Raw genomic sequence first — 144,179 nt, 5'->3', positions numbered from 1 at the left:
CTGCATGGAAGAATGCTAAGTAGAAACTTCAATTTGGAAGAAGAATGGAATGAATTTTGTGTTTCCAGTATAACACACGTTTATTTTCGTCTGCCTGTCTTAGCTAGACAACCCCTTAAAATGCTTCTGTGAATGGATTCTGGTGGTATCAGAGTGCTGGGTGGTAGTGGCTGCAGGGAGTGGGTATATGTGGACCCTTGGGGGGTGGAGGGTGGGAAGCACTCCATTGAGAAGTGAGAAACTGGGAGAAAAAAAAGGACCCTAAGATTTAACAGAGTTGGCCTTAATTTTTATCTTAAGGCTGCTTCTGCTGATAGCAATAATTTGTGTTTATGACAAATTTACTGTGTTCATTTTATCTTCTCAGCACATGAGGAAGAAGATGTCTGTTGGTGTTGTGTCCCAAACGTTTAACTGAGGTCCCCATTAATATATCAAAGGGGTCACTGACCACCAGGTTCTCCCTATATCCCTCAGACCCTACCTGTTACAGGGTACAGATGGCAAACTTCTCCAGCTCAGGGGCTCCCCTCCCTACAACTCCACTTGTTCCTATATAACTCAGCTATTTTGGCTCTGCCAATCCCTTGGCCAAGGCAGCACCCTTCCCCTCTACCCAGGTCAGAGGCTCCTCTCCCTTCTCCCCTCCCGCCTCTTGTCACAAGGCTTGACTCAGGGTCATACTCACTCTGGACTCTCCCAGATATCTTGTAAGACCCCAAAAGGGGACTCTCACCCAAGTCCGGACCTGCACGAACCCAAGGACACACGAGAAACCTTCTTGATGCAATTGCAAAGGAGGTTTAATGACGAGGGCCCTCGGGCCGGAATATATCTCACGCAAGAGATAGAGATTCCGACCCCAAGCCCAGGAAACTTGGGATATTTATGGGTAGGGGTTGGGGAGAGCGGGAAAGTTTGGCGCGGTTACATATGATTGGATATATCAAACATCCGTTCCCAAGCCTGGTTTCCATCTAGCCCCCATCCCAATTATCCTAATTTACATCTGTATCTTGCTCCTGGGAGAATTCCTTTCAAGTGACTTCCGTTTACCCAGGTGTTTTATTGCCTCTATCTTGGGTCTTTTGTGCCTTTGAAATGTTTATTCAAGCCCTTGGAATGCACCCCAGGGGCAGCTAACACTTGAGTGTAAATTGAAACTCTGAACCTAAGAAACTCACGTTGAGACCTAAAATTTCATTTTTACAATTTATTCTTACATTTCCTCCTTTTCTCTCATGGTCAAATTCCAATCTTGGAATTATGAATCATCATCTGGGTGTAAAGAGTGATATTGTTGTCTAAGCATCGAATTATATCTTTGTCATTGAATCTTTAACTATCTTTTTCTCACCCCCTGGATGGTCTCTAGTATGTACTTAGGTAAAGTAGCTGTCTCTCTCTCTATATATATATATATATATACACACTAATGGGCCTGTTGGCTTTTTTTTATCTCGAGGATGTACATATGTAGCTTAAGTCCCACTCTTTAAGGCTGTGTCTGGGACACAGTTTAGATTCAAATGTCTCTTATCTCTGACAATTGGGCAATCTCTATCCCTGTGTCTCTAGGATGGGCATATCTCAGGAGTCAAGGCCTGCTGGTCCTTGGCCTTGTAGAACGGCAGGTGATCTTGAGCCTGAGGAGGTTGTTCAGGTGTCTAGCTGTTCTCTCCAGTTGGCATCAAACGCAGGTGTCGGCCCGAGTTATGTTCAACAGCATCAGGAATAGTTTCTTAGTGGCCTGAAAAATCATCTCTCACACAAGAGGGACATTCTGGGTTTGGAATAGGGACAAGGAAAGGGACACTCTAGCCAGCGCCAGTTCTCAGGGGTAATTTAGTTTTTTAGGGTTCTGTTTATTCTCTCTATCTGTCCTAAGCTCTGGAGACAGTATAAACAGTGGAGCTTCTAATTAGTCTCTAATATTTTTGACAATTTCTGACTTATCTTATAAACAAAGGCAAGGCTATTATCTGATCTAATTATCTCAGATGTTTGAAAACCTCGGGACAACTTCTATTCTAGGCTGTTCCCTTTTAACTTTTTTTTTTTCTTATTTATTCTAAGTCTCATAAGCCTTTATTTGTTGGCATATCTTACACTGTCTTATCATTTCTCTGGCCCAAAACCTGAGGTCTATTATATGTTTTTAAATCTCTTGGCTGCTTGGTTGCACTCATATCTTAAGAGTCCATCTGTGTATTTAGCCTGGTAAATCTTTTGCTTTCTGGGGAGTATAGTTCTCCCTTCTTGTGTGCACCATTTTCTCTTTTTTTCTAGATAGTATCTGGCAGGATGGCTAGCAATCTGAGTTCTTTCTCTTATTCTGTGCTTTAAGTGAGGCCATCTCTTAGGCCCACAACTGGAACAGGCTCTCATATCAAGACAATTGATTTGTCCAGTTATTGCCTCAGGCCACTGAGTCTCCTCCCTTTTTGGTGTCCTGGGCAACGGATATTCACAGTTCCTGGCTTCATCAGGGTTTCCTTTCTTGGTATATAGTCCTGCAGACATGGGCTGTGGCAAAAGCATATCTGTTGTCCATGTAGATGTTGGCTTTCTTGTCAGCCCCAAGTTCCAAGTCCCAAGTTCTCTGCACCGATGATCTCAGGGGTGGGGAGTCAGTCCAGATGGCATGTGTCCACCACAGTAGCGCTGGCTTGTCTCTGACCAGCATGGAGAAAACTGCTCCCGTCTGTAAAGCAGGTTACCTTGGCTCCTGGCTGAAGTCAGTCTTCTATCCGTTGAATTCTTGTCAGCTAGTTGTAGCCCAGGAAGTGTTGTATCTGTATGTCCATCCTAGGGAGTATTCCCTCAACCAGACAGGGGATAGGAGCAGGCTAGGATGACCATAAATGAATGGGATACCCAGCCCATCTCTTAGTCCACCATTTTCAGGTAGTCCATGAATACGTTTTGACCCATTGGCCTGGAGGAAGCCCCTGTGTCTATCAAAAGTTGGGTGGCTCCAAGCTGCCCCGTCTATCTCAATAGCCGTCTTCACACAGAGCTGTTATCTTCGCCACTTGGGGTGTTTTTCGAGGCCTGGGATTTTCTGGCCCTGGCTTCTATTTGTTAGGGCCCTCTTGGACCCTGAAGCTGGCTCCTTTACTTGCAATGCGCACACTGGTCTTTTTTCAGAGTTTTATCTCTCTTTGATTGAAGTCCCTCTTTTCTGCTTTCTGTAAATTCTTTCTCTGTCACCTTTGTTTTTCTTCACCTCTCTCTAGACTTTCTATCTTCTCCATTCTTTTTCTCTAGACTTTCACAGTAACTTATCTCTATTCTTTTTCTCTACTCTTTTCTTCTAGACTTACACTAAACCTTCTCTACTCCTTTTTTTAGACTAAATCTTCTCACACTTGCTATTATCATCAATAATTTTAATCCTGTCTATGATTTCATCTATCTTATCTTTCTTTTCCTTTCTCCCTGATATTTCTTAAATCTTTCAATGACTTATCTTGTAGTCTCTCTAGCCTCTGAAGCCTTGTCTACACTGACAGAATGTCTCTATGAGCTAGTCTAGAAAGGCTGTGGGTAACTTATCTGACCCTTGCTTAACCTCATGTGTCTTGATTAAAATTAGTGGGATCTCATGTAGCTCTCTCAAGATCTGTCAATGGAATCTGGCGTGGGCCTTTGGGTGTCCCTTACCTTCTATAACCCGCTGTTGACCACAGCCTGATCAATTGATGGGGTCCCCATCCTGAAGGAGCATTCTTTTTCCAGTGTCTTCTTTTGTTCTTCACTCCTGAAGACCAGAACCTACAAGGGTCTTGTGGAAGAAAGGCTCTTATCTTATTCATTGCTTTGATCACCTGTAAAAGCAGTAGTCTTTTAGAACTCTGTGTAGACTGATGTATTTGTGAGGCTGCATGACTGTTGTTCCCCTCACACTAGAGACCACAACCTAGTTCAGTCTGTAAACAGTACCTTGTCTACAGGTGTAATGTGAGCTCACCTCTGAAGCTCTTAAGAAAGAAATCAAATCAGAATGAATAACTTTATCTACAGCATTTCACAGTAAAGACTATTAAGATGTTGAAGGCTCACATAGTATTAATGATTTGATACTTATTTAAATTTAACTTTTGACAAAATAGAAACTTTAGTCATAGTTCTATAAAAATCTTTTAAAGAGTTATTTCTAATTAGAATATTGTTTTAGAAGTGATACACAACAAGAACAGAAAAGTAAACATTTTATATCTAATATAAGAGCACAAGTCCTCACCACTTCTTCTTGTCTGAACTCTCACCTTTGAACCAAATCTTGATGAAAGTTTCATATATATAATGAAATTATCTCAGACAGCAATGGCTAGAAAGTCTATCAAAATAGAAGCTTATATATATATATTCTGACTCAGGACAGCCTGTAACTTTTTAGCTGTAACTAAAGGAAAAAAAAGTGCTCTTTTATTTATTAAACTAGGAAAACCCACTATCAACTCTCTTATCATAGAAGCCAAAAAAAAACTGCTGGCCCCCTTCTAAGAGCCGCTTTTGAAAACAGTCTGTTCTCTTCAAGGTTCTTTCTGTTGGTGTCTTTCTCCTGGCCACAGAGCAGGGCGAATTATGTTTTTCTTGTGTAAATTAAGACTGTCTCACAAGTAAGTTTTAAACTAAATTAAGTAAGCAGTTTTAGTAGTTCATCACACCAAATTAGGCACCTGACACACTCTGTCTCTTCCTCCAGAGGAACAGAGCTTTCTCTTGGCCACAAGCTGTGGAACAGGACCAGCCTGTCTCATTGCTTCTGCTTTTAAAACTCAGGATGTTAACACAGTATCAGTCCAGAAAAAAGAAAAGGAACGTCAATTGTCAGTCAGAGTCCAAGAACATGTGAAACAAATAACACAGAACGAAGTTTATCAAGAAAAGACAAGGAAAGACAACACGATAGACTGCCCCATCACTATATCAGTGGCACAGAATTGTCAACAATCGCAGCAGTGTCTGGAAACCGCATGGCCTGTTGGGAAACGTAGTTCTCAGGCCGGCTGCCATCTTGGATATAATTGTCAAAGCTGCAAAGCCTGTTGGGAAACGTAGTTCTCAGGATGTCGAGCGCACTCACTAAAGCCCTTATCTCTAGCTAGGCGCCCGCCTGCAGGTGTTCGCCACCCGCCTCTCGCCTCCCGCTCGTACTTAATTCATCACGGGCGGGAGGCTGGGAACTCATCTCCCGCCTTTTAAACTGCGGTGGGTGGGAGACCTGCATGTACTCTGGCTTCTAGTACCAGGGCGGCTCGAGCGCTGGCGAAGAGGGGACCACCGAGGGGGCCAGGGCAGCCAGTGGTTGTGGAGCCTGGCTCAGGTACTCTGCCACACAGTAGCGGCAGGGAGGGGTTCCAGAAAGACTGTACACAAAATATAAACACACAGAACTAACACAGTCAGACACACTTGCCCGAGTTTGGTCTCATAGAACCAGCCAAACGCGACCTCTGACGGGAAGGATTCCACATCTTCCCCCTAGCAGGAGCACTCATCTCCTGTTCCAAAACAGGGCAGTCAGACCTCCCTGACTCCCTAACCCAGATGGGAAAGGATACCGCCTTTCCCCAAGGGCAGCCAGACCACTCTGACTCCCTAACCACCCGTGAAGCGTCCTTCCCGGGCTGCAGCCTGTGGGTTTCAACACGTCTGTCCATCCACAGTCATTGGGCCCTCACGGTCCACAATGACAGCTGCACTCAGTCTCCGATGGGGAAGATTCCCCTCACCAAAGAAACCGATATCAAAACACAGAAACAAAGACAGCAGAAGAAACCAAAACAAAGAGACAAGGACAGCGGCGCCGCACTCTCACACACACCACTCACACAAACCTACCTCCAAGGGGTCGTCGTGTGTCTAGGGTGGTCGCGAGTTTCCCGGTCAGGGAACCAAAATGTAAGACCCCAAAAGGGGACTCTCACCCAAGTCCGGACCTGCACGAACCCAAGGACACACGAGAAACCTTCTTGATGCAATTGCAGAGGAGGTTTAATGACGAGGGCCCTCGGGCCGGAATATATCTCACGCAAGAGATAGAGATTCCGACCCCAAGCCCAGGAAACTTGGGATATTTATGGGTAGGGGTTGGGGAGAGCGGGAAAGTTTGGCGCGGTTACATATGATTGGATATATCAAACATCCGTTCCCAAGCCTGGTTTCCATCTAGCCCCCATCCCAATTATCCTAATTTACATCTGTATCTTGCTCCTGGGAGAATTCCTTTCAAGTGACTTCCGTTTACCCAGGTGTTTTATTGCCTCTATCTTGGGTCTTTTGTGCCTTTGAAATGTTTATTCAAGCCCTTGGAATGCACCCCAGGGGCAGCTAACACTTGAGTGTAAATTGAAACTCTGAACCTAAGAAACTCACGTTGAGACCTAAAATTTCATTTTTACAATTTATTCTTACAATCTCTGCCAGTGATTATGCCCTCCCTTTAATCTACAATAAAGTTTCTCTTCCACCATACCTAGGAGCATCCATGTCTGTCCTTCCTTCCTTCCTTTCTTTCTTTCTCTCTTTTTTGTTTGTTTCTTTGTGTCCTTGGTTCTGTCTTTCTTTGTTTCTTTCTTTCTTTCTTTCTTTCTTTCTTCCTTTCTTTCTTTCTTCTTCATTCAGTTGGGAAGACTGAAGTTGCCAGAGAGACAAAATGTGTTTTTTGTTTGTTTGTTTGTTTGTTTGTTTGTTTTTTCCTCAGACCTTGGCTCTTATCAATCGCATTATGGGAAGCCTGGGATTCTCGAGGTTCTTCTTGCCAAACTCCATGACCTTCTTCACACACCCAAGGAAAAGCCCTGTATGAACAGAAGTGGGACAAAGCTCCCAGCAGACTTCTGTAGAAAGGGCCATCAGTCTAGTCTGGGAAAATAGACTGTGATTTAGTTCATGATTTAGGCTTCTCCATATCAGCACTCTGTCCCTCTGCCACGATTTAGCAGGGTGGTCCTGAGTTGAGTCTGTAGGGTCACCACCCAGGAGTCCAGCAGGATAACCTGGGTCTGAACCTCCAGGGCCCAGGCAGTCCACACAGGGAGCTTAACTGATTAAAAGAGACCTGAGCTCTTTAAACAGTTCCTGGCCACCTTGGACTTCTTTCTGCAGGCTGTCTTTTGCATGCAAATTACCTTTTCGGCCTGGCCTTCTTTTTCTCCTCCATGACATCTGCTTTCATTTGAATTCATTCACATAAAAAATAAAGGGGAACATGAAGATCATTCAAAGAGATTGTTCTTTTTCCAGGACCTTTAAGAGAAGGCCGAAGCTCTGGGGCCCTGGAGCCCACTGGGGAGTCTGTCACCAAAGGAGAGATGGTTGGGCTGAAAGGAAGGTGGTGTTGAGTGTCTGAAGAAAAGGTGACTCTGTTTAAAGCTAAGTAAGAAAACAGAGAAGAAGGGAGGGAGGAGGAAGGGAGGGAGAGAAGTCCAGCAAAAAAAAAAAAAAAAAAGAACACAAGGTACTCTGATTGGACCACATGATTTTAATACCCAAGAATTATATTAAATTAGAATTGTCTCACATAATTTACTCTGTTGTCTTTGAGTCCCCCACCCCACCCCCACCCCCACCTTCCTTTGTTTCTGTTTCTCTGGCTCAACTTATGCTAAAGAACACAGCTTTGGGAGAGGCAGGCCGGATCTAAGAGCCAACACTCCAACCCATCTTACTGGGCACCCTGATTGTTTTCGGGTCCCTTAAAGGTTAAGTTCTATAATCGACACGGAAACATTTTTATCAGGACCTAGAATTACGCTGTAGCTAGTTTTCAAAAGTGCCATGGCCTTTAACTTAGAACGTTTTCCCCAGAGAGCCAAACTAGAGCTTTAGGCTGACTGTGCCCAGAACGTCTGAAAACAGTGCTCACAGGGAGCTGTTCCTTGCGTGTAGCTGAACAAGGTCATACCTAACACACTGTAAAGACCTTGGGGAGAGGCCTTTCAGTGGTTGCTTCAGGAGCTCTGGCTTTTCAGGTTGAAGCGCTCACAGACATCCTGGGGTAGAATTTGGGTCCTAAGTGAGCCAGTGAACAGTAGGTGAAGGAGGGCAGGGGGCTGGGTCAGTTGTCAGCTCAGTGGGAAGGCTTTCATCCACCTCAAGGGCAGAGTCACCCCAACAACTGTTAAGTGTCTTTGTGGTGACTACCTGTGTTTGCAAAGGAGGTATTGACTATAAATAAAAAACAAAACAAACAAACCCAAGCACTTCAAAGTTGAAAAGGAATCTAGCAAGTCAAGGAGAGCAGCCCTTTGTTTGACCCAGGGGGGCTCCCTCACATTTCCAAGAAAGAGAAAAAACCCTGACAGAACCAAAATGAAGGAAACCTTGATAACAACCACCACTGGGAAGAACTCTGCTGTTTCCTTCCACAGAATAATTTGCTCTTAAAACCTCACACCCTTCCTGTCTGTGTCTACTATCTGAACTGCCACCTCCAAGACAAAGCACTCCCTATGAGAGAGAACAGAGCTAATTACGTTCATGTCTTATTCAAATGATCTCTTTTATCAGGATGACAGTGGGCTTTGAAAGCAGCTTGAGATTCTCCAATGGAGCTGTGGGAAGGTTCCTGGATAGAAACCTGAGACCAAGGCAGTAAAGTCAACCTTATCCCTGAGGCCAAATGCTGCCCCTTCCCTCTCTTGATATTAGAAGCATTGAAAAACAAATAAAACCGGAATAACTTCACTGTGGCTTTCTGAGAGTTGATGGAAGTAGCCTAGAACTGCCCTGAGCACTGGACAGCAACACAGACAGATGTGCTTCTGTTTATCCACGCCATCAGAATTTATTGGCAAACAATAAATTCCCAAGGTTTAGTGGGTTCAATGACAGCAATTTGTCATGAAAATCTTCTTACTTTAGTAGCTTGGTAGCTTGGAAGTGAGTAAAGTTCTTTATGATTCAATTACAAATATTCTTTCATATACAGAGCACGCAATAAATAACTCTATAAATCTCTGTACATGTATAAGTTACAGAAGGAATACAAGTTAGAGACACTGAAGCAGAGTTCAATAGGTTTTATAAATGGTGTGTTGTAGGCTCAAAATTTTCAGAATCTACTTATAGTAAGGGTTCTCAAACACTTCAATGCTTCCTCTAGCCCACTGTTCAAAAGTAGGGGAGAAATGATGGTAAATAGGACCAGGGGATGTGGACATGTGTAGAAGTAGTACTTTGGGACAATAACAGTCTTTGTTTGTCAGGATACCACCCGTCTAGTTTAGTAGTGTCAAGATACCACACCCGAGTCAACGGTGGTGGCATGATCCAGCAGAAACTGCCAGGCCTCAAACGAATCAGTGCAAGTCAGCTGGAGCTACCTACCAGACCAGCTGGCATGCCAGGAGTTCTCTGCCTGTGCCTCTCTCAACAAAGTGAAGATCGGTGATAACAAGAGACCATTGAAGAGCTGAACAGCTAACTATGCAAGGCTAGCCCCGTCACTGTCTGGTGAGTCCTATTTATACTCTCTCCAAACACCAGTTGTACTCCCACAGATCTTGCCTCAGCAAAACACCACATGAGTCTACATCACATGAGTCACTTCCACTTCAGGGGTCAGGCCCAGGCCCAGGCCCAGATGGCAGAACAGGAAAGATGGTAGTTAGGTTGAAGAGCTCCAAACTCCGGAGACCCTTCCTCAAGTCTTAGGACATTGCGGCCACCCAAAAATCACAAAAATCACAAGAAACCATACCTGGATGCAATCAGCAGAGGTTTATTAGGGGAGGAGCCCACGGTAAAAAAAAAAATGACAAGCTCTTTAGCTCCAAGAGCAGGGTTTTTGGCCCCCAGTGGTGGGTTAAAGGGTCTTTTATAGCATGGGGTGGGGGAAGGAAGGCATTTTCGCGCGGTTACACATGAATGGTTGCATTTTCACGCGCTAACACATGATTGGTTGTTTTACAAATTTTGAACATAGCACTGGGAAGACCAAGGGAGGGGTAACCAAGAACAGCAGAACATTTCAGAGAATCTAGCCCAAATGATCTAGAGTCATGTGAGATCACTCTGCACACTCATTCTTCTCAAAAATGTGGTTTTCACCATGCTATTGTGTCCTATCCTGCCATTTCAGATTACTATCTTTACTTTTTCCGGCTATAGGGCTATGGCCCCACCTAGGTGGTAGCATCTTTATCTGTAGTCAGGAATGCCTTCCTGCCTTGGGCGAGGCTTGGGGAATGTAATCCAGCAAGTGTCCTTCACCTGGAATGTGAAGGCCTGAAATCTTATTTTCAGTTCCGAGTTCTGTAAGGCGAAAAATCTACACATATTTCATAAAATGGCCTTTATAATTTTTCACTCTACAAGGTGACAGGCAGTCTACTTGGCTGTATCAATAACAGGGAACTGAGCCAAGCTGGGGAGGTCCTTGGTACTTTACATACACACAGAGACACACACACAGACACACACACAGACACACACACAATCAGGTGATAGGTTGGTGTGGATCCATGTCATTGCAATGCTAGGTGTCTATCACTTTCTTGGGTCCAGGCAAGGAAGCTGCACTCTTTACTAGATCTGCCCAATTCGTTCTTGAGCCTGATTTTTCTGAAAAAACTTTAATATGCCAGCATGCCCTCAAAGTTCTCTCATTTGTCTCCAATAAACTGGTGAGGTGGCTCAGTTTTCACCCTCAGCAATCAGTCTGTGGTGACTGATAAATGGTGTACATTCTATGTATGTTTAGGGGCTACGGTTATCTTTCTTCCTTAAAATGGAATCGTAGGCTGCTTCTCAAATGGAGTCTTCTAGAGCCATGCATGGCCTGAAAAACCAAACTTATACATAAGTAGGGCATACCCTGATCTCAATATGAAACAGTCTATTGAGTAATATTTTCATATCTGATATCCATGATATCCAGTGCCTCTGAATAAAGGGATATAGTAAAAATTTTCAAATATATGATATGTGAAATGCACGTGAGTGCTCTGTTTTAAATATCATGCCCTTGATGGGAATAGAGAAATGCAGTTTTTAATTCTCTCCCTCCACCTTTTTGTAGTGTTCAGTCTGAGCACCTTGAAGATAAACCATCCTCCAGGGCCCAGAGAGGTTGTTAGTATTCTGTCTAAACTCCACCTCCCCAGTTACCTGGCAACAGCCAGGTATGCTCCTCCCCACAGGTACCTGGCAACTGCCAGGTAGGCCGATCCACTATAAAAGGGACTGCTTGCCCCCTCCTCTTCCTCTTCCTCTCTTAATCTCTCTCTTACCCTCTTGCCTCGATGTCCCCTCTCCCACCTTCCTCTCTCTCCACGTGGTCATGGCTGGTCTCTACTTCTCTTCTCTCTTCTCTCTTCCACCTCCCTCTCCCCACCTTTGCCCTCTCTCCCTTGGAACCGTGTGGTCTATTCTGAACTGTGGTCGGATTTCTTATAGAGGTGGCTTAGTGGTTATGAGTATGTACTGTTCTCACAGAGGACTCAAGTTTGGGTCCAAGAATCTACATGGTGGCTCATAACTGCCTATAATTCCAGCTTCTGGGACTCTGTCTTTCTTCTGGCTTCAGTGGACACCCATACTCATATGCACACACTTCCTTGACACACATACATAAATGTATGATAAAATAAGTCTTAAAACTTCTTCTGTATGCTCAGTTTCTATAAACTTCCAATCCTTTGCAAGTATAGTTATACTTGTGAACACTTAGAAATTCAGTGTGGGTAGCTCTCCTAAAGGACCTGAATAACATTCACACACTATCCAAAGCTTATGACCCTACAAAGTGACCAGTCCAGCACTGGTGACTTCATCTGTCTGTCCCTAGTCAATCAGTCCCACCTTTCTCCCTCCCTCCCTCCCTCCCTCCCTCCCTCCCTCCTTCCCTCCCTCTAACTCTTTCCTTTCTCCCTCCCTCCCTCCCTCCTTCCCTCCGTCCCTCCCTTCTTTCCTCCCTCCCTCCCTCCCTCCCTCCCTCCCTCCCTCCCTCCCTCCTTCCCTCCCTCCCTCCCTCCTTCCCTCCCTCTAACTCTTTCCTTTCTCCCTCCCTCCCTCCCTCCTTCCCTCCCTCTAACTCTTTCCTTTCTCCCTCCCTCCCTCCCTCCTTCCCTCCGTCCCTCCCTTCTTTCCTCCCTCCCTCCCTCCCTTCTTTCCTCCCTCCCTCCCTTCCTCCCTTCTTTTCTCCCTCCCTCCCTCCTTCCCTCCCTCCCTTCCTCCCTTCTTTTCTTCCTCCCCCTCCCTCCCTCCCTCCCTCCCTTCCTCCCTTCTTTTCTCCCTCCCTCCCTCCTTCCCTCCCTCCCTTCCTCCCTTCTTTTCTTCCTCCCCCCTCCCTCCCTCCCTCCCTCCCTCCCTCCCTCCCTTCCTCCCTCCCTCCCTCCCTTCTTCCCTCCCTCCCTCCTTCCCTCCCTTCCTCCCTCCCTCCCTCCCTTCTTCCCTCCCTCCCTCCCTCCCTCCCTCCCTCCCTCCCTCCCTCCCTTCCTCCCTTCCTTCTTCTCGCTCTCCCTCCCTTCCTTACCCCCCTACTACTACTACTATAGGGATTCTAAGAACATGTTTCTAGGGGGCTTTCCTATAATATAATTCCAACTGTTGGCCAGAGAGGGGAAAATGTACATAGGCAAATTGAAAGATGCTTATATCACATGGTTGTTTAAAACCAGCGGAGCATTTAATAATCCCATCAGCCCAAATTTAGGCATCACTGCCTGTGCCCAAGTTAAAATTTGTCTGCTCATCATCAATAAGCCAACTAAATGACCCAAATTAGTAGTAGAAAGCAGAGGATGGAGATTTATTCAGTTTTGCCATGTGAGAGAAAAGAGATCAGGTGAGCCCTTCCCCAACTCCATCCTCAGGATCCTGGAGTGAGATTTAAGTTTAAGAGGGCAGAGGATAGGACATCTAAACACTTGGTCCAGGAATGGTTTCATCTACCCCTGACCCATCATTCCTGGCCCCAGGCTTATCTAGTAAGATGTTCTGACAAGTTCTGCCAGTTGGTTCTGACAGGAGGTGCCCTTGGGTTAGACAATAATGCAACGAGCGTCAGACTGGTTTTCTAATGCTTTAATTCCACACTCGGGGTCACACACAATTGTTGTGGTTGAGGAGCAGACCTCCTCTTCCACTGTCACACACAGACAAAAGAATGTAACTGCTGTGGCTAATATCCCTAACAGAAGGATAGATAACATGTCATTACATGACCTGACCGGCGCGTCTCAGGCTTGGGCTCCGACGTCTCGGGATCACCTCTTTGCATTCACCTCTTTGCATTCAGCGAGTCTTGCTCCGATGGCGTGGGCCAGTTCTCCGGGTCCACTGATGATCAGTTGGTGATTTGTATCTCGTTCATTCACTCGTCAGGCTGAGTGGAGTCCAGACCTTCGTGGAATTCACAGGCAGGTCATTTTGGACTGACTTTCCTTCTCTGCTCAGGGTTCTTATGCTCTATCCTACTCTTATCCATCTTTAACACTTTACTGCAAACGTCACACTTCTTAATCTATGTGCATGGCTCATCAGCTGGTTATCTCTCTGGCTTTCGGCTGGTTTTTATCTCACCTAGCCTGGTTGTCAGCTGTCTCTACAGCTGCCGCCTTACATGTTCACTACAAGCTGTATGAAATCTCTTTCTTGGCTGGTGCTGGTTGTGTTTCCCAGCATAAGAATCCAGTAGTTGATAGACTGAGGACTGTCTCTTTAGAATATTTTCTAAATATTTCTGCTACCTAATGACATTATTTATTGCCGGGAGCCAAACCCATGAAATTACTCACTGCTCTGGAAAGACTAGTCAGTTAAAGTAGAAGAAAAAAGGACGTTTGCGGTCTCCAGTCCCAGGAAGTGAGAGAACTGGTATTTCCCAGAAGCCAGTATGATAGTGGGGTGGTCTTGGGCAATGAGGATATGATAATGGGATGGCCTCAAGCAGTGATCCTTGCCTAACTTGCCTGTTTTGCTATGCCTTTATAACCTGCTGCCTGATAATAAAATTTGAGAGATTGATCAGAACCCTAGAGTTGCTCTCCTTCTTTGTGTCTCTTGTTCCTTCATTCTTTCGCCCCCTTCCCTAGGTCCTCGTTGAATCCCCCATGGGCCAGGGCAAATTATTATTATTATTATTATTATTATTATTATTATTATTATTGACTTAATTAAATGGCTTAAGTAGTTTAGGATGCACAGGATAAAAAGGATTTGAAGAAACATAACATGAATGGAAACAAGGTAACCCTAAACCTTTAACCTCTCCATCCATTGTGGTGTGAGGCCAGCATGCCCTCCATTGTTCTACAGATTTTCTAGGAACATTTTTTAATACTCACTGAGATATTTATTATTTCCACTGAAGACAGGAAAGATCAGAGACGTTTCCTCATTTGCAATTCACTCTTGAATTTTATTAATTTTAATAATGTCAGTAGCACTTGACTGATACCTTTGGTTTAAAGAATGCATGATTTTCACTTAGTGTTTAGTTTTTCTTCTTGGAGAAAAAAAGAAAAACCTTGATCTCCTCTGGCTATTTCCATATAAATACAATAGTGATGCATTATGCATGCTTAAGTTATGAAAATTTAGATTAAACACCAGGAGTTTCTTTAGCCGGTGAAAGTCTGTTGGAATTTAAGGCATGATTTCTTGAAATTAGAGAGGAGTGTTGGCTGAGAACACCCTGTAATCCAAATATCAGAATACGGGCTGGTCGTCATGCTTAGAACTGATTAAATGCAATTCTATAATCAGTGATAGGAGAGATTTATGTCTGCACCTTAATATTACAGTCCGGCTTTACCATCTTAACAATCAGAGACCAGGCCAGTGCTGTCTCGCAAAATAAACATTACAGTTGCCAAGGAAACAGAAATCACCTTGGAGATGATTAACGCCAGTAAGACTAACAGTGGAGGCTGCAATCAATCATGACCCAACAAAGAGCAGCAAACATTTTTATAAGGCATAAGAGACAGAGTTTTCTTTCAGAGACCATTTAGAACCATAGCAATGTGGTTCTCTGTGAATGTGGGGCTCTGATAGTAAATGGTTATATTTCTAATCATTGATTGGCTTTTTGCTAGATCAATCATCAGTGATTCTGAAAGTTTCTTTTAGGTATGGTAGAAAAAGTCCCAGATAAAGCAAACCTTGTTAACCTGCAAGCACTTCTGATAATTATTTACTATTTTCCCTCTGTGGTGAGTCTTTGTAATTGAGAATCTTTTGGCTCTGAATTACATATTTGAAGGTTTAAATGTCTGTGTGTTTTTACAAAAATGGTGTTGCTTAAAATACCTTTGCCAAAACATCAAAGACACTCTAATGCCAACAAGAAACTTTGTTATTGCGAAGAAAACAGTATTAAAAGATTTCATAGCTGAATTTAGGGAGGATAACTTTTTTTTTTTTTTTTTTTTTTTTTTTTTTGGTTGTTGTTACATGGCATGTCTTGTGGAGTTTATACTGTTCTGTCCTCAAAGAACAATATTAACGTTATCAACAATGAGGTTGTCCCAATAATACACTAGGAGATAAAACAGAAGTAGATATGCTTTTTCATATAAAGAGGGTTGCACGTAAAGAATAGTGGTACATAAAGATGCTATTCAAGTTAAACAATGTTCAATGTTGTTTTAATGTATGCTTTTTGCTTTTTAATACTTTCATCTGAACAAAAGATATGATTGTGTGAGTCAGTAGTAATGAACTAACCTGGTGCCTGTAACAGAAAACCCTGAACATCTTTGTTTTACTTAATAAAGATGTTTTTTTTTTTTCCACTTCTGACATCTTCCAACTTGATGCCCCATTTATCAGTTTTTACACCACAGCAAGAAAACATGGATAAATATCATGTATCTTAAGGAGATCAAATAAAAAGTCCACCATACCATGCATCCAGTGTTTCGACAAACAACCTAGCAGATCAAATGACCACATGCAGGACACAGGGAAGCCGAGGGTGTGTTCAGTGACACCCGGGGATGTGACCATTTGTATGCAGAATTCAAAGATACTGGACAAGTGACCTAGTTTCTCCAACAAAGAAATCAAAGAAGACAAAAAGGAAAAGAAAGACCCCAAGAGAGACTGAGGAGACATTAACCAGCTGTCAAACATGAACCTTACTTGGGTGTTGATACAGGGAAGTCAACAGAAATAAAAAGAATTGATTACAAGACAACTGGAGCACACTGAGTGGTGATACTTGGTAATAGTAAAGAATCCTAAGTTTGTGATGATAAAAATACTATGACAAAATTTAAATAAAAGGAGGAGCCTGTGAGATGGCTTGCTGAGTAAAGGTATTGCTGCCAAACCTAAGGACCCAAGTTCAATACCTGGGACCTGAGTGGTACAAGGAAAGATCTCAAAGTGGTCATCTGATCCTCTCACGTATCATAGCCTGTGTTCTCCAAGTAAATAGATGTAATTAAAAGAACTACACAAATAAAAACAATGAAAACAAAAGGAGACTCCTTGAAGAATAAATGATGAGTTTATCTACAAATGAGATGAGGTGTACCATCACAGTGAAGGTAATGCCTCAGCTTCGTAAAATCATCAACAGAAGAGATCTTGTCAACTATAAAAAAAATGACATTAGAAGTAATATTTAAATTTAAAAGGTTAATTTTTTTTCTAAAAGTGAGCTGGACATGAGAAAAGTCTGTGCTTGTGAAACCCTGGCATTTAGGAGAAGTAGATTCTCCAGACTCTTCTGGCTATAATTCTTCATTTGCATGATCAGGCCTGTGTGTGCAAAGGGTCTCCTTGATTTCATCTTTCACATGGGGAACTGTACCTGGGGTTTTATTCTGACTTTCTAACATTCAGATATTGGCCTAGAGGATCCTGGTGCCCTCAGTTCATATTCAGATAACCTAACCAAATCCTGATTGCAGATTAGTCAATCTCCAAGAATGAGTCAGAGGTGTCAGGGCTTGACAGGAAGGAGGCTAAACTCACTTTCCTCACAATACTAAGGCTGGATGCTCCTCTGCTGCCTCTTTCTGTCTTGAGCAAACAGAGGGGTTTCCAGAGCCATTCTGCTGGCTGTTGGAGGTCTGCGGCTTGGAAAACTTTTTTTTTTCATTTAAGTTCTTGACTTTATTTTTTAATACACTAAATGCTTGCAGACAGAAAACATAAACATGTCTTTTTAGTCTTCAATGCACTTATTAAAAATGTGAAAACTTACTGTATTTGTTGCCCTTGTTGCCCTGTCTGCCTTGAGTGGCACTGCAATATTAGAGGAGCACACACGTTTTAGAAAATTTGGATTGTATGAGCAATGATAGCAAACAGCTTGTCTACATTGCTAATAAGATGTTCATATTGCTATCGAGTTCTAAATTATATATGTCAAAAGACCAAATTTAAATAAGTGATTGAACTGGCTTTTTATCTGGGACACTTATGAGTCAAGGCAGCATCTCATAAGAAGCTTAGGAAGTTGCTTCACAAGAAGAGTGGGAAAGGTATTTTTACAGGCAAAGGCCAAAGAAGTTGGAACAGACAGTAAAGGCAGATTGGTCATTTTTGTTGGGAGCCGACTTTTAACAGAAAGAGGCTATCAGCTTTGCAGCCATCTTGAGCCATATACCCTGACATGAGATTTGTATTACAATAGCCTACAACAGCTGAGCACCCTCTGATAACATCTTGCTTTAAATACCCAGGACTTTCCTTGGGTGTGTGAGATTAAAGGTGTGTGACTTAAAGGTGTGACTTAGAGATCAGATTTAGAGACAAGACCTAAGGGCACTATTAAAGGTATGACTTAGAGGCGTGGCTTAGAAGTGAGACATATAAAAGGCAGACAGGAGAGAACAATTTGGAGTAACAGAGATTCAGACACTAGGAGTAGAAGTAGACATTAGAAGAAGACACTCGGAAGAGAACTAGATTGAGTACAACTAGGAACTAGGAGGAGTACAACTAGTAACTAGGAACTAGGAACTCAAGACTTGGGACTTGGACTAAGAAGAGAGACTGAAGAATAAATGGGATTGAATCACACTCTGTCTGGTCTCCATTCTTCGAGTCTCACTCTCTCTCTTGCTGAACCCTGACCCGAAGACCAGAGAGGCAGCTTGGGCTGGGAAACAGTGGCCGCCAAGTGTGGAGTGGAGAGGGCCGCAACATTTTTGGCTCAACATTTTTGGCCGCCCAAAGTGGGGCTAATGCGGTTCTCAACAATTTTGACATAGGGTTAAACTAAAGAGGACTGCCTGAAGTGTACTATTTCTGCCCCACAGAGGATTTGCCTCTCTCTGTTGTCTGATTTCTCAGAAAGTCAAACAACTCAGTTTCAGTTTGCTGGTATGGAACCTGTTGTGGTTTGTATATGCTTGTTACACTATTAGAAGTTACACTATTAGAAGGCGTGGCCTTGTTGGAGTAGGTGTGTCACTGTGGGTGTGGGCTTTGAGACCCCCATCCTAGCTTCCTGGAAGTCAGTATTCTACTAGCAGCCTTCAGATGAAGATGTAGAACTCTCAGCTCTTTCTGCATCATGCCTGCCTGGATGTTGCCACGTTCCTGCCTCGGTGATAACGGACTGAACCTATAAGCCAGCCCCAATTAAATGTTGTCCTTATAAGACTTGCATTGGTCATGGTGTCTGTTCACAGCAGTAAAACCCTAAGACCGAACCTTAGCCCAGGTGACGATGCTCTGCTTGGGTTTATTGAGCCCTAGTACAGAGCTCAGGCCCAACCAACAGCCTTCTGTACATTTTGTTTTATACATTTTAGTTAACATTACCTAGTTGCAAGACACGAGCTAATTATACCTGCTTTGCCTATAAATGTTAGTGTTTGAATCAACCAATGAATAATTTCCTGGTTATACAAGAACAGATAAGTTTAACTTGGTTGATGCCAATAATGGACACCATAAGCCTGTGCTCATGAGAGGTTAGAAGGCAGCTGTGGGGTCAAGGGCCAAAGGCCCAGAAGAGATAGTGGAATCCAAGGAAGGTGACCTGGTTTGCAGAGAACAGGATTGGTCTGGAAACCTGAAGCTTGGGCTCCTCTGTTTCCGGCAGTTTCAGAAAACAGCTCGCTGACTGCTTTCTGGTCTGAAGAAAGAAGGCCTCTGAGGGGAAGTAGTGCGAAAGAAGGCCTCTGAGGGGAAGTAGTGCCTACAAGGTACAGATCCCATCATGCTTGTTTGCAAAGCCTATGCTGGTTTACAGGAAAGCAAAGACACTCATGCCATTGGTAGACATTAGAAAGCCAAAGTGAAAGTGTAACCAGTCTGTTAACATGCATGAATAATTCCCTTATGTCTTTTCTTTGGGGAGCTGAGGGGACAGAACATACAGGATGAGGAAGATTTACCAGAGAAATGTGCAATGGGCAGCCGTGGAGGCCGGGAGTAAACAGACATATGCTGAATGAATGCCTCCTGTACTTGAGTCATGGCTGTGTCTTCAACCTTCTTGCCTGAGTGGCTTTTCAAGTTTGGATAAGAATTAAATGCTACTCTACACTCCAAATTTTAGGGATATTCTTTCGTTTTGTCTTCTTTTTAATAATGATTTTAGTGATCAGATATTCTACTGAAACATATACTGAAACATATCTACTGAAACACACCCCTGTGTGTCTGCTCAGGGAGGCAGAAGCACAGGAATTTGACTGAGTTCACTCCACATAGTGCTGGGCAGACACTGGACTGTGAAAAGCTGCAGGGCTCTGCCTAGGCATAGAAAGGTCTCAGCCTGAAGTCCCACAGGGGCAGAGCTCCTGACTAGGGGTCTCTGAGATGAAGTGGCTGACCAGGAGACCAGTGGTCTCTGTCTTTGGGCTCCCAGACACTGCCGGGAGCTGCAGAAGAACTGAGACACAAGGACATATGGGCTGGACCAGTCCGCAGCTGAGAGAGAGGTGAGAGGGAGAAGCTCTGGCAGCACCTCGCAGGGTAGAGACTCCTGGTTACAGCACTCGCTTGGCTGGGTCAGCTAGCTTGCTTGAGTTGGCAAGCCTCTGCAGTGGGAACATAGAGAAGTCTTCTAGCGGGCGATTAAACAGCAGCTTGGTAGTCAAAGACCTTCTCCATGGTTCCCCACAGCAGGGCCCCAAAGACATGAGGAAGTCTATGGTTTTAAAAGGTTTATTATCATGGTGGAAAGTGAACGAAGCCATACCACCCCCACCCCCATTTCTCAGGGCAGACCTGAGTTAAATAGGGAGGGAGGAGGGTCTGGGAAGGAATGCTTAATTGGCTATGCCCTCTGGCCTTTAGTTATCTTAATAATATGAAGATCTCTTGAGGCTCTGAGGCCTATAGTCATGCCCTCTACCTGTGTTAGCTGACACAAACCTCTTTGGGAGGGGCTGTAGGGGCATTGTCTTACGTGACTGAAAGACAAGAATCAATGGAGGTCTTTGGCTGAGTGTCAGAAGCCTGGAGTTTGGGAGTGTGGTGAAATGTATGCCATCCCTTGCAGGGTGGGTCTCTGGCCATCTCTAGCCAGTGCTCCACCAGAAAGCTATCCTTTCATGGTCCCACAACTCCTACTTTTTCTTTTTTAAAAAAGGAGGGACGTCACTGGAGTGACTGTGTCATTTGCAGTGAAAATTTTGGATGAAGAAGTCAAAAGAAAACACTACACAGGCTGTAGGCAGTAGCACAATTAAGTCACAGGGTAAGGAAAGTCGAGGGTGGGGATTGGGAAGGCAAGGGATTATTGAACCCATTAATTACAGTTTGAGGGTAATAACATCTGATTAATCTAGAGAGACATTATGTTTTCCTTACTAACATATAACTTTTTAAAAGCTCAGTAGCCTTTTGACTTTGGCAAGAGAGTTCATCTGTAGCTGGAAGATCTAGGTCTGTCTTCTGTAGGACTCAGCACATGTCTCTGGGTCTCATTGTGTGTCTCAGGAGTCTTTAGTCAGATGAGGTGTCTGGAGGAAAGCAGCTTGATGTCTCAGGCAGGTTCCAGGAGATAGTGTTGTCTCCACTGGATTTGTGGGAGCACCTGTAGGATAATCACAATTGGGGGAGCAGCACCCCAGTGGAGGAATGTCTGGAAAGGGTGGGTAGCAAGCATTAGGCTACTTGGAAGCAAGAACATCATGCTCTGCCATCATGATCCTAGAGAGGCAAGGGAGTTTGAGGAAATTTAGTCTTAGAAGGCACCTTTAAGTCTATTTTGGATGGCTGAGGAAGAAAAATATCATGTTAATTATGTATCTGGGACAGACAGCAACAGTTTGTCTGTAAAAGGAAACCGGTTGTTAATTAAGGATTGAAAAATGGTGATCGGCATAGTTGATTTGACCTGTGGAAGTAGATTAGATGTCTTTTGAACCTTAAAGAAATCTCAGAAAGGTTGAAAAAATTCTTGGACATATATCACGAGTGTTAGGGAGAAAAGGAAATGTTTAAATAAAAAGGAAAATTTGGGGTTGAAAAGCATGAACATTGTTTCGGGTATTCCTGTTAGGGAGAAAAAGCATTAAAAACTTAGGTTAAGGGTCTTGGGTGTGCTTCTCTGTTGTCCTTGGTGGGTTTAGAAGCAGTGGGGGAGGGGCCTGCTCTGCCAGATGGTGGTTGTTCTGCCATGTAGTGGCTGAATGTTCTAGTAGAGAGGTCTCATTTATTCCCCATTTGTTTTTCTTAGCCAGTAAATCCTAAATGTAGTGAAGGAGAAGAAAGGCCAACCTTGAAGAAAAGCTTAAAGGAAGAAGCATACAGGCTTGATAGGATAGTCAGAGCCAGAAGGAGTGAGAGACTGTGTAAAAGACTGAGCCATGGGGAAGACATGTGGAAGCTGGGTTGGAGCTGGCAGCTCTTGGGAGGAGTTCCTCCAGGCCTGGCCTGGAGCTCTCAGCTTCAAGAAAGAAACTGTCTCAAAAGGAAAGAGAAATTTTTCACCCAAGGGGAGAAGTCCTAGAATGAGGATCTAAGGAACACAGGAACAATGGGAGCAAGTAGGGTCCCAGACCCACTGCTTCAGGCAAACCAGCTGAGCTAAGTGGCTGTAGGTGGCCATAATGCTGGAGGATGAGGGGGAGAAGCCTATGCCTGGGGACCCCTGGGGAGACACGTTGGGGCCTAGAGCTTGGAGTTGGTGCTCCTGAAAGAGAGGACAGTCTGTCCAGGTCTGGCATAGGGTTCTCAGCCATGAGAAGGAAACTGTCTCAAAAGGAAAGGAGAATCTCTCACCCAAGGGGAAGAGTCTTAGAACAAGGGTCATGGCAGGTGCTGAGGCCTGAAAGGCAGCTGTTAGCTGTGAAGAAGCCCTCTCTGTGAGGCTGGGAGATGGTCAGAGAGTGGAGGCTAGGGAGTCACTGCCATCTTGTCCTTGAGTTGGAGTCTGTAGGTAAAGGTCAAAGGGAAGAAGCTGGCCAGGAACATGTGGCGAGAGAAAGAGAGAGGGACAGGGAGAGGCCTAGGTCTTTTGAACTAGGCCAGGTGTTACTCACTGTCCTTGAGTTCTGTGGAGAGGTTCTTCATGAGTGCCAGCAACGGGTAGGGCGGGTACTCTTCCATTTACCTGAGGGTCTTCAATCCTTATCCCAAATCTTCCATAGGGGTCACCGACCTCAGTCCAATGTTTGGCTGAGTATCTGTATCTGTCTCAGTCATTGCTGGGTAGAGCTTCTCAGAGGATTGCTATGCCAGGTTCTTGTCTGCAAGAACAACATAGCTTTGTTAATAGTGTGAGGGATTGGTGCCTGCACATGGGATTAGTCTCAAAATGAGCCGGTCACTGTTTGGCCATTCCTTCAGTCTCTGCTCCATCTTTGTTCCTGTATTTCTTTTAGACAGGACCAATATTTGGTCAAAGGTTTTGTAGATGGTCTAATTTCTTGAATTCTTTATATATTTTGGATATTAGTCTTCTGTCAGATGAAGGGTTAGTGAAGATCTTTTCCCAATTTGTAGGCTGTCATTTTGTCCTATTGACAGTGTCCTTTGCCTTACAGAAGCTTTGCAGTTTCATGAGGACCCATTTATTAATTTTTGACCTTCGTGTCTGAGCCATTGGTGTTCTCTTCTGGAATTTTTTTCCTGTGCCAATGTGTTCAAGGCTGTTTCCCACTTTCTCTTCTATTAGAGTCAGTGTGCCTGGTTTTATGTTGAGGTCTTTGATCCATTTGGACTTGAGTTTTGTGCAGGTGATAAATATGGATGTATTCGCATTCTTCTACATGCAGACATCTAGTTAGACCAGCACCATTTGTTGAAGATGCTCTCCCTGTTCCATTGCATGGTTTTTGGCTTCTTTGTCAAAAAATCAAGTGTCTGTAGGTGTGTGGGTTTATTTCTGGGTCTCCAACTCTATTTCATTGATCCACCTGTCTGCTTCTTTAAAAATACCATGCAGTTTTTATTACTATTGCTCTGTAGTACAGCTTTAGGTCAGGGATAGTGATACCTCTAGAAGTTCTTTTACTGTTCAAAATTTTTTCTTTTTTTTTTCTTTTCCTTTCTTTTCTTTTCTTTTTTTGTAATCCTGGGTTTTTTGTTTTCTCCTATGAAATTGAGAATTGCTCTTTCAAGATCTGTTGAATTTTGATGGGAATTGCATTGAATATGTAGATTACTTTTGGTAAGGTGGCCATTTCACTGTTAATCCTATAGATCCATGAGCAAGGGAGATATTTCCATCTTCTGATATCTTCCTTGGTTTCTTTCTTCAGGGACTTGAAGTTTTATCATATATGTCTTTCACTTGCTTGATTAGAGTTACACCAAGGTATTTTATGTTATTTGTGGCTATTGTGAAGGATACCGTTTCACTAACTTCTTTCTCAGCCTGTTTATCACTTGTGTATATAATGTAGTATATATTATAGTATATATACACATATATATGTATATATATCTTACTTATGTATATAATATATACATATATTAGGGATACATATTATATGACTATATACATATATACACACATACACATTATGTAATAGGTATATATAATATATGCATATTATAGATTAATATACATCTGTATAATTTTTGGTGAGACAAGTAGCCAAGAATAGAGATCCTTTTGCCTCCACTTCTCCTGGGTGATGTGATTGCAAGTGTGTATTTCCATACACAGATATACCTTTAAATGCATCTATAAAAACGAAAGAAAATCTTGAAAGTAACACTAAATAATAGCTTGTGATGTAAAAGAGAACCTGAGACAAGTTGAAAATGAAAAGATTGACCCCTGACAATAAGTGGTCAGAGGTCGAACAGCAGGGCTGCCACCAGTGAAAAGACACAGGATACACAGGGGACCAAATTGACAGGGACACTTCTGCAGTTCAATGTTAAAGTTTATTTTTCAGTCAGACATCCAAGTGGGAAAGACAAGAGTCTTGATAAAACAGAGAACGGGGCTGAGATGTGGGAAACCTTTGTCTAGCTCATCAAAGGCCCTGGGTTCTATTCCCGGTACCAAAACAAGGGAGGAGGAGGAGGAGTCTCAAAGTCCTGACTGTAAGATATATACGTTAAAGCCAACAGATTACAGCAACCTTATTACCAACGTTCTGTAGTATAGGGACTGTCCAGGGGTTCAGTGGTCTCTATAAATTGGCTAAGTTTTAGAAGCTATGCTTTGTGCTTCCCATAATTTCAGTTAACTCAGTCATTCTGGATTTCTGATGGGGTTGAAGACTTATAGTCTCATAGCCAATCCTGGCTATTTACTTTGAGAGAAAAGATTTGAGAGGATGGTTTTCAGCTGACATTCATTCTAAAGCCAAGAAAAAAAGCCAGGTTTAGAACTAAGTGTTTTAGTTAGGAGGGATGACAGAGGTTCTGTTTAGTCAACAAAATGATGAACTGGATATTGGGTCTATCTTGTACCTTACTGACACATATTGGTATAGTCATGCTCTAACTGTATTTTAAGAGAAAACTTTATTTTAACAGGAAGGGTGATATGTAGGGAAAGCTAAGGTGGGAGGAGTAAGGAGAGGAGGAGCTAGGTGACAAGAGGGGGGTGGGAACATGGAGGCAGATGTTCACATGTCTGCGCCAGTGATAGTTGATATATCTAGGTTGGGTATTGGGTTACACTTCTGATCGTATGGGCATCTTGTAATTGAGCATTACCAAACTTACAAAGCTTTAGATTAACATTAAAAAAAATTGTATAAAAGCAAAAAGAAGAAGGGGGGATGGGATAGGGGTTTGCTAGGGAGGGGAAATGGGGAAAGGGGATGGCATCTGAAATGTAAATAATATATCCAATAAAAAATGTACAAATAAAAAAATACCTATGAGAAACCAAAAAAAAAAAAAAAAAAAAAAAAAAAAAAAAAAAAAAAAAAGAAAGAAAGAAAAAGAAAAGAAAACAGAAAACAAACAACAACAAGAAGATCATGTCTAGTAGGTTAGGTTAGGAAAAGCTCACCAAAGTAAAAACTTTTCCTCTAAGATAGAATATGAGTGTGTGTGTGTGCCTGTGTAAGTATGTGTCCATTCAGAAAACCAAAAGCAATGGAGAGAAAGCCAAAGGCACTGAGCATGCTACCAAGTGATAACAATCAAACCCAGGCCTGTTTTTCCTACTATGATGTTGATCCAGATCATGACAATATTTTATATTTTATGTTTTTTTCCATTATTTACCCAACCACTGCAGATCATTGACAAGTTTTTACTCCTAAAAAAAAAAAAAAAATCTCCCCTCCATACATTTCTTTGATGCCTAGAGAGTTTTACCATCACCTTAGAACCACCTTCCTTTGTCCAGCTTTGAGTCATTACTGGTCATACATACCTTCCCAATCTCATCTTCTGTTCTTGTCCAGTTCAGACTTGAAGCTCTGGTTACATGTCCAGCTCAAGATGTGTGATTCTAGACTGGAGGTCTACGTCTTGGCTGCATTTTCTCTGTATGAGATTGTCTTGGAATCATGTCCTTTATTCCCTTAAGTCTTTCAAGGGCTACCTCAAGCTGTTCCATCAGAGAGCATTCTCCCTTTTTAATCTTCCTTCATGGTGTCAAGGATAATGCAAGTCTCACAGTCAGACTGAGTACAATAAACCGAAATTGCATGACTGCACACAAGGAACTCAGAGTCGTTTTATAAATTATTTGTTTATACTAAATTTAATAAGGTCTGATACTTTTTCCGACTCTACTGATAAGTGTCTGCCTTTGATATTTCAATTTTCCTACTTTTATGGTATCTGATGTTAACTCCAATGTGTAAAAGTTTAATTAAGACCAGATTTCTACTTCAGGTATACATCCTAGAAATCCATTTGCATGCACAGGTAATACTAGAATTCTCATAGACTAGATAATGAGGAACGGTGTCCAACCAATCCTAGGAGCTTGGTAAAGGGAAGGTAACCTTCACCTCTGTAAACACTAACCAATGAAATGTAAATCTCTCCTCTTATTTCAGAGAGTGGACACCCTAAGATTAAAGTAAAACTATATGGGGCTATAGGGTAATATACAATTTCAAAGATTCTTGCTCATTCTTTACATATTAAAATCCCTTTTCATTTCAGAAAGATTTGTTATATTTTGTTTTGAAAATGATATTCACAGCTTCTGAAATTCCTTCCCTCTTTGGTTACAGACTGGAGTGAACAAGAATGCTACTGGGTCGGTTTCTCTTCTAAATCCCTGTAACTGATTCACACTCTGGTGAAAAACTGATATAGCCCAGCTACAATGGAGATTTTATAACCAGTCACCAATGCTCTCTGTTTGTTTGTCAGATGTTCTGTGGTAAACTGACTCCTAAGTACATGGTAATTAAATTTAGTTAGTGTTTCTCACCATAGCCTAAAGTTTGATCACTATTCACTGAAACATAGTATTATCAGCGATGTGTATGCCCTGATATATTAAAATCAATTCAGTATTTTGGAGATTTCTCAGCATATAATTAATTTAGTGACATGGATGGACAGACAGTAACTCTCATTCCAAACATTGAGTTAACTTTTGGTTGACTATGGCAGTCCAGAGTGAGAGGACAAAAGTAGCATGTATCAAGGATGGAAGGAGATTAACCCATTTTCTTTCAGGTATCTTATCTTGCCTTCCTGTGTAATTACATATGGCACTATTTCATCATAAAATGATCACTACAGAATTTTATCTCTCTTTCCATTTGCCAGTCAGCCAGAAATGGCATTAAACTGTCTCTAAGGAAAGCAAATATATAAACAAGAAGAGAAAATTTCTGATGACTCACAGATGAAGTACTAACTATGAGGTGATGTGTTTGAGACCAGGTGGTATTTAGTAGTTTTAGAACTAAACCAGATCATTTTGACTGAGTTTTGTAAGCAGACAACCATTTTGTATCATAACTTCTGAGTGTATATCTTTACCAGTAAAAGTGTACAGTAAGAAAAGAGAGTGGCTTATATTAAATTTGTTTTGTAAGCTGCTAAACATCTTTCTGGGAAATATAAAACAACATGTAGTATTCACATGCCAAAGAGCATATAATTTACTTACATTAGTTCATAAGAGAATGTGGTCATATTTTTCAGATGATAACAGACATACTATACAGAAATGGAAAGCTATAGACTACATTGGATATGATCTTAAATTAAGTATAACATATACTGAACCTGATCATCTTAGATTTCAATGTCCCCCATATGTTTGGTCATATATGTTTTATCTAACATTCTTGACATTCTATAACAAATAAAAATTAAATGCAAGAATATTTAAAAGAAATTTCCTAAATTTGTCAAGAATTGAGGGAAAAGTTAATTTGGTTTTCCAGATTATTAATAGACTAAACGATGTCATAAAGTAACACATTCAGAATTTGGAAAAGCTTTAGGGAAAATATTCCTAATGATCACAGAAAATATCCAAGTACATACAAAGAAGTCATTTTATTATTGCTATAAAATTTTTGAACAGCTTTCAGTTATTGATGGTTGGTTTGTTGCTTGACAATTTCAAATGAATGATCAAGTCTTCAGCCCTTAGGGTGACTGGCTCAGGGAGCTAGCTAATAAACACTGATAAAAATGTGCTTTGAAACCAACTAAAAATATTTTTTCACACCTCGGTAATTAAAAATTGTGAGCTTGGTTTTATTCCAAAATAAAGTGTAGATGGAATGCCTTTTTGTCACACATAGGTTTTCAACAAGCAAGAAGAACATATGGTGTTCTCTCCTCCTCTCCCATCTCCAGATTGCACAGTCCTGATTCCTGCCTCCTTTTATACATGAGGTTTATTGAATCTGGATAGAAAGCTTTTTTAGTTCTGTAGTTCATATTGAAAGAGTGTCACGGTGTGAGAATGTTCATGGGCAAAATCCTTATGGCAGTGTTGGGGAGCTAATACATTAAAATACAGGATGTCAAAGGATAATAAAAATACTAGAGTTTCCCATTGCAAGCTATGTGCTTTCTCTAAGATCAGTCTTTACTATAACCCGAACGACCTAAGATATGTTACTTTCCTCCCTAAATTCTAGACATTTCTCTTTATCCCGAGTTCTGCAAAAGTCAAACAAACCTTTAATATTAAGAATCAGAAGTCATGGATATAGGTCCTGCTATTCCTATCGACTTTTATATTCCTGAGTGTTGACTCAAGCATCTTATTGCTTCTGAATTTCAGATGCTTCCATTAGCAAATGATTTTTGTATATTGTATTAGAACTAGAAATGCTATAGCATTGATTACAATGGAGTAAAATGGACAATTGTTTTGTAAACAACGCCTTATGAATTGGTTCAGGGTTCCTATTCCTATACAAACATCATGACTAAGAAGCATGTTGGGGAGGAAAGAGTTTATCCAGCTTACACATTCACATTGCTGTTCATCACCAAAGGAAGTCAGGACTGGAACTCAAGCAGGTCAGGAAACAGGAGCTGATGCAGAGGCTATGGAAGAATGTTACTGGCTTTCCCTGGCTTGCTCAGCTTGCTTTCTTATAGAACCCAGGACTACCAGCCCAGGGATGGTACCACCCACAATGGGTCCTCTCCCCTTGATCACTAATTGAGAAAATACCTTACAGCTGGATCTCATGGAGGTATTTCCTCAACTGAAGCTTCTTTCTCTGTGATAAATCCAGCTTGTATCAATTTGACACATAAAACCAGCCAGTACAGTATTCTACACATGGACCATGAACCTAGGGATAAAATACATACTGGTAATAAGAAAGACTTAAAAGATTATACATTTCAAAACTAGTAAACAATTGTAAGGCAAGAGATTAAAAAAAATAACTTCAGCCATTTTTGTAGTAAAATAGCTGGTGGACCAATCAGTCATAGAGGGAGGCAATGAAGAGAAGAAAAAAAATAGTCCAAGCTAAAGACGGTGTGGCAGTCTGCAGCTTTCAGAAAAGCACGTTAGATGTATCAGAACAGTAAGCTCCTGTCTGTAGAAACTTTCTCCAGCCCTCTCATCATTTTCTCTCCTTATACAGCAAGTGAACACTTATGTACAAATGCAAGTTATCTTACCTAGTTTGAAGCACTTGAAAAAGAGCATCTGGCTTCCTGCCATTTAAAGATTGGTTGGCCTAGTTCTGTCACTTTAAGGGTTGTTTTTGAGCACATAATTATGGACTGAATCGTGCTTCAACCTCCAGTTCCTGAGTTGAAACCCCAGTGTTCCCCTTATCCCCATACCTAAGAATACAGCTGTATTTAGAGACAGTTATGTTAGTTAATGACATGGTTGCATTGGGAGATGGCTCTTGGGAGGTGGGCCCTAATGCAATCCTGACTTGTTCTTAGAAAAAGGAAATTTGGATGTACACGGTGACACTAAGAATGTACAAGACCTGTGAGGACAAAGTGAAGTCTCACTAGAAGGTGGCTATCTGAAAGCCAGGCTTTAAGAAGACAGATGGAATGATTGACATGTGACATGACATTGGACTTCTGGCCTCCAGAGCTGAGTATTCAGGCCTCTTATCTCTGATCAAGGTCCATTTTGTTATAGCAGCTCTGGAAACTCATACACTCTCTTAAGACCACAATAACAATTGCAGGCCCTCTCATGAAGTAGAGGGTTTGTCTTGTGCTTCTTGTTGGGAGAGAGAGAGCAGAGAGAGGGAAATCAATGACTTACTTTAGTTTGAATGCAAATTACAAAGAGCTTTAATCTTCAAATGGAAGATTAGAGGCAAGGTTCTTTAATAATTCAATATCACACTTATGTGCTTGGAAACCTTGCTGAGAGGCATAAAATGTTGTGTCAGAGTGAGAAGAGGGGAGGGAGGGCAGAGTGGCTCACTGTAAGAGGCAGGACAACCTTTCATTTTATACCCAGCCGCTAGAGAACAAGAGCCTTTCTTCTCAGAGTGACCTGAATATTATAGTCAGTCCACATGTGGCTCTAGGCTGGCAGAGTCACTAACATTTAAAATATTGTAGGAAAGTATTAGTAAACAGGTAGTTATTCTCTTTTAAAATATATTTTTTTCCTTAGTCATTCATGGTATGTTTCTGTGGTGTGTTTAAATGTTACATTTGAATTGCTAAAGCAAGTAACTTAGGTTTACGTTCATCAAGTAAATTTGTATGAAATTTCTTTCTTCTCATTTAAAGTTAGCTTTGTTTCTCCAAATACTTAAAATATTTGGAAATGCCATGTATTTGAGCTTGAAAACCTTTACAGCTTAGGGTTGTACTGTCTTGTATGATTTGTTGTCTCAAAAAAAGTAAGACTGTTTTGGAGAAGCTTTGCTTCTTTCTAGAAATTATTATATTTACATTAAAATTATGAGAGCTAAATTAAAAAAGAGAGATTATCAGTACAAGGTAATGCTGGTCAGATATTCTATTTGAGATCTTGTTCTATAGCAGTTTCCTCAAAGATTAAAATCATTCATCTTTGAAGGATGCTCTCTAAAAAAAGTTTAGACAATAGAATGTACTAAAAGGAAATGAAATACTGAATTCTGCAGGGAAGCTCATTGAACTCAGGAAATAAGAACTTCAAAGGTTGCAGGAAGTCCCTGAAACTGACCAGACTGACCAGACATATTAGGCTCCTCTCTCCCCAAGCACATATAAGCTGTAAGGTCTGCTCAGAAACTCTCAGACCAGCTGAGCTGCCTCAAAGTGAAAGATCCACCAAGCTCTCTTCAAAAACAGAGACTAGCCAAACTGCCTAGAAGAAAGAGAGACCTGCTGAGCTAGCTGCCTGGAAAGGACGGGTCTGAGAGTTTCTGACCAGACCTTACATTATTATTTGAGGACGAGCTACCTGGAATGGATGACCTCCAACCTGTTGAGCTGCCTGCAGGTCATAGAGTTTGCTCTGGCTTGGCAGGTTTTGTGAGCTGTCACCCATGCTGAAGTGGGCTGTGGTGTTGCAGCTGTCTGAATCATTTCTGGGCCCATAAGTGACCCCTCATCCATGTTCTTAAGAGTAATCAGACTAAAACTCATAGGTTTACCAAATGGAATTGTTTTACTTTTCCCCAGAAGCTGTGTCATAGAGCAGACCTCATTATAGGTGATTTTGAAAGCCGCTGAAGAAACCCTTCTGGTTGGGGATTTATTGTATCTGGCTGTTGTAACAAATTACAATAAATTCATACATCACAGTCTTGTTCAGCTCTAGAAATGCAAACTCCACACCATTTTCATTGGGTTAAAGTTAAACATCAGCAGGTTTATTCCTCTGTCAACTGAGGGCAGAATCCGTTTTGTCTTTGTTCTTTTGAGAAATAAACAAACGTCTCATATAGGGAGGCAACACAGACCAAAATAAGGATTGTGGGAAGCGGCTCCGCTCTCACCATTACAAAGTGGCACTTGGCATAGGCATTGCTTGAGAGAAAAGACAACTCCATATATGGGGTTGTATGCGCTGAGAGGTGTGGTTACCCGATCACCCCACCTCGCGTCATTGAGAGTGGCCAATTAGTGACTTCGTGGTAGCTGCTGATAGGATCAAGGCAATGCATATAAAAGGCTGTGGAAGCTGGGGAAGAGGGAGAGAAGAGAAAGGGAGAGGAAGCGTGCTGTACAGGGATAGCTGAATAAACCGCTTGAAGAAGAACACAGTTGCCGTTGCCTTATTCCGCGGGTCGGATGTGGGTAGCGACAAAGGATACCACCAAAATCCACTTTGGTGAACCCAGGAGCTTCACTCTGGTTGCTTTTAAGAATATGGGGGAGGGTCACTTACAGGAGCAGAAATGATTCAAAGACAGATGCATCCCCAAAGCCCATCATAACATGGGTGACGGCTCAGAAAACCTGGAAAAGCAGAGCATAGTGTACAACCTGCAGGCAGCTCAACAGGCTGTCCATTACAGGTAGCTCAGTTGTGAGCCCCCTCCAAGAAGCTAGGCAGGTCTCTGTTCTTCTAGGAAGTTTGGCTGGCCTCTGCTTTTTCAAAACAGCTTGGCTGATCTTTCACTTTGAGGCAGCTCACCTGGTCTGAGAGACTGTGAACAGACCTTACAGCTTATATGCGCCGAGAGAGGAGCCTAATATGTCTGGTCAGTTTCAGGGACTTCCTGCAATCTTTGAGGTCCTTATTTCCTGAGCTTAATGAGCTTCAGTCTTTAGAGCTTGCAGTTCTTAGCACATGGGCTTCCTTCCCACCTTCAAAGCTGAAGCCGGAATGCCTTTGGCCACATCACTACGTTCGTTGTGATTTTCTTATAGCTTCCCTCTTACAAGGACATTTGCTATTTCCCTGAAAGATCCAAGATGATCCCCCCATCGCAAGATCTCTAATCTTATCAATACTGCCAAGTCCATTTTGCCAAGTAAGTTAACATTGATCTGTTCTATGGGTTGGGGCATAGACATGCCTTAGGGCATGCTTATTCATCTGAGAGGGGATGATGTAGTTTGAGTGGGACAGAAAGAGAATGAAGGGTGGAAATGCTTTCAGCTAACACTTGCCATGGCACCTCTCTGGACTTTCTAGAAAGATTATCTCGCATAAGTTATAAAATTCTGGGAGCAGGGTTAGCATTTGGCACATACTGATGAGGTCATGTCGGCATGTCTGACAGTCGACCACTCTCCATTCCCGGTAAGAACATGGCAGTGTCAGGGTTATGCTCTCACAGCCTGGCTGCAACATGTGGCTGCTCTTCTGTACCACAGTGTCTGTCCTTCCTGATTTGATGAGCAAACTGCCACATAAACACAGTACGATCCTCACCTGAGAGTGCCAGAAACCTTTGAATTAGAAGGAACCTGATAGTTTATATTCTGACTCACATTATTGTTGAGGAACCCTAGGTCTGACTGGAAACCAAGAAATAAACTGACATTGAGGGATTCTCACCATTGATGCTTTACATCTGGGATAGCAAAGACACTGACACTGAGGGCATATTCTGTGTTTCTCATCTACTTTAGGCTAAACTCTTCAGTCAACATTATACATGGTGTTATGGCCGAATCACGTTCCCAGTACCTTGCAGCTCAGATAATAACTGTATTTGCAGAGAGACCATTTAAAGAAAGAACTGAGGTTAAATGAGGCCTATGAGGCAGAGCTCCCAGCCAACCTAGCTGGTGTCCTATAAAAAGAACCAACAGGGATACGCATACGCAGAGGAAAGAACACGTAAGGACGCGGTGATAAGGTCACCATCCATAAGCCTTGGCTGACAGAGGCCCCAGGAGAAACCAGTCCTGAAGAGTCAATGAAATTCAACATGAAAAATGATCTTGAGATAAGAAAATATGAAAATAGCCCAATAACACAAGTGGACAGATCTTCTTCTAGCCTAACCTTGTTTTTTGGCCTACTAACTTCCGAAATGTGAAGAAAAGAAATCTCTATTGTTTGAACTAGGCAGTTAGGCTACAGGCATTATAAGCTACCTAGGCTGGAACAGCTAAGCGTGGTCCACCTTCCTGGGACTTCTCTTAGGGATAGATTACAGTTCTAAATGATTTTCAGCATTCATAAAAGCTTCACATACACAAGCTTCATATACGAAATATGAAGTAAGTAGTCTTCCAGGTTGGAATGATGCCAAATTAATAAGGTAGACAAGCCGTCTCACACTAACAGTGACGTATGAGTCTGATTAATTTAAATGTGAAGACTATTTATCATTTAATAAAGTTAATTTGTTCGGTAAATAAGAACCTTGGGCTTTTTGGTTAGGCATGAACTTTTATGAGCTTTTAGCTCCCAGTTGTTTTAGTAGATCTTCCAAGAGTCACACTGCTCGACCCTCTACATGTTTCTGGACCATTTTATGGGGAGAGACTTGCAAGTCATATCACATGTCACAGCAGACATGTTGAGAACCAGAGGACTGTTAACATTTTTGTACTGTAGGTGGGGTTTGATTGTTTTCCTGGGAAGCCGATGATGATCATCTCAATTTAACAAAGTTTGAAAATAACCTACTGTCGCTACCCATGTCCGACCAGCGGAATAAGGCAACGGCAACCGTGTTCTTCTTCAAGTGGTTTATTCAGTTATCCCTGTACAGTGAGCTTCTTCTCTCTCCCTTTCTTGTCTCTTGTTTTGTCTCTCTCCCCAGCTCCTGCAGCCCCTTATATGCATTGCCTTGATCCTATCAGCAGCTGCCACGAAGTCACTAATTGGCCACTCTCAATCACGCAAGGTGGGGTGATCAGGTAACCACACCTCTCAGCACATACAACTCCATATATGGAGTTGTCTTTTCTCTCAAGCAATGCCTATGCCAAGTGCCACTTTGTAATGGTGAGAGTGGAGCCACTTCTCACAACCTACTAAAAAGAGTAGCTGAGTGTCTCTTTAACCCATCAGAAACAATATTAAAAAACCAGGGCACCATGGTCTTAAATACCATCAGTAGAGTATAGCAGAAAGATTGTAAACCAGTATTTTAAACAGAAATGTATATTTTATTTAAAAAAATGATAGCAAAGGTATGAAGAACACACATTTCTATGAGTAACAGACATTTATTAAATGTTTTTATAGTAAAATATTGAGCTTAGTTTATTATAACACACAGGCTTGAGCTTCTATGAGGCAGGGTACCTCTCCAGAGGAAAGATGTCTTTGTAAACACAGGTTGGGATTCTGGGATGCTACTCTTACAAATGTGTCCTTTCTGCTCTTTCTAGTGACTGCAATAGAAATGTTCACAAATGTTTAGGCTTTGGGAAAAACCAGCAAAATTTCCTGAGTATTCCATTAGACTTCTGTAAATAAAGATTTTATTTTATGTGTATAAGTGCCTATGTGTATATAAGTGCACCATATACATGCCTGGTGCTCACAGAGGCCGGAAGAGAGTGTTAGATCCCTTGACACTAGAGTCACTAGACTGTGAGCCACCATGTGGGTGCAGGGAAAAAAATCAGGGTTCTTTCAAAGAGTAACAAATGTTCTTAACTGCGGAGACACCCTTTTATGACTCCATCAAGCGGTTCTTAAAACCATGTTACCTTTATGGAAATGAGAAAGATGTCTAATGGAAACATTCACTTTAATATATAGTATCTTTGACAATTCGATATATTTGAGAACCACAACCCTCAAAACTTGTCCTACCAGGAGAGAGTCTTTGGAGTTTGCAGAAGGATTTCCAGCACAGGGTAAGTCACAAGGCAGTTTATCGAGCGCTAAATTTTCTTTAACCACCAAGCTTGTGGTATGTGGAGATATGAAGAAATGCTGAGGTTAGCTGATTATTTTCCACATAATAATAATAATAATAATAATAATAATAATAATAATAATAATTATTATTATTATTGGAAGAAAATAAGGACATGGGGTAAATGAAGTCCAGACATCAGCAGGTGGCTAGATGTTAGATGCAAATAAAACTATGTTTGCTCTGTAGGCGGCGTTCTACAAACTACATCAGCTCATTCACTTTTCACGTCACTTTGCAGAGGAAATGTTTGATTCTGAGGCTCTAACGTTACAACTAGTAGCTTTTTTGCTATTTATCTGTAAACCATGGAGTTCTCCACCAGTTTATTTTTGTTGTTAAAATATCACCATAGCAGAACTGATGTGATATATATATATATATCCCATAACGAGATATATATATATATATATATATATATCCCATAAAGATATATATATATATATATATATATATATATATATATCCCATAAAGAGTTCAGAGTATGATTCACAACAGATGTAACAGAAATGAGTTCTCCCGTTAATTACTGTAAGCAATCCTGTATAAAACAATTCAGAAAATCACATCTTAAGACTATACTCCTTCTTGTTTATAAATATGTTTATTGAGTTTTGGACCTGAATTTAACACTTGTCTACACTCTGGTACTCTGCCCTTTCCGTCCTGGCTACTTCCCTCTGTAAAGATGAACATCGGTGATAGGATCTGAAAGTAAAGCCAAGTTCTTAATATGAATGCAGGTATTTTGCATCTACGTCAACAAAAGAAATCATGCTTTCAGAGAGTGAGAAAACAAAAATCTCACATGATAATCTACAGTACTGCATGAAAAGGAACCCATACATACAGCCATCTTCATTACAGAATGAACCAGCCGTTTCTAACACACTGATGTTTGATTTTAAAAGGCTTACAACCAATGCTTTAAGGAGGCAAACACTGGCTAAAGTCGTATATACCTCCGTGGAAAATGGTCTATTTCTAAACACTAAAACCTTGTCTCGGAAGTTCCTCGCTTTATGTTGTTACTCAAAAACTCATCATGTTCAAAACTCAAGTTGTTGTGAGATCTTGAGATCATAAGAAGTTTCTCTTTATTCGTAAAGTCCTTTTTGATTGCTGTTTGGGGAACGAGCAACCGATCCATTGGGTCCTCTTTGTTCTCCAGTCTCATATACCCTTTGCTGTTGCTCCGATCCAACCGGGGCCAACTCGGGTGCTTCCTTTGCTCTGCCTGCACTGTGAGTGTGGAAGGACCTCGGTCTAAGTCTAGGGATTTGGAGTGAGAAGAAAGCAAATGTAAGGATGTGTTGGATCCAAACTGTCTCCTTGCAGCCCCGGGAGACAAGAGCTGTCCAGGCCCGGGTCCCAGAGCCACAGAGGACTTGTATTGACTAGATAGGGACTCCCCAACGGAATTATTTCTTGGGAGTAATGTGCTGGCAGGCTGGAAGGACTCACCAGAGCTTGGCACTGGGACCACGAGGGAATCCATTGAAAGATTTCTGGACCTACTTTTGAGGTTGTCTGCAACCTCGGTGATGCTGTCTATACTGGGTTCATCAATGACACAGTTATTAAGTTTGATCACAGGCAGCGTGAAAGCGCTGATGGATGACGACACGATCGATTTGGTGTCACACTTCTTGGAGCTGCTGGTCTTGTCATCGGTGGTCTTGGCTGGAGGTGGATAAAGGCCAAAGACAGAGACTGCACTGTCAGATAGCAACGGGGGCATGAGGTGTCCTGGGCTCTTACTTTCCGTCAACATGAGCTCATCCTCCTCCACAGAGCTGTCCACCCGAAAGCTGTTCCGCATCCCTGAGAAGGAGGCCAAGGTGGTGGCAGCCAGCCTGGATGCACAGGGGCTGCCATTCTGCTTCACCTCGGTGTCTCCCAGCAAGCCTGCGTACAGGCCGTTCGCCTGCTTCTGCTCCTTGAGCCTCAGCGTGTGAATGTCGATGACTGTGGAATAAATATCCCTCATGTGGATGATCTTGGTTTCTTTGTCGCGGTTCTCGTGAAGGATGGCATTGGCACAGATGAAAATGAAGATGCCAATGCCCATGGTGAATGGGCCAAGCATTTTCATCTTATCGGAGTGGAGATGCTGCTCAAAGAAGCGCACAACCACACCGCCCTGGTTCCGAACCACCTGGGTCTCGTTGGTGGACAGTGTGGTCTCTGCATCGATAAAATGCTCCTTCTGGGGCCAATATCCAAGAACTGCCATGGCGATTCCTATGATGGACACCAGCACTCCCAGAATGAGGAAAAAGCCAGATGGAGAATAAAGTCGGATTTTCCCTCGGACCACCACGACGTCAGCTCTTGGTCGCCGTCTGACTGGTTTCTGGTCCTGGGTGGCAGGTAGTGGGCTGAGGTTGATGTGTTGCTGGGACCTGGCAGAGTCCTGCCGCTTCAGGGCCGCCAGGCCAGTGATGACCCCACCAGTGGCTATCATAGCTTCCTCTTGTGCTCTGAAAAGAAAGGAAACAGATGGTCCACAGGTGAGCCTGGGGAGACTGCAATTCAGTGTGAAGACTGCTCACACAGGGGATTGGCTGCTATTGTTCCTCATGATAAAGGTAGAGGAATAACTTTTAAATCCACACAGTTTGGGAAGAGGTTATGTTAGTTGTCTAATATGAATTTCTGGAGTCTCTCTCTTTCTGTATTAATGAAATTTGAGCTCGGGAAATATTTTTTGGTTAAATAATTTTCACATCTAGTATATTAAGCTGTCCCTTAGCCACAAGCCCCTGCTCCATCCCCAGATATACAATTTTCATCATTGTTTATGCTATTTTAAAGAAGTGGGCACTTGGGTAGGAAGACAGATGGTCAGTTGGTAGTGTCTACCTTACAAGCATGAAGAACTAAGTTCAACATTCCTTTAGATCTGGGTGTGGTGGAGTGCTCATGTGAGCTGGGCACTGGGGAGGCAGAGATAGGATGGATGGATGACTTGGGGTCCCAGACCTCCCAGCCTAGTGGAACCCACCAATTCCAGGCCAGTGATAGACAAAAGCAAGGTGGATAGGATCCTGAGGATTTGACCTCTGGCTCCACATACATGTGCACGTACACACGCATGCACACAAGAGCACACACACACACACACACACACAAAGAAAAACACAGAATACTAAACAGGCCAAAGGAAATCTCCAGACTTACCAAAAGAATACATTCCAGCGTCCATGGTAAAAGTCACCCATGAACAATTCTTGTCATGTTTGGTTTCTCTCTACATTGTCATCCCCTTACTTGCCTGGTTCTCTGGACACCACTGGCCTCTTCACTTTTTAAGTCGTCTTGATTCTACCCTGACGTACCTATTTTCAATGTTAGCTCTTCCTTCAGCCCGAAGTGAACTGTCAATCCCTAGAGTCCCTTCCTTGGATGCTTGTCTTGACCCTCCCTTGGCGTGCATATCTATTCCTACCATCTTTCACGATGAACTTTATGCTCATGAGTCCCCAGGCTGCGTTTCAGGTCACACCCTGAATTTCAACTTTCATCCGAATCCCAGGGAGCACACACACATCTGCACACAGCTGGCAAAACTGAGCTCACATCTGCAGGTACCACTGGGCTCAGGGTCACAGCTGGCTCTTTAGTGAAGCCGTCCTCAGGCTTGGGCCTGTGTAGTGATCATCACCTCACTCCAGTTCTACCCCCCACCCCCTTTCAGCAATGTTTCTAAATTATAGAAATGTCATGACACATGGGGTCTCAGTTTCACCTTTCTATTACAACCCTATTCTTTTGGGATGTGTACAGTGAATATGAACTACCGCTGAATGACCTTCCAACTGCTCTCCAGCGTTTGGTGTCCTCTTTCTGTATCAACCAGTTTACACGGAGATGGCAGATTATCACATGACACACCTCTGAAAAAGCATAACAGTAGACAAAAATGAACCTTGCTGCCTGCAGATTAATCTAGGATTTCAGACCCTATGGGTTTAATCTCTCTGTTTCCTGTAAGGTGCACAGAATTTTCCATTTCTCATTTATAGCCTATGCCATGTTATTTCTGAGACCATTAGGAATGTTTCAGCTAGGTGGCTGCTGATGCACACATTTCATCCCATTGCTCAGGACACAGAGGCAGGCAAAACTCTGTGTTCAAGGCCAGGTCCATCTATAGAATGAGTTTCAGGACATCTAGGACAGAGAGACTCTGTCTTGAAAAGAACAGCAAAATAACAGTGAAATAACATTTCAGCTGGACTTTTCAGTTCTCCTAACTCCCATCAGCCCCTGTCTTCACATGCTGATCTCTGGCTAATCATCAAAGCTCATGGTCCACCTGGTTTATAAAGCCCTTCTCCAACTAACTGACTCAGCTCTCATGTTCACACAAGCTTCTTCCTCAGAGCATTTGAACAAACTTTCAGGGCACTGAGATGTGTATATGTATATATATTTCATGACACACATATATATGTACACACACACATATGCTGAATTCTTTATGCCTCATGGTCAAATTCAATTTTAATTAACACTCTCCTTATTAACTGTAGTACCTTGCACACAGCCAGTGTTCAAGAAATAGTTGCTAAAATGATGACTAAGGAGAGAGCCTTTCCCCAGGATTTTCATAGTTAAACATACAAGCAAAGAAAACGGTCATACAAAAAACAACACTCTGTAAGTTGTACAAATGGCCAACTTTAATTGGTAGAGAAACAAAAGATATTTTAAGATTCTCTAAGTCTTAGACAAATTTCTGAAAGGCTATCCAATTCCATCTTCCAAGGGAGAAAGAGAGACATCTCCTTTTGGATTCCCGCTTTTGGCTTCTGAATTGTTCTTAAATAACAGGGTTCTGGACTGTGTGTAACGTTTTAGTGAGCTGGCAAGGAGACCCATTTTGCTATGGAATTCTAACTAGGGTTAAGGTAATTTAATATTGAGAGGATAATCAAGAGATTTATCAAAGAACACGTACTAAGCTTAGAATATGTACTCAGCCTCTCCCAAACCTTGGTCAAAATGAAGCACAGTCCCAAATGTTAAATGTTTTTCTTTGATTTCAAAGCAGCCACGGTGAGCCACATCGAAAACAGACGTCCAGGCCTTTACAATTTGCTAAAGTATTTCATTTCTTACTTCCTGAGGTTGGGTGGGAAATGGCACCGGAAGAGAAAAAGTATTTTAAGAAAGAGAAATGACCACAGAAAAGTGGGGGTGGGTTAGGGTGGGGGGGTGGGGATGAGGAAGGACTGGGCCTCCATGTGAGTGAGCAAGGTAAGCACCTAGGCTAGGAGGCAGAAGAAAGGAGCCTGTGCCCTTCCCCCAGCCTCGAGCAGGCCTGAAAAACCCTATTTACCACAATAGACCAAAGAATACAATACGACTTAGGTGAAGTTACCCACTTTGGCTGCCTGACAACAGACACCTTGGTGGAGTTACCCACCTGGGCTGCACACACAGCCTGCTACAGGAACTTAGAATAGACTGCCCACTGAGCTTGCCTTGAGATATTTCTGGCAGTGACAAAAGATGGGTTTCCCCCACCCATCTCTGGCTGAAACAAGAAAGGGTCTCGGAGGGGCTTTCCCTTTAAATTGAGAGCTGAATGTTGAACTGCGAGCCTTGATCAGAACACTTGTCTTGGCTTCATCTTTTCTCACCCTCTGTCCCCCTTTCATTCCCAGCCCCCCTTTCAGGTGAACCCAGTTGATCTGTGGCCACAGGCGGTACAGGAGCCAATGCATAAAAAGCCAAAGCACCTTGCTAGAGCAGTTCAGAGAGAAAGACAGACAGACGGACAGAGACAGAGACAGAGGAACACACACACACACACACACACACACACACACAGAGAGAGAGAGAGAGAGAGAGAGAGAGAGAGAGAGAGAGGCTTGTTGGTTGTGATATATAGGGATTTTATAAAAATCAAAGTCAATCTGCATTGGTCAGGCCTAGCTAGCTACAAAGATCCCAAGAACCAGCAAAGCAAGGTTTGGTGACAGTTTCCCCTTTAACTTGATTCAAAGCCATCCCACATTGTAGGACTGACCCCCCCACCCCCACCCCCACCCCCACCCCCACGAGACATGGGAGGAGGCGAGCGGGATTCGAACACAGAGAGAGAGCAGAGGGACCCGTAACCTCTCCAGGCAGAGGGCTTATGGGCTGCACCACCGCTGTTTCGCTCGTAGGACTGACTCTATATCACCACTCAGAGATCCAAACTAAAGCCCAAGGGAAAAGCAAAGAAGCAAATTCAGTCACTGCTTCATGGAGCTTGAAACCTAATGGAAGAGCTAATAACCCAAGAAGTAACCAGCTGGAGGTCATTCCAGAATGGAAGTTTCAATTAGGAAGAGCCTTGCCCCAGGGTGCATACAAGAGACAGCATTTTTTTTTTCCTCACATTTATCATGGTGAGAAATCAAGTTAACATCAATTCAGAAGAGGTGGAGAGAAAGCCAGCAGAACAGAAGTATTATGGCCTTTCCTTTGGCCAGCAGTTCTCAACCTTAGTTGATCCTTTAAGATTTAGTCACTCAGAGATTTAGTCCATTATCATCTTGGTGGGAAGCCACAGGCAGGCAGATGTGGTGGAAGATAAATAGCCTGGTTCAGATCTGCAAGCAGCAGGAAGAGAAAAAAAAAAAAAAAAAAAAAAAAAAAAAAAAAAAAAAAAAAAAACCACTTGACCTGGCTTGGGCTTCTGAAATCCCAAATCGACCCCAAGTGACACTTTTCCTCCAACAAGACCACACCTTCTAATCTCAAATATCGCCATTCACTAATGACTAAGTATTCAAATATTTGAGCCTATGGTAGCTATTTCTATTCAAAGCACCACAAGGACTGAGCTGGTATGATCTTGCCTTTTCACCACATGCTTTTGCCAGGCTATGAGGCTTTAACAGATACAGCCCTCTTTTCTTTGAACATCTCAGCTCTAGAAATGTAAGCAAATCATTCTCTCTATAAATTATCTAGACTCTTTACTGGAGCAATACAAAAGAGGCTTAGACAGAGGGGCACAAATTCCAGTTAAGAGTGGTTACTCCATCCTGATGACTCAATGTCCTCCTGAAGACTCTCCTTCCTGAGACTATTACCTTAGGAGTTGGTGGTTAATATATGAATTTGATAGTCAAATATTCAGTCAAGTAGCTCACAGACAGAGAATTCAGATGAGAAAAACAGATTCATTGTGAAAACTGGAAATTGAAAATCTATGTTCTCTTAATTCATGGAGTTGCTCCCACTAACTCCATGTTAGCAAAGGACACAGGAAATGATGAAATTGTAAGTAGTTTCCTATGTCACCACAGCATCTGTGGGGCGGTGGGCTGTGAGAGGCAGTTGAGCACAGGCCTCGAACCCTGGATCCTATGGGACAGTAGGTGTTTGGCTTTGCTCCTGGGCCCCCATTCCTTTCACTTAGCTTCAGCCCTCCACAGCCCCTCCCACAGAGAGGTCTATGACCATCAGTCATGAGGACCAGTGCCTCAGGCTCTCCCACATGCAGATGAGGTATCTCCAAGCTCTCAGACCAAGCCAATATGCATTATCTGCTGCCACACCCTAACCCACCCCAAAACTGTGTATAAGGGCTCTATTCAGGAGAAGTAAGTGTGTACGAGCATCATCCCGCTGTATGAGTTTCTGTCACAAAAGCTGCAACACTTGGGAAAAGATCTGCTCTCCCAAAGCACCTTCAGGACCCTCCCCCTCCTTGCTAGCTAGCCATCTTCTCACTGGCCCAGCTCAGACTGGCTCAGCACAGAGAGACAGGTGCAGCACCTGAGGATAACTGAGCAGAAACAGTGGAGACACAGGAAGAGGCAGCAGCAGAGGCAGCAGAGGTGATTCCCCCTCCCTACTCGCACTCTATCCCGTTGGCCTGGACCCCTACGCCTGGCTGGACCGGAGATCTTCACTGGAAGCCCTCCGGAACAGGGACCCACAGGCATCTCCATTTTGATTGTCAGTGTACGTACCATGTAGGCATTGCCTGTGCCATTTCTCTGAAAGACTCATGAATTATGTCCCTCAGTGCTAAAGAAGTTTGTGTTTTCAGGATCAGGGAATTCTCTTTTTATGAGGGAGTCCTGACTTCTCATTCCTCAACTTGGCCTTCTTCCATACTTTGTCATTCCTTATTCTCAGAGAAATCCTGATTGGCTTCTATTCATGGGTTGGGAGAATAAAACTCACCAGCCAAAATGATGCTTTAAAAATGCCATAGGTTAGAAAATTTTCACAAGAAGCTTAATGTGCAAGAGCCCGTGAATTATGGGATGCCACATTTTAGTGCTAATGTGGATGGTGAATTCACTCTAGGAACGCTGGCTTATTGTAGTATAGAAGGATGTCTGTGAAGCCTTCAGTGGCCTTGGCAGGATGCATGCATCTGTGTGGCTTGTGGATTTGAGTCTTCTCCAAGCCCAGTGACAGTAACTAAAGAAATTCAAATTCAAATGACCATGGCTCTCCAGCCTTTCTTTCAAGCCTTCAGGACTGTCACCAATGTGTTCTGGATATTCCAGGCCTAATATCACTGAAAATGATCTTGATATTTGCAAGCATTTTTCTTTCCAGTGTTGCTCCACAGATCATGGTAGCCACGCTGCTCAGGGCAGCTACAGTAACTGTTCTGTGGCAAGGGGTGAAATGCAGTCTGTGATCATAAGTAGTTCAGCTCTGCAGCTGGGACGTTTCTGCTGACATCTTGCATGCTGGTAAATTGGTGACTTCGTTTTAACAGTTTAAGCCACCTTCCTGTCAGGAGACATAGCTAGTGGAGAGTGTGACAATTATTGTTGAATGTCCAGTTTGAAGAGCTGAGATGTGTGGTGGGAACATATTTCTACTTTGGGGAAGACAGGCTTCTAATGCCTTCTGTTCTTGTGGAATATGTCTCCCACTGGGTCCTGGCAGGGTGTTTTCTGAGCTCATTATGAATCTGCTACGTGGCCTTCTGGAGATTTCTGTGTTCCAGGGCTTCATGACTTTTAGTCCTTGGAGAGTATTTGTTCCATACCATTGTCACACAGTTCATAATTGGTTCAGGTCTGCATTTGGTAGTTTGTCAGGCTAGTGGGTTTGTAGAGACATTGCTGACACAGAACCCATATAGATTTTCAAGTGCATTCTCTCTATGCTGTATTGTCTATGAACTCAGGATGTGCCTGATCACAATGGGTTACATTTTATGTGTAGTGACTGGAGTGTTAGTCTGGCAATTCACTAAAGACTGCTTTGTTGTTGGTCCACTGATTCATGTGACTATATATAAAGCTTTACCCTATACCACGTAATAACACCAGCAAAGGGCTCCAGAATATGAAAACTTGTTGGTGCAGAACTAACATTTTGCAGATTTTCATATTATATCATCCAATGACTTCCTTAAGTCTAGTATCCCCCAGTTCTTCTATCCTCATTATTTCCTGTCTGTTTTACACCCTAGTATTCCAGTAGGAATGTAACAGCATCTACAGAACAGTCCAATTGCAAATACCAGATGAACAGGTTGGGCTTTCCTGCCTTATCATTCTTGTTCCTTACATTATATATTTAATATAATTCTGTAAATATGAAGAAACAGAATTTTAAAAAAAGCAAAGTCTCATATAAACTCATTTCTTCCTTGCAACAAATGGATTCATGTTTCTCGAGCGGAAGACCCCAGGCTTCTTGAATCCTTATAGACCACTAATAACCACACTTGATAATTAACCAAAATATACATTGATTTACTTAGTGTGTGTACGTGTATGTGTGTGTGCATATGTGCATGTGTGTGTGTGTATCCGTGTGTGTGAATGTGTGTGTGTATGTGTGTATGTGTATGTGTGTGGTGCATGCACATAGACATCAGGTGATTGCAGGAGCAACTTCTCTCCTTCCACCACGTAGGTGCTGAAGATGCTATCAAGTGATACAGGAAGGACACTTGTCAGTCAGTTTCTTCCCTGGGTATCCACATGCAAACCCACTATCACACACATGACAAGGCCTTCCATTCTGTTCTCTTGTGTTTTCAACTTAGTTTGACAGAACTACTATGCACCCGTAGGACCTTTCTCTTTTGACTCTGGTCATGATATAAATTAAGAAAAAATAAAAACTCAAAGTTTTAAATGTCTCTACTGGGAAGAAAGTCCTAAAACTGTTGTAGCTTGAACAGAAAATATTTCCATCTGTCACATTTGTGGATACCACATGGGGTTTTATGTAATGTTTTGTTTGGTCCTGAAGGCATAGATTAATTTTTACTTCCCTTGGGCAGACAGCCTTGCAATCTGACAGTTTTTAAGCCCTAAACAAGGATAAAAATCCAAGCATATGAATAGAACAATGTCAATTATATTGAAAATAATAGGTATACTTCAAGTGAGAAGATGATGAAAGTCTTAACAGTAAGGGCCACGGGGGAGGATGAATCAGATTCTGTGTGCACAGAAAGCTCTTGCTGTTGTGCCAAGCCTTCATTAACTGCCACCACCTCCTAAAAGTCTTCCATGATTTCTCTAGAGGCTGCTGAAGAGCACTTTGTAATGTTGCCATCTTAGAGAACTTCAGTTTAAATATTTGACTTCCTTCCCACAAGACTTTTTTTTTTTTTTTTTTTTTTTTTTTTTTTTTTTTTTTACGAGACAGGGTTTCTCTGTCTAGCCGTGGCTGTCCTGGAACTCACTCTGTAGACCAGGCTGGCCTCGAATTCAGAAATCCGCCTGCCTCTGCCTCCCAAGTGCTGGGATTAAAGGCGTGCGCCACCACTGCCTGGCTCCCACAAGACTTTCTATCTCTTCATGGGGGACTGTGTTTTACTAAGTTTGTGCTTCTGTTGCTACCCACATTTCGTTCATATGTGAGAGTCATTGGGTCAGTTCTTGTCCCACTAGGGGGCCCTCAGCTAGCATGGGAAAACACAGGAAGACACATAGGAAAGCAAGAAAAAACACTGGACCACAAGTCTCACTAAGAAGACTGTTTGGATTGACAAACTTTTAAAGTCTCTTGATTCTGGAAGTCTGATCCGTTATGACTGAGTCCAGTGAGTATGCATGCCTGTAGAACCACATGTGTGGTATAGATGTAGGGCTTGCTCGGGATGGTAGATTAATCAGAAAAGAAAAAAAACAAACAAAATTAGGAGAAACAGATATCCAGCAGTGTGAGAATACTGAACACTGGTGTGGGTCAGCGCTGTGAAAACATATTCCAAAACGTGATTGGCTTGTAAAAGATGGCAGCAGGGAAGGTAGGGTGGGGTGGTGAAGGACAACAGCAAGGCTTTTAAAATGTTCGACAAGAGCACAAAGATTAGGCGGCTTCTTTGTGGTACAGTTCTGCACATGGAACATAATGCAAATCTCAATAGAGGCAAAATGAGCTTCTTCCTGGAAACAGAAGAATGAACTGGGTTCCGGGGAAAGCAAGCCCAAGATAAGCCATATAAGGGCTTCAATAAGAGTGGAAGTCCATCTGTCTCTCCGGTGAGAAAAGTAGCAAGTGAGATTGTGTTTCAATGAGTGTGTTCTGATGTCTGTGGTGAACTCCAGACTCTCCTAAGATGGTGAAGCTGTGGAGGTGACCCACTATGTCTGGGATGCATAATGAGATGAGGGTACATTTTGTAAAGCTTACCCTAAAAACATTAATGCCCGTTGCTAATAAAATTATGGCTAGTTTATGAGCACTAGGGATAGGAAAAAAAAAGAATAGGTAGCCATAACTTGATCTATGGTACTTTGTAAACTTTGGTTATGACCAGAATAATGCATGCATACGATGTTTCCTGACAGTCCCTCATTCTTTTGAATGCCCTCACAACCGCAGTGCCAGGGTGTGCATTTCTGTGGACTGCATCAGGTATAGTTAGACCAGGAGGCCCCCAGTAGAATAATAGCACAAGGCTTTGCTCTGTGCAGCCTTCTGTTTCCCTGTGTTTCCAGGAAGCTCCATTAATATTATTTGCAGGTGTATATAAACTGAGAAGACCAACAGAGTTTTGGAAGATAACACTCTAAAGCCAAAGAAATGATAGAAAAACAGTCTCTATTTGGATCTTTGATGATGATTGTTTCGTTGTTGTTGTTTTGTCTTGTCCCTTCCACAAAATACCCAAGAAAATAAACCTAGAATCAAGAAGGTTTATTTTGACTCACAGTCCACCATGGTAACTGGAGAGGAGACAACTGTTCACAACACAGCTGCTACCCGGAAGCCAGGCCAATGAGTGCTCTTCCCAGTGTGCTCTCTCCTTTCATTCAGTCCGTGGATCCAGTACTACATACCATTTGGAATGGGTCCGTCTACCTCAGCTAACCCCCTCACAAACATGGCCAGAGTTTAGTCTCCTAGGTGATTCCAGAATAGAATTCTGACACTCTGACAATATGAATCATCACGGAGGACATGAGTCCCATGTCCCATTCTGACAAGAATGGATTAGAATAAAAAGGAGAAGAGGGAGTGGTCTCTCGAGGCTATGTCTAGATGCTGAAGGGAATCCAGACCTACTTCAAGAGGCTGAAGCTCATCCACAGCTACCCTGCCAGCCTTATGTATCCTGTAGAGTTTCTCTCAGACCGTCATTTGAGAAACACAGTGATTTGCTCCACAGTCATAGATATGAGAGAACAACATCCTTTAAATCCTGAAATCCAAAATCAGAAAAAAAAAAAAAATAGGGGAAAATATTCTCACACAAAAGCAAATGTGGAAGGCTGGTTCACAGTGAATGAGAGTATCCACCTTACATGACTCTAGGCATGTTACCTAAAGTCTCAGTAAGGTAATTTTTCAAAAAGTTGTTTAAAATTGGGCATAGCGGGCACACATTAGATTCTCGCACTTGGGAGGCAGAGACTGATAGATCTCTGAGTTCATGGCCAGCTGGGTCTACAGAGCAATTGTCGGGACAGCCAAGGTTACACAGAGAAGCCCTGTCTAAAAACCAAAACCAAACAAAATAAATGTAGGTGTAGGATGGAGTAGATGCAGGTTTTCACCATAAGGAAGAAAAGATTTAAGCTGGCTTTGCATTTGCTGAACACCCAGTGCCAGCTGGCATTTGCAGTCTAAAGATGGAGATGTCTGCGGAGGCTGTGGGTTTCCTTAGTGGAGCAGTCTGTGTCCCTCTGCCACCAACTACATCCATTCTGGTTGACACTGATTTTCCTAAAATAATGACTGCTGGTTGACATGTCTTAGACTGCCTCCTTTGTAGAAGTGATGGGAATGAAGCATCTAGGAAAGACATTTGCCTGCCGTGTCCCAAGGCCCAGCCCTCCCTTCTCCTCTAGTGTTCAGATTGGCTGTCACTGCAGCAAAAAACTGTTCTTGTGAGGAATTCATGAGCCTATGTGTGAATAAGCCATAAATTTGATTAACCAATGAGGCCAAATCCAATCTGTGAGTTAGTGTATGACTACAGCCAATCTGAAAATTTCTTAGAGAATGATTAGTTCTGGGTATCTATGGGTTGAATATCACTGAAGATCATGAGTGTAAAAAGTGATGATTATTTCATCAAGCAGTGCATCCATACCAAACCCCCATCATTATAACCTGACTTGTCTTAGATTTTGATGAAGAAAAAAATTTAAGGTTGAAGGCCTGTTTAAAACTTATGCTGACGTGATTTGAATATGTATGGTTGCTTTCTGTTGGAGTAAATGCATTGAAATAAACTGTAAGGACTTTTAACCATTTGTCTGGCCATCCAGTTGAAATTAAGCAGCAAAAGGTTTGGAAGGGGATGTGAGAGTTCTGGCCATCTTGTCACCCCACCATCCTCCACAGAGAGGCCACTGGTAGGGGTGACTCATCCCGGGGTCCCTGCAGGAAAAGGCTCTGAAGTAGAGCAAAGCAGAAACAAGAGGAAGCAGAGCAGCTTTGGTTTCTATGCACGAAATTAAATAAGAATTAGGCTTGGCTCCATCATGTCTATGATGAATACAAATGAGATGAGCAGACAAACTCTCTCTGCAGCCCTGATCAGACTCCCTGTCCTAAAAACACACTGTGAGAAAATGCTTCCAAACAGGCCTTTTCCTATCTGCCAGTCAAAGTGCAAAGGAACACAGTGGAACAGATGGACTGGCTTAAAGGTGTACATAAAACTGAGGGCTGAGCTGGAGAGGCCTTGTGCCCTTTGGAGGACAACAGAGAGCCCATGGATGAGTCTAGTGACAGAGCCAAGGAAGCCAACTGGCTTGTTCAAAGGTGGCTTATTCCTACACGCTTACACCGAGCACTCTTAGGTTTAGACACACTCCCCGCTATCATCTTCTTCATGGAAGAAACCAATTTCTTTCCCCACTGGGAACTGAACCCAGGCCTCCTGCATGCTAGGCCAGTGCTCTACTACTGAGCCACATCCAGTTCCCTTTTTTTTCTAAGACAGGGTGTAAAGTTGCCTAGTCAAGCCTTGAACTGTTATAGCAGGCCTTAAACTTGTGATCCTCCTGTCTCAGCCTCCCTAGTAGCTGGGATTATAGGTCTGTATCAACAGGAAGGGTCAAGCACACCCCAAAACCAGTCCCTAAGGCATCCTGTGTTACTTTCCTCCCACAAATGCCGGGTAGAATTGTTTCTGTGTACCTCTACTTAAGTAGCTTTTTTTTGTTGTTGTTTAGTGATTTTAACCCTTTTTATGTTTTTTTTTTTTCTACCCTGAAAGGTACTTGTTCTCAAATTTAGCAAGCATATCTAATTCTGCAAGGAGGCACAAGGTTGATTAATTTTACTGATATTGTCTAGGATTCAGGGTTCCTTTTTCTCCTTATGTAACTGTAATTCTCAAATGGAAAGAAAAAAAAACCATCCGTGCCTTGTGAATATGTCGACAACACAGTTATACAGTATAAAACATGTTCACCTAATTGACAGTCCCACCTGAATCATAAGCACTGTTAATACAGTGGTGTTGCCTTCTAAATCACATCAGCACATATCTACACATGCTATGTAGTTCTCAGGCATGGGATCTTACCCTTCATATCTGTTATAATATCTCAAGCAATAGGATATGAATCATTTTTTTCTAATTAGCCTACATCCGTCTTTTGAATACATAATAGCTCACCACTTAGGAATAGCATGACTGATTTGACCACTCTTCTGTTGCTGGGTCCTTTCTTTGTCCCAGATTGTCATCACTACAGAACCACAGCAGATGTTTTCACATGTCCAAGTTTTCACATGTGCAAGTCTTTCTTTATTATGTGTATTTATTTTGTGTCATGTGTTGGGGGTGGGGTGCACACCTGCAGCAGGGACATGTGTGAAGGTCATATCAGAGGACAATTTGCAATAATTAGTTCTCGCCTCGCACCCTGTGCATTCCAGCAATGGAACTCAATCCGCTTTCAGATAGTTGCTGTTGACATGCCTTTACCTATTTAGCCATCTCAGCAGCCCAAGATTTTATTTTATTTTTACTATTTGCTATCATATGGCAAGTATAACATAAGAATATACTGTATCACTTGTTAGAAATGCTTACATGAAGGTTTTCTATTTTCTAATTTGGTACTATATTCCCTTTGATTATTTCAACACAACAATTTGTCAGCTAAGGTACATTCAGATAAAGGAATATTATATAGTCAATTTTTTTAAAAGTAGGAAGTTGGAAGACAGGAAGAAATTTTCAATAAATACATTGATTGCATAGAAAAAAGTGTGGAGAACTTTCTTGTTTATCTGAGATTTTCAGACACACATACATGCACACATACATCTGAAAGAACACAAACGAGAATGTGCCCACCTCTTTATTTCTTAACCTCAGTTCAGCATCACAAATGCCCTACTGTAACTACTGACAACCAGTCAGTATCTTTATAGAGAAAACATCCAGATAAGTCAATTGGAAATGTGTTCCTTTTAAAAGTTAACTAAATATGATTTTAATCTTGATGGTCTATTGTTTAAAGTTCTAAATAGATCACTTAGAACATAACCTTTCCAGTTCATGTACATCTTTCTGCTCAGAGTCAGATTACTTTGTTGTTAGATAAAAATCAATTTAAGAGCTACAGCCTAAATGTAAAATGAATTTTCAGCTTGAACCAACCGGCTAAATGACATAGTTTCTTGTATAAATTGGATATTTTATGGCTTAAGCAACTCTTCTTCAGCAATTTCCAAAAAGTCAAACTGACTACTTAGAAACCAAAAGTATAAAAACACAGTCATGTGCATGTTTTCAAATAGCTGGCTGAATAAATACAAATGTCTTTGCTACAAAGGAAACAATTCTTCACTATTTTGTCCAAGCACAGACTTTAAAAGATGTGCTGGTGACCTCCTTGGCTTCCGCTGTCTGTTCTTCTGGAGTAAGGCAATCCCTACTCTCAGGAATTCCCGCTCCTCAAGAACCAGCACAGCATTCACTAAGATGCAAAGCAATGGCCTTACCATAGCAGGTCATTCTAACCATCCAAACAACACTGAAAACCAAAAATGCACTGAGATTTTCTATCACGGCCAGAGACTAAAAGGACAGGCATTGGCAAGGATGTGAAGTGAAGAGAAGCTTTGTATCCTGGTAGCAAAAGTATAAATTGGTATAGCCACCAAGGATAACATATAGAAATTCTGGAATGAGAAGAAGGAGGAGGGACAGGAGGAGGAGAATAAGAAGGAGTAGGGGGAGGAGGAGCTGGAGGAAGAGGAGGAGGAGAAAGAGAAGAAGAAAGAAGAAAAGAAAGAAAGAAAGAAAGAAAGAGAAAGAAAGAAAGAAAGAAAGAAAGAAAGAAGGAAGGAAGGAAAGAAAGAAGCAGTAGTACACAGTCCAGCAGCACCTCTTGAAAATGTATCCAAGGGAAATGAAGCTGGTAGTTCATTCCCATGTTCCCTGCACCATCATCCACAATAGTCAAGGTATGGAATCAATTTAAATACCTACTAAAGTACCAGTGACAAAGAATAAAGAAAATTCAACACACACATGTACACACAAACACACACACACACACACACACACACACACACACACACACACACACGAATACAGAAGGAAAGCCCTTCATTCATGAACAAATGGGTGAGCCTGAGAAACATTATGTCAGGTGAGATGACATAGAAAAAAGAATCTGCATAATTTCACACATATCTAGGCTAAAAGAATTGAATTTATTGCAGAAAGTAGAATGGTGGTGGGGAATGGGGTATGTGAGTCAAAAAGAATAGTTTTCAATGTGGACATACCCGGGATATAGTACACGTGTACCCAATACATGCAGAAAGTCTAAAATCACGCATATAGTGTATACATGTTATATATTATATAGGATTCTGCAGCTCCTGGGTTCATGATGAACAGTAGCAGAAGATTACAGAGATGTGTGAGGCAACTGTCATCACAACAAACCATGCACTGTCTTTATGTACAAGGAGATGAGTTATACTCTGGAATGATAAGAATACAGCATAATGAAGTAGTAACATAGTTACATGTCATCACTCTCAAGCTTAGTACATAGTGCATACCTGCATGTACACATGTAATCACAATCAAGCTTAGCACACAGTACATACACGCATATGCTTTTGTACTACTGCAATGCTTTAGTTTTGTTTATACCAACATTACCATAAATGTACAAGTGATCGTTGCACCATGACTTGATGTGGTGTTAAAATACCACTACTTAACAGGAAATTTCACTCCATTGTAACACTAGGAGAGCCCTGTCCCATGTGTGGCCCCACTGTGGGACTAAAATGTCATTAGTTGGCACATGTTTATATACAAAATTTCAATTAGAAAAAAAAAACCTAAGCAAAACCAGGGCCTGAAAAAAAATTTACCAGGAAGCCTGTGACAGAGAGGAAGGGAATAGAGAAGAGCTGAAATAAATAACACTGCCCAAAATATATGACTCAAGATGAAGGCATTGAGAGAGTCAGGGAGCTTTTCAGAAACGGGAGACCACAGGCTCACGCCCATCCAGCAGGTGCCACAAACTGGTAACCTGGTGTCCCTGAATGACCACTCTGACCACAAACACTGGAGAAATAAAAAAAAGAAAGAAAACAACCATCAGCAAGTTTCTGGAGACCCAGCATTGAGGAGCTATGCTGCGTTCTCTAGTCCCAAGCACAATGCTTCTGCTCGCTTTCTTCCTGTTACTTAGAAACTTAGCTCTATACATTGTTGGGCACCAGGAAACAAAGCTTAAGAACTGAGTAGGGAGTGTGTTCATATACACAGTAAATACTTACAAGGAAATTAAAAGATAAAAAGAATTTGAGTACTCTGGCATTCTAACACGCCTGTTTTAGAATTCCGTGTTTTTTTCCAAGATGTATATGTGTATAGGTATATAATGTAGGTGATGTATGTGATGCTTGTGATGTATATAATGCATATGTATACAAATATATACATATATAATGTATGTTTGTATATATTGGAGAAATGTATTCACATATAGGAGAAAGGTATAGATCATATATATGTCTATACACATATATTATGTATGTATGTGTATATATACATACATGTATGTATATATATATGTTAATTTTCATATATATATATACATATATAGTATATATGTATACATAAAGCTAATAAGATAGCCCAATAGTTAAGGGGGCTTCTTGCCCTTCTTGCCATGTCCCCTTATGTATGTATGTATGTATGTACGTATGTATGCACTATATACCTATACACATATACATCTTGGAGAAAACATGACATTCTAAAACAGGGGTGTTAGTTAGAATACCAGAGTACCCAAATTCTTTTACCAATCTTTATGACCTGAATTCAATCTCCAGGTCCCCACAGTGGAGACAACTGACTCCCATAAATTATCTTCCAACTCAACTAATTAAAATTAACATATCCAAATCCTTGTGGGAAAATGTAACCAATCAATTATTAGTCAGTCAGTGATTCTCTCTTGTTTCAGCTATGTCTATGCTAGCCCATGGCTCAATTGTTTGATTATAGTCTCCTAGACCTGGGAAATCAGGCAGAGAGAGTTGGCATCCTGCAGGCAGTGAGCTCATGGAAGAGATATTACCTTTCTTGGAAAATACTTCTAAGAATAAATATATGATTTCTCACCATCCTTTCCCTGCTACCATGGTGACCAAGAACACTGCATAGCCAAAAGCCACCCATCCCTGGTTCTTGTGTTAGGATAGTACAGACAAGCTACTGGCTGAACCAAAATGGTCATGAATGAGTGAGAAAGTTTGAGTTATTTAAGATCACTGAGAGTTGGGGGTTGCTTGTTTTTGCACATATCCAACTATAATTGATACAACTGAGGATAGTATTATTCTAATATCCCTTGTAAAGAAATGAAACAGACATTTTAAAAAGTTAGTAAAATAGGGAGGTAGTGCTATGGTCTGAATATTTGTCCCCAAAATGTTTGTTCAAACTTCACTGTCAATGTGATCATTTTAAGAATGGGAGTTTGGGAAAATGGCTGTCAGCAAGGTACCATAAGTAGGGTTTGTTTTCTTACAAAAGATGTTTTATACAGCAGCTGTCCCTTCTGCCTTTTGTTCTCTGCAGCATGAGGACCTTGACAGTACAGAGCAGCCTTACCAGACACAAAACTTCCCATCATCTTCATCTTGGCCTCCCTAGCCTCTAGAATGTGAGAAATGCATTCCCGTTGTTTATAAATTACTTAGTCTGTATATTTTGTTATAGCAGTAAAATTTGACTAGGCCAGGTGGTGTCACTGGGATTAATGTCTGATCCTGCGGCTTAAAGAAATAAAGGAAATTCAGTTCATGGATCCACAAAGATTCCCTTCTGTGGCCTACGCTACACTTTCCACTTTGCTGTGTGATAAAAATCACCTGGTTACAGATTGTCCTCATTTAAAGAGGTTAAACCCATTGTCGCTCAACATATGACCAGTATGAGCCTGAATCCATGCATGAGCCTAAATCCAGTCATGAGCCTGAATTCATGCCATGCCTGTGATTTCTCATACCACCACTAACACTCTGAATTGACTAGAAGGTCTAGTCCTAACTGTCAATAGCTGTGACTCTGGGAAGATAAGTTCCCAGAGTCCCATCTGGTAATATAAAATAAGGCTTATAGCTTTAGGAATTGATTTGTAAAGTGGGGATCTTGGCCCTCTCTTCTTCACAGGATTCTCAAAGTTGTGTTGAACATATAGAATCTGTAATAAGCCATTAGTGGAACCAGTAACTTCAGGTAGGGTGGGGGTGTGGGGGTTTGGGGGTTTGGGGGTGTGGGGGTGTGGGTTGTAATACATTTATATTCACCTTTCTTAGGAGAAAACCTCTTTCTTTTGGTTATCTGGAATAGAAGGAAATGTTTCTAAATATAATATTCACAATGGAATTCATTGTTCCAGGCTCCTCAAACAGTATTAAGACAATAATTTAATTTTCTCTTTATGACTCAGAGTTGTTTTGCTTTGTCTTGATTCTGAATATCAGCTACTACATGGATGTCTGCTGTACCCTAAGAACTGGGTGAAAAGCCAAGATTTTTGAAGGAGCTTGTATTCAGGAAGAGGAACTGGTGTTAGGGTAGAGCTTAGAATTAGAGAATGGGTTAAGCATAAGCAAGACCCTGGGTTCAGTCTACAATCCCAGCATGTGCACAGTCATCTGTACACACACACACACACACACACACACACACACACACACACACACCAGTAGGCTGGGCTATAATCCTATCACTGGACCAAGGTGGTCTGTTTATCCATAGAACTAGAGGCCACAGGTGTCAAGAGAAAGCAGACTGAGTGCATCAGCTCAGTGGTACCACTGGTGCTGGCTGCAGCTGCCCTTCACTGGTAAGTCCTCACTCGAGGGTTCTAATACATTGCATCCTGGACATGCAATAACCAAATATGATGCTGTCATTGTCAGTATTAATTACTGTATCTAGAATCTAGAATTTCCTTAAAATCTTTCATAATTGTAATAATTGATATGGGAAATCTCCCTATATGAGTGCATCTTTTCCCTGGCTGGGGTCCTGGCCTGTGTAAGTGGAAAAAGGGATCTGAGCAGTCATGTTCCATTCACGTCTCTCTGTTCCTCACTGTAGATGGAATGTGACCACCTACTTCAAGCTCTTGCTTCCTACACTCCCTGCCATGATAGACTGACACGTCCTTGAAGTGTGAGCCAGAACAAACCTTTGCTCCTTAAGTTGCTTCTGTAAGAATATTTTAACACAGCCACAAGTAAAGAAACTACCACAATCCTATGTGACAACTAAGAGCAAGCAAAGTAGAGGTGACAGCTTTGCAAATATATCTATTTGAAGAAGAGGAGGAGGGAGGGAGAATGTGTGTTTGTGTGTGTGTGTGTGTGTGTGTGTGTGTGTGTGTGTGTGTGTGTGTGTGTGTGTTACACTCTAACCTCAGCACTCAGGAGACAGGGACAAGCAGATATCCAAGTTAGAGGCCAGCCTAGTCTACAGAGTGAGTCTCAGAACAGCCAAGGCTACACAGAGAAATTCTGTCTTGAAAAACCAAACGGGGGCCTTTTGGCTGGGGCAGACACCTAGTGGGTCTGCTCCTGTGAAGACACCATATCCTGAACCTTTCTAGAGCAGCTGGTAAGAACCCTTCCCCACAATGCTAAGCCCCAGAGCTGCAACCCACCCAAATCCCCAACTTCTGGAATACCACCCCCTTCCACCCCTTGCTAGGGCCTTTTGACTGGGGCAGACATCTGGCTGGTCTGCTCCCATGAAGACACCTTATCCTGAACCTTCCTAGAGCAGCTGGTAAAAACCCTCCCAAACATCCCTATGCTCCAGAGCTGCAACTGGGATCCTGAGGAACTCTAGACCCATCACCCACCCAAACCCTGCCACTCTGGAATACCACTCTCCTTCTGCCCTCTCTTGGTCTTTTTGGCTGGGGCAGACACCTAGATGGTCTGCTCCTGTGAATACACCATATCCTGAACCATCTTAGATCAGTGGTGTAGCCACTGCACTCAGAGCAGCTGAGGAACCACTGCACTCAGAGCAGCAGGATTTCAGGATCCTGGAGGCAGGCTGAGTCATAGAAGCTCTTCTAAACAAGAGCTCAGGATCACAAGATCACAGGATCACAGAGACATCTGGACTCTGAGGAGTTCTGACACAAGCAAGATAAATGGAAAGACAGGCTCCAGTCAGAGACAGTGAATGCAGGTAGCACTAGAGATAACCAGATGGTGAAAGGCAAGCACAGGAACATAAGCAACAGAAACCAATGTTACCTGGCATCATCATAACCAAGTTCTCCGAACATAGAAAGTCCTGGACATCACACCAGAAAAGAGGGTTCATATGTAAAATCACTTCTCATGAAGATGATAGAGGACTTTAAGAAGGACATAAATAACTCCCTTAAAGAAATACAGGAGAACACAGGTAAACAGGTAAAAGCCCTTAAAGAGGAAACACAAAAATCCCTTAACGAATTGCAAGAAAACACAACCAAGCAGGTGAAGAAATTGAACAAAAGCATCTAGGGCCTAAAAATGGAATCAGAAACAATAAAAAGGAGACTACCGTGGAGATGGAAAACCTAAGAAAGAGATCAGGAGTCATAGACGCAAGCATCACCAACAGAATACAAAAGATAGAAGAGAGAATCTCATGTGCAGAAGATACCATGGAAAACATTGACACAACAGTCAAAGAAAATGCAAAATGCAAAAAGCAAAAAGCTTCTAACCCAAAACATCCAGGAAATCCAGGACACAATGAGAAGGCCAAACCTAAGGATAATAGGTATAGATGAGAGTGAAGATTCCCAACTTAAAGGGCCAGTAAATATCTTCAACAAAATTATAGAGGAAAACTATCCTAATCTAAAGAAAGAGTTGCCCATGAACATACAAGAAGCCTACAGAACTCCAAATTGACTAGACCAGAAAAGAAATTCTTCCTGTCATATAATAATCAAAACATCAAATACACAAAACAAAGAAAAAATAGTAAAAATAGTAAAAGCAGTAAGGGGAAAAGGTCAAGTAACATATAAAGGCAGACCTATAAGAATTATACCAGACTTCTCACCAGAGACTATAAAAGCCAGAAAATCCTGGGCTGATATCACACAGACCCTAAGAGAACACAAATGCAAGCCCAGACTACTACACTCAGCAAAACTCTCAATCACTATAGACGGAGAAACCAAGATATTCTATGACAAAACCAAATTTACATAATATCTTCCCACAAATCCAGCCCTACAAAGGATAATAGATGGAAAACTCCAACACAAGGAGGGAAACTACAACCTAGAAAAAGCAAGAAAGTAATCTTCTAACAAACCCAAAAGAAGATAGCTACACAAACATAATTCCACCTCTAATAACAAAAGTAACAGGAAGAAACCATCACTTTTCCTTAATAACTCTTAACATCAATAGACTCAATTACCCAATAAAAAGACATAGACTAACAGAGTGGATACATAGACAGGACCCAGCATTTTTCTGCATACAGGAAATGCATCTCAGTGACAAAGACAGACACTACCTTAGAGTAAAAGGCTGGAAAACAATTTTCCAAGCAAATGGTTCCAAGAAAAAAGCTGGCGTAGCCATTCTAATTTCGAGTAAAATCGACTGTTAATCAAAAGTTATCAAAAAAAGATAAGGAAGGACACTTCATACTTGTCAAAGGAAAAATCTACCAAGATGAACTCTCAATTCTGAACATCAATGCTCCAAACACAAGGGCACCCACATTCATAAAAGAAACTTTACTAAAGCTCAAAACACACATTGCACCTCACACAATAATAGTGGGGGATTTCAACAACCCACTCTCAGCAATGGACAGATTATGGAAACAGAAACTAAACAGAGACACAGTGAAATTAACAGAAGTTGTAAACCCAATGGATTTAACAAATATCTATAGAATATTTCATTCTAAAACAAAAGAATATACCTTTTTCTCAGTACCACATGTTACCTTCTCCAAAATAGACTATATAATTGGTCACAAAACAGGCCTCAACAGATACAAAAAGATTGAAATAATCCCTTGCATCCTATCAGATCACCAAGGACTAAGGCATAGATAAGTGCTTACAAAGTGAACACTTGCAACTTGACAGCACAACTGAAAGCTTTAGAACAAAAAGAAGCAAATACACCAGAGGAGTAGACGGCAGGAAATAATCAAACTCAGGGCTGAAATCACCCAAGTAGAAACAAAAAGAACTATACAAAGAATCAATAAAACCAGGAGCTGGTTCTTTGAGAAATTCAACAAGATAGATAAACCCTTAGCCAGACTAATCAGAGGGCACAGAGACGGTATCCAAATTAATAAAATCAGAACTGAAAAGGGAGAGATAACAACAGAAACTGAGGAAATTCAAAAAATCATCAGATCCTACTACAAAAGCCTATACTCAACAAAACTGGAAAGTCTGGATGAAATGGACAATTTTCTAGAGAGACACCAGTTACCAAAGTTAAAACAGGACCAGATAAACCATCTAAACAGTCCCATAACCCCTAAAGAAATAGCAGCAGTCATTAAAAATCTCCCCACCAAAAAAGCCCAGGACCAGATGGTTTTAGTGCAGAATTCTATCAGACCTTCAAGGAAGACTGAATACCAATTCTCTTCAAACTATTCTACAAAATAGAAACAGAGGGAATACTACCCAATTCATTCTATGAAGCCACAATTATGCTCATACCTAAACCACACAAAGAACCAACAAAGAAAGAGAACTTCAGACCAATCTCCCTTATGAATATCAATGCAAAAATACTCGATGAAATTCTTGCAAACCGAACACAACAAAACAATCAACCATAGTGATCAAGTAGGCTTTACCCCAGGAATGCAGAGATGGTTCAATATTAGGAAATACATCAATGTAATTTACTATATAAACAAACTCACAGAAAAAAAAACCACATGGTCATCTCACTAGATGCTGAGAAAGCATTTGACAAAATTCAACATCCCTTCATGGTAAAAGTATTGGAAAGATCAGGAATTCAAGGCCCATATCTAAACATAGTAAAAGCAATATACAGCAAGCCAGTAGCCAACATCAAACTAAATGGAGAGAAACTTGAAGCAATCCCACTAAGATCAGGGACTAGACAAGGCTGCCCACTCTCTCCCTACCTATTCAATATAGTACTGGAAGTCCTAGCCAAGCAATTAGACAACAAAAAAAGTCAAATGGATACAAATAGGAAAGGAAGAAGTCAAACTATCACTATTTTCATATGATATGATATGATAGTATACATAAGTGACCCTAAAACTACCACCAGAGAAGTCCTAAACCTGATAAAAAAAAAAAAAAAAAAAAAAAAACCTTCAGCAAAGTGGTTGGTTATAAAATCAACTCAAACAAATTAGTAGCCTTCCTCTACTCGAAAGATAAACAGACTGAGAAAGAAATTAGGGAAATGACACCCTTCACAATAGTCACAAATAATGTAAAATACCTTGGTGTGAATCTAATCAAGCAAGTGAAAGATCTGTATGACAAGAACTTCAAGTCTCTGAAGAAAGAAATATAAGAAGATCTCAGAAGATGGAAAGACCTTTCATGCTCATGGATTGGCAGGATTAATATAGTAAAAATGGCCATTTTGTTGAAAGCAATCTACAGATTAAATGCAATCCCCATTAAAATCCCAACTCAATTCTTCAGAGTTAGAAAGTGCAATTCTCAAATTCATTTGGAATAACAACAACAACAACAACAAAAAAAACCCAACACAGGATAGCGAAAACTGCTTTCAACAATAAAAGAACTTCTGGGGGAAACACCATTCCTGACTACATCAAGATGTACTTCAGAGTAATAGTGATTTAAAAAAAAAAAAAAAAAAGGCATGGTATTGGTACAGAGACAGGCAGGAAGATCAATGGAATAGAATTGAAGACCCAGAAATGAACCCACACACCTATGGTCACTTGATATTTGACAGAAAAGCTAAAACCATCCAGTGGACAAAAAGACAGCATTTTCAACAAATGGTGCTGGTTCAACTGGAGGACAACATGTAGAAGAATGTAAATCGATCCATTCTTATATCCTTGTACAAAATTCAAGTCCAGGTGGATAAAGGACCTTCACATAAAACCAGATACACTGAAACTAATAGAAGAGAAGGTGGGGAAGAACCCTGAATACTTGGGCACATGAGAAAAGTTCCTGAACAGAACACCAATGGCTTATGCTCTAAGATCAAGAATTGACAAATGGGACCTCATAAAATTGCAAAGCTTCTGTAAGGCAAAGGACACTGTCAATAAGACAAAACAGCAACCAACAGATTGGGAAAAGATCTTTACCCATCCTACATCCAATAAAGGGCTAATAGCCAATGTATTCAAAGAACTCAAGACATTAGACTCCAGACAGCCAAATACCCCTATTAAAAATGGGGTACAGGGGTACAGAACTAAACAAAGAATTCTCAACTGAGGAAACTCAAATGTCTGAGAAGCACCTAAAGAAATGTTCAGCATCCTTAGACATCAGGGAAATGCAAATCAAAACAACCCTGAGATTCCACCTCACACCAGTCAGAATGGCTAAGATCAAAAACTCAGGTGATAGTAGATGCTGCCCAGGATGTGGAGAAAGAGGAACACTCCACCATTGTTGGTGGAATTGCAAGCTGGTACAACCACTCTAGTGATTAGTCTGTTGGTTCCTCAGAAAATTGGACATAGCATTACATGAGGACCAAGCTATACCACTCCTGGGCATATACCTAAAGATGCTCCAACATATAACAAGAACATATGCTCTACTATGTTCATAGAAGCCTTATTTATGATAGCCAGAAGCTGGAAACAACTCAGATGTCCTTTAACAGAGGAATGCATACAGAAAATGTGGTACATTTACACAATGGAGTATTACTCAACTATTAAAAACAATGAATTTGACAAATACTTAGGCAAATGGATGGAACTAGAAAATATCATCCTGAGTGAGGTAACCCAATCACAAAAGAACACACATGGTATTCACTCACTGATAATTGGATATTAGCCCAGAAGCTCGAAATAACCAAGATGCAACCAAGACCACATGGAGCTCATGAAGAAGAAAGACCAAAGTGTGGGTGCTTCTGTCCTTCTTAGAAGGAGTAACAAAATACCCAAGGGTGCAAAGTGTGAGACAGAAACTGAAGGAGGGGCCATCTGGAGATTGTTCCCCTGGGTACGCATCCCATGTGCAGTCACCAAAAGTAGACTCAGATATGGATGTCAGGAAGTACATGCTGATAGGAGCCTGATATGTCTGTCTCCTTAAAGGTATGCCAGAGTCTGACATATTCAAAGGCAGATGCTCACAGCTAAACATTGAAGTGATCATGGGGTTCTCAATGGAGGAGTTAGAGAGAAGACTGAAGGAGCTGAAAGGGTTTGAGGCCCCATGGGGAGAGCAACAATGCCAACTGACCAGAGCTTCCAGGGTCTAAACCACCAGCCTGGGAGCACATAGGGAGGGACCCATGGCTCCAGCTGTATTTTAGGGGAGGATGGCCTTGTCGGGCATAGGTGGGAGAGGAGATCCTTGGTCCCATAAATGCTGGACACCTAGTGCGAGGGAATTCAAGGGTGGGGAGAATGGGAGTGGGTGGTGGTGGTCGGCAACATCCTTATATAAGCAGGAAGAAGTGGGCTAGGATAGGGGATTCCTGGGTCAGGGAAATGGGGTAAGGGGATAACATCTGAAATGTAAATAAAATATCCAATAAAAAAAAAGAAAAATAGAAAAACCAAACAGAAGAGGAGGAGGAGGAGGAGGAGGAGGAGGAGGAGGAGGAGGAGGAGGAGGAGGAGGAGGAGGAGGAGGAGGAGGAGAAGGAAGAGAAAGAAGATGGATTCTGTAAGGAGTGAAGAGGAACCAGGATGGTCTCTTAAAAGGAAAGTTCCTAATTTCTCCTAGTAATCCAGGCATGAGGGATGAGTCCGGCATGTAGTCACGAGGGAGAGAGAGTGGAAAGAACACAGCTTTTTAGAGGACAAAATAAGAAGACCTTGACATTAAATATGAGTGATCAGATAGGGGAAGTGGTCAAGATAATGCCAAGGCTTTAGTAACTGGATGGATAAGGGCCTGCTAATTTAAATATGAATAAAAAATAAGCAACTGGAGAAACTTAGTTGTGAGAGTTATTGGTCTTCATATTATTAGAGATTTTCTAATTGACTATATGCATAGACATTTGGAGCAAATATGATTAAAAGATAAACATTTAATCTACTGATAAGAAAACATGTTCCTTGATGATTGCAAACCAAAATAAGGTAGATTTACTTCGTAAAATACAGTCTTTAAAGGTCTTTGATTCTGCACACTAGACTGATGAATAAGATTTGGGAATTAATACATGTTGTCTTATGACATCCTTTATTTTGTAACTTAAAGGAGCACTGTGGTAATAATTAGTATGAAATTCTTGCTTGCTTAGATTTTTCTAGCACGGGATCTCACTATGTAGCCTTTGCTGGACTGAAAACTTGCTAGTCTCAAACTTGGGGTCATTCTCTTCTCTCTTCACTTGAACTGGAATTAGAGGCATGCACCTACATGCATTACCTAATATGTAATAATTGTTACTATTAAGACAATATCAGTAGCAAAAAGACTGTTTTTAGCTGAGTGTGATAGCACACTCCTTTGATCTCAGGAGGGGAGGCAGGAGGAGCATCTCTATGAAGTATGAGTTCAAGGCCAGACTGGTCAAGCTCTAGGCCAATCAAGAGAACAGAGTGAGACTCTGTCTCCAAAGCAAAGCAAAGCAAAGCAAAGCAAAGCAAAGCAAAGCAAAGCAAAGCAAAGCAAAGCAAAGCAAAGCAAAGCAAAGCAAAGCAAAACAAGGAAAAAGATTGCTTCCAAAACAAAAGTCTTAGGTAAATATCAATATGATTATGAATGACATTTAAAATGCAAAAGGAAGAAAAAAAACTCATCTGTAAAAGCAGAATAAGAAGCATTCTGTCTGGGCTTGGTGTCCTAGTCCTAGACAGAAAGATCTCAAGGTGGATGCTAGCCTGGGTTAGATGGTAAGACCCTGTGTCAAAAGATAAAACAAATACAAAACCAAAATTCTGACCCCTCCCCCAGTGTTACCAATTCTTTTAAATTTAGTTTTCAAGTGACTTGCCCCTGTAACAATGAGGAATATTCAAGAATGATTCATATTTCCATATATCTACACACACAGCACACAGACCCACCTACATCTAGATCAAAAACACTCATAAATATGGGTACAACCTCAGAAACACTCTGGGACCTGTGTTATGGCAGCAGGAAAAAAAAAGAATTTGTGACACCTAAATAAAGGAAAGGTTAATCGTGAGCAGAGAAGAGATGGGAAATTTTCTCATAATGTATAAAAGTGAAATACAAAGTGAGTCTCCATCGGCTTTCAAAATGTAAGAGCTACCTTCTTATAGAGACTCTGGCTCTCCCCACCCAACACCTCTCTACTGATACACAGTCTTCTTTCACCCTAGAAAACATTCTCCACCAACAAATAATGCCCATGAAGAAGGAATCTAGCTGCTGGCAGATCAAGTGTGCAAAGCTGGGGAGAACTTGTCAGAAGGTTCATCCCTTCAGGTTAAACTAGATCTTTTCGTCTTGACGGGACACAAAGAAAAGTGGCCATGTTTCCTGCACTCATCTTCTCAACACCTCCACCCTTCACACTTCATTACAGCCTTAGCAGCAGAGCAGCCTTGTCCCTTGAGGGCAAAGCTTTCCTATTTCTACCCTCCACCCTGGTGCCTAACTCTCTGGCTCTGTTTTTCACACCCATCCAGTTATATATTTCATGTATAAAGTTGGAAGGCCCATGACCATGAGAAGAAAAACAAGAAGAGGAAGAGGAGAAGGACAAGGAGACAAGGGCTGTCAGGACGACTTAGCAGGTAAACGTGCTTGCTGTACAAGTCCAGCAAGTGGAGTTTGAGTCTCTGACCCATTGCGGATGCAGAAGGAGAGCGCTGGCTCCAGAAGATGGTCCATTAACTTTGAAATGTACACTGTGGCACATGCACTGTCTCTTACACATGCAATAATAAAAGGAGAAGAAGGAAGAAGGGGAGAAAGGAGGCGTTCACATGAATTCAGTGTACCCTGTGGTAATTAAAAATGAAAACCAATAGGAACTTTTGCAGGGACAGGATCTTCTTAGCCACGTGATCACAGTGAGTGTTGTTATCCTGGTGAATTAATTATTCACCAAACAACCTGGGGACACAGCACCGGTGAAGGTCTTGCCAGACTGAATCTGAGCTCAAAATGTCATCAGAGACACTCACTCCAAGAGAAGTCATTTGGGTTTGAGAGGCCAGGGTGAGAAAACATTTCAGATTTAGGGACAGTTAAAAGAAATGACCATTAAATGGCCCTAGGCTGGATTACAAATGACTTTTTAGTAGGACAACCAGAAAACTCAAGTGGAATGGAGAGTTGCATGACAGCAAAGCCCCAATGTGAGTGGTTTGAATCTGATGGTTATGTTTTAATTCAGTAGAACATTTCTCTGCAAAAAGCCTTTCTCTGTAAGGGCAAGTTGCTTTCAAGTTACTTTCCACTGTTTGTGAAAATATCTTCTTAACATATTTGTGAAGTTTCTGGAAGTATGACATAAAAATACCAGTTTAAATAAATGCCAAAGATTACATCCATCCATCCATCCATTCATCCCTTCGTGGCAACTATGGATTCTGAACAAATCTCAAGTATCAGTGTCAGATGCCAGCTTGATTTTCTATCACCCCAGCACTGGAAATGCAGAAACAGGGTATCCCAGTAACAGCGTGGCCAGCCAGTCTAGCTTTATCAGCTAGAAATCCAGTCTTAAAGAATAACGTGAGGGGTGGTGCTAGGGTAGGTCAGTGGTAGAGTCCTTGCTTATTCTGCATGAAGACCCATGTTCAGTCACTAGTACCACAGAAATCAAACTCATCTTACAAAGAGCAAAGTATTTTTATGACTGGAGAACTAGCTTAGCAGTTAAGAATGCTTGATGCTCTTCCAGAAAATGCTAGTTTGGTTCTCAGCACCCATTTGGGTAGCTGACAATTACTTGTAACTCCATAATTTCCTCTTCTGGTTTCTCTGAGTCCAAAGACATGCATGTGTGTACACATACATGTGTGCACACACATACACACACAGTGAACAAACAAATAAACAACTAAGAGAGTGATTGAAAGCACCTGACATGACCTCCACTCTCCACACATATGTGTGCATCATATATACATATGAACCTCTGTCCACTTGTGCGCAGTGCATGCATATACATGAACACATATATATGCATATACCACATGCAAATGTATACACACATGCACACAAATAAATCAGAAAAATTAATGGCATATCATTCCCCATATTTTTAAAAATCTGTTTGAGCTTCTGTTGACCTTTTAGCTCAGTCTTCCTGCAAAGTTTTACATGTGTAAGATGAGAACAAAGCAGTGAAGCCAAGAGCAGGCTAGCCTCCTGCCGCTCTCTCCACACCCCTCTATCATTTGGACCACACAGAATTCCCACTAGAGACTCTGAAGACAGAAACACTGAAGTGTCCTCCCAGGAGCTAAGATGAAGCTCAACTCCACAATTTCACCAAAGCATAATTACTTTTGTTTCAAAATGATCATTTTCAAGCTAGCATTTTAAGAAAATGCAATGTGTAAATTCTGCTATTACAGTTATTGTATACTGAAACCAGTGGGACAGAATCTCTAACAACTAAAAATGAACGTCTATATATTCCTGGCATTTAGAGGTTACAACCAACTTCTAGAACATGATGCATTGTTTTCTCTCCAAGACTGAATTATTCCTATAGCTACTGTGGAAAGGAAGGAGATAGGGAAAGGAGGAGGGAGGAGAGGAACTTTCCATAGAGAAAGCTGTCTCATAGACCACACATTCTCTGAAATTAATGCTGGCTTCTTAAATGCTAGACCACTGGCTTTTTTTTTTTTTTTAAATCAAACCACCTGCTAGTCAAGAGCAATAAAAATACTTTGTATTAAAAGAATGACATGGAAAAGAAACCCACTCTGTCTGAAGAACTTGTTCATCAAGTCTTTGAACTTCAGCCAACTCTGCCATAGAGAAGAGAACTGAGAGAAGACAGCGCCCCTATATTGGACATCCAGGAGCCAGTCAGATCCCAGTAAGCCTTTGCAAAGTTGGGCAGGGCTGAGGTCTCCAATCTAACCTGAAATCACATTGTAAAAACATGCCTGCCTTCTTAAAAAACAAAAACAAACCAATGTTTATCATGTGCAAAGGAAGCATGCTAGTTCAGAGAGTGAAACACAAACAACCACTTAAAGCTAAGTACTAAAATTCAAAAGTAAACTTTTGGGTGTTGGTTTATGGCTTATGGGAAGCAGATGTCAAGACAGAATTAGAAATGGGGGATTATTATTATTACAGATGGAAACACCAGTGGCCAGCTGGCCAGCTAGAAAAGTCAGCTGAGGGACAACTGTCAGCCCCACCATACACTGCCACTATCTGGAAGAGTTTCAGAAATAGTGTGGCCCATGAGAATATGCTGGTTGATCACATGATGTGGTACCTGTAGGCTGATGACCAACAAGTCCCATAGAATGTTCTGAGTTGTGTCCCCAGCAAAGGAGTCAACACAGAAATGGGCTAACAATTTAGTTGTTCTATAAGAGCAAATAGGGCTGAGGATGGGAAATCAAGAGAGGTCAGGCCAGATGCAGCCTTTTACATCTGCTTCAGAGAATAGGTTTCCAGGCTGCTGAGTCGAGTTCCCCACATGTGACCCTTTCTATGCCCTATCTGTTTTTTACATGTTACTTGTCATCTTGTTTGTGAACTAAATTAGTTTTCTACTCGGCTGATCTCCCTTTAGATTGAGGACAACTTGAAGGCCACATCCTACTGTTCATCTGTGAATTTATTGTGACACCTGTCAGTGGCTTAAGCACAGGAGATTTACAGTCCTGACAATCAAGTGCCTTTGCATGAACATAGATGTGAAGGGACTTGAGCAAACGATGCTAAATTACTAAGATAATTGCTCTGAAGAGAGTTAATTGAGACAACAAACGTTTGCTCTCTGAATCACATCGGTTATCATCTTAATTCCCTCTTCTAAACTTGCACAAATGTAGATGAAATACAGCTCCCAACCATCAACAGTCTTGCTGTAGCAAGATCCTTGCCCAAAGGACAAGCTGCTTACTAGCTCTACGAGACAGCAAGTGTGACATTTCACAACCTAGCTTCTTGACTACACTGTGAACCATAGTTCTGGATGGAAGGAGACACCGGGTTGAACTTCTTCCTTTTGGTGTTGCTTCTATTTTTGTTTCATAAATTGCTAAAAACAGATTTAGGTGTTTTCATTTCCAAAGTCAAATTTTCCTTCCTAAACTTGCCCTGCCCCTGTGAAATCATTCACACTGATTTATACAGAACTTTGAAACTCAGAGCCCAGTCATTCCAAGAACCATCCCGCTATGCAGTAAAAAATTTCACTCTATCTGCAAGATAAAAACAAAACAAAAACAAAAAAACGGGGGAAGCGGAATGCTTCAGTAAAATAAAGGATGCTGTGCTCAAGACTAAGAGTACCAGGCTCCAAACTCTTTATGGCTTATTTTAACATTTAATAGAAAACCAAATAAGAAAAATAGCCTTCCATGAGCTAAGACACAGAGACAGTCATGGTGAACTATTATTTCTAAGATTTTAATCTTAAGGTAAGAAGAAAAATCGTTAGTTAAGCTAAATAATTGGCTAAAAAGAGGAGTTTTTGTGTTTGTTTGTTTGTTTAAGCAAAAATTTAGGTTCAAGCACTGATGCCAGAAAATCAAATAAATGCAAATTTTTGTTTGTAATTTGAGACTTTATACACAGTTATATAGACTACAACTTTGAGCCTGGAAAAGGGACAAGATAGAAAGTAAGGCGGAATTAGTGACACAGACAGGAAAATCTCAAGTTTAAGGCTAGATTCAGCCTCAAATTAAAAGTAAAACATAGGGCTGAGGATGTAGCTCCATGGTAGACAACCTGCCAAGCATGTTCATGGTCCTGGATGTAATCAATCTCCTGTTCAGAAATAAAAAGACAAATCAACATATAACTATGTTAAGTATTATCCTATTCAGCATATTTAAGAAAAAAGGTACATAAAGCCTACAAGCTATTTGTCTATATTTCTCTAAATATTTCTCGGAATTGATTCTTATGCATATAAACCTACAAGAACTCTTTAAAGATTATACGTACAAGAGATGCTTGGATGATCTTTTCAACTCTAAGGAGTCCTAACTGTTGAGTTCACTGGTCAGTAAGCTTGCACTACTTAACCTGTGGGTGATACACAACTTTCCAAGACTATGCATTTGGCACTTACACTGGAGACCCATGTGAGACTAGCAAATGCTTCATGACACGTGTGTTAAACTACACAGGCAAGCATGAATCAGGAGTGGAAACTGAAGCCATCAATTGGAGGCAGAGGGAAGAAGATGCACACAAAGCCTTCAAAATCACGGTGAGGGTCTAGTTTTCAGCTGGATAATGATAACTATAGACTTCAATACAGTTTACATTCCTTCCGTATATTTATGGTACATTCTGGGTATTTTTTAAAAAATTAAATCGAAACAAGACACAAAGTCTTGGCTATGTTATGTCCACGGAAAGGCACCAAAGGGAAATACGAGACACAGAAGATCTGAAAGCAAATGGTTCTGATGGAGCCTGTCCCTGGAAGAGAAACTATTACTGGGCTCTTCCAGTGATGAACTTACTTTGAAGAAAATGCCTACTAAAATGCTTCTAGTTTTCCCAGAAGCTACTGAATGAGAAAAGATGAGGAAGAGTTCGTGTTGGTTGAATGTAGGTGATATTTCTGAAGGCTTTAGGCAAAACCAACCAAGAACAATGCCTATTGTAAATATAAACTGCAGGAAAGCCACCACCCAATGAGGGGTAAACTGTGTGTAAGGGCATCAATCATCTGAGTCGAGTATGGTAATGAGTTAGGATACCTAAAGACAACATAGAACCTGGGGCAAGGAGGAGGCTACAACTGAAAGCACACCCTGGCTCCAAACTACTTGCTATGGCAGAAGTTCATGACGTCACACTGTTTTCTTCTGCAGCCCAAGCAACCAGGTTCTTCTGGAATGCTAAGTGACTAAGACTGTGAGCATGAATATGTGGGATTTCCCATCCTCTGTTCGAATGCTTCTTGTAAAAATGAACTCAAAGAGAGGGCAAAAGAGAACTGCTTCAGGAGACATAGGAAGAGCAATGCCTACACACTTCTGAAATAAAGATTCAATAAAATCCCACACATAATCTTTGCTTTTCTACTTTAAAACAGATGCTATCAAGGATGATATCATTTTATCCCAGTTGTGCAGTTTTAAACAGATAATTTGCTTCCTTGGGTGATACTCTGATTATGTAAGTCATTGTTTCTAATTATGGAATGTTGAGGTCCATAGATGAGCCATGAGGCTCTCCGGAAAGCTTAGCCAGTGTGGACAGAAGCAAAGGGAGAAAGAATAAGCTACTCTATTCATAGTTTGCACTAGATTAAATTGCTGCTACTTCAGATTGAAAGTGGTCAGATATCATATATTTCACATGGATGATCTAATAGGTCAAAATAATCACCCGTAGGATAGAAACACAGGAAATAATTAGCATAAGCTCACTGACCAGTGGTCTCAACAAGTAGGATTCATTAAGGTTGAAAAGGGTACCCAAAGATGTCTTATAATGATGGATCTTTAAAAAGTTCCCATGTAGGTTTATCTAAAGAATCAGTTCTGAGAAATACTTAGATAAACTTGTTGAATCTCAGTTCTTTCCATTTTATTTTAGACTGATGCTCCACTTCCAGCACAGTCCTGTAGTCTCTCCCTCCAATAGACAGTGATTCAACTTTTGCTCTGTAAAAGTTGTTTCTTTCACTTTAATGTTTTCATAATTTGAATTCATCTAGGTACATAGATTATTTTTCATTGTGTATGTAGTTGGGTATGGCCTGAAACCCAGAGTGATCCTCCTATCTCAGTCTCCTGCTAAGATTACATGCATAAACTACTACGTCCAACCATTTATTGTGTTTTGTTTTGGTTTTTTTTTGATATCTGTCTGGAACTGGGTGACATGTTGAGAAACCCATATAAATACACAGGGCTGAGACCTGGGCTTGGAACCTATGTAGAGTTTAGGATCCAAGAGATTATCCATGCAGCCAGCTAGGGACCAGCTCAGTGGAAGAGGGCTTGCTTATATGTGTGAGACTCCCAACATAACAAAAAAGAGAAGGTTAATCTTGCCAAAAGGTAGCAAGAAAACTTGAGTCATTATCTCAGTACTATGACAAAGAAGCTTATCTTTATGAAGAGTTTCAAGATTATGTGTAGAGAAAAACCACATTAAATGTTCTAGAGGTCTAAAGGTCATGGGAAGTTAAAATAAAAATATGCCTCCTGATCTAGTGAAATCTGTAAAATCACAGCAGGACACCCAGGAATACCTGTAGAAACAGCTGCAACTCAGGGTTCACAGAAAACAACATCTGCCAAAGATGAGCTCCTGCTTAGTAAGAAAATGAAGCATCATCAGTACATGGTCACTATAATGGTCACAAGAGTCCCCAAATAGCCTACTATTTGACTCAGAACTCAAGGACTGAGGATAAAACAATAGGGAGGTAACTTTACAAACAGATTTTGAATCAACAAAGAAATACAAGAACTGCCATGAGAGGGAACCCTCCCCAACACTGTTAATGATATTCTGTTCTACTTACAGACAAGAGACTAGCATAAAAACCACCAGAAAGGCTTCACACAGCAACTGATGGAAACCCACAGAATCAATTAACCTGGGCTCAGAGGGGCCCACAGAGAGTATGTGTGGGACTGACCTAGGACCTCTGCATGTATGTATCAGTTGTGCAGCTTGGTCTTCTTGTGAGACTCTTAACAGCAGCAGCAGGGGTTGTCTCTGACTTGGTTGCCTGGCTTTGGCACCCTATCCTCTGAGATGCCTCATCTATTCTCAGTAGGAGATGTGCCTAGTCTTACTACAACTTAATATGCCAAGGCTGGTTGATACCCACGGGAGGCCTCCACTTTTATGAAAAGAAATGGAGGAGAAGTAGGTAGGTGTAGCTCGGGGAGGAAAGGTGAGCGGGAAATGATGGGAGGAGAGAATGGGGGGGATCATCAGTCAGGATGTAAAGCAAATAAATACATTAACAACAACAACAATAATGAAAGCATATGATAGTATGCTTGCCAAAAGAATGTTCCTATTGAAAGAGACCTTCCAGAAGGAAATGAAGGCAGTCGATCGTAATGTGTGTGGCTTTGATGGAGCATCACAGTCTTCACTGCTAGGGATAAGTGTGACTTCTGAGTTATATATGAAGAGCCGAGCTCTGGGAATAAGAAAGGGAATATTGCATAGAGTTAAAGGCCCCCACTGATCTCTCTACATGGCCTCCTTCTTGGAGAAGAAACTATAGACAGAATTAGATAGAAAGAATTTAGAGAGATTGTGTCCAGAAACTTCCACAGCTGGCAAAAAAGAAACAATCAAGGTGATAAAGTAAACTATGTCCCAAGTACAACTAAGAAAGAAGAAAGAAGAGGAAACGGAAGGGGATGGAGGAAGATGTCGAAGAGAAAAAGGAGAAGGAAGAGAAGAGGGACCCCTACACACCATACAGTGAAACCGAAAGCATAAGGAAACGGGGAAGGAATAGAATAAAGACTTAAAGACCAGGGAACACATTTGCTGTTGTTGTTATTGTTGTTGTTGGTGGTGGTGGGTTTTGTTTGTGACTCAAGCAGAGTTGGTCTGTGTAGCCCTAGCTACACAGGACTTGCTCTGTAGACCAAGCTGGCCTCCACTCTAAGATCTGGCTGCCTTTGCCTCCCAAGTAAAGGTATATGCAACCACTGCCCAGCAAACAAGTTTGAGAACAGACTTCTTAAAATTAATGAAGAAGACAGAAGTAAAGGGAGTAAGGTCTCCACGAAAGGATGGAAAATGCTAATTTATTAAGTTTAGCCTACTCGTCTGGGAGTTAGGGGCAGGGAGAGTGGCATTTCCAGATAAACTGACTTTGCCTCACACCTCCTCAGTAAGGTGACTATGAAAGGATGTAAAGCACTAAGAAGGAAACTGAGTCACAAAAGAAAAGAGAAAGAGAGCTATATGAAGCAAGAAGAAGGTGATATGATAACAAATCACTAGCAATATAAATTGTCTATGAAAGTAGGAGATGTGATTGATGGTGATATTCTAAAGAAAGTGGAAGAGGGAGGGAACACGCTAGGCAACGATAATGAAAAAAGGAGTGGGCTAAATGGAATGACATTTCTATAAGATCCTTATGTATTATTTAAGTATAATATTAGTTAATGACTCTATCAAATGCTTTTAGAGTTAGGATGTTTAGTTTATGATATATGTTTAAAGATACCCACTCAAATGGAAATACAATAATGTTTTAGTTGTATCATAATGAAAATATATAATTTTCAAAGCATCAGAAGGATAAAATTTTAAATCCAGGAAGTCACAAATGTGGCATTAACATACAAAAGGGCCAGTAAAAAGAGAAAAGAAATGGATGGTAGAAATAGATCAATGAATGTATCAGTAATCCTAGCTAACCAGAGAGATTGCATTTCGTCAGATTTTTTCAAATGCACAAACTTAAAACATGAATAACATAAAACAGGAAATGGGAAAAAAGTCTTATACAAACTTTATACAAAATAACTTTATACAAAATAAACTTGAGACGTGAAAGCATTATTAAGTTGAAAGGGTAATGATAGAACAGAAACAATTTAACATTGTAATACAACACAGTGAAATAAACCTGCATTCAACCAATAAGAGAGGCTCAAAATCCAGAAAGCAACAATGGACTATAAAACAATGTTTGATCTCTTCTCCTGGGAGTATAAGTTCCATATTTGCAATAACGAGTAAATGTGGAATAATTACCATTCTACTTGGAGGTGTAAATCACAGGAAGCTTCTATGTGCATGTGAGAAGACATGAAACCTACTGCACTACAATTTCAGTGCAGAGAATCTGAAATTATTAGTGTTCTAGTTGTGTTTCTGCTATGATAAAACACCCAGACTGAAATTATCTTGCAGAAGAAGAGGGTTTATTTGGCTTACACTTACAGGCCATGGGTCTTCACTGAAGGAAGTCAGGATAGGAACTTAAGCAGGGACTGAAGTAGAAACTGGATGCTTGCTTGCTGGCACATTCAGGCCCACTCTTGGCTTTTTATACAACTCAGGACCACTTGCCTATGGACATTGCTGCCTCTGGTGGGCTGGGCTCACCTACATCATTAAAATTAAGACGATGCCTCCAGTGGAGATGCCCGAAGACTAACTTGATCTAGACAGTCCTTCAACTGAGACTCCTCTTGTAGGTAACTGTTAGCTGTTTGTCAAGTTGACATTTGACGCTAACCAAGACAGTTGCCTAACCCCATTCAGCAGGCTAGTTACCCAGGGATACAGGAATCTGTCTGGTTAATTTACAAGAAATAACATTTTGTGAAAAAAACAGATAGGAGCATATTCATGTAAATTTCAAATTATGTAGAATAATTCTCATAATAACATAATCTGCAGACATATCAAGTAAAAGTGCCAGTTATGTCTGAGGAGGGAAGGTGAATCGTGGGATGAGAAGAAGGATCTAGAATAGTATGTTTTTATTTAAGAAGACATGAAAATATTAAGTCTGAGTGCTTCCAAGTCTACTTATTTTTGTACAATTGAAAATTTCCACTATTAAGCATAGATGTTAATAGATTGGAAAACATATAGAAACCCCACTTTGGTTAAATGTTACAAAAGAAACTGTGTCTTCTAGACTACAATAATTCTGAATTTGTAAATATTATATGCACATACATGACTTTATATGGCTAGTTTTGTGTTTTTAATATCAGAAAAGATGCTCACCACTGAAGGATATAGCTCAGTGGCAAAACACTTAACCAGCATGCAAGAGCTCCTGTGTTCAATCTCCATCAGTGCAAATCATTAATTAAAGGAGAAACAAACCTGTGTTCACTGTCTAAGGAACTGGCATCTAGAGAGGACTGCCGACTTTCAGCACATCCATGACTCTAGATTAGTTGACACAATTTTTAAAGGATAGGTATTATTTTTATAAAAATAAAATCCTCCAATTTTTTTTCACTTGACTCTTTATCTCATCAATTTGAAATATTCTTAGCTTGCGAACCTAGTTGGAAACTCAAATAAGTATACAATTTTTAAAGCTCTAGTAAAATATCGACAATATATATATTATAGATATTATAATATACATATATATATATGTGTGTGTGTGTGTGTGTGTGTGTGTGTGTGTGTGTGTGTGTCTGCTATAGGGGTTTTTGCAATTGTCTTATTTCTTGAATAATTACCAACATTTCAGAAACTCCACTACCTGCAGGGAACAACTTAATTCATATCTATAAAAGTAGGAAGTGCCAATTTAATAAACAAAGAGAGTCAGAAAGAAAACATTTAAGTTTTAGTTGATACTTTTAAGCAAAGGAGGGAGGGAAGGAGAGAGGGAGAAAGGGAGAGAGAGACAGAGAGACAAAGACAGAGAGAGACAGGAAGAAAGAGAGAAAGAGGAAGGGAGGGAGGGAGGGAAGAAGGGAGGGAGAGAGAGAGAGAGAGAGAGAGAGAGAGAGAGAGAGAGAGAGAGAGAGATTCACCACTAACCTTTCTTTAAAATGATTTCAACACCAAATGTCCTTTGTCATTGTCTTCAAATTTACTCCAGACAGAAAGCTGGAAATGTGAGTGCCAGAGTCTTAGCCATTAACATCTTCCTGACAAGGTGGATGTCTGTCCCCTGTCCTCTTTTGAACCACTGTCATGCCATGATTGTCTTCAGTAAGCCAAAATGCTACTGTCTCCGTGCTTCAAAGTGCCATTAAGTGTAATGTCTGCCTTTGATTAGATCAGGGTTCTATCCTGCTGTTGTTACCTTCCTGGGTGCAAACCATACAAGGTGATAGGCGGAGCCTCTTCTATCCTCTTCACCGCTGCAATCTAACCAGCCAATCAAAAGGATTGCTATCAGTAGAACTGTAGAACTTTCCATGTTTTTACATTCTACTTATTTTAAAACAGCCAAACACTTTCTAATAGCAGGTTTAATAAAAACTTTTTAAAAGTTACTTGGCTACAGAAGGTTCTCAAGCGGGACATGGCATATTTTTAGTGCCTCTTACATTCTAATTGATTGTTTGCTTAATCATTCTTACCAAAAAAAAAAAAAAAAAAAAGAGAGAGATCTATTCTTCCTGAGTTTGCCTTTGCAAATCTGCTATTAATGTTTCAGATTATATAATGGAACAGACTGTCCACGGCAGGCGATTAGAACTGCATTTCCACAGCCTTCGAAATTACAGATTGATTTTGACGTGCTTTAGCTGAATGACATTTCAACTAAGAGTTCTATCCACTTGGGAGAGGTGGAAGCTTTGCAAGTGACCCTTTTCTGGGCAACTCAACCTGGCTGCAGTAATTAGAACAAGTCCAACCAGTATGGTTCTATAGTTTATCTGTATTTCTTTTATTGTACATGAAAGGAGAGTTTCTGCATCCTAATTGCAGAAAGAAAGATTAGTCAATATACCATATATATCACATATATAATACATATACAAACTATATGATATGTATGTGTATGTATCTATATATATATACACACACACACACAACACACATTCAAGTATCTACTACTTTCAAAGTGTTTGGAGATACAAACGTTACACAGAAAAAGGCCAGGATTTTGGCCTTGGCTGGCTCTGTGGCCTTAGGCAAATCATTCAAGCATTTCTCCTCAATTCCCACAGCTGGGAAACAAAGGCAGTGCATCACATGACCTCTGAAAGTTTATCCTCATCGCAGTTTAGGATGCTCTGAATTACTACAGGGCCTAGAGATTCTGTGAGCAGGCAGGTGCAGCCTAGGCACCATCTCTTCACCTCATACAGTAACCTCTATTCCTGAAAGAAAGCTTCCAACACCTTGATCCTCCCGGAAGCCAGTCTTCATGTCAGTGCTTTGCATGCACCTTTGCACATCTTATCAAACACAAGCAGGCTGCCAAAAAAGTAAATTAGCAAGGATGCTGTCAGCCAGGCATGAAGACCAGAGGAGAATCCTTGGCCAAAAAATGTCCTCCCACATAGAAAAGAGCTGGTAATTGGAAGGTAGAGGAGGAATCCCCCACCTCCCAGAGCAGCCTGTGCGGAGGCAAGTGCCCCTGCCATTACCCAAGCCTCTGCCAGAGCAGAAATGGGGAGAAGAAAGCTCCCTCATCCTTTATGTGCTGAACATTTCCAGGGCTACCTTCCAGTTCCTGGCAGGCAGGATCCTGCTGGCAGAATTAGTTAGCGTTCCCTTCTGTGGGAGTGGAAGGGAATTTCAATATGACAGTTGTGAACCACCAGCTCCCATCAGCCCTTGAGCAAGGCTCCTATGGTCTCCAGCTTCCAGTGTCAATGGTAGGATCTGGGTTGCGGGTGGTGGAATCGGAATCTTTCAGGCTGGTACAAGACTTCTGAGAAGTGAACGTCCATTTGAAACCTTAATGGTGGTTAGGAGAACACAGACTCGAGTACAGTTAATTGACTCACTAATTATAAATGGTGTTCTGCATGGCTGCTATTTTACACCGATAGCAAAGTAGTGTATAACCACTGGGACCCGAAACCCACCTGTTATTCCAGTCTAATGAAGATCTATGTACAGTACTAGCCTGTCAGATCAAGACAGGGAGAAGAGTCCTCACTCAGAAGGCCAGATGGCAGTCTCATAGATAATTGGTGCATGGGGCTTTAAGTGTAACCTTGGCTTGAGAGAGAGGGAGAGAGAGAGAGAGAGAGAGAAAGAGAGAGAGAGAGAGAAAGAGAGAGAGAAAGAGAGAGAGAGGGGGGGAGGGAGAGAGACAGAGAGACAGAAAGAATCTCAAATAGCCCAGGATGGCTTCCATATGTAAGGCAAAGGTGACCGTGAACTCCCACCTGTAGCGTGCTGGGATCATAGGTGCATGGATGCTGTAACTGCAGCATTGGGCTTCATGCATGTTAGAGAAGCTGGTTAGACAACCTGTACCAACTGAGGACATCCCAGGGCTATCCAGTATAGTTTTTAAAATATATTTATACATTTGGACAAAATAAAACATATTCCCTGGACCAAACCCCACATAGCTCTTGGGAGAAGTCATAGTAAAAAAATAAAAATAAAGATAAAACAAATTAGAGTTTCAACTAGAGATGTTCTAGTCATCTCAGTGTTAATTTAAAAAAAAAAAAAAGCTGTAAACTGTTTCCCTGCTTTACATGACAAGTATAAAAAAAAATCACCCACCTAAGGAAAGAACCGTCCTCTGAGAGCATTGGGACCATTGTTCTAAGCAGCAACCCTGTCTAAACACTGTGTGTGTATAGAAAATGACAAAGCATGGCCTTTCTGAGGCAACGTGATGTGAGGCAGTGCCATCTGTCGAACATGATCCCTGGGTCCTTCCACAGGTGCACTGGCACTGGAGGCCCAAAGACTGGTCTAAAACAACACCTGCCCAGCACACACTGCTTCTGTGCTTAGCTAGTCATTTCTGACCTACAGACTGTGGCATCCACTGTTGAAAAATTCTTTAATCTCAATTCCACTGACACTAGGTACACACTTTTAAAAATAGTACTTCATTGCTGGAATTGATTTTTCTCTCCGTTGGATGTTTCTCTCTGAGGTTTCTTTCTTTCTTTCTTTCTTTCTTTCTTTCTTTCTTTCTTTCTTTCTTTCTTTCTTTCTTTCTTTCTTTCTTTTTGTAACCAAGAGACAATAAAAGAGAATAAAATGACTTACAATCCAATCTCCTTGGGGTTTCTCTCTCTATTACCTTGACTGCCCTTCACTTCTTACTATATCTGACCTCACTAGATCTCAGCCCCACGTGTCTATCTACAAACCTACAGATCACCCAGTTCTCTCAAGACAAATGTTTGTGTTGTCATTGTAAGGTGTACTTCTGCTGGCTAGTTCCATGCACTTGTTCTAAGCTTCTTTTTTTTTTCCCCCCTACTTTTTGTCAGGTCATACAGCCTGGTTCTGTCCTACAAAGTCCAACTTACGCAACACCAGCTGTGGAAACCAAATTAAATGGGATGTCTGTAACCAGAGCTTAGTTAGACAAGTCAAGAAAGATGAGTTATGTTGGGTGAGTGTTAAAAAAAAAAACACGCTGTGCGGTACATGTCAGCATCGTGAGGGGTCTGAAGCACCCTGGAATGATGAGATCAGTGCGGCGTGGGTAGGTGTTGCTTCTAGGATGAGCAGATGATGGAGTTCTGTCTCTAAGATGGGCAGATGTGAGCTAGTGTAGGAAAGAAGGATGAGCAAGAAGGAATGAATGATACAAAAGAGGGAACGGGGCGTGGTGAGATTTGAGTTGCTAAGGCGTGGTGGGATGTTAGGTACAGTGAGACCAGAAGGTGAGCAGGATACAGGTGAGGAAGGAAGGCTGCATTCAGCATCACTAGAAACCATTAGGAGATACTAAAAAAATACTTCTAGTCAGCTAAGATGAAAGATGGTTGGAATGGGTACTGTGAGAACAAAATTTGAAAGCAGCATTGTAACAATAACAAAAATTCATGGTCAGCAAAGACCACCAACAATTTGTTAAATATAGTCATAATAAAAATATTAAGCCCCTGCAGGGGCAGGGTGACCCAAATGAAAAGGCATGCTAAGACGTGCCCAGACAAGCCCAAGTGAGTAATGGGCCATCTGGTGTTTACTTTTCTCTCCCCCTTTCTGAGAAGTCCAAGGTTTCATGGTCAAAAGTAACTAGTCATCTGCCAGCTCGCACGTAGCCACTTCTGCAAGTTGCTGATGTTTGAAATATCCAATCATATGTAACCGTGCCAATTTTTCCCACTCTCCCCAACCCCTACCCATAAATATCCCAAGTTTCCTGGGTTCTGGGTCGGAACCTCTATCTCCTGCATGTGAGATATGTTCCAGCCCGAGGGCCCTCATCATTAAACCTCCTCTGCAATTGCATCAAGAAGGTCTCTCATGTGTCCTTGGGGCGTGCAGATCCAGACGTGGGTGAGGGTCCCCTTGCAGGGGTCTTACAGTACCAAGAGACAAAAGACATGCCAATCAGCTACTGTAATAACATTGGCCATGGCATGGACAAGGAGCCATGGCAGCTGGGGTGAATAAGGGCTGGCCATTTTGAGTTAAAGTCACAGATAGTATGTTTAGAACTATAGGGATTCTTTATTTTAAAAAAGGGAAAATAGTGAGGATAAGGTTGAGAAATGGCTCTTGGGTATCTCATTAAAGCATATGTTTAGATAATAATTGTCCCACCACTTAAGATGCAGGATAGACAGTCTTCTAAGTGAGTCATATATGTTCCCTCATATATGTAACTTGTTTTGCCTGACTTAATCTTCACGACTTCCCAGGCAGATCAGTATCTACTTGTCTGATAAGGAAAATGACGGAAAGAGAGTGGCTGAGTTGTGGGGTTATCATAGGTGTCAAAAAAGCACCCTGACACTAAATCCTACGCCATCCCCAGGAAGAAAGAACCCTGAAGAAGATGGTGGCTTATCTATGTGCATTGAGCTTATGAAATTCCGAAGAGCTCTCTAATAGGCTAGAAACATAATTCTGGCAGGAACAGGAGCATCCAAGCTGGAGACGTGTATCAGGGGATGCTGTGGTTCTAGGTGCATGCTGCGGCCCCTGAGTGGGAAGTAATTTAGGCTAATAATCTCAGCCTCTGAAGACTAAAGTCTCAGGCATTTGGGCTCAGATTACCTTCCACCTTGAGAGAACGCAGGGCATAACTGTTCAATAATAGAGCGTGGGGGAAGAAAGAATCTGATCTGAGAAGATGGTAGCAGTCATGGCTTAAGGACGGACACCTGAGCTTATGGTTACTACTTGGCTCTGAAGAAAACAAGAATGCATAGAATGGACCAATACAATTTTCATAACCAATTCATTTCTCAAGTACTTCATCCTTTCCCTATCTCCAAACATGTGTATGTGTGTGCCTTAGTGCCTTTTTATGCTGGTGAAGGTGTGTTGAGGCCAAAAGTCAACTTTGGGATTTCCTCCTCAGGAGATGCTGGTCTTGTTCTTGTGAGATCGAGTCCCTTGTTGGCCAGGAGCTCTGGGGATCTGCCTGTCTATTTTACCAGCTCCTGGATTACAAGTGAACACCACCATGCCTAGCTTGCTCTTTCTTACTTTCTTTTTTCTTTCCTTCCTTTCTTCCTCTTCCTCTTGTCCTCCTATTCCTTCTTCAATTTGGGTTCTGTGAATCAAATGCAGGTCTTCTGCTTACAGGGAAAGTACTTTAACAACTCAGTTACCTCCTTGGCCCATGTTATAGTTTTGAGAGTCTCACCATGTAGCCTCAGCTGGCCTTGAAATCACAAGTTCTGACTCACTATGCCTGGCTTTCTCTTTCCATATCCTTTGCATTTGTGCTATTCAGGAATAGTGGCTGTGACCCCAGAAAGACCCAATGCTACTCTGAAGGCTGGCAGTTTGGTAAGAAGAGGAACTAGGCAAACCCAGTTTTCCATCACAAAGCAGTGACTGTCTGCGGCATGCAGTGATCCTTAGCCTGGGGTATTTCACTCCCAGAGGCCACTGCTGGTGTCTAGGAGGCAAATCTGATAAGCACCTTATGAGGCAGAGGACAGGTCCCTACAACAAAGACTTACTGGGAACACATTCTCAATATCATGGTGGTTCAGAAACCCTTAATGAAGGTAAGCTGACAGAGACCAGAGTAGGGAACAAAAAGTTGCCTAGGGAGATCAGAATAGGCTCACAAACAATAGAGCAGACTGCACAGGAAGCAATTTGCCAGGCTAATGGGTGGGTATCTGGTTTTAAGGGACATCTGCTCCTAGTAAGAATAGTATTCTTTATAGTCTGAATCTATTATCAGTGATTATTAAACATAAATACCGCTGTATGCAAAACAATCCCCTCTTTGCTGCAGAAGAGAAATCGTAGTAAAAAGGATAGGGTTTGCCCCTTCAGGAGGATCAAGAACAGAAATGCTGGTCAAGCCTTTACATCCACTTTATTTAGATTCTAGCCATCCTAGGAGGTGGAGTGTGGGTTGTGCTTTGTGAATTCAGAAATCTGTCCTTGAGATTACGTGATGTTTTGTTTTTCAGACCATAAAGAGTGACTCGGAACCTATGTCACTGTATCACTTCTGCTCTGTGCATAACAGCATCCTGCATAATGCCTGTCACAGGATTATGTATCTATCTATATCTATGTATCTATGTATGTATCTATGTGTCTATGTATATATCTATATCTATGTATATATGTATGTGTGTGTATGTATGCATCTGTCTGTCTGTTTGTCTGTCTACAACAGGAAAGGGCAATGACTATCTGATCAAAGTGTGACAGATTTAAGTTGTCTGTAATTGGAGTTAGGACTTTTAGAAGGCTAGGCTGAATCTCAGCAGCTGGGAGGGGATGATGAGATTAGATGTGTCCAGGATCCAAACCACAAAGATAAACAAAAACATCTGATGAATGTTTCTGTCAGGCCTTGTGGTTTATAATCAAGGAAAGTTTCCATTGCAGCCAGTAGCAGGGAAGGTGGCCCGTTTCACTTTCTATGCTGATAAAGAAAGCACTGATGATGATCCCCACTTTACCAGAATATCCCAGAAGCAAAGACACACATCTAACCATTCTTATATATAAGAAACATGTAAGCAAAAAGAGCTTCTATTAATCTTATTTCATTTTATTAATAATTTTTGAATAATAAAATTATATAACCTCATGTAATATATAATTATTAAAATGAAATTATATAATTTTATTTATATGATTTTACATATAACATATTTATATAATGGTTATATAATTTTATTGTAATTCTTGGATGTCAAGAGAGAAGTTATAGATGGCTCAATCTTCTTAAATGTATCTTTGTGAATGTGTTGTTTGTGTAGACATATTTGTGCATGCATATTGAAGACACAGGATAACCATGGGTATCATTTCTTAGGTTTGTTCTTTTTTTCTTTCTTTCTTTCTTTCTATCTATCTATCTATCTATCTATCTATCTATCTATCTATCTACCTACCTATCTATTGGCTACCTATCATCTATCATCTATCTACCTATATCTATCTATGTATCTATGAATCTATGTATATATGTATATAGTGTCTCTATCTATCTATCTATCTATCTATCTATCTATCTATCATCTATCTATCTATCTATCTATCTATCTATCTATCTATCTATCTATCATCTATATCTCTATCATCTCTCTATCATCTATCTCTCTATCATTTATTTTTGTGGCAGTGTTCATTATTGGTCTACAATACAAGTGTGCTAGGCTGGCTGAACTCCCTGGATCTTCCTGTCTGTAACTCTCCAGCACTGGGATCACAAACATGCGGAAAGTTTTCTAAAAATTAATGGATTCTGGGGATGATCTCAGGTCATGTATGAAGGTAACACTTTTTAAAATGAGTCACCTTAAGTTCCCAACATCTTCTTAACTATATTAACTAAGAACTATACAAAAATTCTAGGACTTGATGTAACTCTGAACATTCATTTTGTGAAATGAGCTCATAGATTCTTGAACCAAGCCCTTTACTTAACACAACTTACCTGGAAATGTCACTGAAGCATGTTGAAAATTCTGAAAAATAATCTCAAGTTCCAAGAGAGTCGCTTAGAACTCTGAGAAAGTTTTTAACTGAATGAATCTCTCAGATTCAACTGCTGGTGTGTTTTAAAAGCTAGGCAGTGAATTTCTGCATTTAAAAGTAATAGTTTCTCAAAATTATAAAGTGTTCTATTCAGTTTTTTTTTTCTCTCATCCATTTTTTTGGGGAAGAACAGTATATCCTGAAATTTATTTTAGCTTTATAAAACTTTCAAGCTTATAACACTTTGTACTCTCAAATTGTTTCTTATAATATGGTGGTGGTACAGTCATGGATTGGGAAAAGGGGCTACATAGTGTCCATGGAGCAAAAGTGCTGGGGGTATACATACACTTTACATGGGAAGCAACCCCATGTTTACAGAATACTTACAGGAAGTGTTACTTCATATGGTACACTGAAGATGGCAATGGAGTCACATGTACAAAGTACTTATCAAAGTCTGGAGACTACACACTAACAAATGTCAGCTGTCTTCCTTTATTGAGAGAGACAACTTGAGTTCTAAAATTATACTTATTATACAGACCCTTTCATATTGAGAAGGTCATCTCTCAGAGTAGCTGTTAGTGTATAGTATAATGGGCTTGCAGTTTGTGTCCTCTGCTCTGTATTTCTCTGAAGTGTTGTGGGCAGCTTCTTCTCCTCACCTAATGGAACAAGCAGTGTGAAGTGTTCTCATCATTAATCCCAACACATGTCATCACAGCATTTACCAGGATATGGACGAAATCCACACAGGGGACTCTGGTAAGGTATTATAGGGGAACATGCCCTGGGCTGAAATTCAGGAAAGACCTCCTGCATTTGCTTCTGCATCTGCCTCACTGACATTTTGCTGTGTGACTGAGTATGAATTCTAAATCTTTGTTTTCTTTTGTAAATTCAGGGGACTATATTACAAGAGCTTCAAGGCTACTCAAATCCAGTGGAGCCAGAGTATTTAAAGACAGTAGCACCAGGGTTATTATAGAATAGGCTGTACCCTCATGTTCCATTTATTTTGTATTTTATATATATCTTTTTATCTTTTATTTATGAAACAATTATTCCATAAATAATAGGAAAAACTTTTCTCTGAGTCTGTTTACTTTCTTCCTTGCTATGTAGTGATGTAGTGGATATCATAAATCACATGGTATTGTAAGCTCACTGGTTTATGTGATTCCTATGAATTGCAGGAATCACGTATTTCTATAAGAAAAATTTTAAAGCTTTCTATTCTCAGCCTTTCTAATTTTGCTGTTTGTTTACAGCTGAATGATTCAAGAGTTGTTTAAATCGTCGGATTACAAACCCATATTATAAACGTAGGAGTTTATAGGGCATTATTTTTAGTTATAAAATTAAGAAAGCATGATTATCAAACTATGCCCCTCATCAAAATAATCAATCATTTCATCAGAAAAAGAAAAAAAAAGGACATATGAATGCAAGTTATGAAACACTGTGCATGAATAAAACTACACATGAGCAGCAGAGCACATACTGTAAAAATAACATGAATAAGCACTGAACTGAAGACAGGCTTCATGGTCTTTAACTAAAGACACCGATAACATCATACTATGTAATTCATTCTGGGCCTGTTAATTTAGAAAATATTTATGCAGTTAATGCTCTGAATTTATACTTAAAGTATATTGCCTTTTCAGCTAATTTTTCATCTAAGGAGGGAGATTTCAGGTTTCATGACTGAAAACAAACAACAGAAGCCCCCTGTTTTCCAGAAATAGGAACTAGCTCCTTTCACATCTGCCAGTTTCCTGTACTTAGTACTAAGTAACCATTGTACTGCTGTGACCAAAATAAATTACAAAATCACTTAGGACAGGAGTAGTTTTGGCTTACAGTTTCAGAGGTTCAAGAACATTGTCCTTTTGCCCCAGGAACTTGGACAGGACATTATAGACATTATGATGTCAACAGAGGAATATGAAAGAAGACAGTTGTCCACTTCATGAGGCTGCACCTTCACCAATGGCCTTCCATGGTCTCTGACAATGCTAAGCCTCAGCTGCTCTTCATGACCCCTTCATGCCTTCAAAACCAGTACCACCTGGGTGACTCTTACATATTACCAAGTCCAGCCACAGCATGAGGTATACCCCTGGCTATCTCTAGAACACAGCCTCTTTGTGCTCTCAGAAAACACTTCCCAGATTTCACCTCAATGATGCAGGTCTCTTTTTAATCACCACTGATTTCTTAGCTCCAGCATCAATAGTCCCAGTAATGCAAAGTTTCACTTTAGTAGTTCTGGTATCTTGTTAATCACAGCTGATTCTTCAGCCCCAGCTAACCAAAACCACAGAATTCTTCACAATCAAAATAGCAACGGGCCTGATAAGAGTCTGTAGTCTTCCCTCTGAAATTTCACAAGCCAGGCCTCCATCTTCTGCACTGTTCTCTACATTATCTTCCAAGTTTCTACAGAACATCCCACAGAGCTCTTAACATCCTAATAGCTCTTCTAGGTCAAAGTTCCAAAGTCTTTCCACAGTCCTCCCCAAACAGGGTCAGGTTGTCATAGGAATATCCCACTATGCTGGTACCAATTTGTCTTAGACAGGGTTTCTATTCCTGCACAAACATCATGACCAAGAAGCAAGTTGGGGAGGAAAGGGTTTATTCAGCTTATACCTCCACACTACTGTTCATCACCAAAGGAAGTCAGGACTGGAACTCAAGCAGGTCAGGAAGCAGGAGCTGATGCAGAGGCCATGGAGGGATATTACTTACTGGCTTGCTTCCCCTGGCTCGCTCAACTTGCTTTCATTATAGAACCCTAGACTACCAGCCTAGGGATGGCACCACCCACAATGGGCCCTCTCCCCTTGATCACTAATTGAGAAAATGCCTTACAGCAGGATCTCATGGAGGCATTTCCTCAACTTAAGTTCTTTTTTTCTGTGATAACTCCAGCTTGTGTCAAGTTGACACACAAAACCATCCAGTACAATGACAAACCAGGAAGAAAACACAGGAAGTGACTAGGGGCTCTCAAAGAGGCATCCCCAAGTCACCTTCTTCTAGGAAGGCTTCACCTCCTTGCTTCTGTGGCCTTCCAAAATAGTGTCACTGGCTACAGAGCAAGCATTTAAAATGTAAGCCAATACCATGCATTTCATATTCAATCTGTAACATGACCTATTGCATGGCTCAAGCCCTCAACTGTTTCACTTGGGGTTTTGTTGTTGCTCTGTTTTTTATTTGGTGGGTATTTTGGGGTTGTTTTGCTTTGTTTTACATTATTGAACTGGGTCCAAAGGATAATAATGTCCAATGGATCTCCACTACTACATAAGTCATCAAAAAGCAATGAATTCTAGCATGTTATGTCCCTCTTTTGTAAGTAGTAAGTGCCATGCTCCACCCAACTCTCATATATATATATATATATATATATATATATATATATATATATATTCTGAAATTTTTCACCTAGGAAAGGAAAACTGTGAGAATCAGAAACTTACCTATAAATTTTCAATTCCCTAAGACAGCCCTGTGTTCTTTCCTACCTCCACAAAGGCAAACAAAATTCCAAAATCTTCCCAAGGGGATCACCTCACTTCCAGAACCTGCCAGAGATCTAAACTGCTCTGGTCAGAGAGCTGAAACTTAAATGTTCCCAAGCATAGGTACCATAGTTTTCTGATTGATTCAACTTGCAGGAAACACACATCTGGGTGGAAACCGAGTCACTCACATTTCTGGACTAGAAATTTTGTACAGATTGGAGCCCTATGGGCTCATCTAAAATCTGTAAATGTGTGGGAAGTCATGTGGCCAAGTTCAATGGTCAAACTGAAAAGACAGAATTTGGGGGAACTTTATCCATTCTGCTCCAAAATAATTATGTGGATTTTTATAAATGCCTATAATGATTTTATTTTTTTCCCCATAAACCCTGAGGGCTGGCAGGTATATCTTTACTCTTTCTCTGGCGTATCTTGGTGTCTTGATCCACCTTCTTGGTGTAAGAAAGGCATGTCATCACACAGTGGTAAGAGTTGGACTCCCTTGGAACTTTTAACTGAGGAAAGAGACATCTTTCCCCTCTCTCCAAAAATACTGATGGACATTGGCCAATGAGTGAGTTCCAACACCGCCAAAATGCTTCAGAGTTAGCAAAGTTCTTTAGGAATGGATGGCTGGGGACAGGGCTGGAGATCTAAAGGGCTTGGCTTGTAGAAGCTACTGGTTAAGAACAAGGACTACTGCCTCTGAGCAGATTAAAGATACAAACAAAACAAAGCACATTTATTAATTAAAAGAAATGTTGCTTTCTTGAAAGTTTTCAAATCTACTTCTATTATTTTGTATGGCTCATAAACATTTTTTTTTTTTTGCTTAGAATGAAAAAAATAACATCATGCTGATATCACACACCAGCTTTTAAAGCACACAAATAATCTTTCTTAAAGACCTATGGTTCTTATCTGTACTGAGTATTGGTATTTGTAAGGCATAAGATAAACACTGGGGTAACTTTCCACTCTTCTAAGGAAAACAGAGAAGAAAGTGAACTGATTGGAAGACTTCTTGATGTTTACGACTGATCTAAAGAGCTCCCAATCCTCATGTGCCAATCTTTAGGGCTGACAATAACACAGTTAGTTGCTTTTAGCAACTGTACCATTAGCTTATAAAAGGTACACCTTTAGGGCAATCGTCTCTCACTGGGACTGCAGCACCTTGGACCAGGGCAGCTTTTAATCTAGCTCCAAGACAACTTAAGCAACCCCTTTTATTAAAGAGGACATCAAAGCACTCAAGTGTTGCCTAGTGGCTCTCCTGGTGGCCCCATCCTCTCCCCTCTGTTGACAGCAATGACAGAAGTCCCTAAGCTATTCTGGTTGAGAAATCATTTATCTTTCACATAGAGGGCTGTGTCTCCCTCTGAATTCAAAGTCCATAAATCTTTTTCAATAACATAGATATCGTCTTTTCTCTCTTGAAAGAAATGTCTGTTGTCTTCTAACTTGATACGTGTCCAGCTACATAGACACAGGAGAAGTAAAGAACAGAAAATTTTAGGCACTTTGAGTGCAAAAATAATTGTCTTCAGAATAACAACATGGTTTCAGAAAAATGGAATTTTTCTTTCTCAACAAGAGATAATGACTCAACTGCCTATTTGCATTTCAAAACATAACAAAAAGCCCACTGGTAGATCCAAAAACCTTGCCTGCAAAGCCTTCCTGTTCACTTATAGTGATGTGATGTGAGAAATGGCACAATATCATGTGTTGGTCAATGCTTAGACTCTTAGAACAGGTTTGTACGAGGGAAAATGCAACAAGAGATCCCAGGTTACAAAGTCAAAACCTTTCTTTTATTTGTGACAGAATATAATGTGTTTTTGTTTGTTTGTTTGTTTGTTTGTTTTTTGTTCTCTGTATAGCCCTGGCTGTCCTGGAACTCACTCTGTAGACCAGGTTGGCCTTGAACTCAGAAATCCGCCTGCCTCTGCCTCCCAAGTGCTGGGATTAAAGTCCTGTGCACCACCACTGCCTGGCATAATGTGGTTTTAAAAATGTAAAGTAGCAAGGAAAATTGTTTTTTTCTTTAGACAGTGAGATTTTCTTTAAGGGTCTTGCCCTTAGGGGTATAGGTGGAGGAGGAGAGACTGGAGATGCAACGCTCAATCTTGTTGATATCCTTTGGCAACAGCAACCTGCCAAAGTGACTTTATAGTGCCCATTCTATACCACAGGTTACCTGGCAGGACTTCATATTAAAGGTGTTCCTTGCAAGGAACACTGAATGGGAAATCAAAACAACTGTTTCAATTACTAAATTTATGAAAGAAACAGTCTCATAAACTGCCACCAATAAATTCTATTTAGAATTCAAATGAATTCTGATGGATCAGCAACAGAATAAAAATTATAGGGGGGCTAGTAATATAGTGAAGAGCGAGAGAACCAGGTGTGAGATTGTGTCTTCTGTATAGAACAGCAAAGTTGCATCCATGAAATTGCTACAATATGGCTGCCTAAAGAAAAGACCTGAACAATGACACCAGTTGACATTCCAGTGTGGATGGGCGGGATCTCACAAAGCTCCACCCCTAGATGAAGAACCACAGGGGATTAAGGATTAAGGGAAAGTCAGTCTTCCTCAGGGGTGACCCCAAACTGGTCCCAATGGTTCCAATCCCAAATGGTCAGCCCTAAAAACATACATATGAATGGACTCAGGAGGTTATATTTGTCTATTGTATAAATACAGTCATATATGTATGTATACATGTAGCAATAAGAATTTAAGGAAAAGAAAAAAAAGGTTAAAAATTAAAAAAAAAAAAAAAAAAAAAAGGTTATAAAAAGCCACCATCTGGTTGATTTTGTGTCTCCAGAGCCCTGTCACTTAGCTCTGGATCGCAGTGTGCAGTAAGTAACTGACACCTTTGCTTCCAACACAGAGGTTACAATGTCTCTGGGGCTGACCTGTTGAGAGTGTTTATTATGTGGTCTTGTAAGTGAGTCTTCCAAATGCACAGGCAGGAAGCATGATGTTAAAAAGCAAGCCTCTCTCTAGAGAAACCCTGCTGTGTTTTCACACACTGTCTTCCACATGTATATCCAGCATCCCTGAATTGTCTTCATGAGGTTTTATAAATGGACAAGATGCTATGGTAGACATAAAAAGCCTTTCAGAAAACAGTAATACAACAATTTCAAGCTTTTGAAAAGAAACAAACAAACACAAAAAGGAAAAATAATATGCCAAATATTCCATCAGAAAAATGTACAGAATCATTCCGCGTCCACAGCCAAACTCACAGAAATACAGTCTGACCCTTACTTCAAAGGTTATACTTGATTTTAGAGAGAACACACATTTACTCATGCATCTAGGAAGCATGTTGCTTCTGTCTGAATTTTTTAAAAGAAGTATGATGTAAATTTTTAAGTGCCACAAGAATTAATGTTCCTTTTCACTAATTAAAACAGCATGTGAGACAATATTATATTGCCTTTAAAGAAGCATGCTTTAAAAACTTTCATAATGTAAAAAAAAATCTTTCTAATGTCACAAATGGATACATTTATTTCTTATAAAAGTGGATTCAAGCCAATATAAATGTAGAAAAAGTACTTAATGATTTCTTCTTTACCCATATTATTTGAGTAAATTATTCCCATGGATTTCATTTTTAGAGTTATTTTTAAAAATTACAGAGAAAAATAACTTTATTTGCAAAATGTAGCTGGTGCTCACCACTTCCTGACATTCACTTCACTCATGTCTACACTAACCACCACTAAAAAATACTAAAAATTAAAAGAAAAATAGAAAAAAAAAAAAAAGAAGCAGGCAACCACAGTATGGCAGATCATAGTTTATTGAGCTATGTTTTCAAAGGGACTTAGGAGGCAGCTTCGGGGCTAACAGCAGTGTTAGAGCTCTGCTCCAGCATGTAGTTGCACTGCATCTCGATCAGCATGGCCATCCTGTAGACAGCCACCCCCTTAGGATAGCTGGCAACACTGAATAGCCCAGCTCCTTTCTTAACTTGTGGGGTTTTGCAAGAGTCTTGCCTTGTGACAGCAGAGGATCTGGCTAGCTGACACATGATTGAACCAGTCTAAACTGGTTTGAACCATATTGAACCAGTCTGAACTAGATCATGAACCAGTCTAAGCTGGTTTGAGCCAGTTTGAACCTGATTGAACTGTTTTGAACCAGATTGAACCTGAATGAACTGGTTCAAACAGAATTGAAGTGGTTCGTTTGAACCAGTTTGGATTGGATTGGACCAGACTGAACCAGTTCAAATTGGAATGAACCCATTTGAACTTGAATGACCTGGTTTGAAGCTGAATGAACAATATTGAACCGGTTTGAACCTGTTTGAACCAGGTTGAACTGGATGGTTTGAACCGGAATGAACTGGATTCAAAACAATATAATTCCTTCCTCCCCTCCTGTTCTCTCCTTATGCAGTTCTCCTTGTGTCAACCCATCCCTCAACACCTCCCTCCCAACTAGCACAAGTCATTGTAGAACTAAACACAATTTCTCCCACTGAGGACAGACAAGGCTGGGGTTAGGATTAGGGGCTCAGGATCCACAGGCAGGTAAGAAGGTTATTACCAGTCCTTCTCTTGCCCCTTTGTTTTGCCAACATCCTTGGGCATGCTGCCTTACCATCTCCACTCCTAACCAGGTTGGCTGGTACTGCTGACTTCTGACCAATCACAAAGAGGAACATTGCTCAACCTTCAGTGGTCTTCCCCTGAACTCTTAGTGTTCTTGATTGACAGGACCTGCATTTTGAAATGACACGGCCTTCTCTCTAGCTGCAAGTACCTAATGAACCCTGCTAATGAAGTTTAATCTGACAAATTTAATAACCTCTGAGGCAGTGTCCGGGGACCGCAGAGTCATGTGCACAACAACATGTCACACTCAGCTTTGAGGATCACAGAAGTTCCTCTGGTGATTTGCCTCCTGATCACTAGATCACTAGGTGGGCAGGGTGGAGGTCTGGGAAAACCTGGTCATAAAGGTATGACTTAATGATGCTACCAAAGCTCTTTCAGGGCCTTACCATTGCCCCAAGACGACACAGAGAGAAGTTCCAGGAGGTTTGGAGTAGGGACCACCACTTGTCCCAATAATCAATCACTCATTTCAATGCAAGATGAGTAAAGGCATATCCCACTTAATAACACTGCTCCTGATGTTATTAAAGGAAAATGATTCATAAATTATAGCCAAGTGGAACCCTTTGTTTACATGACCTTTTATAGTCCCACCCTGTCAGGTGAAACCATTTGCCTCTTTGGTGATCACGCTCAAAATTCCCTGGTGACTTTCCAATTATGTCTGCCAATGGACTCTTAGTTCAAATGTAGATCTTGAGTAATAAGTAACAGGGTAAGGCAAGAGTGGACTCTGTATTTTTAAAACTATCTTTTAAGGAGTGCCTTAAAGCAGCCAGGCGACAGTCAGTTCTGGAAGAGGAAAAACTGGAGATGGGCTCCCATTCTGAGACAGTCAGGGAAATTGGCTAAGTAGCCTCTTTATATTGAGCTGCAATCAGCCACTCCTCAAATCCTATTACCACAAGAGTCAAGCTCAGTGGTGAAACCTAAGGAAGGCGGCCTGGTTCAAAAGTTTACAATGATAACTCTTACCATCAAGTTTATTTTTGCATCTCAGCAGGAAGAAGGGAAAGATTGGCTTCCATTTTCAGGGTATAGTAACAACTCCTTGTGATTGTCTGGCCCAAGGGAGTGCAACTCAAGGACTATCCCTGCATGCCACAGAAGATGGCTCTCATTCTCAAGACCACTGTGTTTGGGGAGTTAGTCATCTCTTGACAGCAGGCCAAGGCTGACTGATGGCTATCTATACCTAACTTTAGCAGTGGGGATACATTTCTAAGAGGACATCAGCTTCCATAGACACAACAAGTCTTCTCTCTTCTGGAAAAGAGTTCTGTTCCCTGCCTCAAGATTCATCTTCAGGGGTGGTTAACATAAAAAGACAATGTTCAAACAGTCATTTGGAGAGGTTGGGGTCAAAAAAAACCAGATGTTGCAGTATCTATTGATGCTGAACACATTTTTTTTTTCTGATGTGAGTCTTTCATAACTGGCAGATGTTTGTGCCAGGACAGTCAAGACCACAGATAGCTTCACTTCCAAGTAACCAAGTAAGAAAATAAAAGTACTAATAGTTCCATTGAAGACTAATTGACCAATAGGAGACCTAGAGCAGTTAATTTCCACAGCCTCAAGGTGTAAGAGAGCTTTTGACACACTCACCCTTTTCCCCACCTCCACCCCCCCCCCATGTACTCTCAGGCATGAAAGTTTGTGTTTTGACCACAGGTTGACATTGAGTGACTTCCTCAATAGCTCAAAAAGCTTCCATCTTTTTGAGGCAGTCTCTCACTGAACCTGGAGCTCATGAAGCTAAGTTGGCCAGCCAATAAGCTTCATGAATCTACCCCCCAGGAAACAAACACAAATAGCCAAGCTCAGCATATATAGGGATCCAAATTCAGTCCTCACGTTTGCCACAGCATGTTGGGAGCTGACTTTAGTAGAAAGCGGCTAGATCAACTTTGCAGCCATCTGGAACCATATACCCTGATGAAAGACTTGGTTGTCAAAAGCCTATAACAGCTGAAGCACACTCTGATAAATATATTGTTTATCCCACATAGCTTGTTTTGCTGTTTAGTAACCCCAGCTGTATGGTGCACGTGGTAAAATGTTTTCACCTGTGTTCTCCTATTTGTGCTTATAAATACCCAGGATTTCCTTGTAAGGTGGGGTGTAGTAGTGGTGGTGTAGTAGTGGAGTAGGGTGCTATAGTGTGTGGTGTAGAGTAGGAATTGTGTGTGTTGAAGACAGTAAAGGAGACTTGACTACAGATCCTCTGGGTTGTTTTCCATTCTTCGAGTTTCTCTCCCTTCTTCCCCCCACTCTCTCTCTTGCTAGAACCCGACCTGTGGACAGAGCGGGCCGCAACAACAGCAGACCTTACCAACTGAGCCATCTCCCCAGCTTCACATAATGCTTTTAAATCATAACTTCTGAGAGTGCTAGGAACATAATAAGCCCTCGTAGGTGCTTTGATAACTTCATTGTTAAATTATTCATTGATAAATTAGGTTAATTTATGAATTTCAGTATTTTAACGCTATAAAGTTTTGAAAGATGAAAAGAGTCTCTTCTACTATTAGAGCAAATGTAAAATAAATGCAGTTGATCACCTCTAATTGACAGCGCTCATATGTGGCTGATTTTCAATTTATGTGCATTAGTTCTGTGTCCTTCTGCTGACTGTTCATTAAGTCTACGTACTTCTTCACTGTGCCTTTTTCTGCCTGTAAATGAGAACACAGAGGTGATGCTCCCTTAGGGTCCACCATCCATATAGAAGACAAAGTCAAGCTCCCAAATGGAGATGCTAAGCCCAGCTTCAACAACAGGTTCCTTCTCCATTTTAATGAGCTCAAATGCATTCATAATAAGTTTTCTGCTAGCCACACAAAACGTTCTCTTTGAAATCATATTCTCTTTTTACAGTTTCCCAGAAAAATCAATATTCTACTTAGAAAAGCTTAAGGTACTATTGAATTAAAAAACCACGTATTATGAAAACAATGCCTTCATGAGTTCCTAATAAGTATTCAGATGCTTTAGAAGGTACAGTCCTACCTCTGTGGGAAGAAGTGACAGAGTTGACAGTAGGAATGAATCAGTCATCACCACAAATGTGGACTTGACCTTCAGATGTGCCATTCTGTCATAGAGAAGGTGTGACTCTCTGTCCACTCAGTGTCGTAACTATCACATGGACCAAAACAAAACAAATACACAAAAACCCAAAGACTTTTTTCAGTAATTTCTACTCACATTTTATTCAAACTGTTGAAGATTATGCTATGGCTTATAGTAGTAGAGTTAATTGGAGAAGGAAACGGACCCCAACTGTCACAAAAGGCCACATATAAACAAAGCTTTATTACTGTTGTCATGGATCTTTTCCTGCTGACATTGCACCCAGATTTTCTTTTACCTATGCACCCTAAAATGTACTCCAAAGCATACTTTCAGGCTTAGCCTCATTCTGTGGCTTTATTGATAACTATTGATAACTACATTTATTTTATATTTGCTCTAGTTGTCTAATATAGTCTTTTCATTTTTCAAAGATTTATAGCATTAGGATACTGAAATTCATAAATTAACCTAAAATCAATAACCTACTGATGACTGGATTTTATGTGTCCATAATGAATGTCTCATCTGTGCTCCAGACTCATCTGTCCAAACATCTATCTCCTCCTCCTCCTCCTCCTCCTCAGTGCTGCTTCATAGGCATCTTTAATGTAGTGTGTCCCAAAAGGAGCTCATTATAGAATTAAGAACCCCGTCTTCCTCATCTCTGGCATTATCACCTTCCATCTACCAAGCCTGGAGTCTCTTGGACTATGCTGTTCAATGCTGGTTCTGCCGCCAAAGCCCATTCCTTCTCCCCACTTCTCTCCAATGCCACTGCCACACCTATGTGAGAAGCTGCAGTCCGCTTGTGCATTCCTTTTCCTCTGTACCTTCCAGAGTGTACGTAGGAATTACTTTTCTCATTTCCTTGACATTACCTAACTAAGCAACTTCTGGGCTAGCTTTATCTCACAGTTTGAAGGCGGTGGATGAAAGCAGGGAAGCCATAGCTGTAGGACCACAAGGATGCTGCTAATACTGCATTTTCAACCAGGAAGCAGAGAACAATGAACTTCTTTTTATTTATTTTTTATTAATTGTATTACTTATTTATATTTCTAATGTTGTCCCCCTCCCCAGTCCCCCCTCCAAAAGCCCTCAACCCATCTCCCCTCCCCTTCACCTCTAAGAGGGTGCTCCCCCACCCACTCCCACCTTACCCCTCTAGCATCCCCCTTCTCTGGGGCATCAAGCCTCCACAGGACCAAGGCATCCCACTGAGACCAGACAAGGCAGTCCTCTGTTACCTAAATAGTGGGGACCACTGACGGGCCCATGTGTGCTCTTTGGTCAGTGGCTTAGTCCCTGGGAGCTCTTTTTAAGAAAACAAAGCAAAACAAAAAATGTTTTATTGATTCTTCATAAATTTCACACCATACACCCCAATCCCACTCATCTCCCCATCCCTTCCTATCTGCTCTCTGCCCTTGCAACCTACCCTCAAAAAGAAAAGAAAAGAAGACAGAAAAAAAATCTTGTCATGGAAGCTGTAGTGTGTCACAGTGTGTCCCACTTTTGTCCACACATCTTGCAAGTGTTCATTGCAATGACTCATTAGTCTGTTTCAAAGTCTCTGGCTTCTGCTACACTATCTATACTGGATCCTCATGGAGACAGATTCCTCTCAAATATCTTCTTGCTGTCCTGTGTCATGGAGACCCTGCAGCACATGGATCTGCAGAACCAGCCCTTTCATGAACTCCAAAAGATCATAGATAGGGTAGACATTAGGGTGTGCCAACTCAAAGTCCTGCATCCGAGCCTGGGAGTTAGCTGAGTTGCAGCATAGCAGAGCTGACCCTGGTGGCTGGGGTGTGGGTAAGTCAGCCTGAGGGTGAGGGCATGAGTTTTAGAGAGCTAGCCTGTGCCTCGTTTGCAGTAGGATAGTGGTATAAACAAGGGAGAGCTGCCCCCACCTCTGCCTTTCTCCATCTGTGGCAGATGGGTGAACTAACCCTGAGGTCATGAGATGGAGATGCTGGTCCCGTCCTTCACTGGCTGATGCACTTGGGAGAGCAGGCCCTGAACGTCACCTAGGCAACACAGTAGAGCTGACCCTGATGGTGAAGGATGGAGTGGATGAGTTAGCCTTGAGGACATGAGAGCAGGAGAGATGATCCTGCTTTTTGCTAACTGCAGCACTGGGCGAGCTAGCTGGAGTGGTACTGGAGAGCTAACTCTGGAGGTGTGGGTGCAGGTGAATTTCTCCCTTTAAAAAGTTCAGGAACATTGTTCACAGAATGGTGCTGCCTGCATTTCTTTCACAGATAAGTCCTGGAGGTTTGTTGGCAAAGTGATTTTGGTTGGTTGGTTGGTTGGTTGGTTGGTTGGTTTTTGTGACAGTGTTTCTCTGTGTATCCCTGGCTGTCCTGGAGCAAGGTGACTTTTTGATACTATCAAGCCGTCAATCAAAATTCAACATTACATGCACTTTATATCAATGCACTTCATTTCTGCTTTTAACAGCCTTGTGCTGATCTTAGGACCAAGTATCAGATGTCACCACTGCCCTCACAGGACTCCAGATGGGTCCTTGTCTTCTTTACACTCCTTTCTTCGGCTCATTCTGACCCAGGGCTTTGTTCATAATAACACTAACTTCCTTCCTTCCTCTACCTCCTGTACAGACCTCCTGCTTCCCACCCTGGCTCTTAACTTTTCTAGACAAGGTCCCCAGTTTCTTGAAATCTTCATGGCAGTAATGATACTTATCACATCATTATTGATGGTTGTGCTTCTTGCCCCTACTACTGGGCTCTGAGCTTCCTCCCTGCCCACCAGATTTATCAAGCCTCTCATACAATCATGTCTGAAACCCAGGAGCTCTGTATGGGTCTCTGTTGGTCAGATGAATACTGATCTAAGGTGGTTTTTCTGGGCATTCCCTATGGTTTCAGTCCCTCAGTTCTGAAGGGTCATTAACTTCAGTCCAAACGTCACAGTTTTTTCCCTCTCTTAATTCATGCCTGTCACCCACTTTTCTGAAAGACCAGAGGAGAGAGGCTGGGGCTGGCAGCATGTTTCTACATTTAACTTGAGATATAGCCATTGGAAAAGTCAATGACAGCCCCTGACTTCAGCTTTTATCCGCCACACAGCTCCTTATTCTCAGGCTGTGAAGGTACAACCCAGAGCAAAGTGTTGCTCACAAAAAAGTCTTCAACTCAGCTTCTCTGAACTCTTCCTGCCCCACAGTCTTCATCAGTATATCTTACACTGGCATTCTGTCTAAGTACCTTGGCTTAGAGATCAGGTCATCTTGCAGGACAGAAAGAAAGCTACAGGCAGACAAGGGCTTCTTCACACTGCTGGGGTCCTTCTGAGGTACCAGCTATGAGGATGAAGAGCTTCTGCTCTAGGTGAAGACTCCAGCTTTGCTCCTCAGGAGAAAGCCTGTGGTTCCCGTCTGCCACTGTGGCCTCTGTGAGCTCCCACGTTGTTCAGCTCCAATGGCCTCCAGAGACATCGACATTCTAAGTCAACTTCCTCCATCACACTGTGTCCTTGAAGCCTCTGAACTCCCTACTCCTGTTTGGTCTGGAATATTTCTCCCCAATATAGTCTAATAATTTCTTCCTCACTCCATTCAGGTGTCTGCATTTCAGACTTCAGAATGGTCTCCATACCACACTATCCCCATTCCAGTGCTTTCTGTCCCTAAGCCCTGCTTTATCACACTCCTCTAATCATGAAAATATATATGTGTTGTCTCTTCCAGCTAGAATAGAAGAGCCGGCTTTGTTTCCTGTAATGTTTCCAGGGCTGAGGAGAATAGACGGTGGGCCTTCAGAATAAGCAGGTAAAGGAATAAATGAGTGGCCCTCTGAAAGAAATGGACAACCAAGCAGGGTTGAACCCTGGATTTCAAAGTTACAATTATGCTTTGAGCATAAATTATTTTTGATTTTGAGGGACCTGCTAGGTTGCTGTCCCAGAACATAGGAAATCAAGGAACAGCCTGAAGCAAGAAACTGAGGTGGAGGCTAGGCTCACAGACTTGTGGCTGGCACGAGCCTCTGGGCCTGTGGAGCATGCTAGCAGCTGGCTCTCTTATCACATGAGCAGACCATCCTCTGGCAGCTGGAGCAGGTGAGCTGGAGATCCCTAAGGGTGATACCTGCGAAACTGAGGATCTACAGGACGCAGGTGGCATTGTCACATGGGGATGGTTGCCATGTGTGGCCCTTTTCACCTCACTTCTGTGAGATTCTGTTTAAGATCCTTTAACTGAATTCCAAATTGCAGTAGCTGTGAATGAAGTCACTTGTTCTGCTTACTGTGCCTTCATTTTAAACTTAGACTCAAGGAGTCCTATGTAACATCTTGACACAGTCTTAGCTGATGCCACTTGAAACCCTGGGTTCCTTTGATACAAGCTTCTTAATCTTCTAGCACAAAGCACAGTGAGAGACACTTAGCAGTCTCTCAATAAACAGGCACTACATAAGTCTATTTTAAAAACAATATTCATTGGCAAATACTACTGATTATACTGTACTGTCCGTTTATATTTGGGTTTTGCAGATGTTAGAAGAGACATTTTGACTAAAGGTCAATTCTAGGATTAGGAAACTTAGAAGATAAATAATTTCCACGTGTCGAGGACCACATGATGGCAATGAAACAATTTTATAATGTTTTATTTTTGTTTATTTATCTTCTTTTTAAAGACGGGTTTTCTCTATTCAGGCAAGGCTGTTCTGGTGCTCATTATGTAGGTAGGTTGGGCTGGGCCTGAATTCCAAGAGATCCACTTAGCTCTACCTCTCCAGTACTGGAATTAAAGACATACACCACTCCATTGGCCCCCTAAAACCACTTAATAAATGTGGAATTTCCCAAGATCCCTACTCATATAGAGAGGAAGAAAGGTATGTGGAAAGGTGATTGTATCTGTGTGTTACATTTTTATTTTAAATATCTTTTTAATTTTTAGCATTTTGATCACATTTTTATGTTACTATTGAATTCAGAGTATAATGGATATAAAATTTTCAAATGACTGAAATACTGTATCTTAAGTATGATTTGACATGCCACTATGACTTTTTTTTTTTTATAATATAAACATTAGCAGAATGGGTATAATAAGCAGGCATTATGCTAAGCAAAGTTAAAAAATATGTTTCCCATTATTAAAAGCTCTGCGGTAGACTCCAATACTATGTACATTCTCCTGAAACTTTATTTACATACATATTAAATATGTATATCTATTCACTTATGCTAATTAATGCATTCTGTTCTCATTTAACTTAGAAGGTGAACGTTGCATATGTAATGTCTGCAGCCAGCGAGTGACGCATGGCTCATCTTAAGCATAACTAACAATTATAAAGAAAAAATCCCTTAAATGGGTGTTGCTTTTGTTCCCATCCTGATACCCATGATCACAAGGAGGTACTATTTTGTATCCTTCTTCCCTTCAATTCCTGTTTCTCATCACTCCATCATCATGCCCCAAAGCACAACCTTAAACTGGTTTCCCAGTGCAGGAGGCTATCCCCTTTCTGTCTCACAGGTCTTACTTAGCTCAGGTGCTCCGGCACTCGGCTTTGGCCACCATTCTGGTGATATTAGTTCCTTCCTCAAGCTCTTCCTACAACCTGAAATTGCTCTGTCTATTTATGACCACTGCTCTCTTCGTGTCAAAAAAAAAAAAAAAAGTTCGGTTGCTGCTCTTGTTTTGCTCCTGACCCTGTCTCCAATTGCCAACATACACTATTTATTGATGCACTTACTAATTGATGAACTTCCTGTTGGGTTCAAATTTACCATTCTATGTATGCTATCAGAACCCTTTGCATCTTAGCACTAAGAGAATAATAAATAAGTAGGGCATGCTTTTCTCCAGTCTCCTAAACCAACCCTGTGTAAGAAAATCTCACACTAGAAGATAGGTTACTTGGTAAATAACTTGCTATGTAAGGAAAAGGGTCTGAGCTCCATTCCAGAAGCCTCATTAAAAACAAAACAAAACAAAACAAGGCACAGTGGTACTTGCTTATAATGTCATTGCTATAGAGGTGGACGCAGGTAGATTTCTCTTCCTGACTGGCCATGAGGCCCAGCTATACCAGTAGATTCAGTAAGAGACCTTGTCTCAAAGTAGAAGGTGGGTAATGACTGAGGAAGATACCTAAGATTGATTTCTGGCTTCCCCAAGTATGCTTATGGAACATGTGAATGCATGAACACATATAAGCACAGTGATATGATTCACATTTGACAAAATGGAGAGTGCTGAATTATTTTGAGATAATCGTTTCTCAAATAAACAAATGATTTTTATCTAATGTTGATTGAGACCTATGAGACAGTTATATTTTCCTTTGTAAGAAAATCAATGATTTCAGTTGCAGATTATTTTTATGGAAAAAAATGGTAGCTGTTGACAAGATGAAGTTGGTATTTAAAACCCACCTCAGACTGATGGGTACAGAAAGCATAATAGTTATCATATTTAATCTCATTTAAGAATATTATATATCACCGCACAACTGGAGTAACTCCAAGGATGCTTAATTTCTTCTTAGAATCCATGACAGGAAGCTGTCAGGAGCAGACAGGTCTCTAATCAAAATGAACATTAATATAGATATATTTGTAATGTCAATTCTATGGATTTCTGACGTTTTGAAAACCAACTATCCATGTAAGGTAACCTAGACTTTTGTCTGTTAACTCCTCTCAGCTATTTCTAAATAAAAGATGGAAAACACCCTAACAATAAACTCAAAGCCATGAATTTGCTATAGTCCCTTAACTCATAGGCTAATCGTCCCAAATCAGTTTAAAAAGTTAAAGAAGGACAAGAATTGCCTCTTCCCATCTACAGACAAATTACTGTCCAAAAAAGGACACACTTGCAGAATAGTCGACTGATTATATCTGCCTAGACAGAGTAATCAGCCCTTAATAATTCTGCATCACCAAGGTCTGTCAGATGATTCTGGGCCAGAAGGCTGAAGATTTGATGCTCCAATGTTCAGTAGTATAGGGGCTTTCCAGGTGTGCAGCGGTCTCTATAAATTGGCTAAGTTTTAGAAGCTATGCTTAGTGCTTCCCACAATTTCAGTTAACTCAGTCATTCTGGATTTCTGACAGGGTTGAAGACCTATAATCTCATAGCCAATCCTGGCTATTTACTTTGAGAGAAAAAATCCGAGTGGATGGTTTTCAGCTGACATTCATTCTAAAGCCAAGAAAAAAGCCAGGTTCAAAACTAAGTGTTTTAGTTAGGAGAGATGACAGAGGTTCTGGTTAGTCAACAAAATGATGGACTGGGTATTAGGACTATCTTGTACCTCACTGGTACAATTAGGAATAATTATGCTCTAATTGCATTTTGAGAGAAAAGTTTTATTCTAACAGGAAGGGTGAAGCTAGGTGATGAGAGAAAGAGAGGGGGGGCATGGAGGCAGATGTTCACGTGTCTCCACCAGTCAAAGATAGTTTATATATCTAGGTTGGGTATTGGGTTACACTTCTGATTGAGCATTGTCAAACTTATAAAGCCTTTGATTAACATTTAAAAAATGTATAAAAGTAAAAAGGAAAAGGGGGCATGGGATAGGGGTTTTCTAGGGAGGGGAAATGGGGAAAGGGGATGGAATCTGAAATGTAAATAAAATATAGAAAAAATTATAACCAAAGCTATGTAGTGAGAAGTTAGTAAAATACAGTTATAATCAGAGAAAAAAGAATATTATATATCACCCCTTCTTATGATAAAAACCAAAGTTCATGTCTGAAAATTCAATAGTATACCATGTTTAGTTTTTCTTTGGAATTATAAAAAAATCAGTGTAGGAGGAATGGCAGTGGCCGCCTCTGCATAAACGTGAGGGGGCAGTGCACAACCACAAAGACAACTCCTGTAGGGGACCTACTTGAAGACTACCTGAGAGACCAAGGTTTGGTGATGCAGACAATGACAGCCAATCGGAAACTGCTGTTTAGAAGAGATGCTTTCTTGGGACCAATGGGGCATGAGTAGAGGTTATTAAAGGAGATTGATGCAGCATTCAGATGAGCTGGTTGCTGCATTCTTACCTGCTCCAGAAGTCTATGCACCACCTCACCTCCAATGTCCAAAGACAAGTAAGGTCAGGCAGTGGGAGGTCCAGGGCACAGGCAGCATCTGGCACCCAATGTGGTCTACCGACTACATTGTTCTTTTTTCGTGGCTGCTTGTGAACCTCTTCTTCTGGGGGTTCATTTTTGCCCATTTTGTCAGGGACTACACTCAGAGTTTGATCTGATCTGTGCTTCTTCACTGCACACGGCTGTTATCATGTTCCCTTCAGTTGCTTGTTCGGTGAGTTGGCCCCTTATTAATATATGTTGTGGGTCCTGAGAAGATGAGTGTGTGGTCATCTTTTCTCTGTCTTTGTCCACTAGTCTGGACCTACTCACTTTCATTTTTAGTTTGGATTCATCCCAGTATCTAACATAGGGGCTGGTACCAGGGATCAGCTCTCAAACTTCTTTCCATCCTGGGGAAACTGTGTAGACATATAGCCTTGCCTTTGAGCTACACTTGAAAAAGTTCCCTGCTTAGTACGAGACTTTCCACACCTCTTTTGTCATATCTGTCTGCTCTTTATTTGTTTCCTTTGTGCTCGTTTTTATGGGTTCCCTCTCCTCCATCAAGGAACCCCAGACTGGGCATTGGAAAGCCTTCTGGTGACACATGGTCTCAAGGTTAAAACTCAAGACCTGGACCAATTTTGGGAGGAGGCTGCTATATTGCCCCCATGGATATCACCCAAGAACATGTGGGACTCTGACCTCTGGATGCATGTTTTCTTCCTTGCCCGCAAGCATGAGGTACAGTCTGGGATTACCTCTCCCTTGTCCTTTGTCCCCATCCTCTTTGCAGTCATCACAAGTCTTAAGAATTCTTCCCCAAAGGAAGTGGTGGCTGCCCATAACAAACACTGCCTGGATCAGGCTAATATTCACTTTTGCATTACTGACCCCATCCCTCTTTCTCCAGGCAAATAGGATGATCTCAATGACAAGGATAAGGGCACCTCTGCTCTAGCCCTCCAGTCATCAGGCTCCAAGCCATTCATCTGCTAGCCCTGCTGTTCTAGGTCTGTCACTTACAAGCCCTTCCACTCCTGCCCCATCAGAGGTACCCCTCCCCAGCTTACCCCTGGTGAGATTTAGTGGGACTTTGCCTTCTGATTGTCATGCCTGAAGTGGTTACTTTTGTGTTTGCTGCCCCTCATGCTGGACTGCCTCTTCCCTCAGGGCTTCATTCTCCTCAGGTATATCATGAGGCTTTTCCTGTTAATCTTGGCCCTGATGCAGCAACTAGGCCCTGTATTCCTACTCCTCTGTCAGACTTGGCACTAAACAGAGAAGGTACCAATGAGTCTAGCCCAGATTCTCTTTATTTTGAGCAAGTACTGAAGCAATGAGCCATGCACCTCCAGACCTATTATGATTGGTATATATAGCATATCTCCAGGCAGTACTCCATAAATAAGGCTCCAGATGCTGATGGCTTTTAAAAATGCTTATTGTGGCCCCCAACTAAGGAAATGGTCAAAGCCTGAATGGCAGCGACCTGTGAGACACCACGTAGGCTATTCCTGACCTCCCCCTTGTATGACATGCCTCCGGAGTGGTGTCTTTTTGAGGGCTGGTAGTCAATGATAGGTAAGATCCTGGAGGACAGGACAACCTAAGACAGACACAGTTCAGTATACTGGGACTTCTCTGAAGTAGGATCAACAAAATCAAGGCAATGGCATCTTGACTCCCACTAGGCTGTCAAAATCTAAAAACAAACGGGTGGTGATGCAGGAGGAACAGAAGTAGCCATGTCTATGTAAATGTATCTGGAGTGCAGCTGCAAAGGCAACTCCTGCAGGAGGACCTAATTGAAGACTGACTGAGAGATCAAGGATTGCTGATACAGACAATGACAGCCAATTGAGAACTGCTGTTTGGAAGAGATGCTTTCTTCCAATGGGCCCTGATGGAGGGTATTAAAGGAGCTTGTAGCAGTGTTCAGATGGGCTTGCTGCTGTATTCTCATCTGCTTCTGGAGTCTGTGCCATTGATTCTGCACCACCTCACTTCCAACCCCCAAGGGCAAGTGGGGTCTGGCAGTGGGTGGTCCAGGGCATGGGCAGCAAATCAGTACCTTTTAAACTCAGATTCATTGTTTGCTTTTTCTGGGGGGGGGGGGGCAGGGAATCAGCAAGTAGAAATAGACAGTCATCAAGGAAATCTTGGGTGTTTTTATACCCTGCTTCTGAGGACAATCTTGCCCCCAGCCATTTGCAGAGCATTCAGTCAAGAATAAAGAATTCAGGCTTGCCCATTCTTGGTCACAGCTTTATGAAACTCTGGGTGGTCCTGAGCATAATGCAGGGTCTCCTAATTAGCTTTAACTCTGTCAACTTGACACAGCCTAGAGTCTTCTGAGAGGATCTCTTTAATTGATGAATTATCTAGATCAGACTGGTCATTAGGCATGTCTTCTGGGGGTGGGTGGGTTACTTTGATTGGTGATTGGAGTAGAAGGGCCAAGCTCACTGTGGGCACCATCATTCCCTAGGCAGGTGGTCCTGGGCTACATAAGAAAGCTAGCTAAGCACAAGCCCAGGCAAACCAGTTAGCAAGCAGCATTTATGATGGTTTCTGATGTGCCTTTTGGGGTGTGAGTTTGTTTGTCAGAGGTGATGCTGTGGAAAATAGAAAACAGGTTTGGTTCCAAGTTCCTGCTTGTGTTCCTACCCTAACGTCCCTCAATGATGGACTGTATGTACCTGTAAGTGGAAATAAACCCTTTCTTTCTCTAATAAACCCTTTCTCTAAGTTGCCTTTAGTCTGGGTGTTTTATCACATAAATAGAGGGGAAGGTAACATAAAATGCATGGTGAGAACAACCCATTGCCCTGGACACACCATCAAGTCTACAGACGGCAGGTCCTGGGAAGTGGCTTATACTCCATCACCTTTATCACAAAGAAGGTGACATTATTCATTTTCAAAAATTCATGCTTCCCCCTAGTTTTCTTTCAGTAATGGGTCCCCATCTTCCTGATCAAAAACACTTGTAACATTTTTAGGACAGTGTGTACCTCATTCTAGTATTTTATTAATCTATGTTCTAGAAGAGTATATTTGGTAATCTTTTTTTGCTAAAAACAACAAGCAAGTGGCTGGAGAAATGGCTCAATGGTTATGAGTACTTGTTGCTCTTTCAGAGGACTCAGGTTCAGTGTCTGGTACCCACATGGTGGCTCACAACTGTCTGTAACTCCAGTTCCAGGGGATCTGATTCCATGCCCTCTTCTGTCCTCCTCAGGCACTATATACATGTGGTGCACAAACATACAAGCAGGCGAATGTGTGTGTGTGTGTGTGTGTGTGTGTGTGTGTGTGTGTAACTCAAATAAAGAAATCAATGCAGGGAGGACATGATGAAAAGCTCATCCTTGCTACATCAATTACAACCTCACTTTCTGTGATAACCTGCTAAGTATTAAATATGAAAAGTCTTATAAATGTATAGCCTTTTTGAAACTTTGAAACTATCCCTCTGCGTATTTTAAAAATAATCAGCTTAAACATCTCTCAGATTTATTAATTGCGTGGCTGTGCACCTGCATGTTTGTATGTGTGCCAACAAGGTGGCTCAGTGACTTGTGCTTAAGCTTGAGGGCCTGAGTTTGATCCTTGACTGTCATAAGGTGGCAAGAGGGAACTGGCTCCACATGAACATCATGGTATTCGTGTACCTGCACTTGCATGCATGTACACACACACACACACTCTCTCTCTCTCTCTCTCTCTCTCTCTCTCTCTCTCTCTCTCTCTCTAACATCTAATGGAATGCAAATTAATGTATAACATTTCTTTAAAACTAAAGAAATAGCCAGGTCTGATGACACACACCTTCAATTCCAGAACTTGAGGGCAGAGGCAGGTAGACATCTTGTCCACATAGTGAGTTACAGGCCAGCCAGGGCTATGCAGTTTAGACCCTATCTCAAAAAAAAAAAAAAAAAAAAAAAAAAAAAAAAAAAAATCTCTTGTTTGAACAAAGGTTTCATCAAAGTACTATGCATAATATTGAATGTTTGGAAACAGCCTTGAGGTCCAATTGTAAGGGTACTAAACTATGACATACCATGTAACCCAGTATTACACAGACATTATTAAAGTTGCCTAGAATTTGGAAAGTATTTAACACATAAGGTCAAGCAAACAGAACAAGTTGTAATATTAAGTATGGAAAAAAGAGAAACTCATTAAAAATGAGGAGAAGAAAATACCAAATGTTATGGGTGCCTTTGGGTCATCAGATTATGAGATTTCTCCCAGGATTTTTAATTCTCAATGTATTTTCCAAAGTTTTAATTAAGAGTATGGTTTGCTTTGCAATTAGAAGTGAAAATAATTCTGCAGAAGTACTATGTAATCATTGAGTTACAAATGTGTGCACATGTATATGTTTTCCAGGCCCATCTGACTCCCATCACCAAGAAAGGCAAAATGTGTTTCTCTGACATGAACATCTGCTAGATAGAATACTAAGGACTTTTTAATTCACTCCACATCTCAGCCTAAAGATGCTGATTTTTAAAAAGAAAATATTTTCTTCTCAGCACCTCTGGAATTAGTTCACTCTTCAAAAAAAAAGCTTATATTATCTTGGTTTTATAAAGTTTCTATATTCTCACTTGCAGCTTTGGTTCAATGTGTTGCAATTGTTTATTTATACGTAGCTCTTTTACTAAGTTATGAGACTCAATCCCTTACCTCAAGGAGCTCTTCATTCTATGGCAGAAAAACAAATCTCACCCAAATAATGACAAAATATCCCCGGAATCTGATCTGGCTGCATTGGGTGATTGTTACTTTGTGTGTATCTGTGTGTCTGTGTATCTGTCTGAGTGTCTGTGTCTAGGCCAGAGGTTGATGGCAACTGTCAATTTTCCTCAATTGTCTTCCACCTATTTTTTGAAACAGGGTCTCTCACAAACCCAGGACTCATCAATTGGGTCCCACTGGTTGGCCACAGCAATCCTTGGGGATCCTTCTGTCTTTGGGCTGAGACTGCAGGAACAATCTCTCAGACATGCCTTTTTACGTGAATGTTGGAGATACAAACTAAAGTCCTTATGCTTGTGAATCGCACTTTACTGACTGAGCCATCTCTCCAAGCACAAACCACTCTATCAACTACAGGGTTCCCTTCTCTAGCCCTGCCTCCTTCTACATCAGCTTTATGATGATACAGAGGCATAGTATCACCCCACTGCAATCTCCAGTCCCCAGTCACTGGACATCAGCCAAAATCGTATTAGTAATGTCCTGCTCTCTCGAATTGAGACACCTCCATTCCCTCATGTACATTCTCTCTTTGTTTAATGAGCAGTGAATAATTTGTTGAACCCCAGGGAAGTTCCCAGTGATTTCTGGCTGGAGGGCACCGAATGTCTTTGTTCCTCTTCTGCTGATCTTTTCTCTTCTCTGCTCATACTCAGTGTCAGTGCAGGCGTTTCCCTTCTGCTGGAAGCCTCTGGTGGATGACCTGCATTTCTGATGTCCCATCCTTTTCTGTCACCACATCGTTTACGCTCTGCAGTTGCGGCTGCATTTCAGAACACTAACTAGCTCTGTGCTCTCCTTTACTCTGAAAAATCCCTTGAGCCTTACTTTCTGAAACAGACTATGAGACTTTCACAAATAAGAGTAATATATCTCAGTACTCTTCTTACACACAGTTACACACATACACAGAAAAAGAGAGAGAGAGAGAGAGAGAGAGAGAGAGAGAGAGAGAGAGAGAGAGAATAGCACACCCATCTAGACATATATATATATCTATACTGATACTAACTTTCTTTTGCTACAGAATGGCACTATATCATTCATATTCAAAGAATAGCATTTCAAGCAGCACCTTAGATGATACTGTATCACTAGAATACTCCCTATCTCTAAAGGCAGATTACACTTAATCTGCCTTTGGTCCATCTCTCCTCTGTCTCTCTGTCTCTGTCTCTCTCTGTCTCTGTCTCTCTCGTCTCTCTCTCTCCTCTGTGTTGCCTATTTCTTACTTTCCATCTTTCTGAGCAAGACATGTGTGTGAAGGTAACTTCAGGCCACAGCCATTGGTAGAGGTTTCCTTCCCTGTAATTGAAAGCCGTCACTAAAATAACCTTTCAAGTGTCTGACTTGCTAGTGTATTGGCTCTGCCTAGTGATAGGGACTCTGTACTGGAGGGAAGGCCCTACTAGGTAATCGTATTTTGACAAAGCCAAGCGTAGTCCCGCTGGACAACTCTTTCCGCGATCTCCTCTGATCATGCCTTAAAAGTCAGCTCACTGTCTTCTTTCATAACCAGATGCCTGCCGTGCTCCCTCCTTCTCACTCAGACTTGAAGTTGACCTTGCCCTGCTAGGACCAGGGTGACTCCCTGAAAATCCAGGATGAAGTCCAGATTCTGACAGTTCTAGGATTCTTTGCCAGCTCCTACATAGTCTTGCCTGGCTCCAGGAGTTCAGGCAAACAATATTAACCTCACTGAGCCTCCTTCCTTAGCTCAAAGGGGGATGTATACTATACTTATCTTCCAGGACTATAATGAAGACGTAGTGAGATCTTATATAAATCACCTGGCAAATACACTGCAAATATGAGCTCCTCTTTGTACAGAGTGCCTGACTACTAATAGAATCCCCGCTCCCTCTGAGGACAAGTCCATCCCATATTCTATTGATTTACCTCAGGAAGATGTTTAAAGTGGAGCCATATGGTCAAATTCCTGTTTTCAGATCAACAATCAAACTGTAGCTGTTCTATTGATCTGCCCACCTATTCATCTTTCCTGTCTGGTCTCCATCCCTGGCTCTTGCTATTATGCCAAGTCCCATACCACGAATCTATGCATGTGAACCCTTTGCTGGAGCCTCACCTTGGCACCTTGTCTGACATGTCTGTGAGCATGCATGCTTGGCAGCTTTGCATGGGTAATCTCTGCTATGTGCTCTATGAATGACACTGTTGCCTGGCACTCAGATTGCATATTAGAAAGTTTGGTCTGATACAATGCATTCTGACATTGGCTTTGAGAAATGATATTACACCTTGGTTACCGCACGGGCTATGGTGATTGGGCTGAGAGTTGGAATCCCAGCTTTACCACTTACTGCTCCCCAAATCCTAACTTATTTATCTCCTCGAACTTCTGGGTTTTATCATATTAGAAAGCCCTTGAGAAGGTTGAATAATATAATGTCTTACAGCATGCCCGTGGGACCCGTCATAGTAAGAGCTGACCAACAGACCTCAGTTTAGAAGCGAGAGAGATGGATTCCTTTGTAAAGCATTTGCTTGTGCATTTATAGGGACTAGAGTTTGGAACTCCAGCACCCCTGTGCAAAGCTGGGTGCAGCAGTATGGATCTGTACTCTAATTTTGGGGTCAGGAGAGGGAGCAGAGACAGGCAGATTCTTGAAACTCTCAGGCCGGCAAGTCTAGGTTATGGGTAAAATCCAGATTCTGTGAGACACTCTGTCTAAACTATTAATTAAGCTGGGGAAGATAACTGAGGAAGAAAGCCCAATGGCCATGCCCACCACTGACCTCTATACACTAACACCATGTACACACACACACACACACACACACACACACACACACACACCTAGAACACCTGATGACCACAAGCCTTATTTTTATGAAAGTCAGTTGGAGTTAACCTCTCCCTGACCATGTACCACCCGCTGTCCATGTGTGAGCCTTTCAGTCATTAATTTTCGTAAACATGTCTAGGAGTGCAGCAATGCTTTCATCCTGACATATAAACTCTGACTTCTGCAGCTCTGCTCACATCCAGATTCTAACTTAGAACCCGCGTCTACCGCTTGTCCCTGTCCATTTTTAGGAAACATCATAATGTCGTGTAAGTAATTGTTCTCACTTCTTGGCTCAAACTTCACTGGCCCTACAGTTTCCGAAGTCAGTTTCTTCTAATCTCAGTATGTTTGAATGGATTTCTGAAAAATGAAATCCATGTGTGGGAAACAAGGCATGCAGATATTTGTTTAAAGTGCATGGCTTCAAATATACAAATGATGGCTCCTCATTCAGTAATACTCTGGAAATCACATTCCTTTTAATAAAGTCTAGACAGGAAAACATTATTTCACCACTGGGCTTCCCCTTAGTCGAAGGCTCTGCCTTCTAGAATTCCCATAGCTTTGGGCACCAGACTTGCCGAAAAGCAAAGTACACATGTCTTATACATAGTAACAAGTGCACTGTTTTACCTGGAGTGTCATTGGCTTTCTTGTACTTCTCTGTCCCCTTCCTAGAACTGTCTGTCGATCATGAGCCAGCCTCCTTTTCCCCATCAAACTGCTATCAAAAATCTCACACAGAAAGATTTGGGCACAGATCTTATCCCAGGCTACCATAGAGCACGCTCTACCATACATAGGAACTGATGCTGTAGCCATTGAAGCCCAGCAACCACAGAATCCTTCAAAAGAAGTATAAATGAGACCTGAAAGGGACAGGATCTCTCTTTCTTATGGATCCAGTATTAGGTTTGGACCTTTTTGTTTGTTTGTTTGGTTGGTTTTTTTTTTGTTTTGTTTTGTTTTGTTTTTTGTTTTTCGAGACAGGGTTTCTCTGTGTAGCCCTGGCTGTCCTGGAACTCACTCTGTAGACTAGGCTGGCCTCGAACTTAGAAATCCGCCTGCCTCTGCCTCCCAAGTACTGGGATTAAAGGCGTGCGCCACCACCGCCCGGCAGGTTTGGACCTATTGACAGCGATTATTCCCTTCTCATAGAAAGACTTCAGGATGAATTTGACCTAGAGAAAAATGGAGCTGAAAAACGAGGAAAGAAAAGGATCCAGGCAAAATTGGTTCCTCCAGTAGATCAACCTAAAGATGGATCTAAAGACTTTCCCTTCACATCAGCCAGCAAGTCCCTTATTGCCTAATCCAGTTGCAGGTACGCATAATTAAATGCATCCTTGACCAACTAACAGAAACCCTGAGGGAAATGGAGGCAGAGGGACTGGGCATTCTCGGCACACGTGATGTTCAGAACAGGGGTAGCCATGATACTTCAGGAAAGCATCTAAGGTTCCTCATCTTCGTACTCTGCTACACTCCTGGCTTGTCTTTGTAATTTTTCCTCTGGTTACAAAGTTTCTCAAGAACAATTTGCTCCCATATATCCTCCCAACAATGCCTTGGCCCAGAGATCCTCCTCTCTATGTAGTTTGTAGCCATTTCTTTTTTCTTTTTTTTTTTTTTAAACAGGGCACTCAGAGTTCTTAGAGTAGTCTTGTCAAGGGCTAACTCAGAAAAGGAGAGGGGGTGTTAAGTTGGAGAGGAAGCGTGAAACAGGAGCAACCAGACTCAACCCAATGGGCAGAACCCAAGTCATCTCAAAAAGTTCTCAACTGCATAATTATACATTTTTGTCTTCTAGAATGTATACAGTTTTCACAAAAAAAAAAAAAATTCAACCTTCCACTAAAATCAGACATCAAGCTTCCCTCGCCTTTCGTCTCCCCTCCTCTCCCCTCCTCTCCTCTCCCTGAGGGTTTCCAAGGCATGCCTAGCCTCTTTCTATCTCCATCAGTGCTGCAGAGAGGCAATGGAGAACACTCTGCTAACGTGTTTTGTAGCACCAGCCTGGCCTTCAGCACCTTTCCGCTCTAATTACCTCTGGAGGTTGTTAGGAAAATCAATTGCTATTATTTGTGAAAACCTAAGGAAAAAAACCACCCAGCACCAAGCGAAAGTTGGTCTTTGTTATTTGATTTTACTGTCAAGTGGGATCACCTAGATGGACCTTACGCCCCAGGCTAGATTGTGTGCCTTCCCAGCTGTCAGGCGTTATCCTTTCCCCACAGCCTGCAATCTTACATCCTGCCTCCCTCCAGCCCTGACACGCCCAAGCCACACACAGCCCCCACTCAGATTTTTCCTTATCCTTCACGCCAGCAGAACTCCTCACATAGCATTTTAAGAGACCGGAAAGGTCTTCGATCAAAAATTGTTCCGCAGATGAGAACATCGGGTACCAGAAAGGCCAACCAACCAACCAACTTTATCCAAGGCTACATAATCAGTAGCTAAGACAAGATGACAGCCTTCAAAGCAGTGCCTGTTGAGTTCTGCCGTTACTGGCCTTGACTGAATGAATACTTCACAGTCTGTGCTGTGTTTAGCAGACTCCTCCTCACCAGCCTAGTTCCTGGGGGGTGTCCACTGTTGAAGGACATCTCAGCAAGTGCTCACTGGTGTTCTGTGTGTTTGGGCGTGTATCAGACACTAGCAGACAAAGCCCACCTTTGCTTCAGGGACAAGCAGATACACTTGATAAAACTACGAGTCTCATAGTCCTGGAAAACTTAAAGAATTCATCTCATCTTAGATCTGTTTCTATGCCTCTTACACAAGTTTTTTTTTTTTTTTTCCCTAAATATTCTCTGCTCCCTAACTACTGCCTGTGCTGTCTCCTGTTTAGGGAGAGAAACACTTCATAAACTTTATTTTTAAACTGCTTCATCTTTTAAATTCTACATTCTGTTTGATAAACAAGGTAAGGACATTCGGCTTCCTGTGACTACCTTTTTAAATCCCACTTTCCTAAGAAATGTAACAGGTGACAGGTGCTTGTTCTTATTTCCACAGGCAACCTATGAATTTCTTTATTTATTCTTAATTGGTCCTGGTGAGAATGAGGTTAACCAAGCAGCTTAGGTTTGCTGCTCCAGATGTCAGAAGTTGTCTATATCCACAAAGCCATTGTCAAAGTCTGGAAACTATGAAAGTCCTAAAGTAGCAATCCAAGTCGTGGCACATTCAAAAGCATCTCTAAGAATTGCACTATCTTAAAATGACAAGAACAACAACCGTTCTGGCAGGGATACTCCTGAGACTCCACCTCTCTCTGATACCAAGAGTCATATGGACACTTTGTTTCACCTAGACCAGCCTAGGAAGCAACAGGTTAAATCACTCTGAGCCAATCGCCTGGAACTAACATTCAGAGCCTTCCTAGGTAGCAGCTCTCTCCTTATTGAAGACTTTCCCAGCCTAGATACAAAGACAATTATAGCCCTGGTTACAAATTATCTCATAATTATGAGGTATCTAGTGAAAATGTTAAAGAAAAGTTATTAACACCTCGATATATATATATATATATATATATATATATATATATATATATATATTTAAATTCAAAACGCAACGTTAAATTGCATAAAGTATTTAAGGGTCAGTTTCCACTTCATGGAAGCACTGTTTTCCTTTCAGAATAGCGTGGGGGTTCCTCATCTGAGCTGCTTGAAAGGCAGAAAACTACCAGCAGATGCTTCAGTGTGGGCAAACAGCAGCATGGAAATAAAGTGAGTCTTAAAAAGTTTCAAGATGTAGCCCACTCTTCAGCCCAAGTAAGATGTCCCGGTGCCAACAGTCAAGTAAGAAACCAAAGGTCATTTCATGTTTTCATCACACAGAGAATGGCGCAGGGAGAAAGGAAAGAGAATTAGCACCCACTGGTACCATCTATGCATCAAACGCTATGACACTTGGTTTGACTTAAAAAAAGAAAATAGTTTGATACAAATTACATTTACCGATTCCTGAAATAATGGTTTCTGCTGCCAGCCACTGAAGGTCTTCAGAGGTAAAGACCAGGTAAGCCAGGGTTACTTAGTTTTGAAAAATACCAGACGAAGGGACTGAACCCTTTAACTCAGTCATATCTGCATATCAGATAACAAATAGGGAATGATTCTAGTTTATTAATTATATCTACGGAGGTGCCTTTTCTTCTGACGCTATCGCTGATGCCTAGGGTGAACAATGAATTGTTTTGATTAGACACACACACACACACACACACACACACACATTTCAAAATAACAAAAGCAGCAAACAGTATGCCCAAGCCTTCATAACGCACGGTGTGGGCGTGAACAATCAATTATTGCAAAACAATTAATGAAGCAAGTCTTACTAAGGCAGACTGTGGGGAAGAAAGTCATACAGACGCCTACAGATAATTACCCCTCTTCTTCGTTTTGCTTATGTAGGTAGGACCACACTGAAATACTGTTCTAGGAACCCCTGTTCACGTTTTGGTCTACCATAAATTAACGCCATAGACCCTCACAAAGATTGCTGACTCTGGTACCTAGACAAAGGAGGGTGTAGCTCCGGGAAGCCAGGCGCTCACGGAAGCCAGCTGCTCACAGGCTGCCCCGCACCACCTCTCTTGTACTCCGGAGACCAAGAAGTCCAGAACTGATGGAGGACTTGGTTTATTCCCCCAAACTTTGGGAGTCAGTGTTTCCCCTAACTCTGCGATGTAAAGCGGAGGGGAGGGAAGGAGGTTGCAGAAACCCGGGGGACATCTGCAGAGCTCGCCCACACACCTCTGCACGCCCCGCAGCGCCCCGGAGATCCCCTCACCTGTCCCGAGCGCCGGGTCTCTGGGCTCCGGTGGCCTCTCGGGGCTCTCCCCTCTCTCAGTTGTCGCGATGGAGTGCGTCTCGGGGGACCAGCGGGGGAGCCGGCGGGGTCGGGGGCGTCAAGAGGAATCTGGGCAGCCGCGGGCAGCCACGGTCTCACTTCACATCCCCATGTGGCTCCGGTTGAGGACGCGGTGCGGTCACCGCGGGAGGATGAGTCAGGCCGGGGTGCGGGCGCCCTGACTCGCGCATCTGGGGGACGCGGCCGCCGCCATCAGACGCGCGGAGTCCCAGCACCCCTGTCCTTCTAGGGTACGGGTGAGACTCGGTGAGCGAGGCCAGGACAAGGGATCGCAGCTAAGGCGTCTCCACCGCCGCCAAGAAAGACAAAAGGAAAGCGGGGCTCGAGGGAAAGTTTTGGGCTTGGTTCCTGACAAATTTTAGCCCCCTAAGCCGCCAAGAGGAGGATCCGGGGCGAGGGCGGGACGGGCTTCCCGGAGCGTCGTCGCCAGCCGGGGACCCAGACGGTGCTGATCGCACTGCCGCCCACGACCCGTGGGAACTCCGCCGGCCCCGCCGCCAAGCTGTGCCGAGAGCTGTGGGCAGGACCTGCCCTTCCCCCCCAACCCCACCCCGACACCAACCCAGCTGCCCGGCGCCCTGGCTGCAAAGTTGTACTTCTAGCGCCGGGATGCCGTGCAAACAAAACCCATTTCGGGAACAAAGTACCGCTTCCAGGAGCTCTGCTTCGTCTGAAGGCCAGCGGGCGGAAGCGGACACACCCACTCGCTTCTCATCACCGCCAGACCCGGGTTACAGAACGGGAGATGCCTGCTCCTCCTGTCCCAATAAGAACTGGGGATCCCCAGCAGACTCGGTTTTCTGGAAGCAGGAGCCATAGGCCCCTCGGTTCCACGCCCCTCGGATGCTTTCTTATCAGATGCAGCCTGGGTGGGTCGGGGGTCCCCCTGGCGGCTGCACGGGTGCTGTGCTAACAGAGTCAGACCTGAACTCCCAAGAGATAGTGCATAGCAGAGTCCTCAGAGGGTTAAGCTGCTTTAGGGTCCTGGGAAGTTAGGTCCAGTAGAGCAGAATGGTTAGAGAGGGCATGAGGTTTTGAGGGGCAGGGGCTAATTCCATCCTAAGACTTCTAATGATGAATCTGAGACTCGCTCCAGATATCAAATCCAATGAAGGCTTCAAGTTACCCAAAATTATCAGTGAGTAAAAACCGTGCCCTGCCAATGAAATAATAGTTACCTGCAATTCTGCAAGGGACCAAAGCGCCCACTCTGGCTGAAGATCAAGTCAGTAAATAAAGTTTCGTATTCAAATTACTTCACTAGAGTGTGCAGTGCACAACAACCCTGGCTGCGCTATGCTTTTGTAAATCCATGAGTTCCTTGAATTTTTTTTTTGTAAACTCATAGGCAAGAGGCAAAATATTCTGCTGTGGTATGTACCTATTTCAATGTGTCAGCTACTGAATTATATGCACACACACACACACACACAAATCTAGACTCAATGAAGAATGTAAGGCAGCTCGTAGAGGCCAGACAGGTCATTACGATGACACTGTGGCAATGGGGAGAGACCATTAAAACGAGCAATAGTGGTTTTAAAAAATCTTGCTTCAACATGGAGGTTAAATGCTTTTTGTGAAATTTCAAGAGCAAGTGCTTTTTTAAAAAAATGAAAGTGGATGGGATGGGGGTAGGAGAAATGAGTCACCTTGTAAACCATCTGGGCTTTTTTTTTTCCGTCCACCTTCATGTGGTTAGTTATCTTGGCCCAAAGCCATTTTCCCGGTTCTCTTAGGTTTCCTAGCACATTTGTCAAGGAACCCTGTTAAGCATGTGAGCCTACTAAGGTTCTAATCATTGTAAAAGAATGCCCTGAATCTTTCTTTCTCTTAAAAGCTCGCAAGAGTAGACACTTCCCAGTAAGCCTTCCTGACCTGTAAAGGGATGAGTAATAGGCTCCTCCCATCCGGCTCTTCTAATATAGCACACTATGTAAAATGTACAAGGAAACGTGTAGAGTGTCAATTCAGACATCACAGGCATCAAATGGCCAGGCAGTCCTCAAAGAAAGGCTGAGGAACAAAGACGGGGAAAAAGATCTAGACTCATTCTTATCACCATTGATCAAAATTACCAATCTGAACTTATATTCCGATTATTCAATCAAAGAAGGGGGCGGGGGATGATGGACTAGATGAGATCGACACTTTAAAATTTTATTTTTAAAATAATTACTATTAGTCAGAAAAATACAGTAGTAAATAGCCTTGTAGATTGAGGGTTATCTGCCATTCAGTAGTCTAATCAACCCCCGAGAAGATATTCACCAGTTCCCCTCTGGCTCTGAGTGCTCCAGGCGAGCTCAGGTAAATTATTTAATCATTGCTAATGGCCAATATTTTCCATCTGGAAAGAACCCAGTGAGCATATCATGTCAGTAATGGATTTTGGATTTAGCGGCTTCGTATCCACGTTGATATAATGGATGGGAATCAACTCTTCCCTACTTTTCGGGGTAAAAGCTGCCCGTGTTTTACCCATCATTATTTGGTGAGTGTGTTGTTTTGTGCTGTGTAAAGTTTCTATTAGAGCAGGTCCATTCTACAAGATTACATGAGTACAGAGTAAGGAGAAAGCCCTGTTCTCTCTAATTGAAGCCTGTGGTGCGTTTGAGTATAATTTCTCTTGTTTCTTAAGGAGAAAAAAATACCTAGCATTGTTATAAGTTAAAATAATATATATGAGATTCTTCTGGCTTGTTATAGATGCAGTACGTTTGAGCACAAACCCACGTGCCAAACGTGCTTAATGCTGTGGGAATAAAAGGAAGGAGAACTCTTCCTCTGATATAAGGAAGTCATGAGAAAATATTTCTGTGAAGGTCAGCATTTCACTCAGTACAGTATAAATATACGAGCGTGATGAGTGACAAGGAGTTTTAATGGATTAAGCAAACATACATGGGGATGAAAAAGTATGACAACTGGGACTTTAAAAATAACGTATGTGTATTGTGAGCTTGTATGTGTGTATACCATTTGTGTGCAGGTGTCCGTGGAAGCAGGAAGAGAAAGCCCCGTTGCAGGAGCCACAAGTACATACAACTATAAGATGCCCAGCATGAGGACTAGACAGAATTGTCCTCAGACCTCAGAAAAAGGACCCCAACATACACATGAAAGCCAAAATGGAGAGGAGATTCCTCGCTAAACTTTGGCCTGCATTACTTTGGCCACACTGTGAAATGGGTACATAGTCGTAAAGCCCCTGAGCTACAACTCTTGGTATGCCTGTTACATTTCAAAGCAGGGGCTAAGAAAAAGAAAGTCAAATGAGAAAAGGCCCTTTCTGGTTGTATCCTTGGAGTAAAGATGTTAAGAGAAGCAGTGCAAGGGAGAGGGGAAAGATTGTGGGAATGTGGATCTTAACGGACTGCACTCACTCTATGTCCCCTTGACCTCAAATGGTGCTTCCTCATATTGTTTCACCGTGTCTCAGTGACTGTCACTGATTAGAAGATTTGGCAGTAGCAGCAGCAGCAGCAGCAGCAGCAGCAGCAGATGAGACGACTGTGTTTAACAAGCATGCAATCAAGAGTGCTACTCCCTCTCAGGTAGATGCCTTATGGTGCCAACACCATGCTCGTAGTTAGACATTTTTTAAGTTCAGCATTAGTTCTGTGATAGAATAATAAGGTGTTAATAATAAGAATAATAAGGTGATCAGATTATTTATGTCTGAGGGGTATAAAAATGCTAAGGGGATATACATTTTCCTTTATTAGGACCCAGTTCTTTCCTCTAGACAGGTATGTACTTGTGAACTGGACAACCACCATATGGTCAACAACAACCCTCATAGTTTTACACACACACACACACACACACACACCCTCATTACGTGTGTTGTGATTGGAATCTGTTCACAGAAAATAGAGAGCTGACACAAATAATGGATAATCTAGCAGTGGTGAGCCACTTGCTCTGTTGTCCTTGGTTCTGAAGCAGACCTTGCTGGTTGGCGCCTGGCCACTTAGTGTGATCATTGGATATAGAGTAGCTGAGATCTTACGACGCATAGCACAACCCTCTCGAACTACATTTTGCAAAACAGTAATACTCACTAGTTATTGGTTTGGCGTGCCCTTTGGAATTTGGGAAGCTCTGTATTAGGGCACAGTTCATTTGCCTTGCAGCAGACTTGCATACATCATCCTTTATTTCACTCCCTTCCAGAAGAACAAACCAAACACCGCCATTTTTAGTAACGTTCAGTTTGGTGGTGGCTGTGTGGTATTCCATTGAGAGCATTTGTGTTGCATCCATCTCTTGTATTAAACAACTAGGTTACAATCCCAATGTGTACTGACTATCCTGAGTATTTTTGGCCTCATCCACAAAGTTCTAATAGTCGTCATAAGTTTTTGTCACCCAACATTGAGAATTTATAGCAGTTTTATATCTCTCAGTCTTCCATGTACCAGATGTTCAACAAATCTCTAGGTCACATGTGAGCACCATCTCTGGATGGAGATAGGACAAGCTTATAATAAGATACACAGGCAAGGCGAAAACTTACTGTGAAAACAATTTAAGCTTTGATTTCTACTTAATCGAATAAAGCCATTTTCAATTACTTTATACAACTAAACTTTAAGCCCCACCCAGTCTTTATTCCATTGGGCTTTTTCCACTTGTGATTATGATTTAGAGTAAGAAAGATGAGCTCACTGCTGATAACTACATTAGACCTGTTTTATTAAATAAAAATAAGATGACTTGGTTTGAATTCCCAAATGCTTGTACATATCTGGCTGTCTTAATTCCACAACTGACAGAAATTGGTCCACACATACAGCTGATTTGTAAGTGAGCAATCATTTACACTGATGTATAGATCCTAATTAGGCCACCATGTTGGTAAAATAGAGTACAGTTTAAATTACACATTAGGGTTCTCTAGGCATACCCCGTTTCACATCACTTTGGAAATATGAGAGAATACTGACGTGCCTCTTTTTCAAAACAAATTTTAAACCCAATGATATGTTTTATTACATTATAGCCATTTTATCCCCTTTGTTACCAGTGATCACTCTGTGAACAATTGGTTTGGGAATGAGAACTAGAGTTAATGTAGACTTGAGCAAGCCAGGTTGTATTTTGGACACTATATTGAGTCTTAAGGCTACTGGCAAATACTTGTAGAATATCTATGTAAGCTCTGTCTTGTCCCTTTAAGTGATTTTTTTTTTTATGAATGAAGCCAATTCCCAATTCAACATCACATAACAATGCTGGGTCATGGGAGGACCCAAATCGTCTTCTTCAGTGTGCAGAGCATAGTTGATACTCAAAATATGAATCTCTCTAAAGCCCAGATAGGAAAAAAATGTATGCAAATATACGCAAGTATGTGCATTCCTCCAGTCTAACCTCTCTTCCAAAGGAAACCACCCTGTAGAGAAATACAAAGTTTCAGCTTTACATTATTCATCCATTAATTTGCAGATTATTTACATCAAATGTTTGGATTTTTCTCATATATATTGTGGTGCGATGAGTTGGACGTTTTATAAACAAATCATGACATTGTGAAGTGTGACTTAATAAGTACCCATAGTGGTGATATAAGGTAAGGGTCACAGGGTTCTTTGAACACACAATGATGCATCTTTATTGTCCATTTTACTGGATTAAAAAAATTATTAAGAATATACTTTGGATGTGTGAGTGGTTTAGTTTCTAGAGAGGGTTAATGAAGGGATAGAAATGTCCATTGTACATGGGGAGCAGCATCTCATGGGCTTGTGACCTACACTGAATAGAAAGTGAACAGGGAAAATGTTTGATAAGTGCCAGCATTCCCATTTCTTCTCTCAGCTTCTTGACTATAAATGCAACAAGTCAGGTAACCAGTGATCTCATTCTCCTGCCACTGTGACTTCCCAACATAACCTTTAACCAGGATCCAAAATAGATTCTCCCTAAAGTTACTTCTGGCCTGGTACTAGGTCACAATGGCAAAAGAATGAGCTAACACTGAGGGATTAGAGCTCAGAGACATATATGTCTTTGTATCCAAAGACATAAGGATACAAGACTGACTTTGAAATAAAAGAGGTATAAAAAGGTGTGCAGACAACTGAATTCAGAGAGGAGAAACGTGTGTGAATCCCAGAAGAGAAAGCAGTGAGGGCATGTTCAAGGGCCAACAGTAATGGCTGGGAAGAGAATTCAAGCCAGGAGTGATTGTACAAAAGGGAGACTGGGAAGGCAGGTGGGGACCTGCTCACAGGGAGCCTTGCCTTCCAGGTAAAGGAGTGTGAAGGCTTAAGGAGGAGTCAGGAACTATCTCAATGAGCTTCCATAGCAAGAAAGAGGATGGATGGAAGGGGTGAGGAACTCAGAAGCAAACAGAAGAAATCATGTTGAGATATTCTTGTAAAGGGAGATGGCAACACGAGTTAGGGGTTTGAAGACAGGAATGAACAGGACAGTTACAGATGAGAAAAAGTAAGTGTTCACTAATTAGGGAAAATGAGCTGTAATCCATGTTTTACATTAATATCTTGAATTATTTTTTGAATTATTATTTTTTAAGTATTCCTTAACAAACTCTATGTAATGTCAGTAGAATTATTGTGAATCAAGCAAACCATGATGCTTTCTGTACAGGAGCTCCACAGGCCCTGTGTGTGTATTACGACTGTTATCTTCATGTAAAAATGGAACATGTGTAATTGGTGGTACAAAACTTGTAATTGAAGGCTCCCAAGCTTGATGCTCAAGTCACCCAAGTCTCAGCACTGGCCACCTTCTAAGATGTTCATCACTGCCTTTGGAGAACTTTGCATATCTCCATTGTTGGGTTTATCTGTGTGTGTGCAATGCTCTCACATTCATTTGGATCTATCTGTGTCTGCATGGTGCTGTCACATTCAATTGACTTTGAGGAGCCTTCGATTATTTTCTATTGGGAGGTAACCACCATGTCTTCTATTTCAGCCACAGCTAAATGTAACATGTAGGATCTGTCTTTTGTCTGAAGTCATGATCTTACCTAGTAAGAAAAAAAGTTAGGGAAAGAAGTGTCATGGAGATTTTGTTTTGGTTTGTTTTGGTTTGGGCTTTTGGTTTCTTCTAAGACAGGATTTCTCTGTGTAGTTCTGGCTATCCTGTATCTTTCTCTATAGAGCAGGCTAGCCTCAAACTCACAGAGATCTGCCTGCCTCTGCCTCCCAAGTGCTAGGATTAAAAGTACACACTACCGTCGCCCAGCTAGAAGTGCTAAAAGTGTCATGTTTTAACTGTATTTTAGAAAGTGTGTGTGTGTGTGTGTGTGTGTGTGTGTGTGTGTGTGTGTGTGTGTGACAGAGAGGAGAGAGAGAAAGGACAGACAAATAGACTGACTGTGTGTGTGTGAATGTAGTGATGAGGATGCTCCTGACTCAGATGAAAGGTGGAATGCAGAGAGTTGCTATTTAAACGAAACAAAATGTACTTTTCCATGATAGGCTACTTCAGCCAAATACTGGATTTGGACAACCCAGTAATTTAAAACCCACTAAGTGGCTATATAATTGGTCAATTAACTACTACCTACGATTTACTTAAAGATGACCTTAGGAAAAATTTCAAGATTTTTATACTTAATATATGTAAAAAAAAAAAAAAAAAAGACTTTGTATAACTTTTCAAGAAAGTTAGTAATTTGGATTAATCTGAACGCCTACTTCCTGTGGTCTAGCTTTCATAGTACCAAAAAATAATATGCAACCTTCCAAGAGAGGAAAGCAATAAATAGTTTTATCTGGGTTTTAATGAGCTATAACAATGACCAGAATAGAAAGCTAGTACTAAAGTTACAATAGTGGTACTTATATCTTGGCAGTAACCAACAGCCTTCCAATTGGACTTCAGGCCCACTCAACAGAAGTGCAATTTTGCCTTGTCCTGGAAACCTAGCTAACTACCTGGGGCTAGTGAGGCCATGTATTTTAGAGGTGAACTGACTATTTCTTTACTAAAACAACACGGTTCACAACTGAATTATAAAAGTTATCCTCATACCCACAAATAATTGTAACTCTCACCCCTCATCAAAGAAGCTTTTCTCTACAGCAAATGGAAAGCAATGAGAAAACTCACTGAATACATGTGGACCACGTGGAGCCCAACACAACTCCTGCACCTAAGGCTCAGGTAACATCTTGGAGAGGGGGCAGAAAGATTCGAAGATTCACAAGACCAGGAAGTCCGCTGTGATGCTGTGTCTCCTAGAAATGGAAGCGACATTTCATCCATGATTCCTCAGTAATATATAAGACCTGAAATACTAAGTAAGACCTGGAAGATGGTAATATTAATAGATAATGCTAACGTGGAAAGTAAAAATGTTACAGATTTTCACTCTCAAAGAACTGTAAGCAAGTAATGACTGTTGGTAAAGACAGAATTATTCTCTTCTAGACATGAGTCCCCTAATTATGCCCTGGAATCATGTGTACACAAACCATATTATATAGATGCAGCAGGTTGTATTTATAGATTTGTACATTTATGTTTATGTAGCAATAATAATTTTAAAGTAAATTTGAGAGAGAGAGGAGGGACATAGGGATTATAAGAGGGGCATATGGGAGCAGTTGAAGGGAGAATAAGGGGCAAGTGATGTGATTATATTTTCATTATAAAACTTTTAATTGCCTCAATATGAATCAATACAGTGGTGTATGCTAAAGTATACAATCTTGGAGACTAAGAAGAGTCAAGTGACACTTAACATGGTCACATGTTCTTCCAAAGGGCACCGTGTATGCAATTTTGTTGTGTGATCATTACTAAGTGCCCTTAAACAAACCCATATGGTCTAGCTGAAAGCACACTTCTATGATATGTGGGCGTGCTTGTTCTCCCTTGGCTACCTGCCTCTACAGAAATGTTACTGTCCCGTGGACTCTAGACCATTACAAAACAGCAGTAGACACTTTTGCACCTAAACCTATGTAAGCATAGGAAAAGCATGCTAAAAGTACAACGTAAGAGGTATTTGATGACTCTCTTTTCTAGCGCACTTAACATGAGTGCATTTTTCAGGAGCAGAGTGGCTTTGGGTAAGCTAATCCCTCAGCAGAACATAGGTGAAGATGTAAGTCTCAACGGATGTTGTAGCTGCTGTCAGCACACACCCAGACTATACTGAATTCATGAACAGACATTCTTCTCTTATAAGTACATGAATGGTAACTTATGGCAGCTTCTCCATAAAAATTACCATTTCTAACGTTTGCGCTCCTTTGTAACAGCTTGAAATACAGGTGCATTGCTGGGGAATGAAAATGTCTTCCTTAGGTCTTTACTCATGCCATTTTCAAATTTTTTAATTTTTGCTTTTGAACTGGTTGGCTAAAAGCCAAGGTAAACATATGCACTGGCCGAGGCTTTCACGTGTCTAAGGGTCCTGTTGCTGCCCCACATCCCACAGCCTGTCTCGCTGGAAGGACTTCAAGAGCAGTCACCACACATGGAGCTACCACCTGCTTTAGCATCTACACCTCAGATCCCTCCTGCAGGACCCACCCAAGGCTCTCCTTGAAGAAGTGGCACTCTTTTCAGAAATGGGCTCATGTTGTTATGCTTGGTTTTCTTCGTTACAGATTTTCCTGTAAGCAGGTATTCATTAATAAATCTCTTCCATTGTCGAGGTTCACAGTGACTCCTTTAATTTGTTATTATTAGTGTACCTCTGTGTATCTCTCTCTCTCTCTCTCTCTCTCTCTCTTTCCTCCCTCCTTCCCCCTCTCCTGTGAATGTGTGTACATGTGTGTATGGCTTTGTGTTTGTGTGTGTGTGTGTGTGTGTGTGCGCGCTTAGGCCAGAAGACAACTTGAAGGAGTTGGTTGTCTCCTTCCATTATGGATTCCAGGAATCCAATATGAGTCTCCAGTCTTCAGAGCGAGCACTTTCAGTCTGTCAGTCCATATTGACAGCCTAGACATTGACTTTTAAAAGAACTTGTTTATACAAGCGTCTGCTAGGCCTTTCATTGTGAATTTTCTTGGTGGATTCTCCATTGGTCTGCAGTCGATTTCTTCTTGTCTGTCCTTCATCTAGGATGACTAGGGAGATAGGGATTTTCAGCCATCTTATAGTCCTATGGGGTGCTATCACACCTGCAGTAAGTCACTGACTGACGCATTGCTGTGCCGAGAGCTATATTTTTGTCTAAAGTTCCCAGCACTGGTATTCAGTGAACAGAGAAATGAATTGCCTTTTCAATCATTGTGCATCTGCTAAATAGACCCAAAGAATGAGCTGGGATAGAGCTGCCTAGAGAATGAAGATCCTGAGTTTGATAACTAGCACTGGAAAAGAAAGAGGAAGGAAGGAAGGAAGGAAGGAAGGAAGGAAGGAAGGAAGGAAAAACACAGCAATGGATGGGTCAAGGAAGGAGAAGAAATGAGATAGAGGGAGGAAAAGAGAGCATGTTCACTAAGCTATTCTCACCCATAGTTTCATTTTGTGTTTTCATAAATGCTTGTCCGTGTAGGGGCAAAAAGCTTAGATCCATACACACAAAACAATGGATTTCAGTATTGACTCCATTAACAAAAGCACCATATCGAATTTCTAATGGGCATCTATCAAAAGAGAAAACTTAATGGAAAAACAGTTATAGACCATCTTTAGTGGTGTGACCCCATCTTTTCAAGTACATGTGTGCATTTGTGTGTGTGTGTGTGTGGTGTCTGTGTATGTATATACATGTAAGGCACATCAAGAAACACAAAACTATCAAAGGAAGCTATGATCAGGAAATAAAATAAGGGTAGGGAGGTTCTTCTGTGTGTGTTTGTGTGTGGGGGGATGTGAGGGTGCACATATGTGTGCAGTGGAGGGCAGGGGGAAAACTTCAAGTGTCATTCTCCTAGTGCACCCACCTTGTGTTTTGAGACGGGGTCTCTCCCTGTATTGGCCTTATCCATTCGGCTAGGCTGGCCAGCCAGTGAGCCCCAGGGACCTGCCTATGTCTGCTTCCCTGAGTATCGTAACAAGTCTGCCCCTCTTGCTTTTTGATGTGGAATCTGAGGATGAAACTCAGCCTCTTGTGCTTGCATGAAAGCATTTTACTGACGGAGTTATCACCTCAGCTCCTAACTTTTATTTCACATATTTTTCTCACCGGTTTTATACTGACATTCAATTACTTTTATAGTTAACATTTAAAAGTAACAACCAGCATGAGTCTTCTTTCTCCTTTCAACAATGCAGCAAATGGGATGGGTTTTAGTAATAAATGGTGAGTTTTAAATGTTTACCTCCAAGCTAGGCATAGCAGCTCATGCCTGTTATTTTAGCACTTGAGCAGCAGAGGCAGGAGGATTACCATAAGTTCAATGCCAGTTTGGGATGGTTGCAGAAATAAACCCTTTGAGAAATTAAATAGCACTCAGAATTGGAGAATGGGGGTTCGTTATGTCTATGGACAATGGGGGGGGGGGGGTCATTGTGGCTACAGACCTGAGCTCAGACCCATGGTTTCTAAGACCATCTGGAGGTTGTCCCTTTCACCTTGTGTGCCATTTTGTGGTTTGAATTATTTTTTGTTTGTTTTTGTTTTTTGTTTTTTTTTTTTATTAGATATTTTATTTACACTTCAGATAGCATCCCCTATCCCCATTCCCCCCCCCAATCCCCTTAGGAAACCCCTATCCCATCCATGCCCCCTTTTCCTTTTTGCATTTATACATTTTTTTAAAATAATGTTAATCATAAGCGTTATAAGTTTGGAATTGTTCAATCAGAGATGTAACCCACTGACCGACCTAGATATAACAACTATCTTTGACTGGTGGAGATACATGAATATCTGCCTCCCTGTCTCCCCCCTCTTTTTCTCTTTCATCACCTAGCTTCTCCTCTCCTTCTTCTTCTCCTCTTCTTACTCCTTTTCTTCCTCTCAGTACTCCTCCCACCTTAGCTCCTCCTACATATCACCCTTCCTGTTAAAATGAAACTTTTCTCTCAAAATACAATTAGAGCATAATTATGCCAATTTGTACCAGTGAGGTACAGGATAGTCCTAATACCCAGTCCATCCTTTTGTTGACTAACCAGCTCCTCTGTCATCTCTTCTAACTAGAACATTTAGTTCTGAACCTGGCTTTAGGATGAATGTCAGCTGACGACCATCCACTCAAATCTTTTCTCTTAAGGTCAATAGCTATATGTTTTCAACCCCATCAGAAATCCAGAATGACTGAGTTAGCTATAATTGTGGGAAGGACAAATCATAGTTTCTAAAACTTAGCCAATTTATAGAGACCTCTGACCACCTGGACACTCGCTCTACTTCAAAACGTTGGAGCATCTGTTCTTCTGCCTTCTGGCCCAGGATCATCTGACAGACCTGTGGTTTGAATTTTAACCTATGAAACCGAGGAGCACGCAGAGGAAATTTCTGTAGCGAGCATAGCTTGTTTGCGGAAGTGAAGCAGATAAGGTTAGAATAGCTACATCGCAAATATCGGTTTGTAAAAATAAAAAGAGGAGTTTTAGCAGAAACAAGAAGAAAGTTGACTTACAGAAGCAGAGCTCAGCACATGACTCTTGGCTACAGATGCAGCAAAAACGTTAACTAAATCTAATCCTCTTCATCCGGCTTCATAGAGAATTCCAGACCAGCATGGCCCACATAGTGAGACCCTGTCTCAAACACAAACACAAACAGAAACGAAACCAGAAGCTTACTTCTAACTTTTCAGAGCACTTTACAAGTCTGGCTTGAATGTACAAGTACAATTTCTAAAACCACCTTTCACCTATGATTCATTAGCTAAAAGAGAAAATTGAATTCTTGCTGAGATCTGTAGGTTGAATTGAAGCCTTCCTGAACTTTCTCTAATTCCTATATGGGAACATTTTTTAAAGAATTTTCTGGAAAAAAAAAAAAAAGCTAGTAACTGTCAGTCTCATTGTTTCCTTGTTTCCCTTCCCCCATTGGCTGAAAACAGATTTTTTTTTTTCTCATTTAATATATCGTGATTATGGGCTTCCCTTTCTCTACTTCTCCCAGATCCTCCTAATCTCCTCTCCCATCTGTCTCTACCCCCTTTCTGTCTCTCATTAGAAAACAAACAGGCTTCTAAGGTATAATAATAAAATATGTTATACTACAATACAATATAGTATTGTATTAAATATTGGGATAGGACAAAACAAACAGAAGGAAAAGAGCCCAAGAAAAGCCACAAGAAACAGACAGAGATAGAAACCCATGAAAATTCATGAATGACATAAAACAATAAGCCGGAGGCCAAAATATGTACCAAAAGGACCCATGTATAGGGATGCATGCTGCCTCGGTCTGTGTGAGTTCATACAAGCATTGATCCTGTCTACAGAGCCTCTATCCCCTCTGGCTCTTACACTCTTTCTGCCTCTTTTCCCAAAGGCTTCTCTGAGCCAGAGAGGAGGGATTTGGTGAAGACACCCCACTTAGGGCTGAGTATTCCAAGGTCTCTCACTCATAATGTCTGGTTGTGAGTCCCTGTATTTGTTCCCATCTGCTGCAGAAGGAAGCTTCTTTGATGATGACTGCGCACGACACTGGCCTGTGAGTATAGCAGAATATCATTAGGGGTCATTTTACTGCTACATCTTTTAGTAGAACAGTATTTTGTTTTACCCTAGGACCCTAGGCCATGTAGTCTCAGGATCTTGATCATCCAAGTTATTATTAGGTATGGGTTATGTCTCGTGAAGTGAGCCTTAAGTCAAATCAGACATAGGTTGGTTACTGCTACAACCTTTGTGCCACCATTGCACTAGCAGTGAGTTGTGCAGTTATTGTCTTCAGCGACAGGACAGTTTGGAGAGCAACAGCCTGGGTCACTTGGGGGGTTCCCGTGGGACCCCTTTGCACAACTCAATTAGACATAACTCATTCCTGGTCTTGGAAGCTTCATTTAGTGACAGATGGCCAATGGGGATTCTGTCTCCCTCATTATTTGTCTATTTTGTTTAGATTGTTTTTACATATGTATTTGTTTTAGGAAGCATCACGTGTATTATATTTCAATACTATCCCTCAAATATCCCTTAATTTTAGCTGTCTCTCCCCCATTCTCTCCCTGTCCTCTCTTTCCCTCTCCCCACTCCCCACTTGATTCTCCTGTTCAAATTTCCCTTCCTACCCAGAGCTCCTTTTCTTAGGGAGATCTATCTGTCCCCTACCCCCTTGTCACTTACTCTATACTTACTCCCTGTGCTCCTACAGATTGTAGCTTGATTATCATTGACTTAATAGCCAATACCCACATATCGGAGAATACTTACCATATTTGTCTTTCTAGGTCTAGGTTAACTCGGGATGATTTTTTTCCTAGTTTCATTCACTTACTTGTGAATTTTAATTTTTCATTTTTAATGGCTAAATAATATTCAATTTCTATAAAGCATACAACATTTTCTTTGTTCATTCATCAGTTAAGGGACATCTAAGTTGTTTCCAATTTCTGGCAGCAATAGATCAATAGAGCAACAATGAACATGGTTGAGCAACTAGCTCTGTGATAAGATGACATGTCGTTGGGTATATGTCGAAAAGTGAGATCGCTGGATTGTCATGTAGATTGATTCCTACCTTCCTGAGAAACCACCACAGTGATGTCCATGATGGTTGTGCAAATTTGCACTCCCACCAGCAATGGATAAGTGTTCTTCTTACTTTACGTCCTTGCCAGCATAAGCTCTCATGTGTGTTATTGATCTTAGCCATTCTGACAGGTGTAAGATGAAAGCTCAAAGTAGTTTTGATTTGCATTTTCTTAATGCCTAAGGATCTTGGACATTGCTTTAAGTGTTTCTCAGATGTTTGAGTTTCCTCTTTGAGGATTCTCTGTTTATATCTGTACCCAATTTTTAAAATTGGATTGTTTTCTTGATATCTATTTTTTTTTTTTTAGTTCTTTATATGTTTTGGACATTAGGCACTTATCAGATGTGTTGTTGCTAAAAAGTTTTTTTCCCATTCTGTAGACCACTGCTTTATCTAAATGGTGGTAATTTTTTGCCATGCAGAACCTTCTGGGTTTCATGAGGTCCCATTTATTAATTTTTTTTATCATAGTGCCTGTGCTAACAGTGGTATATGCAGAAAGTCTTTTCCTGTGCTTTACCCACTTTTTAGTCAGTCAAGTTCCATGTATCTTGTTTTATTTTGAGGTCTTTGATCCTATTGGAGTTGAGTTTTATGGAAGTCACAAGTTTGGATCTATTTGGATTCTTGTACATGTAGATATCCAGTTTGGACAAATACAATTTTGATGCTGCTGCCTTTCTTCCAGTATGTATTTCTGGCTTCTTTATAAAGAATCGGATGCCCATAGGTGTGTAGATTTATGTTTTTGTTTTCAATTAAATTCCATTGATCCACATGTCTGGTTTTGGTTCCAGTACCATGCTGGTTTTATTACTATACTTGTGTACTATAACTTGAAATTAGGGATAGTGATATCTTCGGCAGTTCACTTATTATTCAGGACTGCTTGGGCTACCTGGAATGTTTTGTTTCTCTATAAAGCTGAAAGTCATTTTTTCAAAATCTGTGAAGGATTGTGTTGGGATTTTAATGAGGATTACATGGGATCTGTAGACTGATCTTGGTAGGATGTCCATTTTTGTTATATTAACCCTGCTGTTCAATGATGGAGGATCTTTCTGTCTTCTGATATGTTCTTCAATTTCTTTCTTTGGTGACTTAAAAGTTTTTATCATACAAGTCTTTCACTTGCTTAGAGTTACCACAATACATTTTTATACTGCTTGTGGCTATTGTAAAAGGTGTTGTTCCCCTGGTTCTTTCTCAGTTCACTTGTTATTCGTATATAGGAAGACTACTGAATTTTGTGAGTTAATTTTATATCCAGATACTTTGCTGAAAGCGTTGATCAGCTACAGAAGCTTCCTGGTGGAATATTTAGGGTCACTTATATGTACTATTACACCACCTGCAAATAAAGATACTTTGACTTTCCTTCCCATTTTTGTATCCCTTTTATCTCCCTTAATTGCCTTAAGGCTCTAGCCAAGACTTCAAGTATTATATGGGTATAGAGAGAAACTACTTTGGGTTTCTCTCCATTTAAGTTGATGTTGGCTATGGGCTTGCTGTAAACTGCCTTCCTAGTGTTGAGGTATGTTGCTTGTATCCCCATTCTCTACAGGACTTATTGTGAAGGGCTGCTGGACTTTTTCAAAGGCTTTCCTGTATCTAATAAGATGATTATGTGGCTTTCTCTTTCAGTCTGTTTATATGATGAGTAGCATTTATTGATTTTTGTATGTCAAACATTTCTTGGATGAAGCCTACTTGATCTTGGTGGATGATCCTTTTGATGTGCGCTTGGATTTGGTTTGCAAGTGTTTTATGAAAATTTTGGCATATGTGTTCATATGGAAAATTAGTCTAAAATTCTCTTTATTGTTGGATCTTTATGTGGTTTGGCTGTCAGAGTTAACTTGTGACATTATAAAACAAATTGGGTAATATTCCTTCTGTTTCTATTTTGTGGAGTAATTTGAGAAGTATTGTCATTAACTCTTCTTTGAAAGTCGATAGAAGTCATGCCAAAACTATTTGGTTTTCTATTTCACTCAGGATTAGAGTTCTGTTTAAATTTCTTATCTGATTTTGACTTAGTGTGGCTAAGTGGTATTATTGAGAAAAATATCCATTTCTTTTAAATTTTCCAATTTGGTGGAGTAATGTTGAAAGTATGTTCTTATGATTCTCTGGGTTCCTGTGGTTGTTATGTTCACCCTTTCATTTATAATTTTGTTAATCTGAATCTTTCTTTCCTACTCTTGTCTAACTTGGTAAGGGTTTGTCAATCTTATTGATTTTCTCAAAGAACCAGCTCCTTGTTTCATTTATTCATTGTATTATTTTTTCTATTTTATTGATTTCAGCCTTGAGTGTGATCATTTCTTGCTGTCTACTACTTCTGTCTGTCATTATTTTTTCTTTTTATTCTAGGTGTGCTGTTGTTACTAATATGAGATCTCTCCATTTTTTGTTTTGTTTTAATATAGACAATTAGAGCTTTGAACTTGCCTCGTACAACCACCTCCTTGTGTCCCATAAGTTTAGGAATACTATGTATTAATTTTCATTCAATTCTAGAGAGCTTTGATTTCTTTCTTAATTTCTGTCTTGAACCACTTTTCATTTAGAAAAGAGCTGTTCAGTTTCCATGAGTTTATAATTTGTGTTTTGTTTCTGTTGTTAATATCTAGCTACAATACGTGGTCAGACAGGATGTAGTGAAAGGGTTAAGAATTTTCAAAAACTCCTAACAGGCAAGCAGAACCAAGAGTGCAGGTCAGCTTGATCATGAGCTCTGTGTTTCAGGAACTTGGCTGACCACAAGATAGATGGCTGATTACGTATAGGCTCTTAGAGAATACCCTGTTCCTTGGACCCTGTCACAAACTGAATAATGGGCTGGGACTTTCCACAGGTACTCTCCAATAACCCTCCTTTACTCCCCCTGGGTTGTGGTTTCCCCCCTGAGTTGTGGTTTTTTACTTTAATTTCTCTCTGTCTCCAAAGCCCCGGGGTCAGATCCCACTGCCCCTGCATGGGTCTTGACCTCGGTATACTGATCGAAATATACCTCTTGCTGATTACATCAAGTTCAGTGTCTTGTGAGTTAATGGGTGTCCTCGAATTCCCGAGGCTTGGGTGAGGTCCTCCCTTCGCGGGGGGCCTTACAGTAGCATATTATTTTATTTTTCCTGTATCTACTAGGCTTTCTTTGTGCCTGAGTCTGTGTATTTTGGAGAACGTTCCATGACCTGCTGAGAAGATACATTCTTTTGTGTTTGGGTGAAATGGTCAGTTAATATCTGTTAGGTCCTTTTAGTTCATAACATCAGTTAGCTCCAGCATTTCTTTGTTTAGTTTTTGTCTGGGTGACCTCTTTATTGGTGAGAATGGGGTATTGAGATCTTGCATTATAGAGTGTGAGGGTCGTCAATACATGATTTAAGTGGTAGTAGTATTTTGTTCTTATCAACTTGTGTGTCCTTGTGTTTGATGCATGTATGTTAAGAATTACGGTGTTCTGCTGGTGGATTTTTTCTTTGATAATGCCCTTCTCCATCTCTTCTGATTTATTTTGGCTTGAAGTTGCTTCTGTCAGATATTAAAATGGGTATACCAGCTTGCTTCTTAGGTTCATTTGCTTGGGATATCTTTGTTCATTCTTTTACCCTGTGGTAAGATGCCCATCCTTGATGCTAAGGTATATTTCTTGGAAGCAGCAAGGGTGGATGTGATTTTTTTACTCCCATTTTGTTAGTCTGTGTGTTTTTATTAGGAAATTGAGACTATTGATCTTAAAGAATATCAATGAACAGTGTTTATTTGTTCCAGTTATTTTGTTGTTGTGGGACCTCTCTCTCTCTCTCTCTCTCTCTCTCTCTCTCTGTGTGTGTGTGTGTGTGTGTGTGTGTATGTGTGTGAGTGTGTGTGTGTGTGTGTGTGTGTGAGAGAGAGAGAGAGAGAGAGAGAGAGAGAGAGAGAGAGAAGAGAGAGAGAGAGAGAGCACATGCACTTGCTTGTTCTTCCCCTTTTTTGATTTGCCGATCTGAGATTATTTATTCCTTGTGTTTTCTTGGGTATAGTTAACATCATTAGACTTGTGTTTTTCTTCTATGGCCTTCTTTGGGGCTGGGTTTTTAGATAAATACTGCTTAATTTTGGTTTAATTGTGAGATATCTTATTTTCTTCATCTTTTTGACAGAAATTTTTGCTGGGTATAGCAGTCTGAGCTGGAGTCTGTGGACTCTTTGAGTCTGTAGAACATCTGTCTAGGCCTTCTTGCTTTTAGAGTCTACACTGAGAAGTCAGGTGTTATTCTAGTAGTCTGCCTTTATATGTTACTTGGTCTTTTTCCTTTGCAGCTTTTAATAATCTTTCTTTGTTCTGTAAATGTAGTCTTTGGATTCTTTTGTGTAGAGAGAATTTCTATCCATTCGCTCTATCCATTTGTTGTTTTGTGTCTTTCTTGTACCTTAATAGGCATCTCTTTTTTAAGGTTAGAAATTTTTTCTTCTACAATTTTGTGAAAATATTTTCTGGGCCTTTGACCTGGATTTTTTTCTTTCTTTCTTGATTTGGTCTTTTCATGGGGTCCCAGATTTTCTCTATGTTTTGTGCCAGGATTTTTTTAGATTTTTTTTTTCTTTTTCAATGCAGGCATCCACTTCTTCTATAGTGTCTTCAATGCTGGAGATTTTCTTTTCCATCTCTAATAATTCTGTTGGTGAGGCTTGCCAAGGCCTCTGCTACCATCTGTGGGAAGCCCAGAAACAATAGCCTGTGACAATAGCTCTTTGTTCCCCTGCTCAATATTTCATGTGTTTCTCCTGCTAGGTTCCAGGCCAGTCACCTCTGCCTTTCATGGCTCAAACCTCACAGGTGAATGCTTCTATACTACAACATCTGCAAGTGATAACTGCTGTGAACTAAAGTACAGCTGGGTAATAGCCTCGACAATAAATGACCTTGGGATAATGGGGAATATAAAAGCCAAGCTGTGAGTGGAATAAGACAGGGTCCAGCAAACATCTGTGGAAGGACAGCCCAGGAGTGGCAAATGCATGGGGTAGGTCTTCTCAGACCTGTGAAGGCCATCTTACTTGCACTCTTGACTTGTAGTAAGCCATTGTATTCCTGTCACAAAAGCAGATAGCATGTGGTAGCTTACCACGGCAGTGACAAACTGACTCAAGAGGGAGAATAGTTTACTCCAGTTTTTGAGGTCTCAGTCCTTGTCTGTTGGACCCATGGTGGGATGGCACAGCGTGGAAGGCACTTGTTGCAGAGATGACCTGGGCATGTTTGGGATCAACTAGAAGGCCAGTTTGGCTGAGCCAATGAAAGGGAATCCGTTGTAATGATAGTGAGAAATGAATGCAGAATTTAAATAGGTAAATGACACAATTGTATCTATTAGGAGGGGAGAGGAGAGAGGGGAAGTGAGGGGAAGGGAAGGGAGAAGAGAGAAAAGAAGAAAAATGAGTAAAAAAAAAATGGAAAGGGGGAGACAAAAGGAGACTGGAGGAGAGGTAAGGAAGAAAAACAAAGCAAAGTAAATTAGAGTTATTCCAGGAAGCCTGTAGAAGATAAAACATAATAGACAAACAGTGCTTTGGGACAGAGAAGATGCAATTGAGTTTTAATAAGCATAAATCACTGAGTTCTCTTCAAATATCCACTGGGTCATGCTGTCCCGTGGCTCTCTTGAGATGTTTCTGTAAATGTCTCCGGGGTGAGATTCTTCTGCTTCTTCTCATACATTTTTGACCTCTCTCTCTTTTTTTTTTCTTGCTCCTCTGTCCCTGTGCCTGCTACACACTCTTGTCTCTTGGATGGATTCCTGGGTCTTGTGCAGGGTCTCCTTCCTTCTCTGGTGGGTTAAGCCTTTCTTTTTTAACATGTAATCTCCTAATACTGTGTCGAGCAGCCACGACTTTCATTTACCCTCTCAGTGCCATGGGGACACCTGTACAACAAGGAAAACTGTGATCAGGAAGAATTGTAGATGTCCTTCATACTTAGTGGCAGGTGTGACTAGCAGAAATTGCTTCACGCTTGGGCAATGCATAGCCTTCAGGACTTTCACCTGATGAACTCTGGGGAGCACAGATCCTGAGTCTGAATGATTCCTGGGGAGGCCAGAGTCTCCGAAGGTAAACCTGTAGTTCTTAGCAGTTCAATACTTAGAGAATTGTGACTCTGGCATGGCTCACTTTTAAAGAGAACAGATGTCCAAGAGATAGTCGACAGCCTGTGTTCTGAATGTGCTGTTTTTTTTCCTCCATGACTGTAGAGTTTTTAAGCCAGTTATTCTGACCGCTCTTACATGCATCTTCCAACTCTTCCTTTTATCTCTTTCTTTCCCAAAAGGCATTTTTGACCTAGCTGGCATATAAATAATTACAAGGCACTCAAGACAGCAGATATAATTTTTCTAACCAATAAAAGGATTACAAAAATACAAATAAAAGAAAGGGTGGATTAGATGCAGTAACATGTGACTGTTACGCCAGCTGCTCTAGGGGTTGAGGCAGTAGAATTGCTTGAGCCCATGGGTTTGAGGGTACCCTGGGAAATTAAGTTAAAAAAAAAAAAACACAGGAAATCTTAGCTGAAGCCTCAGTGTGTTAAGGCAAATGAGTCCAAGCAGTGCCATTCAGAGTTGAGCCTTTATTCCCTATGTAATTGTGAAGATGGAAATTAGAATTTTATTTCTGGAAATCCATTTCAAAACTATGGAAATAGAAAAATTAATAGACAAAAATCATATGTGTTAGATGTTAGGTGTTCCTCTCTGGGGCTGGCAATCCTCCTCAACAGAGAGAAACCCAGAGCCAAGTAGGGGCTGGCTGGTCAGAATTTTTGATGATTATGTAAGTACATTGAATGTTTCCAAAAGCTGTGCTTCTCTGGTCTATACTACTCTGCTTCTTTTTTCTCTATTACTGGATCCTCCACCTCAGGCAGTTAAGATGAAGCAGAAGGGAAAGACAGCTGCAGAGGAGACACAGGCCTTTCTAGCTGTCAGTGGGCTGAGACTTTCAAAGGTAAAAGAAAGAAATGGCCCAGACATTAAAGGCCAGGCTCACAAGGAAAAGTGAAAGGATGTAAACAGGGGATTCACTGCAGTACGCTTACTTTTTGCTTTTGGACCACAAAAACATAAGGCAATGATGGCTGAACAAGCAACTTCCTTCAACCTTACAGTTCAAAACTGGGAAGCATGGGCTAGTGGCCTGTGCCTATGATCCCAGCTATGAGGGGAGCTAAACAGGAAGCTTCTAAGTCTAAGGTCTGCTTGACTGTAGAAGGAGTTGAAGGCAAGCCTGGATAATCTAGTAAGACCTCTTTATTTAAAAAAAAGGACTTGAAATATAGGTATGTAATAGAGCACTATGATGTCTTAGCATCAGGCCCTGGGGCAGGAAATGATCAAAGTTCAGAAATCAAAAATACATTCCTCTCAGAAAGAAAACTGGAAGTAGTTAAGGCAGTAAACTCTGAAGGCCTCTAGTGATACACTTCCATCAAGGTGGCACCTCCCCACGACCTCTCCAAACATCACTCTGACCTGGGGACCACGGGTTCTAATGCCTGAGCCTATGAAGGATGTTTAGCATACCAACTACTGCCGTGAGTCTCGGGAGGCCTGATTGGTCAAAAGTCGTAATCATGACTATGAAGACTGGTGATCACTTAGGTCTGGGCTTTGGTTTTTCTATAGTATACAACCTCATAAGATGCAGATGGTTCAGAACCCTAAAGTTTAAAGTCATCGTTGATTTTGTTCCGCCAAGGCTTTTGTGAGCAAGAACCTGTTAAAATGATATCAGCCATATTCCTTATCAGGGTCCAAACCATGTGGATTTATTCACACAATGAAACCGAGTAACTTTTTTTTTTCTTTTATGAGCAGAAATTTATTCACAATTATGGAGGCTAGAAAGTTTGAGATCAGGGCAGCAGCTTCTGGCAAGGGATATTCTACCACAGTGCTATGTGAAGGGAAGTGGCAAGAAAATACCACCTTCTCCACCAAACCCTTTATATTCCTGAGGACAGAACCCACGGATCTAAACACTACCTACTAGGTTCAACCACTCACAGCCAAGGGAGATTAAACTTCAGCATTGGGAGAAGATAAAAACATTCAACCAGTGTGTGACTCACACTTGCGTTTTAATAAAACAATAAGGGAAACTGTTGAAACCATTTTTATGGCCCTTTACTCATAAAGCCTTAATATCCTTTCTCATTAATTTGACTGGAGTTGGTTCCCCTTTCCTACATAAATCAGATACACTGATTTTTAATCAAATCATTTTCTTTCCTGGAAACTACTATGGCTGACTATTGTAATAAAAGGTAAAGAAAAAGAAAAAAACCCAAAAAACAAAACAAAACAAAACAAAAAAACCCAAAAAACAAAAAAACAAAACCTCAGCTTTGCAAAAGAACCTAATATGCTTTTACCAGCTAGCCTTATCTAAGCCCTCTTGTAATTCTAACAGAACTGCCTTGCCAGAGTGTCCTGACAGGTCACTTGGGGGAGATGCTGAGAGTTTCCAAGTCCTTATTTTGACATTTGTTTAGTCTTTGTCTGACATTTGTTTATTTTTCCTCTTGAGCTCCCTGTGCTCAAATGGAAAGTCTATTTGATATTATTTGATATTATTTGGGGAACACTGACAATTACACACACATACAGACACACACACACACACACACACTTGCATGCACATATTCATGCACACGTGTACACACCACACAAACCCACAAACCCACACACACATACACACACACTGAGAGAAGGGGATTTTAAGTTCATTTACTCATACGCTAACAATTGCCAAGAGCCTACCCAGTGCCAGATGCCAGTTACCAAAAGATTCAAAGGCATTCCAAATCCTGTTGTCTCTCCGGGGTATCCATTCTCCATGTCTTTATCTCTCTCAAATCATATATTTATATTCATAATTTTGTCTAAGTGCTGTCTTAGGCTGGAGAACTCTCGTTCTCCAACACAGATTCAGTTCTCTGTGTCTCATCCCTTGCTCTTGGCTGAGGGACACCCCCTCCAGCAGACAGGCTGGGGTGATGCTTGCACCACTCTCTAAGGAAACATCTCTGTGGATAGCATCAACTTGTATCTGCTTGATTGAAGAGGCAGCTTCAGAGACTTCAAATTGGTCTTTTCTGTCTGCAGCTTTTCTCTAACCTCTCTTTCTCCCAATAGTCGCTCTCTCCTTCTATCTGTCCCTTTCCCTCTCTTGAGAGGAGGCTTCTGTTCTTTCCCTTACCTTCCATATGGTACTATCTTCCCAGTTCTGTTTCTGTAAGACAAACACAGGAAAAGGATGTCTCAAGCCAGCATTTTTTTCTTACTGGTTGGAACACTACTTGTTGGTAGATTTGTGTCTACTCCAAAATTCACATGGAAACACGACCTTCAATGTGATAGTTTTGAGAGATGTTTAGACCATGAGAGAAGATGTAAGACCATAAGAGGCAGCATGGGTATGACTCCTGTCTTGTAGGTCTGGGAGAACTGGCTGTTTTGCTTTAGGCCTTCAACTCTTTGACCAGGTAAGACCTCAGAGCCCCTTTTCATCTGGTTCACTGTCACCAACAAGGTGTCATCTTGGAGTCCTTCCTAACCTTCTATCACCTTGATAGTGGGCTTCCCAGCCTCTAGGACTATGAAAAAAAATATTCTTTATAAAGAAACTCCATTCAAGTATTTTGTTATGGTAACATAAACACACAAAAACAAGATAGCTATAGGAGAATTTTCTTTATGTGTCATCAAAATTCTTATAATTAAAATCTATTCCTTTATTTTAAGAAAATAAAATGATAATAAGACAAAAAAAAAAAAAAAAAAAACCTTCCACCTCTCCCTGCTGCCTTGGAGTGGGGGTTCCAGTGAGCTTCATTCTCAGGGTAGCTGAGACTAAACACTTTTCGCCCCTCAGGACCAGCTCATTTCCTCTGTCGTTACTTCCCCTTGGTGCTCCCAGACTGTGTTGTATGTCTCTTGACCGTCTTGGGTCAACGGAGAACCTTCTTCTCTTTGGCATCAGTGTTGACTTGTGATATCGGTGGCTCACTGAAAATTCTGAGTGTGGAGTTTGGAGCTGACTTAGGATCTTACAGAGAATGAACTTTCTAAGCAACCAGCTTTTTATTTTTTTATAAGAATTGAGAATACATCTTTGAAATTGACTTTATTACAGACTTAATATAAAATTCCATAATCTCCTTCAAATATACAAAAAATCAATTGCAGTAATTCTAGAAATGATTAAGTTCCATTTTTATTTCTGAGATGTTATCTTTTTTGAGAAATTTCCTTGCATTCATTTTAGGAAAGTTTTCTCCTAATAAAAATGAGTGAAGCTCCCACTCCTATATTCTTAATGTGGTCTAGATTTTCAAGGCTTGAAATCTACATTACCTACTAAGGCACAGTTAATAATAAGTTCTATCTTAGTTACTTTTCTATTGGCATGACAAAACACTATGACCAGGGCGCTTTAATTTGCAGGCTTGTGGTTCTAGAGGACTAGAATCCATGACCAGCCTGGCAAGAAGGCAGGCATTGCAATTGCTGAGAGCTTAAACTTGATCCACAAATCTGAGACAAAAAGAAAACAAACTCAGAGCGGCAATGGAGTTTTGAAACCTCAAAGCCCACCCCTGAGTGACACACCTCCTCTGTGGTGGTTTGAATAGGTTTGACCTCCATAGACTCATATGTTTGAATGCTTGGCCCATGGGGAGTGGCACTATTAGGAGGTGTGTCCTTGTTGGAGTAGGTTTGGCATTACTGGAAAAAGTGTGCCACTATGAGGGTGGGCTTTGACGTCTCCTATGCTTAAGCTCTTCCCAGTGTGGAATCAAAGACGCCTCCTGGATGCCTGTGGAACACAGTCTCCTTCTGCTGCCCGTGGATCAAGATGTAGAACTCTCAGCTCCTTCTTCAGCACCAAGTCAGCCTGCACACTGCCATGCTTCCCATCATGATGACAATGGACTAAAACTCTGAAACTGTAAGCCAACCCCAATTACAATTTCATAAGACTTGAATACTATTTGAATGCTGCAATTACCGTTGCAATTCAAGAGAGCTATTAGAGTCTTACAGCACATCAGGAATGCTTAACATTGATTAAAACATCCAGTTGAAATTTACTAGGTAACTAATGTTGAGTTTGAGATTTATTTTCAATATTATAAAAGCCCATCTAGATAATACAGTGCTTTAGATTTTGAAACACAGAAAATTTCTTGAAAAAAAAAATATATACCATAATTTACATAGCCCCCAAAAAACGAGGGTTAAAAGAGTAACTTTCATAATAATTCATAAAAACAAAGTCATAAAAACAAATTTTAAAAACAATGCCTCATGCACAGGTTGCCTAACAATTATATTTTATGTTTCTATATTAATTTTCTAAAAAGTTTCTAAAGTTTATGCCTGATAGATAAAGAACAGCTCATTATGATTCCAAAACAATCTGTTCCAGAAGTTTGTAAGCAATGTCTTGTTAAAAAAGCATTTCTAACTCTCTCTGCCTGAACCATTCCATTCATTAGACACACGGTCCTTTGAGAATCTAGTGACAGTACACTACCTTATGTTTAAAAGACAAATGCAGCCATCTTCACAATGTCTCCCCACGTTTGCAGATGGTTTAATGATGGTCTGATGCCTGCCTTTGGACCACTGATTTAACTATATGCGTCCAGTCACGTCATCTAAAGTCTGGGACAATAACCAATGCTACGGATAAAAGATGTATCTATGGTTTTGCTTTGCAGGAATCCAGTACTGTCTTACTAAGGTTGGTTCACTGTAGAATGATAAGAATAGCTTATAAATATTTAAAATTTATGGAACTAAATTTGCAAATGTAGTTGGAAGAGAAAAACACGCAACGCCATATTTTAACGCCTGAGGGAGCTGATCAAAGTAAACAAACAAAAAAAAAAATGTAGCCCAAGATTGTTCTTCAGACAGTCGTTTCTAGAAAGACTCCCAAAGTCAGTACCACTGTGTTTCTAACAACTTACTACAACAGCAAACTTCCACTGAAAACGCTGCAGAGCAGGCAGCACTAACTTGAGGACCCTATGCATCCCTCATCCATCAGCAGATGGCAACTAATTCCCGCTGACAGAGGTCTCGATGCAAACGTATCCCTACCGTTCACACTAAGGCTGTCACAGGCCCAGAATGTGCTCCTTCACTGCTATATGACTTAAAATGTGTATGTGCTTCAGTGAAAGCAAACTTAAGCTAACCTGTCCTTTTTGAGGTAAGTAAATTCTGATTCTGTTTCATTTTTTGTTCAATAACGCTGTTCAGTATGTTCTTGTGAAAGAAACTGGCAAACTAAACAGTAATAATCAGGTATTCTTATGCATCTTTACTCTCAATCTCTAAAGGGTGTCCATTTTGCATTGTGCACTCGATAACTGTTCAATTAACTAAAAAACTGTAATGCTCTGTATTAAACAAAAGTGTTAGATAATATTCATTATTATCATTAAAATAAAAGAGCCCTCTGCTCCTCCATCCCTTTCTCCCTTACTCTCTGTTCTTTCTTTCTTGATAACAAACTGTTCAACACTATACCAACACTAACAGTGAATGCTGTAGACTCCAATGGGAAAAGCTTAGTCACCTTGTTACCTAAGACTTTAGGTACTGGAGACTATTGGCAGCCATTTAATGTCTCTATCCTCACCCCTTGTCCCTGGGTGTATGTTATGCCAAGGTGGCACACACTAACTACGCAGGAGAAATCACACATCCTTAGAACAATAAGTACAAGAGCCCAAGAGATGGAAGCCCTAGAGGCCAGCCTTCAATTCTCGTCACACTACCTCTGACTGCCCTGAGAGCAGAACACCTTACACTGAGGTGTTTGCAGAGAGAAAAGAGCCTTAAAATGACATTAGCAAAACTATAATTAGAATGTCCCATTAGATAAGATCAAGTTTGCTTCCTTTTAGAGTTTCTGAAAAAGTGTTTTTGTTTCAGAATTTCAATATGAAAATGAGGAAACATGCAGATTTTATTCTTTCTGTGCTTATTTTTGATTAATCAATTGGCATTTATGATAATTCACAATAATACCTCCCAGAGATGTTCACACACCCCAAGGAACTGGATATATTGTTGTGTGGCAATGGAAAATGTTTTAGATGAAGTTAAAGTTGCTAATTGGTTCATCCTGAGATGTGGCAATAGTTTTGGAGTATACCAGTGGGCCCATCAGGATGTACAGGCAAAACAGGGAGGCAGGAGAGTCGGTCAGAAAGAGAACAATGCTGTGCAGTTCAGTCTCTCTATTTTTTTTC

General features: G+C 41.3%; 1 protein-coding gene across 1 annotated transcript; it reads right to left on the bottom strand.

Annotated features, from left to right (window-relative positions):
- Positions 1-34,759: 34,759 nt before the first annotated feature.
- Positions 34,760-117,103, bottom strand: Tmem200a (transmembrane protein 200A). The gene is made up of 2 exons (XM_076927985.1): positions 116,173-117,103; positions 34,760-38,042 (listed from the first exon to the last, which is right to left on the bottom strand). The coding sequence occupies exon 2, from the start codon at positions 38,024-38,026 to the stop codon at positions 36,551-36,553; it is 1,476 nt and encodes a 491-aa protein (XP_076784100.1). The 5' UTR covers positions 38,027-38,042; positions 116,173-117,103; the 3' UTR covers positions 34,760-36,550.
- Between the last annotated feature and the right edge of the window lie 27,076 nt (positions 117,104-144,179).

The sequence above is a fragment of the Arvicanthis niloticus genome, chromosome 30 (genome assembly GCF_011762505.2).
Source record: "Arvicanthis niloticus isolate mArvNil1 chromosome 30, mArvNil1.pat.X, whole genome shotgun sequence".
Taxonomy (NCBI): Eukaryota; Metazoa; Chordata; class Mammalia; order Rodentia; family Muridae; genus Arvicanthis; species Arvicanthis niloticus.
This window is presented reverse-complemented; position numbering and strand designations above follow the sequence as displayed.

What these genes read in the sequence shown, in the direction of transcription:
- Tmem200a (XM_076927985.1), bottom strand. Translation starts at nt 38,026, where the DNA reads ATGATAGCCACTGGTGGGGTCATCACTGGCCTGGCGGCCCTGAAGCGG.